The 130,159-nt window shown below is 44.6% G+C and overlaps 4 protein-coding genes across 5 annotated transcripts; 1 reads left to right on the top strand and 3 right to left on the bottom strand.

Annotated features, from left to right (window-relative positions):
• Window positions 1–4,397: 4,397 nt before the first annotated feature.
• BSX (brain specific homeobox) lies at window positions 4,398–6,312 on the top strand. Its single transcript, XM_030464886.1, is given in 6 exon segments — window positions 4,398–4,628; window positions 4,631–4,661; window positions 5,709–5,780; window positions 5,783–5,871; window positions 5,873–5,901; window positions 6,063–6,312. Coding segments are annotated over 6 exon segments (702 nt in total).
• An 8,496-nt stretch (window positions 6,313–14,808) lies between these two features.
• Window positions 14,809–29,012, bottom strand: JHY (junctional cadherin complex regulator). Its single transcript, XM_030464651.1, has 9 exons — window positions 28,639–29,012; window positions 26,092–26,587; window positions 22,901–23,011; window positions 21,896–22,094; window positions 21,529–21,766; window positions 20,490–20,763; window positions 17,837–17,917; window positions 16,992–17,114; window positions 14,809–15,012 (listed from the first exon to the last, which is right to left on the bottom strand). Exons 1-9 carry the CDS (start codon window positions 29,010–29,012, stop codon window positions 14,809–14,811), a joined length of 2,100 nt encoding a protein of 699 aa, XP_030320511.1.
• A 2,188-nt stretch (window positions 29,013–31,200) lies between these two features.
• On the bottom strand, window positions 31,201–41,195 carry CRTAM (cytotoxic and regulatory T cell molecule). Its single transcript, XM_030464652.1, has 11 exons — window positions 41,147–41,195; window positions 39,581–39,727; window positions 37,248–37,400; window positions 36,946–37,077; window positions 34,431–34,601; window positions 33,807–33,878; window positions 33,302–33,409; window positions 32,750–32,854; window positions 32,213–32,356; window positions 31,740–31,823; window positions 31,201–31,331 (listed from the first exon to the last, which is right to left on the bottom strand). The coding sequence occupies exons 1-11, from the start codon at window positions 41,193–41,195 to the stop codon at window positions 31,201–31,203; spliced, it is 1,296 nt and encodes a 431-aa protein (XP_030320512.1).
• A 6,454-nt stretch (window positions 41,196–47,649) lies between these two features.
• UBASH3B (ubiquitin associated and SH3 domain containing B) lies at window positions 47,650–107,294 on the bottom strand. Of its 2 annotated transcripts, none has more exons than XM_030464853.1 (14): window positions 107,002–107,294; window positions 66,918–66,971; window positions 66,143–66,329; window positions 65,458–65,656; window positions 63,712–63,881; window positions 61,403–61,611; window positions 54,279–54,414; window positions 53,754–53,874; window positions 53,235–53,357; window positions 51,247–51,339; window positions 50,570–50,714; window positions 49,029–49,135; window positions 48,760–48,869; window positions 47,650–48,006 (listed from the first exon to the last, which is right to left on the bottom strand). In XM_030464853.1, exons 1-14 carry the CDS (start codon window positions 107,160–107,162, stop codon window positions 47,869–47,871), a joined length of 1,953 nt encoding a protein of 650 aa, XP_030320713.1. In that variant the 5' UTR covers window positions 107,163–107,294; the 3' UTR covers window positions 47,650–47,868. The 2 variants fall into 2 exon arrangements, with proteins under 2 accessions (XP_030320713.1, XP_030320714.1); XM_030464854.1 differs by having other exon boundaries at window positions 66,914–66,971; window positions 107,002–107,138.
• Between the last annotated feature and the right edge of the window lie 22,865 nt (window positions 107,295–130,159).

Genomic DNA, 130,159 nt, shown 5'->3' on the forward strand with positions numbered 1-130,159 from the left:
AAGTACAGATGGTCTTGGGTGAAATAATCACCTTCACCTCTAGGGACTGAGCAATGCCCATGGGTTGGTCACACGATGAGGAGGAATTGGAATTGTGAGCAAATGAGGAGAAAGATAATTGAAAGCAAGTCCCAGGGAAACTTCTAAGCCTCCTTCCCAGTTTCTGACTCATTCCAAAAAGAAAAAAGGAAAGAAAGAAAGGATAATCTTGCTGCATTTTGGAATAGTACAGATAACCCTGTTGAAGCTGAATACAAATAGTAGATAATTAAAACTCTGCTAAGTCTTAGTTAATAAGGTTGTTACTTTAGGGGCAGTGTTTCAACCAGAGCTGGCAATGTCAATAATTTAATTTGTTTTATACAAGTCTCCTGCCTTCAGAAGATGTTCAGGATTATCAGATAATGAGAGATATTTTCAGTACAGGCACAAAACTCTGGATTTAGAGGTGAAATCCTTGAACCCATGCCTAGGTAGCTGGAGCCTTCTACAGTCTAAGCTTTCACTCTCTAAATTAGTCTTTTTGCCTCTCATTGATGACATATCCCTTCTTCTCACCAAAATTCTTGCAGCTTTTGGTGGTGATAAAAGCCTCCAAACTGCCTTCCTGCCTCAGTCACTTCTTAACTTGGTCTCCTTGTATCAACAACTCCTCTATCCCTCTCTTTGCTTTTTATCCAGAATTGGAGCCCTGCAATTACTATGATTTTTATCAGTGAATTCAGTGATTTTGTCAGAATAATACAGCCCCAGCCTCTAACCTGAGTGTGTATTGTCTTGGAGTAAAATTACCAGGCTGATTACATCTTTATTCTCATCCTGTTGTCTTCTCTTCATCTCAGCTACAAATGAAGGAGAGTTGCCAGGCCACAGGATGCTGTGTTTTCAAGATTCTAGGGGTGGCAGAGTTTAAACAAGCCTTGGAAGCCTTGGCTGGATCTTCTCCTGGTGCTGCCAAGCAGTAAGGAGAAAAACTCTTTTCTGAAACTTGTTTTCCCTTCTCAGTCTCTCCCAGCCCTGTTGTTGGTGTTATCTGTCCTGAGACCTCTGAGCAGGGGCTCCTTCAGGTTGGGGAGAGGTTTTGCTGAAGCATCACACATGGAACATTCTCCATTAAGTGTTCAAAAGACCTCTGCCTATGTTATGTGGATGGCTACTCAAACTGAGCTCTTCAGACCTCTTTCCTGCAGCCAGGCTCCCATTTTGAGCATATCAAGGCTGTCTGGTTTTAATTTAACCCTTTTTTTGAGTGGGTTTTTCTTGAAAGGCATGAAAAGGCTTGGCCCCCATGCTACCTTACCTCTTCAAGAGCCACAGAAAGGTAAGTGCATGTATTTTTAAACCACACCAAATTCATCCCTAATGCAACGCTCTGAAATAAAGCTACTAACATCAATAGAGCTGCACTGGCCTTTTAAATGACCCTTTAGGTTTAAGTCAAGTAAATTCCTGTTGTTTTGTGCAAAATTTTCCTGTATTCCCTTCAAATGCTCTTAAATCTGCAGGTAATGACATGGGGTTTTTATGCAATCAAATTTTTATGTGTGTGTGTTATGTCATTTAACCAGAAAAGAGAATTTTATGTGTGTGTGTTATGTCATCTAACCATAAAAGAGGAGTGTGTATATGTGTGTGCGTGGGGGGTACATGTGTGCATCTCTACCAGCAGGTTAAAGCTCTATAAGCCTGTAGAATACTTTTAGTTCACTGGAGGATCAATGAACAAACTCCAGAGTATTTTGCCTACCTGGATTGCCAGCCATGTGCCTCCAAAGGAGGTCTGAATTGTACTTGGTTGCAGGTTGAGATGTTACCCAGTCCTGCAAAGTGTTCAGAGGAAGATGAAGGAGCACAACATCAATGGTGCAGCCTGGGCAGGGAGTGTTTGGGGGGTCCCAAGGTGAGATCTCCATGCTGCTGGGACCTGAAGAAGAGGCCCAAAGGGGAAAAATAGGTAAGAGGCTTGTAAGGCAAAGAGGTCACCCTGCCAACACCACCCACAAATGGTGGGAAGTCTCTCACACCCCCTTCCTATCACAAAAAGCCATGAAATGGGAACATCTCTGGGTGTGAGGGCTTCAGTGGAGAGGTGGCCCCTTCGTGGGGTCTATCTTCTTTCCAAGGGGCTTCTCCACAGGCTGGGAATTATCATCTCAGCCTCTTGCCCTTGAATTGGCCCCAAGGAGAGGCTGTAGTGCCACTGCCCAGCGTGCTGCCAGGTTTTGCTGCTCTTACTGCAAGGAAGCAGTGAGACCACATCCCCCCTCTCTAGATATCTCTTAAATAAAGAGGGACTCTGAAAAGCAGCCCCTCTCCGTGTGGCTGTCAGATGAGCAAGCTTTTGCCTGAGTGCAGTGACCAGATCTGCCTGAAGTAACACATCCTTAATCTCTCAGATCTGCTCTATATATATACTCATTCCTCCAGCACAGCCCCAGCCCTCCCGGAGAAGCCATCTCAGCTGATGAAACAGCTTACCCAAGCTCCCCTCCCTTAACAAGTCCCTCTTCATCACAGTTAGTTCATTTGCTTACTCATTTGCTCCTCAGAGAAAGTTGTTAGCCTGTTGTGTTTGTAAACCCCCAGCCAAAATCCCGGGATGATGCCGGAATGGGCGTTTCAGGATGGTTCCAGGAGGGGATGCTGCAGCCGGCTTCCAACCCCCCCCCCTTCTCCTTTACCTTCTTTCTTTTTAATTTATTTTTAAATTTATTTTATTTCCCTGGAGATAAAGACGGGTTTTGCCGGGAGCAGCGCAGCCTCCGCTGGACACCGCGGAGCTTTCTGCGGGCTGCAGGGAGCTTTTCCCGCAGCCCCGAGCATCCCGAACCGCTCCTACCTCGACGGCCGACTGTGCCCGGATCCGTACTCACACACACACACACACACACACACACGCACACACACACGTTGTATATGTCGCCTGTCACTTAGATACGCGATGCGCACAGTGGTGCCTGCACCCGTGTTTTTTTCCACGGAGACCGCGAGTATTCTTGTCCCCCTTCCCCGAGTGATGAAGGAGCCACATCTCTAAAAAAAGAAATACCCAAACAACTGATGGTCCTTAAAACCTCTACGGGAAGCGGTGGCTGCCCCTGCCCGCGCCCACGCGTGGCCGTGGGCGAGGGGAAAGAGGCGGCACCGCTGGAAAACTCGGTGGCTCATTAAAACCGCCCGATTGCCATTTCTATTCTTTTCAAGGTGTTTTTTTTTCCCTCTCCCCCCCTCATCTATTTACCATTTACCAGCTCATCCATATGGAAGACATGGCTTACACTTCCCTGAGAACTGTACTTTTAGGACTAATTGATTCTTGTAATTAATTTGTTCTACCTGCTGGATCAGATGGAAATGCTGTCCGTGTGCCCAAGGATTAGCACTTGCCTTTCTAACATCTTTCTTAATTATCTAATAGCATGGGTTGGGCGAATTCTGGCTCTATTAGAACACTTTTACTATTAACGGTAGTGATTGGAATTGTGATGACAACTCGATTTCAACAAATTAGAGCTTAAAATCAGGAGATGAAGGAGAAGTGCCTTCTTTTAATTTCCCTGAGTTTAACATCAATAATTAGAGCAATTTTCTGAGATGCGAACCGAAATTATCTCGGCTATGATGTGGTGTATCACCCTCATTTTAGCAAATTGACTCCGGGGAAATGTATGTTACAGATTAGGGAAAGGGAAAAAAAAAAAAAAAAAAAAAAAAAAAAAAGAAGACAAACAGGAAAAAAAAAAAAAAAAAGTCAAATGAAGTGTTAGCACAACACTGAGTGGGGGCTGGATGGGAACAAAACCCCAACAGGGCCAGAACCAGAACGCAGAGGATCAAGCTGCGTGCGGGGGGACAAGTTAGGAGCGGAGCGTGGGACAGGTGGCTCCAAAAAAAAGAAGTTTTTTACCTTTTTTTTTAGAAAAAAAGGAGGTAAAAATCATATTTGGGAAAATGCCCCAAGCCCACCGCCGGGGCTGCCGAGCTGCTCGGGGAGGTGCGGTGCTGTGCGGTGCTCCGCGGCTCTGCGGTGGTTTGGGTAGCCCCGCGGGCCCGTCCCCCCGCCCGCCCGATCGCCATTGGCTCGCTGGAGAGTCCCCTTCCCACCGCACCTCAAAGGCGCGCATCTCCCCGCGCAGCCCAAACCCACCCGCCTCGCATCCCCCGGCTCTTTCAGTTTATTTCTGCCTGGGGGATTTTTAATTAAAAAAAAAAAAGAATAATTATTATTATTTATTTTTGCACCGGATTTTTTTGCTTAAAGGGTCTTTTCTTTATTATAATAATTTTTATTTATTATCTTCAGCCCCAGCGAGGAGCAGCCCGTCGCCCCCTCTCTGGCAGCCAGAGCTCAGCCTGGTTCTCTTCTTTCCCTGCTGCCCGAGGGGGACACAACCGAAATGAACCTCAACTTCACCTCACCCGTACACCCCGTCTCGGCTCCCAGGCCCACCTCCTTCTTCATCGAGGATATTCTGCTGCACAAACCCAAACCTTTGCGGGAGGTCCACCCCGAGCACTTCCCCGGCTCCTTGGCCTCCCGCGTCCCACTTTTGGACTATGGGTACCCCTTGATGCCAGCCCCGACCCTCCTGGCGCCTCACCCGCACCCTGCCCTGCACAACCGGAGCATCATCACCATCCCTACTTCCTCACCACCTCGGGTAAGTGGCAGGAGGAACCTGCCGAGTGTGGGGCCAAGTGGCGTCGAGGTGGGGACTTGGGTGGGGACAAGAGTCCACAGTCCCGAGTGGGACAGGCTCCGGCAGTGGAAGACACGCTCCTCTGGAGCCGTGGGGAACCTTTCCGCAGCCATTGAAGAAATCCTGGGTGATTTCGATGGGCAGCCACCTCCGGTAGCCACAGCCCCCGGCCCGGCTTCGGGCATCCCCGGCTTCGCTATCGAGGGCAGGAGACCCCCACGCTGCAGTTTGTCATTCGCTCGATTGCCCGAGATCTTGAGAGTTTCCGTCTATATTTGTATTTGTAATTTTTTTTTTTTTTTTGACTGGTAACATTTGTTTTTCCTTGCGTTGTCCATCCAGACTGTAACCGGGATTCGCCTTCCCCCTTCCAACAGCACTTCCAGGGCTGTGTTGGCTCCTCTTCCCGGGACTGGGAGAAGCTCTGCCGGCCCGGCTGGAGCCCGGGGCTTTTCCTTTCCCCAGCCCCTTCCTTGGTCTGGAAGGAATTTTCCTCCAAACTTTCCCCACGGGGCAGCCCAAGTTTTTCACCGATGCTGCCGGAGGGGACGGCTCTCCTTCTGCCCGCTCTCCTGACAGCCTTTCCTAGGGCTCTTTTGGTTTTTCCGCTTCCATTTCGTTGTGGTTAAATTCCCGGGAGGTGTGAAGAACCCTGCCAGCCTCCTCCGGCCGTAGGCTGCGGATGCTGCCCGGGCTGCAAAAGCTTTGAAAAGCCCCATGTTTCCAGAGCGACAAGACCCCCAAAATCAAACCAATAAAACGCTCTTAAAAAAAACCAAAACCAAAACCAAAATAACCTACGAAAAGCCCACAACAACCCATCCAAAAAAACCCAAAAAAACCCCAAACAAAAAATCCCACGAAAATAATAAAATACATATATTTATATATATATAAAAAAAAAGAAGCAGGGGGAAGCCCACTCCCCAGCCGCTGCAGCCCACCTGGGGGTCGCAAAGGGCAGAAGCCACCGGGTGACCCCGGTTTTACTCGGGTGTGTCCCCCCAGGAGTGCCGGTGCCAGCCTGTTACCAGCACCACGCTCACGCCGAGCTGCCCGGGAAGCATTGCCGCCGCCGCAAGCCCGCACCGTTTTCTCCGACTCGCAGCTCTCCGGCCTGGAGGAAGAGGTTTGAGATCCACGCTACCTCTCCACTCCCGAGCGGGTAGAGGCTGGCCACGGCCCTCAGCCTCTCCGAGACCCAGTACCGGTCCGGCAGGGATGGGCAGCATCCCACTGGGAAGAGCTCTGACACCTGCCCCTACCCCTTATCCCACATAGCATCCCCACCTTCTCTTTTTAATTTTTATCCCTTTTTTTTCTTTTCTTTCTTTTTTTCTATTTTTTTTTTTATTGCTTTCATCAGGTGAAAACCTGGTTCCAGAACCGACGGATGAAGCACAAAAAGCAGCTGCGGAAAACCCAGGACGACCCCAAGCATCCGAGCGGCGAGGAGAGCCGGGATCAGAGCTCCCCCGAACCCGAGCTGCCTGAGGCAGCCGCTGCCGAACCCCGCAAGGGTCCTCCCGGTCCCTTCCTGCTCCAGGACCCCGAGGACGAAGTGGACATCCTGGAGGAGGGGGATCTCTGTGCCGGTCCCCACCGCCTCTAGGAGCTCCGGGGCCCGGCCCGGGCTCACCTGCCTCTCCGGGGTGGCTTTGCCCCAGTCCCGGCCCCGCAAGTCGCCCCTCACGCCCAGCCCTGAGTAATCCCGGAGCCCAGAGGGAAGGGGGGGCACGTTTTGGGAAGGAGGTGTTGATGCCAGGGAGCTCCCTCCTCGGAAGCGATGCACCGGAGGGGGCCGAGGGTCCGGAGGTACCGCCGGCTTCCCCCCCAACATCACCCCGAGCCTGAGGTTTGCCTGACGAGGGAGTGAGGAGAGAAAAAAAAAAAAAAAAAAAAAAAGAAAAACAAAAAAGAGAGGGTTTTTTTAAACTTCCCCTTCCCTTGGAAATATTGGACTTTTTTCCGTTCCCTGAAATTTCCTCGATTTTAAAATAAATGTGTACCCGTGCCAGCTCGCCCCGACCCCCCCTCAAACCGCCCCACGCTTCCCATGCACCCAGCGTAGAGCGGGTTTGATCCCGGGCAGGGCTTCCAGGACACGCGTGTACTCAAAGATTGTGAATTGTAGAAACGCTCTCCAAAGAAACAGGTAAGACCAAAAGAACCATTTATTGAATTCCGATATCAGGAAGGGGGGAAGCATCACCCACAACTCGATCCTGCCAGGGCTGCTCGGAGCAAGCTCAACCCTAGCGAGATTTTTCCACAGTTTGGAGAGCCACCTGCGGCGGCAGTTTGATTCCTTCACAGCTTCCAGGTGTGAATCACATTTTTTTTCTTTTTTTTTCCCCTTCCCAAAGGTGGTCCCACGTTTATTCTTGTTCCCTTCCACCCACCCCCTCCAGCCTGCTTCTGCCCCAGCGCCTCTCTGAGCTCCGTGTCAGATAAAGCAGCCACCGTCTGCACTCGCTTTGCCTTTACCTTCCTGCCAGGGGAAGGGTTTTAATTTCCAGGTAAATTAAGATATAAAATTTTATTATATTTTTTTTCCTCTGGGTGAGCTGCTGGGGGCGCGGCGGAGGTTCCACATCTCCAGGGGAGGGCTGGGGCTTTCCTCGTTTTAAACCTGGAGAGGCTGCGTTTGCTCAGCTGCAGCTGCAACCCGGTGGCATGTCGGTGTCTGGTTATTTAAATCTGGGGGGTTTTCCATATTTATTTTTTTTTCCTAAAGGGAAGTCAATTTGGTTGTCCAGTGTTAGCACTTTCAGGGCATTCTGGAGTATGGGACAAGTTGTTTTGTGAGGGGGAAAACCTGTCCCTGTTTAATATATGAAATATAGATGATTGAAACGTGTATGTTTGCTTTTGTGGGTTTTCCTTTATGTTATGCACTCGTTAAATAATAAAGATCATATGTCCGAGGGGAAAAATACCCAACCATCCATCCAGAAAATGGCTAGTTGTTTTTTCCATGGTCTCATACTTCCAGGGCAAACATCTTCATCAACGAATTTTGCTACAAATGCCACCCACCTCTCTAAAAATTATCATTCAGAAGGGAAACCCAACCGATTTCCTCTGAAAGCCTCGGCGTGATTGGAATCACCCGCGGATCATTTCCCATCGCCAGGTTTCCAGGCTGGAAACGCTTCCCCCAGCTCCAGGGCTTTTTCTTTTTTCTCAGCACCTCCCCAGGCAGGCAGGGAGAGGATGGAAACTCTCGAAAACCTTTTGATTCGATGCTGGTGTGTCCATACTCAGTCGCCCACCAAGTATTTTGTCCATTTCGCTCTGTGCTGATGATCAGGCCCCCCCTGAGTGTGCATTTCGTTAGGAACTATTAAAAGTGATAAGAAAACAAAGCTCTGCCGTGATATTTACATGATAATATGTTGTTTTGGGGGGGTTTTTTTGTTGTTTTTTTTTTCTGACCACATCTACCGCTGCTGTTGCCGGGTTCGGGTGCTGTGCACCTCGGAGTGGTGGTCTCAGAGCTGGGTAAGGGGCAGTGACTTCACACCAGTGCCTCAGGTGGACTTGGTTATGGTAATAGGATTGGGCAGCAAGGTATTTAGAGAGCAGAAAGCCCCTTAGTTTTGTGAGAGAGACTATTAGGAGCAAGTATATAGGTGTAATAATTTAAAACCCACTGCATTTGGATGGAAAGGGATATTAAAAGTTCTGTTGCTTCCCCTTGGTGTGTGATTCCCTTTACTTGTGTGAAAAATTGTTTGTTCTACCTCGCTGAAGCAAAAGGGGTGTAAAAATATGCTGAGATGGAAAGAACACAAAGAAGGAGAAAGCACGAGTAGAAGATTACGATGCCCAAGGGAGAGAAGTTTTAGGGCACTGACATGCAAAAGCCACTTTTCCCTCCTCTTTGCATTTACACGGCTCTTTTGCAAGGGGCTGCCAAGAAAACGGTGGTGTCAGGCACCCTGCCACCCTGCCCTGCCTGGCAGTCTGCCCTGCCAGCAGAGATTGAGGGGGGCAATCAGCTGCCCCCTGCACCCAAACCTCCCAGGAGCTGGTGCTCATCTCTGTCTGGAGCATTTGCACCCCCCCGGGATGGTGATGTTTACATCTGATGGTGGTTTTCGAGAGGGGAAAGGATCCTGGGGCTCAGGTGCAAGCACTGGGAGTATATCCAGGACCAGGCTCTGCTCTCAGGACCTTTTACAGTGCCGCAGCCCAGCTGCAGATGGTGCCAGCTAAAACCTGGAGGTGCCCTCACCTCATCCTGTGGGACCCTTTTAGCCACGAAGTGCCATGGTTTCTGTGGGGCACAGAGGTGTGACAGAGCCCCTGTCCCTTCTTACCACTTTTTATTACCCTTACAACGTGCCAGGTCAATGAGAAAGGGTCAGAATGTGAATCAAATAACACTCAAGTCTCTGCTGCCTCTCCTTGCCCCGACAGGAAATTTCTTCTTCACTAAGTATTTATGCTGATCAATAGAATAAAATAAGTCCACAAACACCCACTTATCTGCACCTGGCTGTGGCTTTAGGCCAGCATTTATAATGTCAGTTGTGTTTAAAACCAAAGTCACTGATCACTTGCAAGGTCAGTGACAAATACAGACTGCAGAACACCCAGCCCAGCTGGGATGCTCAGTGTGTGCACTGAGCTCTGAGAAGGAAAGTCTGGGGAGGAATTTTATTTCTGAATTTCAGAGATTTTTCTCTTCTGAATAAATTAAATGGTGCTTTATTTCCATCTCCTCCTTTATCCAGTGAGAACTGCTGGTTTTTTGGTTTTTTTCTGTTCTCCTTTTGCTTCTCTCCCCAAGAACCGTGAGGAGTAAGGCAGAGATTGTTTAGAGCTGGTGATTTTTTTATTTTTATTTTTTTTTCTCCCTTTTACATGTTTGGGAAATACTGGGGTGGACATGGTTTGCAGGAAATAATTGCTGGGAACAGGAAATCTTGGTGGATTTCCTCTTTTTCAGTATAATCACTGAAGTCTTGCTTTTCATTGAAGTTCTTCCACGTCCTTTTTTTATGAAAGCACCGTGGGCTGCTGCTTGGTGAAGGTGTAAATAAACCACAGCCAGATCCAGCAAGTGATCCAGGCAGTGCATGCACTAAATAAAATTCCTTTTCCAGGTTCCTCTCATGGATTCTTTTTGCTGGCTGGTGGATTCATTAGGCACATGGGTGTAAGGTGTGTGCTTAAGAGAAAAAACAGTGACCCCACAGTGGACTGCAGTGCCTTTTCTACCTGTTTCTCCAGGGTATAAATAGGATTTCAAGGAAGAAGTTCATTTTTACTATATATATAATGAGGTAACTATATAACTAATATATATGTGGTATATATTAGTTATATGGTTTATATATGTAAATATATATTATATATATTAGTTATGTATAGTGCCAGAGTGACCTCATTTTATATATAGTTGTTATATAGAATCATAGATATATTAGTGATATAGTTTAGTGATTATAGTTAGTGATTATAGTTTAAATATATTAGTGATATAGTTTATATATGTAAATATATATTATATATATATTAGTTATATATATATAACAACTATATATAAAATGAGGTCACTCTGGCACAGGTTTCTGAAGTGCCAGGAGTGAGGGCAAGCTGACCAAATTTTGTGACTCACTTCATTCAGCTCTTGCTCAGCCACTCAACCTGCTCTCCTAAAGTAAAGACTTGGTATTTTCTGGTGCTGGCTTTGCTGTGACTGCTGGAAAAACCCCTCAAGTGCTCCTCTGACACCCAGCAAACTGGCCCTGGGGTATTACCTGCACCTGCCTGCTCTGCACTTGACGATTATGCCAAGCTCCTGCTGAGCTGCTGGATGCTTCTTTAGCATCTGTGCTAGCCAGGATTTTGGCTCAGTCTCACTCCTGCTCAAAACAAGCTCTTTGGGAAGGCTGGCTGCTTTAACTCACCCTTCCCAGCTGTCACCAGAGGAGATTCACTGCCTTTACCTATCACTGGGATTCTGTACATCCAGAGCTCTTTCCCAACACCACGCAGGCAGTCACCAGAGTTGGTCCCTTCTCTGCTTATTCTCAAGCTCTTCAGTTTGGGCAACATGTAAAATAATAATAAAAAGGCATATTCTTTGTGGTGTTATCACTTAAGGTGGAGGTGATCCCTAACAGGAGATGATAATGACCAAATGCTTGGCTTGTGGGCTGTTTGGACATCATGGCTATTTGAAGTAGTGGATGACTGCCTGGTTTATGGTCCTCATCTTTAGAGCTGTAATGATGATGTAATGATGATTGTGGCTTTTAGACTGTCTTATTTAATGTTTTTAACTGATAAACCAGTATATTTCTGTCATATATATATATATATATTATATTTAGCTGCCTATGAGCCAGTTGTCCATACCTTTTGTGAGTGGGTGGTAGGAAGCCACCTCCAGTTATCTTTGAAAGATGGGATGCTGGTGATGGTGGTGGCACCCCAGGGCATTGACCTCAACTTCTAAAATGGCCCCAAATCTAAAATGTGAAGAAATGGTGGCACTAGAAAGGGCCCTAACAAATCAATGTTGAGAAGTTCTGTTGGGTGGTGTACACAGGAACTTTTCTGCTCCTAGGGAAACGTGCTGAGGCCATGGGACTGTGACCCCCAGGCTCTGCTCCAGCTCTCCCTGCATACTTAATGGGAAATTCAAGGTATATTTCTTCTTTAAATTCCTTGCCTTCCTAATTTGAAAGGCATTAAGTTTTGGCCTTTGCTTTTAAGCAGATGGATGCTCATCATTTATTGGTATGGTCCCTTTTTGTGCCTGTTAGGAGCAGGAAAAATTTGCATTAGTATTGAGTTAGATCAAAAGATTTTCCTTCCACATATGCTGCAAATAATGTCTATTTCTGGGAGATAAAAAAAAAAACCAACCCAACCAAACCTACAACCCCCCTAATAAACCCAGTCCTTTCCAAATGGTTCCTGAGATGATCATAATCAGTGTAAATATTTTTAAACCTAGGTGCCTGCCCCCTCTCTAGTTTAGCATGGGTTTAGGATTAAAGGTTTTCCTGAAGTTCTCTGTTTAACTAAAAACAAACAACCCAAGGCAAAACCAGATGAAACACACCACTCACCCAGGAAGATCACCCAAATTTCTGGGAGATGTAAAAGGATGACAGATAGGGGGGAAGGTGATCAATTAAGACATTAAGCATTTTGCACCACATGGACGCATCTGCATGGCAGCCAAATAATAAGGCCATCAGCTCATTTTCAGGGGACTGTTGCCTACTTCAACTCAATCCTCAGATCAAAGAGAAAATATCTGCTTGCATTTTCTAATCAGAAAAGGGATGCTAATTTAGGTTCCTTAATGTGTGGTGGTAAGAGACTTCTTCAATTAACTGAATTCTATAGCTCAGAAAATAAAAAGGGGGGATACAAAGGGAGTCAGGCTGGAAAGGCAGAAGTTCTCATTAAATCAAAGGTCCAATATTCATTACCTTCAGCATCTGGGGCTAAACACTAAACATGGAGATCATCAAAGGGGGTTTAATGGGTTAAATTGAGAATATAATCTAATTAAAATATTAGATACGAGTAAATAGCTCTTTGATATTCATCTGAAGGTTTCATTAAAATAGGTACTTGAGGTTTGTATTAAGGGGGGGATTATCACTTTTAAGCAGAAACAACAAGTTGAGGTTCCCTAATCAGAAATGCTTCAAAGTGTTACCATTTGGTTGAAAACTAAAAGTAGGAAAACAGCAACTGGCAGAAACATTTACCCAGTTTGGCTGGATCATACCCCAGGCATCCATGTTCTGAGGGGCAAACGCAGCTCCCAAAGGTGAGGAGGAAGGATGCTAAAGCAGAGGATGGTCCTGTCCCTGAGGGTGCAGTGGACACTTCCAGCTGCCCCCTGCTTTGCTTTGATATTTTGATATTTTCTGCCCCTATACTCAGCCCTGGTAAGGCCACACCTTGAGTCCTGTGTTCAGTTCTGGGCCCCTCAGTTCAAGAAGGATATTGAGGTCCTCGAACAGGTCCAAAGGAGGGCAACCAAGCTGGTGAAGGGACTCGAACACAGATCCTATGAGGAGAGGCTGAGGGAGCTGGGGGTGTTCAGCCTGGAGAAGAGGAGGCTCAGGGGAGACCTCATCACTCTCTACAACTCCCTGAAAGGAGGTTGGAGCCAGGGGGGGGTTGGGCTCTTTTCCCAGGCAACTCTCAGCAAGACAAGAGGGCAGGGTCTCAAGTTGTGCCAGGGGAGGTTTAGGTTGGATATTAGAAAGAATTTTTTCACGGAAAGGGTGATCAGACATTGGAATGGGCTGCCTGGGGAGGTGGTGGACTCTTCGTCCCTGGAGACATTTAAAAAGCAACTCGATGTGGCACTCAGTGCCATAGTCTGGTGACTGTGGTGGTAGTCGATCAAGGGTTGGACTCGATGATCTCTGAGGTCCCTTCCAACCCAGCCTATTCTATCATTCTATGATTCTATGATATGCAAAATATTTCCCCAGCAAGGGAACCCCCACTGCCCAGGTATCAAATCCCTTTTGCCAAATTTCCCCCAAAGATTTTCTATGTCACAAACTTCCAGCTGAATCAGCACATCTGGTGGGAAGCAATGGGATGGATAGATGGATGGGCTGAGAGCTTCCTATCTCTCAGGTGGCTCAGAAGGGCTTTTCAGAAAGGAATATTTTGTCCTTTTGCTGTGATGGAGGGATACAGTCTGGTGAGCAGTTTTCCCCATCCTAAGCTGACAGCCTGGGTGGGTCCTGCAGGGGACATTTCACCAACTGAGCCATTTTCAGAAGGAATGAGGCATCCTGAGGACCATAGGATTTGGGTCAAACTCACCCAAAACTCTATAAAATGAATATTATAGGACTTCTCCAGCCAATATATATCATACCCCCAGTGCCTTGACTTCACAGTACACCTACTGGGAAATAATCTTTCTTGTGAGACATCCAGCCCATGGAATGTTGACCCAGAAATGTGTTCAGTCTTACACATTTCTGATTTTACCTTAAAAAGAAAAAAACTGCATCTAGAAAAAGAAAAATAAGCTGTTCCAGAGATCCTCTCCTTTTATTCCTCACCTTACCTTTCCATTGTCAGCCTCTTTCAGGGAGACTCAACCCTTTTTTTTTTCCCCCAAAGACTAATAACCTGTCTCTCCCATACAAAGGGGGACCTAATAAATTGGATAAAGCAATTACACATAATCACAAGGTTGTTGTTTGGTTTTCTTTCTTTTTTTTTATTTCCAAGCAGCCTATTTTCTAGGGGGTTTCAGTGTGTTTTCTTCAAAATTCCCTTGCTGTGTGTTATAATCACATTTCATATCTTGACTTCATTCATAATTTCCTATGTTAAAGAAACTGAACCATAGCAAGAAACCCATCTGTTTGTTATTTTTTTTAATCTGTTAAAAGCTGTCTCCTCTCAAACATGTAGCTCTCAATCATCCCCAGTTACTCCATGTATTTTCCAACTGCTTGTGTCTAACAGCAGATTGTCTGCATGATCAGCCAGTGCTTGTTCTGAATTTTCTTGTCCCAGATGAAGCTTCAAAATGTTGGTCTTGATGTGATAACTATTTACTGAGAGATAACAGAGCAACATCTGAATAATTAGTATTGTACCATTACCAACTGCTGTGTTTGGTGCATATTTTCCTTCTCTTTCTTGGAGAAATGGATCATTTTTGGCTTTATTTCTGGATTTTATTTCTATAAAATATTCAAAAATAAAAACATTGCTGGTTTTAAAATCATCCACTGAAACCAACTTATTTTGAGTGTTTTGCATGCATGCCCAGGTTTGGCAGGTCTGAAAATGAAACAGCTGTGGCAAGCAAATAGTATGAATAGTCTGAAAGATGCTAGAAACTGTTAGATCAGTTTATTTTTAAGAAAAATACCAACAAAGAGGACCATATTTAAAACACTACATATGTAACTTCTAACATTTAAAAAAACCAGGTATATTACAACTTATTCTAAAATTTAATAATAATTAAACCTAAGCCATATTTCACTGAAACTGCAAATCTATGTATTATGGTAATAGCTCATAATTCAATAACTTAGATGTTTTTTTTTCTTTGAAGATGTCCCTAATAATTTCAAAATCCTTAGAAAATATGGAGGGTTCTCAAAGCTGCTGCAACTTGCTTCTCCTTCTTGTGTCTATCTTGCAAAGTTTCCAGGGATGTAATTGGGGGTAAATTGTTGCCATTTAAAGTCTGGGGCAGAACTCTTTCCTCTCTCACCTCTTCCTTTGCTTTTCTTCCTGTGAGAACCTTTGGTCTGGGAATGGTCTTAGCATATTCCAGTGCCTAAAAAGATGACAAATGGAGGAACTAATTAAGAGAAAACCTGACCACTATTTCCAAGAAAATGGAGGTGTTTCTATATTGAATATAATTAATAGTTCTCCTAATTACAGAGCTTATTTGTGACAAAAAAACACCCCAAACCCTCAAGGAGATTTGCTTTCTGACACTACTGGAGGCCACCTTAAATACTGAAGCAGTGGGGTTGTTTTTTTGTTTAAAAAAGCAAAATGATTCTATTAAGTTTCTAAACTTTTTTTTTTCCCCAGTCTCATGAAGCTCTTGTCCTCAGTCACATCTTATAGCAGGGATTTCTGCAGGTTAGTGTAATGAGGATGGAAACTGAGAAATTCCAAAGGAACTGATGTACTCAAAGGCCTAAAATGTTAAAGCAAGTTTTGACATTAAGTCTAGGTGATGGTTTCAAAATCTCTGAAACCTGATGGTCCTGGTTTGGGCAGTTGATGTAAAACCCTGACACTGATTTAACCCTTGCCAAAGTCCTTTTTGGTTAATTTTGAAACTAGCAGAGTTCTGAAGAAGAAAGGGTTGTAGCTGAGGCATTCAGTTGAGAACCCCAGAACTTCTTCCTACAATTCTCATTTATCATCTCGGAGAAATACTTGTTAGCATGCTTTCACCAGGTAGGTGAGGTCCTGCAGGAGGGAATGGATGAAATATATGTTATTTCCAGGGATTTATGACAAGTGCTGGGTCCTGCACTTTGGGCACAACAACCCCATGGGGAGCTCCAGGCTGGAGACAGAGTGGTTGGAGAGCAGCCAGACAGAGAGGGACCTGGGAGTCTGGATTGCCAGGAAGCTGAACAGGAACCAGCAGTGTGCCCAGGTGGCCAAGAAGGCCAATGGCATCCTAGGCTGGCTCAGGAACAGCGTGGCCAGCAGGTCCAGGGAAGGGATTCTGCCCCTGTGCTCAGCACTGGTGAGGCCACAGCTTGAGTCCTGTGTCCAGTTCTGGGCCCCTCAGCTCAGGAAGGAGATTGAGGTGCTGGAGCAGGTCCAGAGAAGAGCAAGGAGGCTGTGAAGGGATCCAGCAGAAGTCCTGTGAGGAAGGGCTGAGGGAGCTGGGGGTGTTGAGGCTGGAGAAGAGGAGGCTCAGGGGAGACCTCATCACTCTCTCCAACTCCCTGAAAGGAGGTTGGAGCCAGGGTGGGGTTGGGCTCTTTTCCCAGGCAACTCTCAGCAAGACAAGAGGGCAGGGTCTCAAGTTGTGCCAGGGGAGGTTTAGGTTGGAGATTGGAAAGAATTTCTTTCTGGAGAGGGTGATCAGGCATTGGAATGGGCTGCCCAGGGAAGTAGTGGATTCTCCGTGTCTGGAGATATTTCCAAAGAGCCTGGATGTGGCACTGAGTGCCATGGGCTGGGAACCACGGGGGGAGTGGATCAAGGGTTGGACTTGATGATCTCCTGCAGTCCAGTGAAAGCTGAAGTGATGTTGTATGGGCTTGCAAAATAAGACCAATTACTGTAGCTATGCAACTGAAATGAAGAGTTTGTCAGTGAGACTGACAGGCAGGTGGATAACAGGCTGACAGGAGGAGATCTGTGGTCCATTAGAGGAGTGCACTCTGCAGCTGGTGGGGCTTGCCCTGGGCAATGTTCTAGGGGGGTCCCTTGCTCCTTTGTTCCCATCTTTTCTCCAGGAATACATCAGTAGCTGTCTAAAGCAAGTTGTGTGCTGGTGGCTTGGATGGAGTGCTGCTCTGATTCCATTTAGTACATTCTCATGAAGAGCAGGAATTGCACGGGCTGGAGACTGCTGTTGGCAAAGGAATCAGCATCTCTTGGCAAAAGGATCAGCACTCCTGGCAGGCATCTCCAGCCCTCCCAGAATAAATGCCCAGACAAGCACTGCCAGGATCCCATGAGACCAGAGGATTAAAATCACCACAAAGAAACTATTTCAGCCTCCTGTGAGTTAAATTTCTCCCTGTATGCACTTTAAAGGGTCCCTGTTCTCACCTTCTGTCTTGATGCTGAAGGCACCACTGGGGGTTTTGCAGGTAGCCTCTGAACTGCAGTGTTTTTCATGTTGTATTCCTTAACTTGCTTTGCATATTCCTTTTGTTGCTTTAACTTCTCTTTCTGAGAGATGGAAAAAAGTCCATGGTTAGTTAAATCTCTCAGGGGATTCATCAGTGAAATACTTTTTTCCCCTGGAGTCTTGCATTCCCACTTGTGCTGTTGTTTTTTTCCCTGGCCATGCTATGGATATCCCTCAGTAGAACATAACAGGCAATCCCACCCTACAATGTTTCTATACAAAGCTCCTGTGGTCACATTAAGAGGGTCTCAAAGCATCCAGGATGGAGTTTGCAGCACCTCAGATGTCAAGCTGCTATCAGACCCTCATTATTAGCAGAGAACAGAGCAGATGATATCAACTGCCCAGACACTGTTCTGAACAACCTGTTTCCATTTCAACAAAGTGATGTGCATCCAGCTATTTCCATCTTCTATTTACACAACTTCTTAGGCAAACCTCCCTGGGTATGACAGTGCAACTCAGGGGAGTGTGTAATTTCTTGATGTGCCCTTAGCCCTGTTGAATTTTTCTCAAGTGCTCCCTGTTTCTGGAACTACAAAAATCAGAGCACTAAAATTATCCACCACACAGCTGCCTTGCCTTCTGCTTCAGCCTCTCCTCAGGATTTCAAGCTAGGCATAAAGTCAAGGACAAAAAATACCAAGAAGTTGCTTCTCAGCAGTGATTTTTTTGCCCATTCTCTCCTAAGTTCACTCCACCTGGCAGATCACAGCTGTAAAACAGTTAAGATAGGGACCACCTTATGATAGGGACCACTTACTGTCTCTTTGATTGTTTCATAGTCAGGTCCAAGGCCTCCAAGCTTCACATTCAGATTTATGTAGGGTTTGGAGCTAGATGGCTAAAAAACAAACAGCAGGGACAGTTTTTCCTTCATATGGTTTTGCAGAGCATAACTGAAGCAAGACTTTTAGCAGGCACTCAAAATAAGAGCAGAATTCTCCTTGCACTCCCACTCTTACTCTGGCAGGTCTCATTTTAAGGATTGAAAGTGACCAAAAGGATTGAATTAATTGGACTGAGGTTCAACACGGCCAAGTGCCGGGTCCTGCACTTTGGCCACAACAACCCCAAGCAGCCCTACAGGCTGGGGACAGAGTGGCTGGAGAGCAGCCAGGCAGAAAGGGACCTAGGAGTCTGGATTGCCAGGAAGCTGAAGAGGAGCCAGCAGTGTGCCCAGGTGGCCAAGAAGGCCAATGGCATCCTGGGCTGGCTCAGGAACAGCGTGGCCAGCAGGTCCAGGGAAGGGATTCTGCCCCTGTGCTCAGCCCTGGTGAGGCCACAGCTTGAGTCCTGTGTCCAGTTCTGGGCCCCTCAGCTCAGGAAGGAGATTGAGGTGCTGGAGCAGGTCCAAAGGAGGGCAACCAGGCTGGTGAAGGGACTCGAGCACAGACCCTATGAGGAGAGGCTGAGGGAGCTGGGGGTGTTCAGCCTAAAGAAGAGGAGGCTCAGGGGAGACCTCATTGCTGTCTACAACTCCCTGAAAGGAGGTTGGAGCCAGGGGGGGGTTGGGCTCTTTTCCCAGGCAACTCTCAGCAAGACAAGAGGGCAGGGTCTCAAGTTGTGCCAGGGGAGGTTTAGGTTGGAGATGAGAAAGAATTTCTTTCTGGAGAGGGTGATCAGGCATTGGAATGGGCTGCCCAGGGAAGTAGTGGATTCTCCATGTCTGGAGATCTTTCCGAAGAGCCTGGATGTGGCACTGAGTGCCATGGGCTGGGAACCACGGGGGGAGTGGATCAAGGGTTGGGCTTGATGATCTCTGAGGTCCCTTCCAACCCAGCCAATTCTATGATTCTAAGTCAAATTACACCATGTTGCCTTTGAATCTACATGGATAATTGCTGATCATCAGAATCACAAAGCAATACTTCCTCAGTCAAAAATGATTTTTTTTTTAAACAGCTTGACTGTTAGAAGAAAAGCAACTGAGAAGCAGACAAAAGTAGGTAATTTTGGTCATACAAAATGTTATTAATAATAGTAACCTTTCTTTGTTCTCAAACCTGCAATGGGAAGTTGTTCACAGGCATGAAGAACACATCCCTTGTCACAGCAAAAGCTTAGAAGTGAAGGGTGATGCCATTTCATCATGACATTACTACAGAGACACTTCCAGAATCTTTTAAATCTCTTTCAAGAATAGATTAATTTGTAGAAATGTAGATTTTAAAACCTGTCAGTGGAAATCCAGAACGATCAGCTAATTTCAAGCACAGAGTAATGCAAAAACACCAAGAAATTTCTGCCTCCAAATCAAATGTGCATTTCTTTAAAGGGCAAATTCAGGTTAAACTCAGCTGCAGAGGAACTAACTCTGTGCACTGAGTTTTCTGTTTTATGTTCCTGGGTGTTAGTTAATCCTTTTGTGATAAACTTACACCTAACTTTTACTTTAAGATACAGTGAGTAGTTAATCATTTAGCTCTCTACAACAAAATTAGGGTTTTTCTCGTTTCAGCTGAGTCTGACTGCACTTATTTATTGCAAAAAAAATGGGTTTTGCTGTGAGACACAACCAGCCTTGTTCTCTGTGGCATTCTTCATATATGAAGCGTGAGAAAACTAATGAAAATAGAGGAGAGAAACAAGTCTGAACTCAGGGGAACAGAAAGAGAAGGAAATTTGCCCTTCAGTTACTATCATAATCCTAATTCTTCTTAGAAGCATTCAAGCAGTAATACATAAACTGCTCCTAGATGAAACACATGAGTAATTATTCCAGCTTAGTTTGTCTGCCCTGGGACTTGCAGCTAACTTCTTAAAGCTTTAATTTGTCATGGACACCCAGGGATATCTGTGTCCCATTGCACCTGGGTTAACTGGTTACAGTTTGAAACTGGACCCACTGAACAGACAAAAAGAACCAAGTTTTAATAAGCACCAGGATGGGATCATCAGGAGGCTTGGAATGATGTTTCTGCTGTTAGCTTTGCAAATCCTCTAAGTTTTGGGGCTGTTCAGTTGGATTCCCTTGGAAACCAAGAGATTTGAGGTGGGAAGCAAATGAGCATGACCAGGAGAATGGTTTGCTCAGCTCTGAGGTCTGGCTCCCTGCTGCTTTCTACAAATAGCTTTATCCTAAATCGTTTGATCACTGTAGAACTTACAGGACAAACCCTGCTCTGTTTGTTCTTAGAGCTGAAGTCACCAGAAGTGACCCAGGGAGTGGTGGTGCTGCCTTGCTCTTTGGACAAAAATTATTTCAGTGTCTCTTTCCACCTTTGTGCCTTGGTGTTAAATACCCTGAGCAAATCAGTGGTTTTCAGTGTGCTCTCTGTTTCCCAGTCACCATTCCTATTTTTTTTTTGTTCTTGTTTTGTTTTACTGAAGATCTTTGGATGATTGAGAAGAAAATATTAATCAGAGGGGGAAATAGAACTGCAAACCCACCCAATCCATAACTATTTCCTTGCCTTTTTGCTGTCTTCAGGCCTTTTTTGCCCTTCCCTTTGCATTAAGTGTCCTGAGATGCTTTGGCTTTTTTTCCCTGGATTTCCTCCTTGGCTTTCTGGATCTGTCTCTGGAGCACTTTTTCCTTGTGGGATTAGGGGTGGCAGTATGGTGCTGAGATGCCTGCCAGGTGTGGGAGCTGCTGGGATTTCTTGGTGCTGTTGCTCCATGGTTTGTGTGAACTGGGAGATTGTCCAGAGGGCTGTTTGGGAACTGTGAACAGAAGATGGAGAAGGCCTTAAAAAAAGAAAGAGGGGGGGAAATAAAGAACCTTTGTTTGTACACAGCAAATGGCACCAGGAATCTGTGCATGGGATGGTCCTGGCCCACAGAATTTACTGGCAACATGAGGATGGGAAGATGAGTATTTCACAAAGAGTGGCTTTGCTTGCACCCAAGTGTATGGCAGCTTGGGTGTTTAAACCAAATGGGAAAAAATTAGAGATGAGGAAGCATTCAGCCTGATTCAAAACTACTTTAAGGCAATAAAAACTGCCTTTAAATGGCTTTAAGTCAGGCCTGCTGAGTACTGGAAGAATTGGCTCTGTGAAATCACACTTTCATTTTTACCAAAGCAGATGAAATTCCACAGAACTAGGGATTTCCATGCCCTTTTCCAGGTGTAGTGAGCCTGTATGGCACTGGTATGACTCTGGATATTCACAAAAGGCAAGTTTTGATATAACTCCACTCAGTAGAAATAGGTTATGCACAGGGCTCTCAGCCATCTGCTTTTTGAACTTAATTTTCAAGCCTTTCAGAAGGAAACCTTCAATTGTGGAAAATTCTATGGAATTTTTCCTTTCCAAGACCATATTTAAAAATCAATACTCCCAGTGAAACTGAGCAACAATCTATAATGGAAGGTTTGTAGCAAAATAATTTTATACTTTGGACTGGAAAACAATTCCTTGCCCAGATGTATTTTTTTTCTGGGCATCACAGAGTTATAATAATACTGTTCCAACACTTATTTCCTTACTGATAGCATAGTTCTGATACCTTTTATCCACATGAATATGTCTTTTGCTGTTCTGAAGTGAGCCTGGATGCTGCACCAGTTCTTGAAAACTGCCATCAAAAGCAGATGAAATATTCCCCTGGTTTGGATGTGCTTGACCATTGGCATTGTCCTCTCTTGCAGAAAGCTGCACACTGGGATGGTTGTATAAAGTTTGCTGGTCATCTAGAAGGCCATTCAGAGGATCATGCTGATCCTTGTTCTCCTTGCTGGCGTGTGCTGGAGGTACAGCAGATGTGGTAAAATCCTTCTTAACAAAATGTCTGGAATTTGGGCCATTGTTTAAGGCAGTATTGGGGTTTGGTGCTGTAGCAGTGTGAAGGTAAAGAGGACAACCTGGACACAGACATTTCTGGGGCTTGCTGCTGTTGTCTTGCTCCACTTTCTGCACAGGAGCAGTCTGAATTTTTGAAGTTTGGAGGGAGTTAGACTTCTCTTCTGCTGGTTTTCCTGCTGGCTTTTGTCTATCATCCCTTGGGAAAGCTCTTCCTTTGAGATTCTGGTGGGATTTTGATTTATTTCTCTTGGAGTGCTTATTTTGGAGTTCCTATAAGAAATCATCAAAAGTGGGGTGAATTCAGACTGATGTCAATGATTTAAATGATTTTATTTTTAAACTCAGCTCTTCTCCCTGCAAAACATTATCTAAAGGAGAAGAAACAATTTAAGAATCGAAGCACACCAGGACTGCTGTGAACCTTGAGCTTCATTGAGCCTAAATCTGAAGTTTATTTCAGATTTATCCATTTCCAGTTACAGCATCAGGTGTTCCTCATTTTGGGCAAAAACATGGCTTTCCTTAGAGGGAATGGATGAATCCATTCTCAGCCCATTTAATCCTTGTCAGCATTAAAATCCTCCATTTCATCCTCCTGTCTCTCCAGGGTTCTTTTGTTAGCAACACTTGCAATCAGTCTGTAGCATATGCACTCAGAATAACTGCTTAATGGTAGGTATTAAATCCACATATAGAGCAGAATGTTTTGGCAGAAGCTTTAGCACTGGGGAATCCTGACTCCTGGTGCCAAGATGATGATTTGTTAGTTTGACCTCTGCTGTCCTGATGAATATTTTGGCATACAGTGCCACTAGTGGAAAGCATGACCTGCTGCCAAACTGGGACCAGGCCAGTGCTTCCCCATTAAAACCCAGGGAGCACTCCTCCATTCTGAAATTCCATATATAAAGCACACCTCTCCCAACAAATAAAAGCAGAAAATCTTGTTTATCCTGGAAGTTCAGGTTCCAGTCTTAAGAGAACAAGAGGGCAATCAAGCAGTCTGAGGTTACAGCTTTACATATTCAATGCTTTTACACATCAATTTCAATTATCATGTTCTGTTGAAAAGGGACCTTGAGCTGCTGTGCCCTCAGGTTCCACATCTCTTCAGGCTTCACATCCCCAGGCTGGCGTGGTAGGACACTCTGTTCTGGCTCCTCATCAACAGTTTTAGGATCTGCAACCTACAGAACAAGAATGTTTTATGCCCACAACCCACCCAGATAAAAACCTTTAAAAAATCTTGGAGAAAGAATGAGAAATAATTTGCCTCCTATAGAAGCTGAGTATGAAGCACAGAAACCTACTTGTAACTCTCAAATGCCTGGGCTTCTCCATTTATATGAGAGCCAGCCAGTGGATGTACCTAATAACAGAAAACCAACTAGAAAGTCATCATTGCCCAAGCAATCAGCCAGCAGAGCAAGATATTGATGGATGACACGCACCATAGGATGTTCTTTAACAAGAGAGTCATTCAGAACAAGATGACAAAACAGAGCAATGTTGGTAGAAAAGTACAAGGAGTAGCTGTAGAAAGAAAAAAAACTCTAGAGGACATAGGCTGGCAATGACAGCAAACTGCTTGTGCAAAATAACCACCCCCCAGACAAGAATATCTTCACATAGCCAGAGCTAGGGGAGCACGATGGGTGGGAATGGAGTTGCAGCAATTGTCTGAGGGTGGCTGCTGGCACTGGAGGTTTCTAAGCCATGAAATATATTGTAAGTATGGCAATAATCACTTTTTTTCTTGAAAGCATCCATCATTTTTTCCCCCAATCAATAAAACTTCATAAAACCCTTTTTTTTTTTTAATTTTTTTTTAAGTACTCTGGCAGGTGTGGCCTCAATGAGGTGTGCAATTAGGGAATCTCACACCTAACCATGAGTTGGATTTGTGGCAGAGGTACCTCTGTACCATGGCACTGAGATGGGCACCATGGCTGTGAGCAAGAGAATGATCAACTGAACACCACAGTGGTGAAATCAGTGTGAAAAAAGTGTTAAATCCTTCTGGGGAGCTCTCGTTTTTTGGGGGGTGGAAGATTAGGACAGTAGGAAGAGCTGGGTAGGGTCTGTTGCTGAGGTTTGAGGTGATTTTGGTGCTCCACGTGGGGATGGAGATGGGGTGAGTTGGGACTGGAAAACTTCACAAATGGGAATTTACCCCCCAGGTTTCCTGAGGTGTGGATAGCCACAGCTTTGCAGCCAGTAAGATGGTTTTGGTGGAACTGTACTGATGGTTTACTGGGCAGGTAAAGCATACTTCTACATTATCTCTTTGAAAGAGGAACAGGACACAACCTCTGCCAGCATGATTTTTTTTTATTTATTTATTTATTATTTTTTTTTTTGGGTGAACTATTCTATTAATACCAATCAAATCGAGCAAATGATCAAATGAAATTGCATTTTGAGCATCATAAGCTGTGTAATGCCTATTCTGTTAAATTGAGGCCCATAATTGCTTCTCTACTGAAAAGATACAACAAAGGCAGCAATCATGGCATGTCATTATCCCAGACTAGGAAACCGGCCTTTGCAGGGAGGACTTCAAAGGCTTCTGGTTCTCGAATTGCATTTGGCTGCTATTGTTGAAGCGAAGGCAATCTTGATTAGGTGTTTACACTGAGCTAAGGCGCAGTGCACAGAGAGTCTGAGTGCCTTGGTCTAGAGCCATTAAAAAATTGTACATTATGTTCCTTGCTTTGAAGTAAGGGGCTTGGAGGTAGGGAAGCAACTCGTATTGAGTACAGCTGAGCTAGATTGGGCCACTGCTTCTCTCTCTTTTTCTCTCTCTCTCTCTCAAAGAAACTCATCATCGGGTTCTTAAAGAATCAGGCAACACTGCAAAGAACTTGATGCTTTAGAAAATGCTGTAGAAATTAGTAAGTATATAGATCAACACACTTTTATGGGATGTTTGGATACGTATGGCTTGCTGTCTCTATGCACGGGGGTAACAGCCCTAAATGCAGCCCTAAAAAGGCTGCAAATATTTTAGCCTTTTTTATGTCAGGGATAAAAAGCTGCCTGCAAAGTGCCTCCTGCACACGGTTTCACTCCCACAGCAAATAAATATAAGCAGCAAAGCTCAAACAACCCAGTTTAGGAAAAAAACCCTGTTCAGAACACCTCTGTTCTGAACTGAGCTCCAGCAACCAAGCTCCAGCTCCAGCAACCAAGTGGCTTCTTTGCTGTTTCGTATACTTGGTGGTTTGGCACTTTTGATGCTCTTTCCCAAGTGTGGTGCCCAAAGTTGGCTTATGGGGCCAGATCTAGTTAAGAAGATGCTCCTGTCAGGCCACTTTTTGTCTGCTCAGAGAAGGTGACCCAATGGATGTCTGGGTTGAGAACAAGAGAGGGGAGACCTCCCTGTGCCTCCCTCCCCACAGCTGGCAGGAGGTGGTGATGCTGTAGCAGCTCAGTCCATGTGTAGAGGTAAAAACCACACCTACACACATGCTGGCATGGCTACTTCAGCAAGGTAATCTTAGAACATAGTCCTAGTTTTAGCAGGACTTATTTTTTTGGTTGTTTGTATCTATAACCTCTCTTTGAATAGTCCCTGCACAACCAAGTCCTGATCCCTGGCTCCAGTACTTAAATATGAAACATTTTCAGAATTCCCTGAGCAGTAAACATAATCATATCAACCCAGCTTTAATTAGCATCAATCTACACTAATTATTTTTTACCACCAAGCAAATTATAACTGAAAAAAAAAACAACCCAAGTACTCTTAATAGGTTTGCTGGAAAAAATCTTGTCCAGTGTTAACATTCCCTGCAATGCAGTCAGCAGATGCCCTCTAGTGTTGTGTCAACTGTTCATTAGCCTTGGAAAAGGTGTCACTTGGAGCAGAAAGTCTCTGGAGTGTTCCAGTTTAAGAATTTTCTCTGCTGCAACTCGTGGAGCCACTCAAGGACTCCCACCTTCCCATTATGCATAATAAGGAGCAAGCAAAAGCAGCAAACTCATCTATAATCGTTCATTAGGATCTGTGATGATGTTTCCACTTAATCTTTAACACGAGTTGCCTGACATTTTGCAGTCAATAAAAAGAAAGTTAGGTCCTTCAAAGCCAAGTCCATCACCAGGATCTGCTGGCTGATTTCAAAGCTAAGGTGTGATCTGGCTGAGAAAGCAAGCAGGGGGGAAGGGTTGTCTGACCACTAAATCTTACACCTATTTCTTCAGCATTCCTACATGTATGGCCCTAAATGACCTCCCATAAAGGCTGAATGAGGTTCAGACCCACCTGCTTTTGAAGAACTTCTTGTTTTTTACTGTGCAATTGCAGGTAGGAATTTGTCTTCTCTGTACGTAACCCTAAAGTCTGTTTATTTTTTTCCACAAAGTCTTTTTTTGCTCTCTGTGCTCGACCTTCTTGAGTCTGAAGAGAAAAAGCACTGGGAGCACCTCTGAAATGAGAGCCATCTGCAGATCCCTTCTCTTTGGTGTGTAGCTTGGGAAGTTCTCTGCTCACCATGGCTTTTGGCTCAAGAAAACTTCGAGACTTTGCACCAAACTCTGAGAAGGATTCTGGGGGCTTTTCCTGCTGTTGATGCCTTTCTTTCTCAGAGCCATTAATGGCATGGAGGTAAAATGATTCCTGTGAAAAGTCCATGGTGTCTCCTCTACCAGCTTGAAATCCTTTTTCTGCCTTGGGAAATTCTTCTGATGGGTTTTTTGTGTTCTTGCAGTTAGGTTTGTCTGTTACACGGAAATACTTGTCCACAGACTGGTGTTTCCTACTGAAAAAAGAAGCACAAAGTGTCTATGGATAAATTCTATATTGTGTCAGTGTGCAATCTGAGCCAGGAAATGTCCTGCAAATAAGGTCCCCTGAATTATCAGAGTGCACAGAATATGGCTGTTTGTAGGATGGGGATCAGAACAGTTTTATTAAGCAGTTTTTAGTAGAAAATATAGGCAGGGCCTCCTCTTACCTTTTGATTTTCATTATCACTGCAGGATAACTTGGCCTAACATTTAGATCTAAATCAAGCACAGAAATCAGAAACACTATTGGAATAAATAAAAGCATGACATTATTTTAATGTGCTGCTTCTGTTATTTCCTTTAAAATGATGTAGCCAACTAAACACAGGGTGTGTTGCTCATTCTTCAGTGACTCTGCTGTGTGAAAGAAAAGAGATATCCCTGGTAAAACCCCTCTCTCACATGTCAGTAGGATTCACTGAGCAAGAACAGCCTGCAGGTCTGCATTTTCAGGCTTTCCTCTCATTCCTATGAAACATTGTGATGTTTTAGTAAAAAAACCCCAAAACCTCCATAAAAGATTTAAAATAACTTTCAGGAGATGTGCAGGCAGAGGGAGGTGTAAGGAATGTTGGAGAAAAAAAGCTTTTAAAGTTTTTTTTTTTTCTTGACTGGACCTGCAGGTCCTGTCCTGGGTTTTTGGACACTGCCCAACACTGAGCTTTTCAAATTGACATTTACAGGCACTGAAACCTGGGTGACTCTTCAGCCCCAGTTAAAAGAAATGTCCTGATCTGCTGAGTTCTCCTCACTGTGGCATTGATAATTATATTAACATTTCCAGAAATTGTTTATTCACCCTTTCTCAATCAGTTACACGCCTGTGCCTGCATTTCAAGCAGCTCCTGATAAGCAAATAATCTATTTTTCTGGCAATATTTTCATTTCAGGTAAGCATGGGTGCCATGGTACCCTGCGGGCTGGAGGTGCCATGATTTCCACCAGGGAAACCATCATTATTCCTAGTTGCCACACACCAGGGGTAAAGAGAAATGGGTTAGCATCTTTCTGATCAAGTCCAGAAATATGTGATGTAATTGCAATGATTCAAATAACAGGGTCTATAATGCTGAGGAGTTGTATTGTGCTGAAATGTGTGCACAGCAGCTCAATTGTATTGTGCAAGCCAGGTCACCCCCGGGAAGAAAATGAGTGTGAAGAGCTCCTTCATCTCTAATCATCTGCAGAGAAAAAGTGCACCTTTTATTCCTCCCCCCAACTCGATGTAAAGGTTAGATGGACTCTGTACTCATCAACAAAACTGTTGTGTGCAGACAACAGATGCAGTGTTTCCTCTTCAAATTCCGAGGTTAGTAATGGATGTAGAGAGGGGGGTTCGGATCTATATGCTGTGATATTTGCTGGGGTTAATGGACTGTGTTGGAGTACTTACTAGGCTAAGTTCAAACAAAATAAAATCAAATTTCCATTTAATGAAGAGCCTCACATTCAGCATAGTATTTGGGGGAAAAAAATCATGCAAAATTAGAGCATGATTCTAGTACAATTAACATCATTTCAGCTCACAATAAAATATTCAATAACTGGCCATTCTGCCTGTCGAGGAGGTGAATAAAAGCATGCTATTAATCATTTAGCCTTCATTTGTTTGCCATTTTATTTGAAGTAGACAATTAAAATGAAACTGCGCATTATTATTACTTCAGGTTTCATTTAATCTCTTTAAACTTGAGAATTACTCCCAATTTATCCAGTGTTAAATCTTCTCTCCATATGACAGCAAATTAAATTATATTTTCTGTACCAAGTTAATGCTTTCTAAAGAATGGTTAAAGGTAATGGTAACCCTGGAAACTTTAGATTTATACAGCTATGAGGACAAACTGCATTTATTCAACACACCAAGTTTTGCCTGCAAGTTTTCTTACAGGAATTGGCCTTGTTTGCTCAGCATGGATCTTTTTTGTAAGGAATGAAAAGAGGATGTGTGGCTCCTGTTGTGCCTGGTCCATGTGAGGAGGTCACAATTATTCTACTAATTGACTAAAAGCCTGTGCCTTACCTTCTGGTACCATCATCCTTTTGGGTTCCATGTGTGTCATACTCAGGTCCTTCATCCTCTTCTAAACTCATCACCTCCAAGCTGTCTTCTTCTAAGCTGTCACTCTCTGTCTCATCAGAAAACAGGCCCAGCAGTATTTCATTTTCACAAATCCACTGCTGGAGTTCTGACTGGTACCATCCCTCCTGAACCAAGCTTTCAGAAACAGATTCTTGCAGACCTCGGGCAAAACCCCCTCTCCTTACAGATGTTTTTTTCCAGTTAGCAGGGTGGAAATCAGGCTGCATGAGTACAGCTCGGGGCAGATGGTATTTACTCATGTTGTAAGTGTGTGGAGAAGAAACTAAGATATACTTTCTATATGAAGAATTCATCCTGTATTGCACTGGCAGTATACACCAGTCCTGCGTTTGGAAAACATGAAAGCAAACATTAAAAGGGTGTTGGTTCTATAATAATGATTATAGTTGCTAAAAGCTGGATTTGTGGGCAGGATCATTGGCTTGGGCTCAGAATTGGACCTATAATTAAAACAGTTCTTTGCTCTCATCAGTTGGATTTCCTTTGAGCAATCCATATCAAGGTCCCTGTACAGCAAAGGCATGACTGAGTAGAATGAAACCTAACTTTAGTTATTATATTATGTTAAATTTATTATGGCTAACAAAGCTAATGATGTGTAAAGGGCTTGGGAAAAAGAAAAGCTTAAAAAAACCCCAAAACAACACAAAAAACAAACAAACAAACAAAAAAACCCCCAAAACCAGACCAACACAAAACCAACTTTATCTGTTAAAAGAGAAAAGAAATCCTCTGTTTTCCTTATCCAGCTTCATGCCATGCTGACAAGGAAGTTACCAGCAAGAAAGGGAGTGACAGAGAAACCCCAGGGAGAGGAACAGGGAACACTTGCTAAATTAGAGTTTCTTTTCATTTGATCGCATTCAGATGTTCCTAAGTCGTTTGCCCAGCCGACTACTGACAAGATGAAGTGTCTGGGAGGACAGAAAGAGGCAATGTTGTGAGAAGGAGGATTCAGGAGCCAGGGACAGGGCATTGGGTGTGAAGAAGCCGTTTAAAGGCACCGAGTGAGTTTCCCTTCAGCCCCAGGGCACCTGTAAAGGTTTGGAGGTGCAAAACAACCCTCTGTTTCATTTTCAAGCTTAAGCACTGCTTGTCCCACACACTTTTACCCTCCGGGAGGAAAGCTACACCTTGCCTGGATGCCTGTATCCATTGCTCCACTACAGCCGAGGGGAAAGCCGGGCACCGAGTTTTGCCTCTGCCCTTGCCTGTCACCCCTCCCCGGCTTGACCCTCGGTCCCCAGCTCCCTGAGAAGAGCCTACAGTCCTTTCAGAAGCCATTTCTGTCCCCTTCAGCCCCCCCAACCCAGGCCCGGCCCCCTCACCCGCTGCTCCCGGATCGCTGCTCTCCGGTTGCTATGGTTGCGGAGGACGCGCAGCCCCTACCACGGGCAGGGTGCGGGGGGAACGCGTCCCGCACACCCAAACCCCCCCTCTGCGGACAGGGTGGTAGCGCCCGGGCAGGGCGAGGGATGCGGGGTGAAGCCCCTTCCCGCCTGGCAACGACATCGTGACCCCCCCCTCGCTGTCATCCCCCCCCTCGCTGGTTTCATTCTTTATTCCAGGCCACTTCTCAGCGGTTTTTTCTTACTCCTGGTGAGAAATAATGCTAATAGTGAGGAAAAGAAGCATACAGCTTTCCTTTGTAATGTGAATTTCCTTTATTTTAGGGGCCCAGTTCCATTTTTCTGCAGCAGGATAAGGGTCCTGGTGGGGCTCTGTGCATTTAAAGTCTTGGTGATTCTCCTAGCTCACCTAGGAGAGGATTTGGGGAGTTCCATGTGTACCCCCTGTTTGAAGACTTCCATGTTCTCAGTAACACCCCTGGAAGCTTTAGGAGACTGTAATTACAGCACCCAAAATTTTGGTTTCTGAGACCCTTGCAGACTGGTGCTGACCCAAACTTGTACAGCACAGAGGGGATGCTGGCACTGCCCAGATGAGAAACTGAGTCCTGGCAAGGGGGGAAAACCTCTTATTTATTTATTTTTTTAAAACACTTTGGGCATCACGATGCTTTCCTCCTTGTTTGGATACAGCTGGATGTCCAGGTTTGGGGTGGGAATCAGACAGTCTCAGTCCCAGCAACTTCCAGGGTTTCCTGCTCAGTCTCATGCTTGCAGAGGTGGCTGAAGCATCCCCTAAATATCTTCATATCCTGCAGCCCACAGTGTTAATTGCATTTTCCCTTGCTAATTGCTGAGAGGACACGAGATGGGATGGATGAGTTTCTGGCAGTGGTGCATCACATCCTCAGAGGGTTACAGATAATTCAGTGTGTTCATTGCTCATAGATTCCTAGGAGCACTGGTCCCATCTACCTGTCCCACAGGTTTAGGAGAAGAACTCCCAGTTGGTTTTTGGACTGAGGGTAGCAGTTTGTGCTTCTGCTCTTTGGAATCAGAGAGATATCTGAACACTGTAATATAAGAACCAGGAAACAGTGGGGTTTCTGCCCCTTGTACACATCTGTCATTGCTACACATCTGTTTCCTTTCCACATCCAAACACTTTCTCTCTTACTGCAGTGGTTTTGCCTCTTGGACTCTTTGGTGGTGTTTCCACGTAGCCTTCTGTTACACATTGCATGTTGGGCTTCTGACTGACAACTGGAAGATAAACACACATTTATTACTGATTTTGTAAAGGAGAGAGCTGTGCCTGCTTGCAATGCATATTAATTAGTGTTATAGAAAAAGAAGAATTCTTTTCTTCTTTTAGAAGAGAACGATTCCTAGAAATCGTTAGGGCATCCATCACAGCAAGTACTAAGATGCATGATGTGATCTGACATTACACAGGATTAGTATTAGTTCTAGAGCTGATTTAAATACTTTGTATATGAAAATAATCGAAGAAGGAAAGTTTTGTAAATAGTTTAGCAGTAATTAGGAGCCCCTTTCTCTTTTCATGTGGCTTAATTACTGCAATAAACAAAGGTATTGTCCAAGGTCCCTTATTCTTGCCACGTGCAATGCTCTAACAGGAATCCATTTATGTTGGCTAAAACTTTTTACCTTGTTCATTCTTCTCATGGTACAGACTGTCTTCATTAGGTTTGGATTTATGACTCTCCAGTGTTTGCTCTGAAACATCATTTTCTGTGCAGAAAACAAACCTAGGTAAGATTTTCCCATGACTCTTCCTCACTCTCTGGCTCGAGCAGAAGAATGCTGAGAGGCTACACATAAAATGAAGGTTCAGTCATCTTGACCGACTCAAAGAAAAGCTTAAGACAGCAATTTCATTGTCTTCTGTGGCACCTGGTGTCAGCTGAAGGGTGGCCCAAGGCCATGAGTTATAAGGAACAGGGATGTCCCAATAGATTTTTGCAACAAGTCCCAGCCACTGTCTATGGGAGAAGGAACTTCAAGTGAAGGGCTGGAGGAACTGTGTCTTCTCTCCACTCACCAGACTCCTCAGCTCTCCAGCCCTCTGAATATCTGCATAAAGCAGTGTCAGCAGTTGCTCTGACAGAGCCAGCACCCACCTCTCTTCCACACTCCATGAGCTTTTTTCAGCTTCCTCATGAAAAGCAAGACAATGATGAGCAGCACAAAAAGCAGAGCAGCCACCAAGCTTGGCAGCAGGAGATTAGTCTTCTTTTTGGTGCCTTCAGATTTCAGATCTTGCTCTGCAAAAGAGGCAGGTGTATGTCTGTGTTGTTAATTAGCTTCCTGTGAGTCTCTGGTAGCTGAGAAAAGAAATATATATCCTGGACCAGGCCAGATAAACATGATGGGAGTACAGAAATCACCTTATTGGACTTCACATTGAGACATGAGGTGAAGTTTTTTCTATTTATTTGAAAAAGAAAAAACTTACTGAAATGGGTAGCCTCATGACCTGGCCTAACAAACTGTACAATTTAGTTTTTGTTTTCCATGCTAAAAATGGTTTCTGTGGTTTCTCCTCCAGACTGCAAGCACTAGAGATGTAATTACCATTATGTGGTCAGAGAGAACCACCTTGGTGTAAGAAAGCTCACAGCATGTTTGGAAGCTGAAGGGTACTTATGGGTTCATACCACAGGTGATGATGGAAATCACAGTTATATTTTCCTTTGGTAATGGAGCTTCTGTCCTGGAGAGTTCCTCTGCTGTGACATTGCCTCTGGATGCTGTTTGAGTCCCTGGAGGAGTGGAAAAGAGAACAATATTTCTCTGAAGGGCCAAGGGATTAAGAAATCTGTATTTTCCCAGCAGCTTTGAAGTCCAAGGCACCTTTGCCCACTTATGGGGGCTTTAGCCAAGGGATTTGAGCAGTGGAAAATCTGGAAAAACCCCTCAGCCTCTAATCTGCAGCTTGCAGCCTGCTCTCTGCACAGAATCCTTGTTGTACAGTGCCACCTAGAGCAACTGGCCAGAGAAATCCCAGCCTGAGATCCTCCCAGGTGCTTCTGCATCCAAGGAGAGAGACTTTGGCAGTGTTCATGGCTGTAAAACTGAGGTCTGGCTGCACAACCAAGCAGAGCTGTGCTTGATGCTCCTCTCTTGCTTGTCATGTGGGAAAGAACACTGCTCTCTGCAGCATTTCTTCCCTGGTTTGGTAAATTCCTGTAACTTAAAACCAAACTTACAAGTAGCTGTGACATCTGGTTGGAGATTTTGCTGGGTTGGCATTGATGCTGAGCTGGCAACTACTGAATCCTCTGGTAGTGCAGAAGGGAGAGCTGGGTGTTCAGATCCTAAAGAAAGCCCCCCAAACACAAGACAAAAATCAGAAGACACACTTCTCCACTGAACTGATGAAACCTGATGAAAACTGATGAAAATGATGACAATTAAACCTGCCCTGGATGCCCCAGGCTGCTGGGATGCTCTGTCTGATCAGTGCTTACCCTTACAGTCCCCCCCTCAGTTTCCCTGTCCTCTGAATATGTTTTATACAGAATGAGTTAAAAACTGAAGTGAAAGCCTTACCAGTCTGTGGAGGGGAACTGGGAGTGGGGGCTGTGCTGCTGGGGGCACTGAGGAGAAACCAAAGGGGTTCTGATGGTTGTGTGTGCAAAATGTGCCTCGGTGCTGATATGGGGACAGATCCTGGGTTCATCTGATCTGGGCATTCATTAAAAAGAGACCTACCTGGAGATTGCTTGTTCCCAGAAACCTGTGTATCCACCTCTAGAGCAGTTGGTAAAGGATTTGGTTTTGGCACTGAAAAAAAACCCAGGCAAAACAACAGTCAGAGCATTTCATAGGCATTTGCTGAATCAAGCAATCTAAAGATGAGTGAAGTGGGAATAGTCACATAAATCCTAAAGGTGAGTAAACAGGTAGAAGGCAAACTTACTTTGAGGATTATTAGACAGGCATCTCCTGTGTTAATTGACAGTATTCACACCCTGCTAGGTTGCCAGGTGGATGTGCCCCATGTGCAGAAGACATGGGAAGCTCACAGATTTTTGAGAACATAAACTCTGAGTTATCTTGAAATGTTTAGGACAGACATCAGCTGACTTTTAGCCACAGCATCAGGGAACTGAGCTGCCTGCTATGTCTCAGTGGTTAATGAGTTTTAAGGAAGCAGAAAGGAGCCTCAGAACCTTAGTTTGGAGTTCTCTTGCCCCAGGTAGCCCTCTCCTTTAAAAACAGACTCCACACATGGGAAGTAGACTATGGGCTTTAGCTTTGTCTGTGTATCTGTGTAACTTTCACCACTCCAGAGTGGTAAAATGGAACAGTCTTTGCCAAAGGAGCCCTCAGTACCCATCCTAGGGAGGTCCTCAAACCCATAAGATGATATCAGCTTCTCTCCTCCCAGTGCTCGGTGCTGGATGATGCAGCTGGCTGTGGAGTTGGGCCCATAGGCCAGGACTGTCAGTGTGCTGGTTGTGGTCCATTTCTTCCCATCAGCTTCTAACTTGTGCTTTGTGTCACCTACATGTGGAAGAAAACATTGAAGTGCTTTCTAGTCAAGAGCAATTTAATGAAAATCCTTCCAGGCCCAATCTGCATCACTGTGCTCCAGCAGCACCTGATTTCTGTGCACAAGTTGTGTACAATTTGCTGTGCACAAGTCGTGTGCAATTTACTGTGTAAATGGGAGCCCAAAGACACCAAGATCATCTTTCACTCCTTGGCAGTTCCGTGCAAACCTCATTGCATCTCCTGCACCCAACCCAAAGCCTCTGCTCAGTTCTGTGACTCCCATGGGGAAAATCCCCAGCACTGCTATGTCCAGACCTCAAATGTCCAAAATGTGGTGAAAGCACCAGCACTTTGGGTCATTATTGATTGTAATAAATTTCTTTGCTGGTTATGTGAAGTTTCTTTGCTGTGTGTCACAGCTAGGCAGTGCCAGCCATGGGGAGCCCTAAGGCAAGGACCTGACTGAGGTTTTGCTGTGCTCTTGAGATCTGGAAAAGTTCTGGTGCTGTCCAAGGACATGGAATTTGTGTCTTAATAGCTGTGGATTTGTTACCTCACACACAAGAAGCTGAGCAGTATTTGTGCATGTTGATAAATACTGTAAGCATTGATGTGCAATACTTACATTTGCAATAAATGTTCCTATAACTATGAAAACCAGGGCAAATCCTTTGTCATCCCTACAAAACAGGTTTCACCCTTCCCTTTTGCAGCTGGGGGGGAATGAAACACAAAAATCAGTGACCTTGTCATCATGTAAGTTGTCTGATGCAGTTCCTAGGTGTCTGGGTAATAGTGAATTGAACTCATTTATATGACATGGAAAAATAAATAGAGATGGATTTCATGTGACACTTCAGTGTCCATGGTGGCACAATAATATCTCCTGCCTATAATGCAGAGGTTGTCTGGAAAGAAACTGGTGTTTTCTTTTGGTAACACCCTTATTTCCTAAAAAAATTCCTTGTTTCCAAATCAGCCTTTCCAGATAACTTGCTGTATCACACAGAGCAGTATTTCTCAACCTTTTTATTTTTAGTTTTTACCATGACCCCCATGTAAGAGCTCAAAAGGATTTCCAGGTGGTTTTGCTCTGATTTTTGCAACAGCTCAGTAATCACAGCTGGTTCCAAGTGAAACCCAGGTTCTGCCACTAATGAAGCTGTGCTGGCTGGTTCTAATTAGTATCAATATTTGCAGTAAGTGAATAAAGCTGTGAGAAGGGGGAGGGAGCAGTGGTTATCCAGAGGCACCTCCAGAAAGGGGGAAAGGTGGAGAAACGGTGAATTAAGGAAGCTATTTTTGCTTTTTAAATATTTGAAGTTATATTTGGGAGGAGTGGGCTGCATCCACCAGAACTCCTGACCCGGTCCTGGTGCCGTCCGGGAATGGGAGCCCTGGAGCAGGAGAGGAAGTGCTCGCCCTGGGGCTTTGTCACCGAGCCGAGGAGGTGAGAGGGTAAGTCTCGTTTTTTTTGGTGAAATGGGGAAAATGAGGGTGGGATTCATGTGTTTAGTGCCTGAGCTGGGTGTTGTACACCTCAGCCAGCCCGCCAGGAGGGTTTTTCATGTTTAAGGACAACTCCCTTTTTAGAGGAAGGCTAAGAAAAAAAAAAGGAAAAAAAGAAATCAAGACTTTTTTTTTCTTTTTCCTTTCCCCCCCTCTTTTTTTCTCTCTTCATTCAGCCCAGCACACTTCTCTGTATTATTCTAGAGCTCTGAGTTGAAAAACCACCTTGAGGGGGTGGGGGGAAGGTTCCAGGTTGAGCTTTGAGTGTGTGGCTTGAGGATGCAAAATCCACCTGGGAGCTTGTTGGAGCATTAATACCTTTTTATCTCTGAGTATTTTCCTCATGCTTTGCTACTGATGTCCTGTGCTACAGTTAGAGGTATTTATTATTAGAAAAGGGCCTTCAAAGCAGCTATTGATGGAGTTCCCAAGTTTTAGGTGGAGCTACGTGGGGGCTCTGAGTTGTCTGTATCCACCCCAAGGTGTTGCAGGGTGCTGTGGGTGTGTGGGAGCTGCTCAGCAAAGCCTGGTCCCTGGTTACAACATGAAAACCGTGATAATGGACTTGTTAACTGGTTATACTGGTGCTGTGAAAGTTGTCCCACCAAGGTCTTGTTTTCATTCTCTTTAAATGGAATTTTAATCCAAACTCTGCTACGTGAGTGGAGGAGGAGGAAGGGAAGTCCCAGTTGATGTGTTGCAGAAGGTGCTTCACCCTCCAAAATTTTTATATGTACCCAAGGTTGATGATTTGTTAGTAAATTGTTCTGGGTTTTGTTTTTATTTTTGATTTTTTTTTTTAAATTAATTGTTAGTAGTCAGTCCCTGATCCTTTAGCACTTACCAGGGAGCTCTATCCCGTTGTCCAAAAGCCAGGTAACCTGGGGTTGTGGTTTACATCCTTGGGTATAGCAAGACAGTGTAATATTTCTTTCTGAGTTTTGGGATACTTCCAGTACTGGATAAGAAGGAGCAGCTGCAGTAATAAGATTTAGAATTGGTTATGGTTTTATGCATGGCTGCACACATCATGTTATTTGGGGGGAATGAGCTCAGCCCAGAATCGTGTTAAATCCCATGAAACCATGGAGCTGAGGGGATGGCTTTGCTCTGCTTCTCTGGAACAGAGTGGGTGAAGGAACTTACCTAATACCTCAACAGTCTTGTTCTTGCTTTTGAATGGGATGCCATAGTGGAAGCACTGATAAACCCCTTCATCGTGCACTGTTATGTTGGACAGTTGGATGGATAATTCAGCCTTTGAATAGTGGACAAGTTTGTACCTCGGATCCCTTAAAGCTGCAAGGAAAAGAAAATGTGTAGTGGTACATAAGAGGAAGACAGATAATCAGAGCAGTAATGAAAGAGCAGAGTTTTCTTTATTATTATTATTTTTTTAATTCACTTGATGAATTTCTAGCTGGTGCTGCACTAGTACAGAGGCAGCTGAAAACTGAAGAGGGGGTTGTGTAAGCTCCCAGTGGGGAAAATGCCATGTTTTTTCTTGCTTTTCTTTTCAGGGAAGTCTTATGTCTATGTTCCCAGGTATTATAGCAGCTTGGGGTCTTGCTGGTGGATAAACATAAGTAAATGTTGGTGTGTGAGGACATTAGATCCAGTCAGAAAAGTAATATAACCTCTGAGTATGGGGCATGGATGAACTGAGGATCTTTCTCTTCTCTGTTTCCCAAGCCTTCTCTGGCCTTGAAAGAATCACTTCCCCTCTTTGGGTGTGTTTTATGATATTTAAATGAACACTGTGGTCAGCACTCACCTTTTATTAATTGCTTATTAATTGGCTACTTTGCTGCTTCTCTGTCTGACTACCTTGATTTTCATGAGACCATCTGCCAAGATATCTGCACCCTGCTGTCCAAATCTCTAGCAAGTCACAGGGACTATTTCTGCAATTGTAGTACAGAAAGTGTGACTTTCTGCTCTTAAATTGAACTGAAATGGTGGATATGTGCCAGTCATGAGGGGGAAAAAACCCTCAAAAGCTCTTTTATTTTTCATTGGTTTTAGCTGAGGTCTTGTAGAAATAGAGTTAATCACACTGTACTATAATTTATGGAAGTGATTAAATATTAAAGGTTTTGAAATAACTGTTGTAAGGTTCTTGGTAGCTTTTCATGTTTTAAGTTCCAATGAGACTGGAGGGAACTGATTCCTGAAGTGGTTTAGTGGAGAAAAAACGTGATGGATTCACAGTGGTGATTCAGAAGAACAATGTCTGTGTGCAGTGTCAAGTTTGGTTTCTAAATGAGGAATTTTTAATCCTCACTGGGACTAAAAGTCTCAGTCCCAAAGTGTTTGCACAGAAGAAAATAAAAAGGTCTGGCTCTAGGTAGGGCTGTAGAGAACTCGTAGGAAGAATTCCTTCATTCATATTACCTGTTATGGTGTAAAATGCTGAGAACATACAAATATATGATGGAGAGATCATTTTCTCCTTGCAGTTCTTGGGTGTGTGATCAAAGTGACTGCAACAAGGAAGAGAAACCCCTTCCATAGCCAGCTGTGCTTTTTGGAAGCCTGGATGTCAAGGCAGCACAGGATGGGCTGCACTAGCCCTGTTTCTCATATTGATCAGCTGTCAGCTCAGCTCTGAGGTGTTGTTTTGTTTTGTTTTTTTTAATATAAATTCTGTTTTAATCTATTGGTTCATATGGGTAATTTAAAATTGCTAATCAACAGTCATCCCACTTGCTCTTGAAACTGAGTAAATAGGAGCAGCAGTTCCTCATGACACTTTTAATTTACAGATATTGGCAATACTTGCAGGAAATATTAATAGGCTGATTTGATGTGGATGGCAAGATTTGGTGGCTGGGATTCCCAGAGCAACTGAAGTGGACCCTTAGTTGCTGGGCACTTTCAGTGGGAGAAGGGTATCCAGTGTCATTTGGATAAATAAATCCCAGTCATTATTATCATTAAAGCTTTAACAAGCAGGGCTGCTGATTAGGTCCTGTACAAATGGGGAAGACCAAGACAGTTCTCATCTTGGAGAGCTGTCAGATTTGGAGCAAGAAGAGCAGAGTTAAGGGTGGAGAGAATGGAAGGGAACATAATAATTGTAACCTTGGCTTTGTCAGCACACCCCAGAAATCACTGCTTGTTTTCTCAAAATTTCCTCTTGATGCACTACATCAAATTCCCTGGTTAGCAGAAAAGCACCCAGGGCTTTCAGGCACATCCACTCCTGTCTCTCCTGTAAGGCAAGAGTGGGTTTTTTGAGCTAATCTCTGGGTGTTGGTGGTAACTCCAGTTCCTAGCTAAAAGCTGTGCTGCCAGACCACTCTTGGGGGTGTTTCCATTTCTTCACCTTCCTGCTAGAGAGGAGCTGAATGTAAAAACTTCTCAAGTGGTTGGGTAGCAGGTGATTCAGCCTGGCCACAGGTGGGAGCCAGGAAATCCCACTCCTAAGTGACCCCCCAGCCCCTGTGGAAAGTGCTGAATTTAGGTTTCACACTCACCCCTCTGGGTGTTCAGGAAAATGGCAAAACCACGAGGGTTTAACCACTGCTGGGCAGAACTCTCCCCACTGCTGAGGCTGCAAGGGAGGTTGAGGTCTTCTCCTTCCTTCAGAGTTACTGTTTCACTGCCAGCTCCTGGAAAATCCCCTGCCAGACATGAGGGGGGTAAAAAAAAAAGAAAAAAGTTGTGATGTTTTCAGAGTAATGTGCAACTTTCTTATTTTGAAACAGAAAAAAAGAGCCTCCAAAACACAGCACCTATGTAATTTCCATCAGAGATCATGGCTTCAGACCATGACATCAAATTTCTCTGACCTTCAAGCCCATCCCAGTACAGTCCCTGAGGGTGGGAGATGCTCCAGCAGGCAGTGGTACTTTTACTGTTTGGATACCAGGAACCTGGCAAAGATAGCCTGGCATCAAGATATATCCCTCTCCATGGCAAGAAAGGGCAACAATTTCTTGCTAAAAAATGCAGGATGCCACTGAGCAGAGTTGTTCCTATTCCTTTAGCTGCCAGAAAGTACACAGAGAACTTCTGTTGTTTTGACATAACTTCAAAGCAGTGCATTGAGTGCATCTTTAAAACTGCAGCCTCCAGGGCCACCCTGTTTAATGAGTTAGTTTTGAGCTGTGAGCAGGAGCCTGAGTTAATTCTCATGACCAAGAGCAGCCAACAAGGACAAATTCATCATGCTGGGGTTTGTGGCAGTATTAAGTGCAGGGGGGTTGTACTGCAGTGGAAGTTCCTGATTCAGAGCAAGTCTGAAAGGGTTCTGCAAGCATGAGTTCAGGAGATTGACTGCCAGCTCCTTAAGGCCTGGCTTCTGTTAAAGATAATCAGTGGTAATCAAATGTATTAGAGAATACATTTTGATTTGATGTGGCCTCTCTTAGCATTCCCTCTGCATGGGGGAGGTTAGAGATGCTATTGCTGAGACTTTGCTGTGCTTTCTGCAGCATTTGTTAATAATTGTTAATAATGTTTCCAGCATTTGTTAAGAAGGGAAAGGGATTCTTGCTTTGGCCAGCACCAGGCTTGTGCCTGCATTCCCCCTGCAAAGTTCCTGAGTGAAACCTGCAAGAATCCTGAGCTTTCCAGAGCTGTTTTGCTGCTTTCCTTCCTTAAATCTCTTGCAGTCTCCTGTGCAAGGCAGAGTAAAGCAGATATAAGCTCTGTCCTCTGGTAGGAGTAAGGAGATTGAGCATTTCAAGTGCTCCTTGTTCTCAAAGTCCTTGCAAATGCTTTCTAAATTTCCTTGGTTTCTCTCAGCCACTTTTTACACAATACATGAACCAAGGCATGCACAGCTATCCAGCCATGGAAAGTAAGCCCTGATCCCTTGTCCAGATTTAAGGGAGAGTATTTTGATGTCCCATTGCTGGTAGGAGGTGAATTGGTCTCATCAGTGCTTGGTTTAGGAGTCGGCTGGAATTCAGTGACAACACAGCATTGCCAACAAGAAAACAACAGCAAAGCTGCTTGGCTCTGGAAATCAAGTTTTCCAGGCTAGCCTGATTGCAAAGTGAGGGGGGGATCATGGTAAGATGTGGTGTATCCCTTACCTTGCATCAGGACCAGAGCTGTGATGTGTAGCATCCTGGGGAGGGCCATGCTCCAGGGTGGGTGCTTGGGGTGCTTCCTCTCTCTGCTGGGGCTGCTGTGCAGGAGAGGTCTCTTTTCAGCAGGGGGGAAGCAGATTTACCATGACTTCATCACTGCTGGGGGCTCTGCCTCCTTTCCTTTCCTTTTCTCTGCTGTTCCACTCCCTTCTCCCCCCTGCCCCCTGTTTCCTCTGTGTTGGTGACTGCTGAGAAATCTGTGACCTCACAGGTCCCTAAAGTGAAACTGGTGGGTGACAGACCCTGAGGACACTTCCCCTTGCACCCCCCTCCACCTCTGCCTTGCTCAGGAAAGTGGGGGAGAGATGTACAGAGGGGGAAAGCAGGAAAAAGGTTGAGAAACATGGGTTTGGGGTGACTCTGCTGCCTTGGTCCTGCAGGATTTAACTCCCCAGGATGGAGAGGCACCCAGGAGCTGGTTTGGGGGACCCTGCTTTAGTGCAGGTTGCTGCAAGGTGGCTTGAAATCCCAGCTGTGAGGTTTAAATCCCTGGGAAAAGTTCTGTACTTTATCCTGCTGTGTGCCATGGGGGGGTTGCTGTGCTCTGCCTGCATCCTGGCCAAACAAATAATGAGGGGAAGGTGATTGCTGTGTGGGGTTTGTGGCGCTCTGGGGAACAAAAGAGGATGGGGTGAGGTGGTTGGTAAAGGTTTGCTGAGCACTGAAGCACAGGGGGGAATGATGACAGCACCAGGGAGGTCCCAGTGGCAGAACTTGGGTCTCCCATGTCCCCTCACAGGTCTGGTTATTGGAGGAGCAGTCTGGGGCACAGAAAGGCTTTTTGTGCCTCCTGGCTCTGTGATGTTCCAGTAACACCACAAGATTTATCCAAACCTGTTGTAGCCACAGGTGCTGACTTCTAAAAAGGCTTTGGCAGCTCCTCCTCAAGCAACATTTAAGAGTTAATTACTGATACTGCCCAAATGATCTGACTTCAATAGGAGAAGAAATATGGTTTGAACACTGTGCATTTGTAACATGGACAAAATGGTTTAATTATGAATCTATTGTGCATTTAATTTCTAAGCTATTAGAACCCTTTCTCATTAAAGTTTCAGGATTTGTGTCACTGTTAGTGTATATTTGAGAAAAGCAATGTTTATGTTCCTTGTACTCTAATCAGTTTTACTGGAAAGCAGAGCTGTAGGGCATCAAGTTGAATATGTCTGCTGGTTTGAAAGGAGAAAATCTCCCTGGCTGATGAAACTACTGCTGGATTAAAAAATCCAGCTCAAGAAGGCAGATGTGTGCTGTAAAGGTCAGCATTGCTTTGGTATAAAAGTTGTGCTACGATTCCACCCTCTAAACCTGACAGTAAAATAACTGGGGGTAGGGGAAAAAACCAACCCCAAATGTCAAGCAGTGGAGTGCTGAGGCAAAACTCCATCCCTGTTCAGCAGAGAGAAACCCCAAGTTGAGAGGGATTTGTGCCATCTGGTGTCAAACAAATGAATTTCATCTGCAGTGAGGGGGGAAAAAGGAAAACAGGGCTCACAGTCCCCTTCTCTTCCTTGGTTATTTGGGTGAGGGCAGCATTGAAACCCAAACTGAGCACTGCCCTGATTGCCTTTTTATTTCAAGGTCCCAAGGTCTCTGTTCTTCAGCCAGGTTTATTTTATTTTTTTTTTTTTCCTACCTACATCTTGGAGGAGCCACTGCAAACTTTACCCAGCAATGTGTGCTCCTAAAAGGGCGTTTCATGAAAGGTCTGTGCCCTAAAATTCACTCCAGCTGAGTCCTATGCACTTGAGAGGAGTCTTTTTAAATAGGAATGGCAAGATGTGGGTGCATGGTAGCTTTATTAAATCATCTGCAAGACATTTTTGTTTTGTTTGACTTCTGAGAAATCCATTTAATGTGCTCAGCAAATTAAAACGCAGTGGTTGTTTTAACAGTTGTTAGCACTTGAAACTGAGATTTTTGAAACAACCAAACCCCCCAAAATAAAAAAATACAGATGTCACAGGTAATTACAGCTATTTTTGGCAATACAGTTATTCTTTTCTTCTTTAAACAGCAAACATTTTTCTCAAATAAATACAATCTGCTCACACGAAAAAACAACAAACAGAATGATACGTGTTTAAAATGAGGCAAAAAAAAAAAAATCCATTGATAACATCAAGTTTTAAGACATGTCCACAGAGAAACTTCAGAAAATACATTTTAATAGGAAGGAACTGGCTGTGTATTTTCTGTTATGCAGCATGTAGAGTTCATGAATATTCATTCCCCAGGGAACAAGTATTTGAGGAAGTGGTGAGAAGTAAGTAGTGATTTAGAGAGTGTTCAACCAGTCACACTTACTGCTTCATTAGGGCTTTTCTTGTTGTTGTTCATTCACTGTTTGAAGCATGTCTGCTCCCACCATTATCCCAAAAACCCCAAACAAATCACAAAGCAAATCTATTAAGGCTTCCTGTCTAAGCAATAGTTTTCATGTGGAATTTTGATACATTTTAAGCTGTGAAGCATTGCAAACTAATTTCCAGCTCTGGATTTAAGTGAGGTTTAGCTGACTACAGCCTAACTCAACAACCTTGTGTCCCTCTATTTGAAATGGACATCAACATAATCAGAGCCTGAATTTCCCCCCACTTCTGCATGCATTGCTTCCTTCAGGACTGGAAGGGCTCAGCCCATCCCCAGCCATCAGGCCTCCCAGTTCCTCATCAGGACAGAGGTGGGGAGCAGCCTGTGGAAGGACCAGGCTTTGCATGGCTTCATCCCAAGTCTGAAGGGAATCAGGAGAGCATCCTTTTTCCCCTGGGCTCTGGATCAGACCTTTGTGAGCACCCATGGGAAGGCCTGCAACCCCTTTCACCCCATGAGCTGAGCAGAGATGCTGTGGCTGTCCCAGTGCTGCTCCCAAGCCCATTCCTCCTTTTTCTCCAAGAGCTGCATTTAGGGCACGGTCAAAGGTGACAATACCCATGTCCCTGTCAGCTTGTGGCCTGAGGAGCTCAGAGCTGCCCTTACAGAAGAAAACCTACCCTAGCATCCCATTCTGCTTTGCAGAATTGCTGCAGAATTCTTATTCCTGCAGAATTCTTATTAAAAATTATTCTTCAATAAGAATTCCTGCAGAATTCTTATTAAAAACAAAGAACCCAACCCAAACACTTCCTTGGTGATGTAAACTATCACTTCTATCATGCTGACACTAGAAGCCAACACCAGAGGAGAGAAGCAGGCTCCTACAGTCAGCTGAAACTGTTCAGACTGAGTGATAAAGGGAAAAGGTTTGTAGGGTTGGGGGTTTTTTTGTTGTTTTTTCCTGAACTTATGGCCTGGATCCTCAGTTTGCACACACAAACAAAGCTCTGATTTGAGCACACAGGGTCAGTTTACATTCCCTGGGAACCTGGCTCTGTGCTCAGAGGATTGCAGCATTTGGCTGGAGCTGCCACTGCACTAAAAGTCAGGGTAATGCAGGGAACTTCAGGCCCTGCATCACACTGGGAAGTTTTGGGACATCCTCCCATCTGCTTCCTTGGAGGGAGATAGGAAGTTCAGTGATCAAGACAACTCTTGATCACACCTGAACTTTTTAACACACCCAGGTTTTGACCTTCTGGTGCTGTGTGCCATCCTGTCAGCTGCTGCTCTGCTACATTTGGGTTCTGCACTTGGAGTCTTGTGTTTCTCGAGCCCAACCCTTGAGTTGCAGTTTATCTAACAGCTTATCTTTAGCAGATTTCCAGCTTTTTTCTTTAACTGGGAAGAAAGGGAAAAATCTAAGAAATGCTGTTTGCCTCCTATATCCTAATTAAGCTGTTGGGATCTGATGCAGCTCACAGTGAAGGCAAGGAAAAGACCCATAGACACTTTTAGACCAAGTCTGATGTTCTGGGACAAGACACTGAAGTGACATTAAATACACAAGAGTGAGCAGCAATGGAGTGAAAGTGAAGCAGCAATTGTTTTATATTCTCAACATTTCAATTAAAAATGTAAAAGGAATATCCTTTTTTATACCCCCACTGACCCTCATGGACGTAAGACTACTTAACACAAACCACTATGAGAAACCAAAATGCTAGAGTAAGGTTTTTTTTTTGAGATTCTTGACACCTGAAAAAAAAAAATCTAACTTAAGATAAGACTACAACTGTCAAAATACTTTCCAAACATCCAAAAATATATATATTTTTTTAAGGAGAGAGTATTTTAACACCTACCTTCTCAGAGTGCTCTTTTCCATATTACTTACTAAAAGCAAAGATCAGCTTGTACAATATTCAAGTTGTGCATTCAGGTTTTGTTCCATCTCTGGTTTATGCTTCTCTATAAATAAACTCCTTGTCACTTAACTGCAGGAGGACCTGAGCATCTGCCCCTGTTTTGCAGGGGCAAGATTTGATGCCTCAAATCTCCTCTTGCAGGTCCATAGTGTGAAACAAAAAGCCATCCAGAGAATTACAGATGCATCAGTAGCACTTCTCCTGTGATTGTCATCTCTTGAAACTCTTTGCAGTGAGTAAGCATGACAGAAAACAAGCCAAAAAAAGCTCTTCAGAATGTCTGTACACAGCCAAAAATAGTTTAAATTACAGTTTAAAAACTAAAGTGCCAGCAGTAGAGCTGCAGAGGAGCAGTTCCTGCTGTCATTTCATAAATTATCTCCCTGACTTTGCAGTATACATCCCTGGTATAATAATGCACTTATGAATGACCCACTGGGTGGCACAGAGCCATCAATGTATAAATCCTGGCCAATTGTTCTGGGTGGGGAGAACCTGCAGATTGCACAGGATGAGCTCTCTGCTGCTGCCTTGATGTCTATCCCAAATCTGCTTCTTCTCCCAGGCAAGCTCAAAATAAAAAAAAAAAATAATGCAGAGACAAATCCAAGCCCCAAACCTCTTCCTCTTTGTTACTGTGTGATTGCTGAGTGCTTTGCTTCATTTAGGAAGGAGGGATTGAAGGTTCATTAGCTTTAATTGTTCTGACTGCTGAGAGTGCAGCTTAGTCCCATCCTACTGAAGGTGAGACCAAGCCTGCTGAAAGGAGAAACCAAACACAACCCCAACCTTTGATCTTGCTTGGAAAAAAGAAGCCTTTGTGGAAGTTGACCTGCATAAACTTTTGTGCCAGACAAGCATTTTAAATGAGGACACTTAACTCTTTCTGCAGGAGGAAAGCTGGGAAGAGAGGGGTACCAAGGATGCCAGAATTTATTTCCTGTTACTTCTGAACTTGCCTTTGATGGTGTTCATGGGAATACTCAGATTTAGAGCCCAAACCAAGAAAGAAGTATGCCTAAAACTCTTTCCTTCCATTTAAGCACATTTTCAAGCACCTTCTCAAAGTGACCCTGTCCAAATGTCTGCAGGAAAGCTTTCACACAAGGCTGATGACTCAAGATAATCCTAATAGAAAATAAACCTGCCCTGAAGCCAGTTTATACTATGAACTGCAGTGTATTTTACATTCTCCTATGAAGCAGCTGGTATTGGGATTTTGAAGGCTGTTGCACTAAGAGGACCCTTCTTGTGGTTTCAAGGATTTTTAGCTACAGATGGAGACCTTTCTCCCCAAAACAAAATCCTTTTCCCCAGCAGATAAATAGCATCTTAATAGGCCAAAGCATGCTGTTCCTAAATTAAAGTGTAATGTTTTTTCAGCTCTGCTTTATCTTTGTGACAGATGGCACTTAGGAATTAGGGGAAAGGAAGCAAAGCAAGCTGAATTTCAGCAGCTTTTTGATGTCATCCTTACTTCCTGGAGAAAGCTGCATACTGCAGAATCCCACCAGGGCTCTCAGAAAAGTTCTCAAGAGCCAGAAAGCCACCACTGTGTAAATGACCAGCACAAAGTCTCTGTATAAAAGGGAAAATTCTTTTTTTAGGCTCCTCTTTAAATGGCATGAACGCTTTAGGTTGGGTTTGTGCATGAGGGTAGATCTCAATAAGAGGGGAAAAAAACCCTTCAACTTTTAAACTCCTTTCAGTTTGGTTGGAAAGGACTTATTACATTTCCACAATGGTGCTGTTTTTTGTTTGTAACTGAGGTGAAATTCAGAATATTCTTCTGGTATGGATCAGGGTCAATCAGTCTTTGTGCCCATGGTTCTGTCCAGCACAACTCCTACCACAGTGCTGAATAACCAGAGGAATTCTCTGATGCTGCTGGATTTTTATTTCCAGCTGGGGGTGATACACTTCACAGGAGGTGCTGAGAACCTGGGGGTTGTGTCTGAGCAGGGTATTAACACAGGGTCCTGAACAAGCCTGCAAATGCTTTGCAAAAGTAGTAGTAAAAAAAAAAAATAAAATATCCAGTATCCCAAATGCTTGACTTTTACACAGTGCTTGTTGTTTCTAACATGGTGCAGAAGGCAGTGAAAGCTACTGGTGTGAGCTCCATTCAACATGGGAAAATACACCCTGGCCACTGACTGAGCAGGACCTTCAATCTGAATTTTAGTCTCTTTTTTTTTTTTCCCCCCTCAAATCACTCCCTTCCATATTTGCCTACTTGTATGTGAGATTTTTTTCTTTTTGCATGACTGTGGCCATGTGAGAGAGATGCTAGAACAGCTGTTTATGTGATCCACTGAACATCTGATGATTATTTTTCCACTGTCAATAAACACAAGAAAGCAGAGACATTCTCCAACGCTTCAAAAGGCCGTGGGGTTTTCCTTCCTCATGGAGCTTTGCCTATTCCTGTAGTAAGGTTTCTCTCCAGTTAAAGCCTCCAGTTGGTCCGTGTGTGAGGGGGAGGATGGGAGGGTCTGTAAGCTGCCAAACTCCTGTATCTCCCAGTTCTTCACAGGAACAAAACCCCAAGTATGGAATCTGTGTGGAGAGAGGTGGAAAGAAAGGCAATGAGCAGGGATGGAGTCCTGATGTTCTCCTGAAGCATTCTGCTCTCTTCTCCCTCCTTCCCTCTCCCCAAAGCCTGTTTTCAGAAGGGGGTTGTAGGACTCAGGTGTGACAGCCAGACTTTGTACGTGCAAAACCCTGGGGAAGGGAAATCACAGCCTTGTAATGTAGTTTAAATATGGACCAGCTCAAAGCAGAGCTGCTCTCTGGGTGACGTGGTCCCAAAGCCTGAAGGCCAGGACATCAGTGGAAAAAAACCAAGGATGCAACTCTGGCTCAAGTGTCCTTGGGTCAAATATCAGATCTGAAAAGTCCAGAGAGTGCCTGCAGGGCTGGCATTGGATGGTGCCACCTCCTTAGCCAGGGCTGGAGACAAGGAATGAAAGCAGGAGACTCCAGTATAATTTTGAGTCATTTTCTCAGACTGTTCACAGCTCCTCAGAGTGAAATGGGAAGAGGTGAACTGTGGTTGGGGAGTTTCTGGGCACTTTGGGAGAATTGTAGAGCCCCTGGTACCTCCAGCAGAACCACTGCAGGTCCATTTGTAGGTGGACATCAGATCCCATGCTATCTGTTACAGAAATGACACGCTGGGATAAGCCTCTTAACCCCATCTGCTTTCCTGCCTTCTGAAACGGGTGAAATTCAGTGAGATTCCATCTGCCTGGTTAAGCAGATTGCAGATTTCTTTTCTCTCTGTAAAACTTTGCTCCTGGGGGTAATTACCTTTCGGACCATCTGTACAAAGTCCTTGGAGTTCTGTGGTGAGAGCCCTTGGAGCTGGCAGGTACAAGCCTCTAGGGAGGAGGCATGGGCCACTATTAGGATGTTATTTCCTGAAATAAAAATGAGAAATACAGGCTGAGGAGGGAGATGAAGCCAGGCTTAGAGCCTGAGATCAGCACCCTATTTAAAATGTTCAGAATGGGTTCAGTTTATCACATTAAATTATGTGAATATCAATGAAATCAGTGAAGTCTTTTTCATGCACTTACCTTTGCCTTTACATTCACTGATGATTTCTTTTGTTACTTGGTAGCTTCTACTTATGTATGTATCATAAGATTCAGAAACCACTAACTTGCTGACAGGAATATGAGGTCTGTGAGCAGAAAAACAAGTTTGGTGAATTGGAAGAAGCAGTGAAGTTTGAAGTGTAAGTTATGGTTGGTCTGAAAGTATCTGTTTCTTTGATCTGAATCCCCAAACCCCCAGAGCTCTCTCATGTCAGGACCACTAGGATGATTTTAAAACTTCAAGACTGAGATGTTTACCATTCCTACATCAGTTAGCAGGGAAAAATAGTGACTTCTTTCCTCTACTGTGGGCAGCAGGTGACGTGTTTATATTTGTGTTCCTTTTGCAGTGGCATGCAGCAGGAAGGATGTCACTTTGCATTTATTTATGCAAATTTATTTTTTTTTATAAAGAAAATGCATCTGTTTTATTTATTTATGCACGTGTCCTTTGATGACATTTCAGTGATCACACAGAGTTAGTGGAAACGTGTGACATTTCTGGAGTTTCCTTCTTTGTGGGATCTCTTTGAGTCCAGCCTGTATAAATGAATCACAAATATGAGAGCAGGAAGCCCAAACAGATCATCTTGTCTGCTCTGTGCCACAGGACTCTCTCTGCTGGGTTTTATTTAGTTTTTTTCTGTGCAGCTCACAGTAAAAAAGCATTTTTGTGTTAGGCTGAGAGGCTCTGAGACTTCCCTGGGGAGTCAGAGGCTTTGCTTTGCCCTCCCAACTCCACCTGCAGGTTGCTCCCAGCAGCCCCTCAGGATTTGTTGGCAATGATTTTGGGAATACAGAAGTTTTGGCCATGTGGCTGGCTAAAAGGAAAGCAGCAGAGGCTGGCAGCAAGGCTGAGAGTTTGGGATCTGGAGCCTGAGCAGGCAGCTGGACTGGTCTGGGCAGCTGTAGGGATGGCTGGGATCTGGGAAGGTCAGCTCTGCACCTTGGGGACAGAAAGCTGAGAGAATTCTCTTTGTGTTTCCTTCTCCTGCAAAGTAGGAGGAAAGAGCAGAGGTGCTGAGCCATTTGCCTTTCAGTTGTGTTTTAAGGAGCTGCTTTCTTTGCTGGCTTTCACCAACTGGTTTTGGATTGAAAACCATGGAAACCTGGGTCAAACCTGTGATTTTTTTTTTTTTATCTACTAAAAACATTTCAGTTTAATTGCTGAGAAGGGTTAAATGTTTCTATCTCTGATAGAAAAACTTCTGAATTTTGATGCCACAGGAGACCCTGAGCTCCTGACAGATGGAAACAAGTTCTCCAGGTTAATATAAAATTCACAGTGAGGATCCATTACCTTATTAATCCCAATGGAAAGATTTTTCTGGGGAAGGGCAGGTGAGCATCAACCCAGGATCTGGTTTAGTCCATGAATGTCATGGTCATGGAACCAAGCCAGCAAAAGGAGTTCTGTTAGCTGAGCCCAAACTGCTCCAAGTTTTAGGAAAAGGGTTAAAACAAACCAAAAAATCCAAAAAGCAATTCAAGACCCTCTCCTCCCCCCTCCTTTCTGCTACCTGTAGGTTGTATCAACACTTAGAGTAGCTGCAGCTAAATCCACAGGGGGTATCCAGGCAGGCAGTGAGCTCCCAGACACCCACTTGGTCCATTCAAACAAGCCTGGCTCTATTCGAATTTTCAGGTTATTCTCTTGTTGCATACCTGGAAAAGGCAGAAAGGAGACCAGATGGCAATGAAAGCAGCTGGGGCAGAAGGCAGCAAGACTTTGCAGCTTTATTACTTTGTTTTTATTGTAAATTATTTTTTCTCTCTGAGGAGTCAGGTGATTAATAGCAGATATGCAGGGTTAGTATATAATATATGTATTTGTCATCTGATGTGCCAGGGAAGGTAAACCTTTGGCCAGCAGCTACTTGATGATCTCTGAGGTCCCTTCCAACCCAGCCAATTCTATGATTCTATGATTTTGGAGCTGTTTATTGACTTTTTCCAGTGCCAGGGCATCTTTATGCTTCTGTCAGTAATTCCCATCCCAGTTTCTGCAGTAAATTATTCTCCCTGGGGGTAACAAGTTTCTTGTTGGTAGTAATTAGTGCAGAAGAACACATGGAAATAATCCTCCCTCTGAATTACTGTTTACATGGCTATGCCATGCCAGGCTTCCTTTCATCTGGTTGGCACTGGTTTTCCCAGAAAGTAAGGAGAAAGCAGCTTCCCCTTGTGGGGTTCTTACCTTTCAGGATGTTGTGTGCTGTCTGGACACACCGTAGGGATGGGGAGCTGTAGATGTGGTCTACAATGGTGTTAGTTTCTAGCAAGGCTTCACCTGCAACCAAGTTTCAACACCCATGATGAAAAACAGAAAAAAAAATAGCAGTTTAACAGCAATAGCAGCATGCAGGGAATGGGATTAGGACAGAAAGCAGCTTCCCAACTGCACTGCTGATGTTTTTGGGGATGTGTACCCATCTTTTGTTGTGTCAGTAGTTGTTGGGCAGAGCTGTGGAACCAGGGGCTGTTTCTCTCTGTGTTGCTCTACGTGCACCCAGGTACTTGAGAAGGATGCAAAGAAACCAGAGCAGCTTTTGCTCAGTTTCTGCTTCTCTTAGATGCAGCCAAAAAAGCAAGCAGTGTGCTGAGAAACTTGGAGAGAGCTTGAAATTAATTTCATTTCATTTATAAGCTGTAAATCAGAGTGATTCAACTTAAAACTGACTTAATTCAATTGGCTCGATTCTTTGCTAGTATAAATTACCATTTCATTACACAGGTGGAAGATCTCTGAAAATCAGATAAGAATCAACTCCTTTATTAGGGTTATTAATATTCTTGCAATGCCTAAGGGAGCCAAAGGAGAACAGGAATCTGCTCAGGACTTGCAGTAAAAAAGACTTATATTTTTATGTTTGAAGAAGCAGGACAAAGAATTGTTTAATGACAGGAAGCAAAGTGTGCTCTGATGTCTCCCAGCTTCCCCTCCAGTTCCCTGCATCTTGCAAACCCTGATTCCATGTGACCAGGAGACTGAGCATCCTGCTGCTGTGCACTGATGTGCTTTTGTTTAAAAAGCAAGTATAATTTTAGCTGCCCTACTTTAAATGTGACCAACACGAAGTACTCCAAAGGAGCTGAGAAAATGCTCACGGCTGTAAGGGGCTGGGCTCAGTATTTCCTCCCAGTAGTTTTTTTTATACACAAACCAAGAGGCTCAGAAATCAGGGACAAAGATGGAGGGGTGGGAGAACACTGGGAATCATTTCGAGCACAGACCCTATGAGGAGAGGCTGAGGGAGCTGGGGGTGTTGAGGCTGGAGAAGAGGAGGCTCAGGGGAGACCTCATCACTCTCTCCAACTCCCTGAAAGGAGGTTGGAGCCAGGGGAGGGTTGGGCTCTTTTCCCAGGCAACTCTCAGCAAGACAAGAGGGCAGGGTCTCAAGTTGTGCCAGGGGAGGTTTAGGTTGGAGATGAGAAAGAATTTCTTTCTGGAGAGGGTGATCAGGCATTGGAATGGGCTGCCCAGGGAAGGAGTGGATTCTCCGTGTCTGGAGATCTTTCCAAAGAGCCTGGATGTGGCACTGAGTGCCATGGGCTGGGAACCACGGGGGGAGTGGATCAAGGGTTGGACTTGATGATCTCTGAGGTCCCTTCCAACCCAGCCCATTCTGTGATTCTATGATTTGGACTGTGTCTTTACCACCTAAGCCAGACAGGCTGATAAAAAGCCTATTCTATTTGTGTAGAAAACTGCAGGTCAAGATTTAATTTTATCCAAAGCAAGGGGAAAGCCTGTTTTGCAGGAGGTGGCTGTCACACTGCTGCTTTTCCCACCACCACTGGTAAAGATGAAATCTTCCAGTGTGGTGATGAATGCTCTTCAATTGCAGTGCTGAGGGGTCTGATAGCTCTGATTTCATACCACAGCCCAGACTTTGTGCTTTGTCTTGTCTTCAGCTTTTTTTTTCTTTTTCTTTTTTTCTCTTTTTTCCTTTTTTCTTTCTTTTTTTTTTTCCTTCAGCTTTTTCTGCAGCAGCTGAAGGAGACAACGTTTCCTTTGAAAGAGAAGGGGCTTTGCAGAGGTTCCTGACACATCTAAACCCCATCAATTCAGGGCACCCAACTCATTTTTTTCCTGCCAGGCACTTTCTCATCCTCTGCTTGGGTGCATGGGGGGGAGAGAGCAAAACTTCCTGGGCCAGCTCTTGGCTTCTGAGCACAACTTACCAACCAGCCTTGCCTGTGTGCAGCCCAGCACAGTGATGGGAGCATCTTTTTCATAATCCCTGAAACCACCACTTCTTTGAGGTAAGCTGTGAGGCATATTCAGGTTGCTACGCACGTACCTTCCTGAGAGGGAAAGGTCAGAAGAAGTTGCTGGAATTAGTTGATGGGGAGAGCATCAGCTCTCAACAGGAAGCAGAGAGCATCCTGCCTCTTTCTACCTTATTTCACCACAAGGTGCTGCCTGGACCTGGCTGCCAAGCAGTTTTCCCCCCTCCCCCTGAGTAAAAACAGCAGGAACCTGAGAAAATGAAGGATCAGAAAGTGTTGCTGATGTTTTTGAAGTTATCTTTAAGTCAGGCTTGGTGCCTCAGAGAAGAATGATTTCCATCCCACTTGTAACAGCTGAAAGCAACACTTTCTGGTAGGAAACCACAGCTCCCACCTTAATTTTGCCCCAGGAATTGCCACTCTCCTTCATCTAAACCAAGAGCCTGGGAGACCCAGGGGAGCCAGACTCACCTTTGGCATCAAAGCACTGTGACAGCCAATACTTCCCAAAAACAACATCCATCCTTTCCCCATGTCTGCAGACAAACAGGCAACGTTTCTGAGGCCCTGGCTGGCTGGTTATTCTCAGGGGCTGTAAGAAAAAATCCAGGCTGTTTGACCTTCATTAAAGTGCAAGGTTGTTTTTTTTTTTCTGAGAGATCTGATTTACTAAGGGGACTCAGGACCAGGCACCTCTTGCTTTACCCTGGTGTGAACGAAGGTAGAGGAAACTCTTCTGAAATATGGTATAAAACTGCTGAAGTGAGCAGAGGATTGGGCCCCACCACCCCATGCTAAGAGCAGATTTGAGGACCCTGATGTCTTTTGTGCCTGTGGTTAATTGTGTCATTCCAAAGCTTGTAGAAAACTTAAGTTTCTAACTTCTGATGTAGGCAGTGAAAGGAGACCAGAGGAGTAGTTGTTGGGGGAAAACCCAGCTGCTGGAAATTTACCCTCAAAACTGTGTGTGGTTTGTCTGTGTCTGTGGATCCCTACCTGCACGTTCTGGCAGATGATGGTGAGTGGTCCTGCATCCCCAGGCCCTTGGTCTTCCTGCTGTCTTCTTTCCAGAGCTCCATCAGCAAAAGCTTGAAGGGATGGGGAAGGTGAAGTATTCAGAATTGAGTAGGACCTGCCAAAAATAGAAAGATGTTGGCTTTGGGAATGCCTTGGACTTTGTGCACTCAGGGTGGAGTAAAGACATTTCTGTTGTCTTCACGAACTGATAATAATTTCTGTTGTCATTTTATTGCATTATTTGTATTTTAGTGCTGTGTAGAGAGCACCTTGCTGATGTACACAAATGAAGAGACAAATCACATCTGAACTGGCTTTTTATTCCCTTAGAAACAGCTTCAGAGAACAACAATTCCCAAACTTTGATTTGAAAGGCCAAATATTCAGCCTTCAAATATTCCAGTGGAAAATGTCAACACCTTCCTCACAGCCACAGGATACTCACTAACACCTCTGGGGACCAGCTGCCCTTTACTGACCATGGCCTGGTGGACCAAAAGTTGGAAACTAATGGCTACAAAGAGTTTGTACTCCATTCTGTAGCATAAAGCAGTAGAAAAGCTGGAGCACAGCCCTACCTCCCATGCTGGGCAGTTTTCAGGGTTCCTGTGGATAAAATAGCTTGTATCCTGTGCATAGAAAATAGCAGAGACATGGCATATTCAGTCTGGGTTCTTGTTTCTACACATTTCAGTGCTGTCTACTTGGTTTCCTATCTACACTGGGAATTTATTCCCACCAGACCTTCCTGTCAAGTACAGCCAAGGAGATTTGATAGATCCCATTCTCCCTCACGGGGCTTATCTAATGATGGGCCCTCTGAATTAAGCTCTCATTCCCAGACATTCAAGGACTTTGACCAAGACCCTTGGGAGTAAACCCTGACAAGCAATTACAGAAGCTGCAGTGACCCTCTGCTGATCAGTGACAGTGTGTGGGTTATGTTTGCTTAGCCCTTAAAAGAATCCCCACGTTGTCAGATAATGTGTGTGGTCATTTACTTTGACAGCAATAGTTGCCATTGCTTGCACTTTTCAGTGCCTTAAATATATCAGAAGTTGCTTCCTGACTAGCACCTAGTTAGGATAAAATCTCAGAGGGGTTTCTGAGCTGTTAAAATAACACCAAGTGCCTCCATCAGTGGAACAAAAATAGGTCATCTGCAGTTTTGTAAAGATGATCTGTGAGATCATACATTTTGCACCAGTTTATAGATGAAAAAAACCAAAAAACCACCTGCACTGCTGGTCCTGATGTTAGTTCCTTATCTGGTGGAATTATGGCACAAGGATGAGATGGGATCCTGGTTTATCCAGGTGGAGATGCCATGCAGAGATGTGCTGGCTGGCCAGGGGTATGGGATGTGAACCATCTATGCTGGGACAGCCCTGAGCCCCATCCCACAGAGTGAGGCACAAACTGCTGGCAGCACAAACCCCTCCAGCCTCCTGTTTCCCTGACCTTCTAGAGTTACCAGTTCTCCTAACTATGTTTAATTTTATTGATGGTGACTTCTCAACAAGCCCTGGGCTTGCTCCAAGGACCTGTTCCTCTGGTTGCCCAAATGCAGAGCATCAAAGGTCAGGGCAGCAAATACCTCTGAGCTGGGTATGGTACAAGAGGGGTGATGGATCTTGAAGAGCAGCTAAATGTAGGCAAGAGAGCTTTGTGGAGAAGCTGAGGGAAACATTCCTGGATGCTGCTGGGAGAAATGATGTCTGACCTTCCTCCCCAGAATGATATGCATGTGATATATTGCAGGCAGCAGTACAGTGGGACCACACTTCCAGCTGGCAGGACAAGGTCAGTTCTGATCCAGAGGTTGCCTGAGTGCATTAATGTGTGCCAAGCCCAGGGCAGCTGAGCCTTGAGCACAACCAGAGATTTATCACTGGATGAAGTGCCCAGCCTGGAGTGCAGGTGCAGCTAGCACAGACCCATCCTCCCTGACCCCACAGCTTGAATACCTTAATGTGAGAAAAATCTGGATTTCTTAGGTTAGGCCTCATCTCTTTTGCTGTTAAAAGTGGATCATGAGTCTGAGCTCTCTGTCTTCTGTGTTCCAGCTTCCAGCCCTTTCCTTGCCCATATGACAGTCTGTTAAGGACACTGGCCTGGAGAACACTAAGGGTTTGCTTGGTTTCCTCTCTTCCCTTTACCCCCAGGAGCTGCTGCACAATTTTTGAGACTTACTTTCTCTCTGAAGCCTTATTGAAAGGCCAGAAATGCTGTCCTGTCTATTTATAGACACCAGGATTTGCTGTGAATGATGATGAGGCAAAGGCTGTGTCTGGAGGAGAGCCACCAGCCTGACTCCAGTGGAATCTCCTTGGTGTTGCTGGAAAACAGAAACTGCTAAGGCTATTTCAGCTTAGTCATCTTCTAAGCATAGGGCATTGTTTGGAAGCTTTTCCCAAAGGCTTGTGGTTCCTCTGCTTGGCAAAGAGAGGCTGAGGGCAGACAACAACAGCTCCAGTCTTCTAGATGATGCTTTGCCTTCAATGCTGTGGCCCTGCAGGCAATGGAAAGGGCCCTTTCAGAATGGAAATGCTGTAGCAGAGGATGGAGAAAGCATCCCTGCCATGGTACAACAGTGCTGGTCCTCAGCTCTGGGTAGGAAAAGTCTCCTCTGGTGCATCACTCATCATTATCTGGAGGGGAGGGATCCCTGGGGAAAAGGAATCAGCCATTGCTGCAGGGAGGAAGATGGAGTGGAAAAAAAAGCCAAACCTACTGAGACCTAAATATAACTTGAAAAATTAGGGCTGTTTTTCCTCCCCCTGGTGCTTGCTCCACGTCTGGGTTCTCAGGCTCATTAAAGGGGCAAGCAATAGCTTTGGCATCTTACGAGGAGCTGAAATAGGCTGCTGTGTAGTATCTACAGTGTTCCTCTCCATTTTGGGGCAGAGGAGGTGACTATTTCTGGCTTTGCTGGTAATGGAAAAGCAGTGCAAGGAACCATCAGAAGCTTTTGAGTGGCCCAAAGGTACAAAGATAGCATGCTTACTGCTGCCACAGGCCATTTCATGCATGTGAGGGGAGAACACTTGTTTTTTTGGTCTTGAACACCTGTTTTTTGTGGTTTGTGTGGGGCAAGTGAATTCTTGTACCTTTGCTGGGCTTCCCACATCCTCTGGGCTGAGGATGGAGAGTTTCTTCTTTTGACTTGGTAGCCCACACTCATTTTCAGACACGAAAGGCAGCTCAGAAAATACCCTGCAAACAGTTTGCTGGGGAGCTTTTGAGGTGGATTTACATGTAAATATCTTCAGTGCTGGATTTGCAGTTTGGATTAATTCTAAGGAGTTTCAGCTCACCAGCAGCTTCTGTTCCAACAAGAGGATTTCCACCTTGACACCACACAGGGGGAAAAGCAGTTTGTTTTTAGCATGCTGATGGCCAGGTCTTCTCTCAGGCTCAGTCAGAACAGATCTCCTGACATTGGTACAAACACAACCAGTTCCTCCCCTGAGGAGAAGCCAGGGCTTCCCTCAGAAAGGTTATTTTTAATTCACACACCCTTGCTGAGAGGATGGCAAGAAGGGATTACACAGACTTAGGATCCAGGTTGCATCATGTGGGATGGTGAAGGAATTTGTCTTTCATTATTTTTACAGCCTATAGCACTGATGAGAGATCAAACATTTCTCCTCACTGTTCCCAGCAAGTCCAGTCCTTGGCATGAGAAGAAATCATGCAGGGATGTGCCACAGCAAGGGAAAAAAAAAAGTAGTTTACATGTACTGAACATCCTTGGAGCTTGCAGGATAGAAGTGAGACCATTCCTATTTTTAGCAGAGAGGGAAAGGATTCAGACCTGGAGTCTCTCAAGGCACAGCCTGGTTTCATGGGCAGGAACTCTGTTTGCCCCTGTTAAACTAAGCATCAGGCTTCTTGTCTTAGTGTGACAACCTGCAGGTCTGCAGCTGAGGCACAGACCTTAATACAGAGCAGGGACATCTCTCAGTCTTATGTTTTATGGCTCTCAGTTTTTATGTCTCAGGGACATCTCTTAGTTTTATGTCTGTACAGCTCTAGCCAGGAGGTTCTCTGTGCTGGGCAGAGCTCCAGAGGCACCATTTGAATATTAGCCATCCAAACCATGTCCTGCAAAGGCCACAGCTCAGCTTCTGCCTCACAGGAGCAGTGCAGGAGGGAAACCTTTTTCAGGTGAAATGTGCTACCAACTTAACTGTGATGTATTAAAAGATTTGATTCAATATCCCAGATTAGCATTTTGCCTGTTACATCTCCTGGGTGGTACAGCCAGGGTGCTGCAGCTCAGAGTGAGCTGTATAGAATCATAGAATCGACTGGGTTGGAAGGGACCTCGGAGATCATCAAGTCCAACCCTTGATCCACTCCCCCCGTGGTTCCCAGCCCATGGCACTCAGTGCCACATCCAGGCTCTTTGGAAAGATCTCCAGACACGGAGAATCCACTACTTCCCTGGGCAGCCCATTCCAATGCCTGATCACCCTCTCCAGAAAGAAATTCTTTCTAATCCCCAACCTAAACCTCCCCTGGCACAACTTGAGACCCTGCCCTCTTGTCTTGCTGAGAGTTGCCTGGGAAAAGAGCCCAACCCCCCCCTGGCTCCAACCTCCTTTCAGGGAGTTGGAGAGAGTGATGAGGTCTCCCCTGAGCCTCCTCTTCTTTAGGCTGAACACCCCCAGCTCCCTCAGCCTCTCCTCACAGGGTCTGTGCTCGAGTCCCTTCACCAGCCTGGTTGCCCTCCTTTGGACCTGCTCCAGCACCTCAATCTCCTTCCTGAGCTGAGGGGCCCAGAACTGGACACAGGACTCAAGCTGTGGCTTCACCAGGGCTGAGTATAGGGGCAGAATCCCTTCCCTGGACCTGCTGGCCACGCTGTTCCTGAGCCAGCCCAGGATGCCATTGGCCTTCTTGGCCACCTGGGCACACTGCTGGCTCCTGTTCAGCTTCCTGGCAATCCAAATTCCCAGGTCCCTCTCTGTCTGGCTGCTCTCCAACCACTCTGTCCCCAGCCTGGAGCTCCCCATGGGGTTGTTGTGGCCAAAGTCCATGTTGAACCTCATCCCGAGTATTTTCGTGATCATTTCAATAATGCATGCTTTTCACTCTTGAAGAATGCAGTCTCTTGTGATTAGGAGGGAAAGTTCCATGGCTGTTTTTTTTTTTCCATCCTCTGCAGGGATGAAACAGGACATGGCTGTGTACAGAGGCAGCACAAACCAGCCCCCAGGATCACAGCATCACTCACAACATCACCACCTTGATCCAACACCATCAGCTGGGTCCCATCTCCTGCAGTCCTGGTGAGTTCTGCTGTGTTTGCTTTCATGTCTACAAAATGAAGATATCTGTGTAGGGATCCTACTGTGAATAATGTGACCTAGAAGGCAGTGGGGCTTAGGCTGGCCTTTGCTTGCTATGTTGTTCTGCCCATGTGGCATTCTGTAACCCAGTATTGCCTGTGGGAAGCTGTTGTGAGAAATGAGACTGTTTTGGGGCAATGAAAAAAATGGTTTTGATAAATGCTCCATGTTGCATGCTCCAATTGATGATTTATGGTCCTTAGTGGTAATCAGGCATGGGGCATTTCCTTTCTGTGCCTGTTTGGAGGCAGAGGTGCTGAAGTTACAAAACATTTGGCTGTCCCTTTAGTTACTGCTGCAATAGTAATTCTTCCCCATCCCACTCTCCAGGCCTCAAAATTCCTTCAGGAATGGTAGGAAAAAACCCCAAAGAGAATCCACCAGAGCCTGCTGCTGCAGTGGATGCAGACCTGAGACCATTTTCACTGATAAATTTCAGGGGAGGAAAGGATGGGTTTGCTGAACTGTAGATCGGAGGAGCTGGACCAAGCTCTGTCTCCCCACAAACACTCTGATTGACTTTTCCCATGTGTCTTGGTTTTCTCTTTTAAAATCGCTGATTATGGGAGATCTTTTCTTTCCTGATCATGAAAGATGAGTTGGTGTTTGATGGTAACAGAGTTGGTACAGATAGGTTTGTTCTGTTTGGCTAACATGTGGGTGCAAGGCCTATATTAGTGGTGCTTGTCTCTCAAAAGGCAGGTAAGGATGTGACATGAGGGATAAATGAGTGATTTCTTGCTATGCTTGTCCCTGCCTGATGGAATTCTAGGTTGGGAGGCAAGAGAGATGACTGCTTCTCTTTTTGCTTTTTGTTTCCTGCATTTTTCTCAATTTCAGGACTTGTTAGATGAGTTTCTATTTAAGTGCTGAGTGAGGTCAGTTCCTCTGGCTGTCCTGTGCTGGCATAGCTTACTGAATGCTTTCTCTCTCCACATGTCTGCCCACTGAAATGTGAAATAACAACTGTCTGTGTTTTGTTCTGTATCTCCATCCCTTCTCTTTGTGCCCAACCTGCCTGCTGGTGTGACCATAACCAAACTTCTGTATGTGCAGAGTGCTTAGGAGAGGGGCAACAGGAAGGAATGTGCCTCTCTCCTTGCTATGTTGTGCTCTTCCATACAAACTACTCCCTATGCTCCAGATTTGTCAAAGGTGTTTGGGTGTGAGGGGTGCCCAGACCCACCCCCAATGCACTCTTTCTTTATCATTGTTTAATTCTCATCCAAGTCAAGAGGTATAAGGTCAGGTCTGCGTTGTCATTGAAGCCAAAGACAGGCAGGCAGGCAACTCCCTGCTTCTGAAAATCTTGCTAAGCATCTTAAGAAACATTGCTGATCCCAAGTCCTTTTCCCCAGGGAATTCTGCATAGAAGATCTTGCTTCCCAAAATAATGCTCAGTTTTCAACCTTCCTGATCAGAGTCCCCACCACAGAGGTTTCTACACAGCAGTGGCTCCCCAGTGGCCATCTGCTCAGGCTCTGTTAACCACCAGCAATGCTCTGAGTAACAGTTGCTGTAAGATCTTAGCTAAATAAATCACATTGTCCTCTAATCCCGTGCCCAGGGACAGCATCTGCTCTTCCTTTGCTTATGAGATGGGGCTTTGTGTGCCAGTACACTTCCCCCAAGTGACCTTCTCAGCAGCCCTGGGAGACTCTTCAATTATCCAGGTGAAATCCCAGCTGCCGAGCCCCCCTTTTTGTTTTTCCAGAGATGGAAACTGGACTGAGCAGCTTTACCTACCCATGAAAGACCCAGGTCCCACACTCATCCGCCTTGGTGATGTAGTTTTCAGGCAGCAGCCCAGAACAGCCAGTTGCAAGGGAAATGCCATAAATCCAGCCCTCACTTGTACTGGTTTGTTCCACTGGGGACATGAAAATAAAATCCCCTGGGACCAGCTCCAGTTCATCATCATTCTGGGGGGTGTAAGGATAAATCACTTGCAGAGTCTGGGGGAGAAAGAGAAGCACAAATGAATGAAAGGATTGCTCAATGGAAGGGAACTTAAAGCAGAGTTGGGCAGGAGCACTCCTACACTAGACTTTTAACCTTAGCAAAGTGTGAAAAGCAGTCCTTGTAATACATCACTTTGTGCTTTATCCAAGAAAGCTTCACCTTCAGGAAATTCCTGCCACTTCCCACTCTTTGCTGTTGGAAAGTTTTTCCAGGTATTTACTCCTTCCCTCTTTGCTTCCAGTTATGTCTGTGATAACCAGGGGGGAAAGGGGAGGATGTTTTAGGGTGAGCAAAACCCTGACTGTAAGCTTAAATCTGAGTGTCCTGTTAAAAATAGAACTGAATTCTTACTGGGACCTGGGATTTACACAGCTGTAGTGGTCAGTTTTGCCTTGCTCACTCATGCTTGATCTAAAAGAACAGTTCTCCTTGTTGCTGTTGCTTTTCAATACAAAAAGAGCCACTGTCAGGGGCCTAACAGGTTTCAGTCTGAGACACCCAGCTCTTAAAACTGTAAATGAGAATGCACAGGCAAAAACACAGGTGGTGAGAAATACTGGGATGTGGCCACATTGCTTTTTTTGTGTTTCCTAACAGTCACAGGATTACATTAAAAAGGGAGGGCTTTTTGGTGAGTATAATTCTGTAATCTTCACTTGAGCATGAGGAATCCACACATATTAAATGTCTATAAGAAAGTTTTCCTTGTCCCCCATTTAAAAGGAGAACAAAGATGTCATTGTCCCTGTCCCTAACTTCAGCATCACACAAAGCACAAACATCATCTGCTGAGCAGCTCTTATCTCCTTAATAGTATCAGCCCATTTGCTCACTAATCCTCCTGGACTATTTGTGGTATCTTCAAAGGAAGATGGAAAGGAGTCACTGTCACCTAATGCCACAAGACCCAAACTTTCACACCTGAGCTGGTTTTCAGCAGCAGCTCCCTTTGCAATCAGTGCTAGTGTTGACTGCTTGCAGTTTCTAAGGGACAAAACGATGCTTTGGGTAGGAATGATGCTGTCCTGCAGGGCAGGCATGGCCTGGGCTGTGTCAGAACACTGTGCATGAGAGACTTCAGCTCTTCAGAAGTTCTGGAATCTGTTTACTCCATGGTGCATCATGTGCTGGACTAAAATCACTTTTTCCCCACTCCACTACAGGTTTTTTGTGTGTCTGATTCTGGACCCTGCACTTTGGTGGGATTAATCAGCCCAACCTTAAGGGTGTAGTTAACTGTCTGAGCAGGCACCTCCTGGAGGTTCTTCCCTCCTCCAGTAGCTGAATCATCTCCTCCCAAGACAGGCATCTTGGATGGGTCAGATGAGTCACTTTTTGGAGGTGCCTGTTTCTGTGGACCGAGCCTTGGTGCAAAGGGAGCCCCAGCCTGGCTCAGAGCTCTCACTTGGAGATATTTACAGGGAGGTGAGATGAATCTCATGCGTGGTTTCTCTATGCCCAATCTACAAAATGAAAAGAATGTACTTTTTTCTGCATATTGTGTTGGTAAAACACAAGAAAGCTATGTTAAGATACTGCAGTTACAGAATCCATATGAATAACGTGAGGGTAAATGTTTCTTATATGATGAAACTAAATGCTGTGATTAGTAATAATGTCAAATCTATACAGAGGAACTGGATAGCAGTCAGGCTGATACACTGGCCTGGTTCTTGACAGATCAGACCAGCTTACACTGAGCTAATGGGAGAGTCATTGTTAGAATTAATCCAGCAGGACATGATTCCACAAGAAGCAAGAAGTGAGGTGGGTGGAATAGTAAATCTAGACAGTAAAAATAGAAAAAAAAAGGGGGGGAAAAGGAAAACAGGCAAGGTGATAATTTTTTGTTGGGATGGCTGGTGGGATGTGGGAGATCTGTGTTCTGGGTGTACTTGTGGGATCTGAAGCAAACTCCCTGATGTCTGGACAGTCTGTGCGGCGTATCCAGACAGCTCTCAGCAGGGCACAAGGGAGCCCTCATCCAGCTCTCAGCTTGTGAGCACACTCTCGAGCTGCAAATGCAGCTAAACCAGCCTGTGTCTCTGCTAGGTCCCTTTTGTAATTTTTTTGGGGGGGCTCAGAAACCTCACCTCATGATTAACAAAGCGTATGTCTCGAGAGAATATCGCGGCCACCCAGTCGCAGCCCAGCTTGACGTCGATGTTCTGGGCTAACTTCTCCAGTGTGGGCAGGTGGCTGGTCTGGAAGTGATAGGCCAGGGTCACATGGAGCTGCTTCTTGTGGGGCTCCACATGAACATCTGCAATGAGAAGATGTCAGTTAAAAAGTGGCTCTGGAGATGAGCAGCTTTTCAGAAGGGGTAAGCGAGAGCATCCGTCGCCTTTGGAGAGGAGCTGGGAGCTCTGAGATAGCTGAAGGAGAACAAATTGTAGGGCACTTCCTGAAAAGGTTTTGACTTTTGGAAAGTCAAATGTGAGTTCCCTGTGTGTGCTGCACCTTGGAATAGATAGTGAGAGATTTGTGGTTTGACTCCTGAGTCACACCAAGGTAGCAAACAGAGAATCTGTGCCAAAACTCAGCAGCGTTCTGGATGGTGTGATCAAAATTAGTGTCATTTTGAGCCCTGTCTTTTGCCAAAAAAGACACTCTTGCAGGAAGCCCTTGCTTGCTTTAGCAGATGATAATCTGTCCAAAATAAGCAAGTTAAAAAGCATAATTTTCACTCTCCCTCCTCTGTTCTCTCTCCAACAATAGCAATTGCAAATCCATGGAATTTACACGTTCATGCACGTTGTCTGAGTCTTTTCCCTGGCCATTAGTTGGATTAGTTTGCTCACTGAGGATGAGGTATTTCAAAATTGTAGAAACAGATATTGATATGATAATGATTCAAAAGAATCCTGCAGGAAAAGAACCTGTATTAGGAAAAGAGAAAGGTGAAAGTATGTGAAATATTTGGACTCCTCCAGTAGATGTGGAAGTCATAGGATATGCTGTTTGCATGTAATTTATTCTTGCTTATTCAACCAAAAATTGCAATTAAATTTGATTGATTATTCAGCCAAAATTGCAGTTATTCAGAAACTTGACTCCAAGTGCAAACCAGGGGAAGCTTTGCAAGCTCATCCATCTTTTTTTTTTTTTTCTTTTTTTTGATCAGCAGGACAAAAATATGCTCTGGATCTCTGAAAAAGTCCCAGAGACTTTAATGTGATAACCTAACCAAGCTGTGGACTCTGCAATGCAGCAATTGGCTTCCCCTAAGAAAGAACCAGTTTGGTTTGAATGGGAGGAACTGAAGAAGCAATTGTTGGAAGCCTTGCTGGTGTTTTTGGGGTGCATGTGGTGGAAACCATCAGAGCATGGAGTCCTCTGGTTATTTACCCTCTCCCAGCTCTTGTCAGGTTCCCCCAGCCCAGAAGCAGCAGAGGACCAGGGAACAGAGAATGTTGGTACTGAGATTGGAAAAGGTTCTCCTTAGGTTGCCAGGGCACGTGTAGCCTTCTCAGAGGTTCCTCTTTAGATCTCAGAAATGCAGCAGAAGAACAAACACAGCTTTTTTACATGGCTGAGGGAAGTTTTGTGGCAGTGGCTTGAGGTAGTGAGTGGAGCAGGAAACACTCAGCCCCACAGACAAAGCTCTATCTGAAAGGTTAAGGAACCACCAAATGTCAGCTTCCCTTTCAAGAGATAACACTTGAGACCAAGTGTCATCTTTCAACTGAAAAAGCACCCAGGGGAGGGTTCCTCTCACGCTTTGAGTCTTTAGGCCACTTTTAAAAACCATGAGCTTCATTTCTTCATGCCATCAAAACTCTGGTTTCTGCAAATGACCAAGCCATGAGCTCCTCAGAGCTGCCAGCACAGTCACCCACCTGCTTTAGAGGCAGCCTCTGCAGCAAAGTCTGCAGCAAACTTCTTGAGCACCTCAGCACTTTCTTCCTTGACAAAAAGCCCAATGAAGTTTGAGGATGTGTAGAGCTCCAAAGGCAGAGGAGCAGGGAATTTGCACTTCCACCTCATCACGGTGGCTTGCAGAGCTTCGGTGAGAGCATCAACCTTGCTGTCCTCACACTGCCAAAGGAAACAAGACCAACATTTCTCAGGTGGAGAATGATCTCTCAGGCTTTTGCTTAGAAAGGCTTGGGTGGGTGGGCATGAATGGTGTGCCTTTGTTATAATGCAGGGAGAAACAGTATAGGGTCATAGAAGAACATCTGTTTAGAAATTATCTGCTTTTCTCTGCCCTCAAAGCAAGATCAGATATATCCAAGTCACCTTCCTAACCTCACCCCCTCCACCCCCCGCCTACTCTAATGTGAATGATCACTTCAGGTTATGAGAACTTGGTCTCCAGATGCTGCTCTTCACTGTAAACAACCTGTTTAAAACCCAGTTACCTCCTCAACAAGCCCAGACATTGGGTATCAACCCCCCAGCTCCCGAGCACCCACCCTGCAGCATCTGAATTTGAGGAGTGTCCCATCTCCAGGCTGAGCCTGGCAAGGGCTGCTCATGAATGCATGCATACAGGCAGTGGAAAAAGGAGCTCTGCTTTACCATAAAGAACTGGCAAAGGGTGATATGTGGGAAAATGTTGTGAGCTTTGTTCTTCCCACAGATCTGTTTTGACTGCTGCCAGAACTCTGAGAGCTTCTGAGCCAGCGGGCCCGTGGGGCGCAGGTAGAGGACGTATTCCCTGGGCAGGGTGTCATCAAGGAATGGGTCCCCAACATGGGAGAACAGCCTGAGAGGGAGAAAGAAATGTTAGCTTGAGAGATAGACTTTTATTTTGTTTTTCCCTCCCAGCAACATTAGTTTCCTTTGTCCTCCCTCCCTTTTGTTCTCCCTTTATGGAAAAAAACCCATCGCTGGCAGGTCAGGCAGGGAGGTGAAGTCTCACTTCCAGCCCATTGCCACTACTAAAGGAATACAGCAAATTGGTTTTTGGTTTCAGGCTGAGGCTCTGAAGATCTAACTGGCATCACTGCTTCTGCCTTTTTGCCTTTCAGTGTGCAAAACACAGGGAGGAGAGCACAAGAAATTGCTCAACAGCTTTGAAAAAGCAGCTCTCAGTTTTCTGTTTAGATGCTAGGGTGGAGAGAGCAGTGGTTCCTTTCTCTCACCTTTTTTTTTTTTTTTGCTATTACTCGAGATCACAAACTCTCTCAGCCAAGGCTCATTTCTGGATTGCTTATTTACAGCACTTGAATAATGGCTCACTGATTTCGCTGGTCTATTTCCTGTTCAAACATTCCCCATTCTAAGGCTAAAACCTTCCCACTGAATTCACTGATTTCTTTTACTCTTTGGAACATTTTTTATTCATACCAACCAGTCGCATGCTGCTTGAACACTTCTTCCACCTGTTGATGCCAGTGCCTTTTGTCTGAAGGGAGAGCAAAAAAAAAAAAAAGAGTATTTCAGTGATGCTGATAGCCACATCTCTTACTTGAATCTGGGTCCTAGCTGTGCTTAGAAGCCTGCAGGATGTTTTCCAAGAGGATTGTCTCAACCCTGGAGCTTTCCATCAGATGTGCTACCTCTCATATCATCCTGCACAGTCTGAGGGGCAAAGTTGTGTTCCAAATACTGTTCCTGTTCCAAATATAAGTTACAGACCTCTGGGTTTTCCCTGCTTGGCCTGGTGCTTTTCTGGGTGGTGAAGCACAGGCTGTTGGCATTTAATGAACTTTTTGCTCAGCAGGAAAATCAAAATATTTAGGTCTGGAAGTGCAGACAGTGCACTGGGGACATGACAAATTAATTTGCCACCAGAGGGCACAAGCCAGAGATTGTTCAGGTTACAATAACCTGCCAGAATTTGCTAGTCCTTCAGTCTTTGCTATATTTAAAGTACTCTTTTGCTTGTTTCCTTTCAGGGTGCCTATAAATCCCTTTTCACACCAGCTAGGAAGACCCAGGTCTTCTCCTGAACAAGTTTTCCAGCTGCAGGACCAAGCCACACAGTGCTGTTTAACTTTTAGCCATGTCACAGTGTTTTCCAAGTGCTCCATGTTCAGCATTAAAATGCAGCTGTGGATCAGCTCAGCCTCGTAACACGAGAGGCTGTTAAAATGCAGAATTCACCCAGAATCCAAGTGGCATAAATACTGAGCAAAAAATTAGCAAGGAGAGAGGCAGAAAAGGGTAGAAACACCAAAGTTGTGGGGCAGAAGACAGGCCCTGGGTTGGGTGTTGGGAGGCAGTGGGTGATTTCAGCATGGGAACAGCCTGGGGGCTGAGAAAGGTGGCAGCCAGTTGTGTTCTGTTGTTCATTTGACCAAAGCAGCTGCCTCCCTTTTGCTCTGTGGCTTTATACACCCTGCCCCTGAGCTGTTAGCAACAGCAAATGTGACTGAGGATAGGAAAACTTCTAAGCTTACATCAGCCAGCCTCAAGCCTTAACCTAATCTTACTAAATATGGTCTGTTGCAGCTTGATAATAGTGCAAAAGACTTGCTGGCATCTTTAAGCTAGGGGGAAGACAAGCACAAGACCAGTGTGTTATGCACCCTGTGAGAAGATGCTGCTGGTTGGGTAGAGAAAGTGGGTCCAAATGAGAAAAAAGGCTCATGACTCCAGAGCCTAACCCGTGGCTATAGGATTAAGGCAGCTGGAACCCTCCAGCATTTCTTGCTTCTCCCCAGAGAGGACATTTACTGCACTTGTGTTGCCTTTTCTGTCTGTAGTGATGCCTTTTGAATAGCACTCTGATAACCACTGGGGATTATGCAATGTTGCCCACCAACCTCTACATGTCTTGTTGACTCAGCTGTGTTTCAGCTCTGTCCTTGTCTTCCCCACCCCCTGAATATACCTATTTTTGTTCATTTTGAGAGCAAGAGGGAAAGCAGAAAGAGAATGCTGAAAAAAAAAAAAAAAGAGCTGTGTTGCAAACATGTAATTATGAAAATAATTTTCCTCCTGAAGCATTTTTCTGCCCTTTTCTGCCAACTTTCATTGGAGATCAGCAAAGTTCTGGTCCATGCACCTGCCTGCTGGAAGGATGCATCCTGGGCAGTCAGGACTGTAGTTTGGTCTGTTCTATCTTGCTGACCTTTCCCTAGGGTTGTGCAGATGCAAAACAGCCCCTGCTTTGCTTTGAAAAGTAGTTCAGACAAGAGCAAAAAAAAAAAAATCATGAGGGCAGACAAACTGCTTCTTGCTCATCACTTACTCTCTGCAGACCCCAGAGCAGATCCCTGAAGGACTCAGGCACAATCTAACAGGACAGACAGTTCTGCCACCCCCCCACACACCTTGTTCATTTCTTCTCTTAATGAATTGATGTTTCCTTGGAACAAATCTCACAATAGAGCTCTGCTGCCTTCTCCACTGCCTTTGTGCTCTCAGGACTCCAAAGGGCATTAGAAAATATTAGGCTGGGCCCCACATTTGGTCAGGAGTGACTTCAAAAGGTGCCTGTGTATTCCACAGGAACAATAAACTCCCTTTTCAAATTAATTTTCAGAGCAAGGAGCAAATACTGCATAAACCAGACAAAAGCCAAGGTATATTTTTATCACAGGACCTGAAGCTGAGACTTTTTTTTTTTTAGTTTTTTTTTAATTAATTGCTGGGAATGGTGGTGATGGCCAATAGCCCCTGGTTAGTCACAAAGCAGGGCATGCCCTGCATCCCTCCCAAACACCCTCTGTACCCACCAGCCAGAGAGGACCCATCCTCTGGGTTCTCCAGCTCCCTGTCAAGATCAACCCTTTAAAAGCTGAGTTTTCAAAACTGATCCCAGCTATGGATGGCCACTTACAAAAGTGGCCTCGTTTTCTCAGCTTGCTGAGTGCAGTGGGAGCTAGAAGACACCTTCTGCTCCTGAGAAAATCAGGTCACTTAATTAGGTGACTGGCTATGGCTTAGATGCTCAGCTTAACTCATTGCAGCTAGTGGGAAGAAGTTTGTGATGCAGATACACCAGAAAGGAAAAATGCCAGAAAATAACCTATTTTTCAGTGTTTGCCAAATAAGCATCACATGGTGACCATTTCTGGTCATGCAAAACCTGCAGCTGGATTCAGATGGGAGGTGGAAAGCTTTGAGTAGCATTACTAGTCCCTTGAGCCACTCAGTCCTTCCATCTCTTAGCTTCTGGTGTAGGAAAAAAAAAAATGAAAAAAAAAAAAAAGGCAAAGGAGAACTGTCAATTCAGCTAGGAAGTATGGACCAATAAACATAAAGCATAATGGCAAAATCCCATTTACTTCAGAGGAAATGGCTGTAATGGGGGATGATGCATTAACCATGAAGAGAACCTTCAGTCTCATAAGTACCACCCAGAAATCCTTTCTCTGTAAGTGCTCTGCTTACTGGAGTCCAGCTTGGAAAAGGAGGGGATGTGTGGCTGCCACTGATGCTGCAATGTACCCAGTAATGAGCTGCCACGGGGGAAAATCAAAGCAAAGAGCAGTAGGGCAAGGAGGGATGGCAGAGAGCTATTTTGAGACAGCTCTTTATCTGCACCTGCATTATAAATATATAAAAATCACTGCAAAAGTATGCAAATTTGGGGTATGGATGCCCAGAGCAGAGGAGGTGCAAAGAGCTGTGCTGGGCCAGGGAGATGAATGGGTTTGTGCTTTGTGGCCCTGCAGGGTCCCCAACTTCCACTGCCACCAGGCAGGGCTGAGATATTCAAGCCCTTGGCACTGGAATGAGAGCAGAGAGTGCTCCAGGCAACCTCCTCACACCTTCAAATGCACCCAAGCTGAGTCATGGTGCTGGTTTGAACCCTGAGGTCCAGGGAGTCTCTTTGCTCTCCAGAAGTCATCTCTAATTCATGGAAAGTTGGCTCCTCTGGCTGCTGCTCAGGACTGAATTTCCCCATTTCTCTCCCTTTTGCCAGAATAAGCAGAGACTGGGAGGGCTGACCTCTCTCTGAGGCAGCTTGCTCTGGGATGCTTCCAGCATCCTTCCCCTGGATCCACCTATGGATTGTCTGCTTCCAGAGGCACCAAGTGCTTTGTGAATGAGCAAGGGAAGGATGGAGGAAGGCTATAAAAGGAAGGGAAGGACTAAATCTTCCCTTCCATTATGCACTTCAAGCCTAGACAAACTTCTTATCTCTGAACAAAACCCCTCGGAGGGATGAATTAATCATTTCAAGTAGCCCTGAATCTTTGGCCTATAAAATATTTAGCTGGGTAAATAAAGATTTTTTGGGGAACTGAATTAAACATGATGGAAGTACTTGGCTCTCCTCCTCATTAGGTTTAGTCTGAAGGACTGCCTGACTTGATAAGATAAGAGTTATGGATCATAATTTATGCCAAATGAGTTTTAAAGAAGAATGCTGTCAAACAGAACCCTTCTGTTAGGATTATAAAATAGGCAACTTTATTTTTGCTTGAGTCTGTGTATGAAATATATATTTACATCAACATATATTCAAATAGGTGTATGTATCTACTTAAAGCCCAATTTTTTTTCAGTCTGTGCTGGTTTATGGTCAAATAATAGAAAAGAAAATGCTGGCTGGCTCCAGGGGTTGACAAAAAGTAGAACTTTTCTAGATGTCGCTGCAATTGGTGTTTGGAGCATGCCTGTCAGTCCAGGAACAGGTCAGAAGCTTAATAGTTCACTGGCTCCTTGTTTCCAAACGGCCCATCAAACAGTGGCTTGAGAGCAGCCAGGCAGAGAGGGACCTGGGAGTCTGGATTGCCAGGAAGCTGAAGAGGAGCCAGCAGTGTGCCCAGGTGGCCAAGAAGGCCAATGGCATCCTGGGCTGGCTCAGGAACAGCGTGGCCAGCAGGTCCAGGGAAGGGATTCTGCCCCTGTGCTCAGCTCTGGTGAGGCCACAGCTTGAGTCCTGTGTCCAGTTCTGGGCCCCTCAGCTCAGGAAGGAGATTGAGGTGCTGGAGCAGGTCCAGAGAAGAGCAAGGAGGCTGTGAAGGGATCCAGCAGAATTGCTGTGAGGAAGGGCTGAGGGAGCTGGGGGTGTTGAGGCTGGAGAAGAGGAGGCTCAGGGGAGACCTCATCACTCTCTGCAACTCCCTGAAAGGAGGTTGGAGCCAGGGGGGGGTTGGGCTCTTTTCCCAGGCAACTCTCAGCAAGACAAGAGGGCAGGGTCTCAAGTTGTGCCAGGGGAGGTTTAGGTTGGAGACGAGAAAGAATTTCTTTCTGGAGAGGGTGATCAGACATTGGAATGGGCTGCCCAGGGAAGTAGTGGATTCTCCATGTCTGGAGATCTTTCCAAAGAGCCTGGATGTGGCACTGAGTGCCATGGGCTGGGAACCACGGGGGGAGTGGATCAAGGGTTGGACTTGATGATCTCTGAGGTCCCTTCCAACCCAGCCAGTTCTATGATTCTATGATCAAGTGACTTACACAGGTTTCTTAATTTTTGTGTTTTCACCCATTGTTTACACCACTAACAGTACTATAGTGGAAACTTGTCAATTTTAGGGTTTCAATAAACAATTTCACATTGCAGGATAATTTTGCAGGCAAAACTTCTGTGAGTCTGATGACATGATTGTTTGATGTAGGGAAAGATACCCAAATTTCAAATAACTGACCATATGTTTTATGAGTTGCTCTGTGAAAAAAAAAAAAAAAAGGCCATAGTGAGGTGTTCTTTCCAAATGTCTCTCAGTGGGGGTGATTCAAATGTGTTCCTCTGAATTCTCAATATGCAGAATTCAGTTGGTCACCAAAAATCACATGAGAATGTTTCTGTTCTTATTTGGGTGACCTTCCTGCTATAATTAGGAACGGGACAGGAAGATATCACCAGGGATCAAGTTCCTGTTTAGGGGAGGGGGTTGGGGAGGTTCCTTTTCTCCAGTTTAAGACAAAAAAACCCTCAAAAAACCCTGGATGTTTTTGCAAGCCAGGAATAACTTGAGCATAAGTTTATGGCAGGATTATTTTTCCTTCCCTTTAAGCTTTAACTTATTTTTCTGTTGCTTTCTACACATGATGGAGGACATGAAATCCTCCTCACGTTTACTGAGTGACTTCAGTCTCAGCCACATCCTCCACAGAACCTGGGTTCATTTGGGTCGAGTAAATCACAGCTCTGGAGAGATCCAGGTTTTGCCTAAAAGATAGGAACTTTCAGAGGAGCCCAGGGAAGTGTCTGACTGCACAGTGGCTACGGAGGCTGCAAGATTCCCAACTGAGCTATATCCTGTAGGTCACATAAATATTTATAGAAGGTGGCTGACAGCTTGATAGGGCTGGGTAGTTCTCTTCCTCCCCCTTCCCGAGGGCTGGTTGCTTACTCCCAGCTTTTAAATACCAAGTGGTGGGAATAGGAAAGAGAGAGAAATGGGGAAACTCCATCAGAAATAAACTTGGGAAATGCACTGCTGGGTATTTCTAGTTTCCATCATTTAAAATGCTCCTTTTTTCAGAGGGCAGTCCAGCTGGCAAAGAGCATTTTGGCCACATGATGGTGATTATTTTGAAGGGCCTGGGTGTGTGTCTCTGTTATGTGTTTATTTTTTTAAGTTATGTAAGGTTTTGAAGGCGGATTTTCCCCCCTTTCTTCAGCATGTGTTCACTAAGTCATTCCCCAAATCCTCTGCTCAGCTGCCTTGGTAAAGCAAAAGAAGAGGGAAACACAGACCCATAAAAAAGTGTCTGGGATGGAGGCAGGAATGTAGCAGCCACTTAGTATTTTTTTTAAAAGATACACAGATTAGAAAGGAAACAGGATATTATTTCCTTCAAACAATAACAATACATCTTTTTATGAGGCATGGGCTTAGATGTCACAGTCAGTTGTCAGCCACTCCATCAGGTGCCCACGTGAAGGAGGAGGAATGAGGTGCAGATATTTTGGCTGATTTGAATTGGTCCCACAACATCAAAATTCCTCTTTCTTTTTTATTCTCCCCTTTAGGTGCAAAACCTTGTAATTCCTTTTGCTTTTATGGTACTGTCTTTAGTTTTTGGGTTGAATTACATTTGTTATCTGGCTTTTTAGTTCACTTAAGTTTTTCTCACTCTATGTGAATCTCATCTCTGGAAAAAAAAAACAGGAGTCCTGAAGCTGAAGATTGCAGAAAGTTATGGCTCACAATTCCCTGTAAGAGCTGGCACCACCTCAGCTGGCTGATTCAGAAAGGTTCAAGATGTTGATGCAGAGCAATCACTGGAAAAGGGTGACAGGGTAAGGAATAACCACTGGTAAAGAACTGGCTGAATCCTGAATAATAGCAAAATAGTCAAATCTAGGTAATATAAATAAATTGAGAGAAGGTGGTTAGAACTGGAGCAGATTTGACAGAGGCTCATCCCCTTTAAACACCTAATTTCAATACCAGTCAGAATGCTGCAGAATGACCAAAATTTCATTATTCAAACAGTGCAGGAGAGCAGAAGCTTTCATCCCAATACTATTAATACACTGGTAGCTAACCAGAGAGACAATGTCTTTGCAAGGAGCCAAGTTAGAGGTTTAAGTATGCTCAGATGTACCATCTGGAGTTCCAGTGATAGCCAGCAAAGGAAGCAGTTGTCATGCTGATTGGAAAGAAACAAATTTGAGACAAACACAGTTCTTTCTTCTTTAAAATGCTGCTCTTCCTACCCAAAAATGAGCTGGGGTGGGATGGAGACCTCTCAGTTTTCTGTAGCAAGGTCCTCTTCTTGCTAGGGACCCTTCCTCCCATGGTGGGTGGGTTTCAGGCAGGAGGTGGATCTGCCACATGGCTTGGCTGGAGTGGGAAGCTGGTCCAGGTGGCTCCATGTGGTGCTCCACACGTGAATCCTAAGTGTCTGGCTGTCACTCCATCAGCACCTGCCTCTCCATCTGTCACCTCCCTGCAAATCCCAGCCCTGGAGCATCCCCCATCCAGCCTAATTCAGAGAGGGTGAGGTGGAGAGACAGTCAGCTCCTGAATGGCACAGAGGTGATGGGAGGGGATTGCTTTTGTGAGGTTGCTTTTGTGCTCCCAGCTTCTTACACGTCGAATTTTTTAGCATCGTGCTGATCTTTAGGTAGGGAAAAAAAAAAAAAAGAAAAGAAAAAGAAAAAAGCCCCAATGAGCACTTTAAAGTGGTGGTGTTAACATTTTCCAGCTTCTTGGGGTTTCAAAACAGGAAGTTTGGGGGCGGTGCAGTTGCACAATTTGCCAGAAAGCTGCAGTTCTGTGAAGTCAGGGACACTGGGCTGTACCAGGAACTTGAGCCCTGCAAGACACCAAGGCCTTCATTTTCTGGGACCCATTCTCAGTGAGATGCGTGGAGGTTTTGGTGTGTTGCTCCTCTTAGTTGGAACTTTGTGGTTGTAGCTCCTCTTGACTGCCCGTGGAGGGTTGGTTTGTTCTCCAGAGACAAAGTAAAGCCCAGAGCTAAGGAGAAGTTTTCCCCTCACAATAGAGGAATTGGGTAGAGATAACAACATCAGCACAGTATAGCTGAAGACTGGAAACGAAGCATTGAGCTCCTCAGCTTGGATCTTGTGATGAAACTTCTGGTGCAAACTTCCTTCTAAGTTCAAGGCCAGGCCTTTGTATCATGCATATCCTCAGAGAGAGAGTGGGAATGGTTGTCTGGACTTACTCTGAGCTCTCTACCAAGAGGAAAGGTGATGGTCAATATCAAATATTGTGGTTAATCTGAATATCTGTTTGCCTGAGATGGAAGAGTTCAGATACCCATGTCCTGACAGCTGGACTTGGCACCTTACTTTGGTGTTCTTTGCCCCAGTCAGTTTTCCTGTTATGTTAGGATGAACCTAGCTGTATTCAGGCTGACACCTTGTTTTCTTCTCCAGTTGTTGGTTTCTCATCCTCATGGGCAATGTCTGTTTAGCATGAGGCATCTGACATGTTGTGTGTACTAATGGACTCACAGCTTTGCCAAAAAGGCAAAGCCCAGAGATGGAAAATGGGAAGTAGATGCTCAGTGAGAAGCTAACCATGATCTGACACCTAAAATGGGGCCAGGCAAAGCAACAAGCAGGAAGTCTAAGAAATTAAGGAAGGTGGAAGGAAGAAGGGTGGGGTGCTGAGATAGTTGGGTTAAAGGCAAAGTGAAATACTCAAAATAGCCTCCTCCTATCTGGCTCTGTTCAGGAAATTTTTAAGCCTTGCAGCTTTCAGTAATACTTAAAAAAAAAAAAAAATCAAATAAATATTACTTGCTTGCTGTTTCGTGCCACCAAATAGGACAGGGTTCTGTCAGTATTCCTACGGGACACCTGGGCAAAAACCCAAAAGGAAATGGGGCAAAGGAGGGGTCATGCAGCAGATGATGAAGCACACTTGCCACTGACTCCAGACTAAAGCTCATCCCAAGCAGTGCTGGGTTTAGGAGTGCCATGGAAGCTCTGTCTGGGGCTGAGGAGTTGAACACAAGTCTCAGCCTCTTGCCTCAGAGACTCTGAAGTGTTTATGTGGTTAAACCAGTAACCTAAAGCTAATGTCAAAGTTTCCACTAGGGGAAAAAAAAAAAAATAAATGTTAGTTGGCAAGCTCTGTTCTGACGTTTTGTAATTCCTCAGGTACCTGAGCTTTCCTTTAGTTTGACCATAAGGATTCTCAGATGAGACGTGTTGTCTGAGTGCAGAGTGTTTATTTTGATTTTTCCTTTGCCAATCATCACCAGAGCAGCTGGTACTTTGCCTTAGCACTTTTCCAGAAGCATCTTCCATGTGGAAGCACACTTCATCCTACTGCCAGGGCTGTGTGGGAGGCCAAGGCTTGGATGCTTGCCTTTGAAGACCCTGTTATCCAGACTGATCTTTTAGGGCAGGTATTGTCAGACAGACAGACAGGCATTAGCATCACCTCATTTCCATAGTGTAGCTCTCCCCCTCACTGTCAGTGTAAGCACTGGTGTGGGGGTGTACTTCTAAAACTATTCACTGTGCCAATCTTTTACAACTGCTCCCCATCTCACCTATTCTGTGTCTGTGTGTCTGATATCTTCAGAGCAGAGTAAAAGAAGGGAGGGAGGGGGGGTGGGTGGGTTTTTTTGCTTGGATGCAGAAGGAATGGTAGTGATGTTGCAGCCTGTCTGCATCCCACTGACTCAGCAGCCTGTGCTGTGTCTCACTGCTCCACTTCAGCTCTCACTGGAACCAAAAGCATCATTAGGGCAGTGGCAGTACCCTGAGAGAGCAGCCTGCAGTGTTGGTCCTGCAAAATAACAGCTCTGCTTTCAGCAAGCCCCCTTCTCACTACCCTGTCAGAGTGGGCTCCTGGGAGATGAAATAAGAGTGAGCTATAAATTAAATAAATGACAGGTGCTTAGTGTGGAGATGGATGGGTCCTAAAGTCCTCTTGGTTTGTAAAGGCTACTTGGTTATGCAGGCTTGAATGATTAGGGCAGACCACCTAGACTGACATGAGTTTCCTTCTTGGTTAATATTTAAGAGCTGCCTTGAGAAAAGAAGGCAGGAAAGGGCAATACTAGGTATCAGCTAAGCCTAATTCTCTGCAGTAAATTTCAGAGGCTGATTGTATGGTAAGGCACGTGTGGTAAATCTTGCATATTGCAAGAAGTGGGAAAACCCAGAATCTTCTTGCATTTTTCCTAGATTTTAAAATTTAAGATCATCCTGAGAACCCATTTCAAGCTTTTTTCTGCAGTGAGACCTTTCTTCAGTCTGGTTCTCAAAGGAGCTGAGGCTTGTAAGGTTGTGCTGCATCCATGTGTGTGTCTACTCCAACTTTCTACAAGAACTTCTTAACCTGACAGTATGTTTAAACCCTGTGTGACAGAGACTTTGAGGTATCAAAGATATTTCCTGCCTTGCATCTTCTGTAAAAACAGGTTCCTGAATAGCTATAAGTAACCTTAGGAGTGCCCAAGCTGGGACAGATTGTAAGGTGAGCTTACTTATTGGACATCAGAGAATCCTGAAAGAAGGAAGCCCTAAGAAATCCTGCAGCCATCAGAAAGATGTGGAAAAAATGAGGCTTTGTGAGTTCTGGCATTCCTGGAGCTGGTTGTTCAAAGCCAGCAAAGGTTCAAATGCAGCTACAGCATGCTCAACACATTTTCCTGCTGTAGATTCATCAGGGTGGGCAGGGCTTTTGTGGAGACAGGGAAAGATGGAGCAAGATCAGGAGTCTCCAGGAGTTCAGATCTGAAAGTGCATGGACCATACCAACACAGCCACCTTTACACCGCCACGATTACAGATACATTGGCAAAGGTTTTGCAGAAATTACTGTCCTGGGAAAACCAAAAGAGCAAAACAACAAGATGTCTGGAGCATTGCACAGCTACAGGAGCAGAGTCTTAAAGAAAATCAATAAATAGTGGAGGACAGTGGCCTCCAAGCTGGAGGTCTGCAGGCTCCTCTGCTCCCAGTGCTGGCAGATGCTGGTTCATGTGTATATGTGCACATGAAATAACTTCTGAAATGCTGCTTCCAGCCTCTCACTGCCCCTCTCTCTCTCAAAAATGTCACCAAACACCCTTGGGAAACACAGATAAGGAGCTGCCAAGAAATATGAATTCTTGTGTGCATGCAGGAGTCTTCTCTCTCTCCCTCTCACCTGTGGCAATGCCCAATTCCAGGCAAACCCCAGAGCTTGCTCAGCTCGTTCCTCTTTGCCCCTTCTGCAGTTTCACGTTTTGTGCTGTATCTCTGTATTTTGGCAAACACTTTTCTATTCAGGGGGAAAGTAAAAAGCATGGAGTGAGGCTAAAGTGATTATCAGGGTAGGAGACAGACCTCAGTACCATTTTCTGCTGCTACAAACTTACTCTTTCCTGCATTAAGGTTTTGGGGTGTTTGTGGATGGGAAGCCCATTCCTGCCTGGATTTCTGTGTGGGCAAACTGAACAACACAGAAATGACTCCATCCTGCAAGACAAATAAAAATGCAGAGTGCTAAACTGCATCAAGCCCAGAAGGTTTTTAGAAGAGCTCAGCATTAGCCTAATTTTGCTCCCAGTGGCACTGAATGAGGCAGAATTAGGTGAGAGCTGAGCTTCTGAAAGCTGTACCCAATCTTCCTCTTGCTGGAGTTCTCTAAAAATAAGAGAGTCCAATTAAATCAACAGCAGTACAAAGTATGAGGGAATGTATAATTAATTAAAAAAATGAAAGGCTGTCTTACAGCACTGATCAGCATTTAGCAATCCTGCCACCAGCTCTTACTCTTTTCATTCTTCCTTTTTAATCAGTGATTATTGTTGTATCTCTTTACATTATGATCACATATTCTGGCAGCATTTCAATGTGACTGTGTTTCTTGGGAGCAGTAAACCTAGTCACAGGAGGAAAAGGAAAAACTCCATTAAAAGAGGAAGGGAAAAACCTGTTCTCATCTCCAGCCCTGGTCCTGACACCTAACTGGAGACCTGATGTCAGTGAAGGATAATTTGTGGAAGCCAAGTCCTTTATTTGCAGCACAACCCTGATGAGAAACTAAAGCCCAAGAGACAAGAAGTTGCCTGTCCAGTCATCTCTCAGAGCTCTTAATCTTCCTATTGTGGTTGTCCTATACCTAGCACTCCCAAATAAATTAAAAAATGGTTTTTTTTGAGAGAATGTAAGGCAGCCACCTTTAAGCACAGAGCTTTGTCACTTCCCAAACAAATATTTCACACTTTTACTTTTCCAGTGCAGTGCAGAGGGAGCTGGAGAGGATGTGTTCTTCTCAGTTATCCTGGCAGGAATCCCCAGAAACTGGGCTGGATTCACAGCAAATCTGGTGTGACTCCCATCTGGGTCTCCAGGAACAGAATCTGGCTTAGATTTTGTGTGCCAGCTGTTAGTGGGAAGCAGTAAGGCAACGTGGATGGAGAATCTGTCTCATCCCATCCCGGTGGCTCTGCTTTGGTTTATGCTGAGATTTCTCCACCTTCATCTGTTTGAGTTTCACACTGAGTCTTTGTGGCAGAAATGTGGACAGCTAAGAAGGCTTCTGACACGGCAGCAGTGTAAGGATGGACTTTTGACTCAACTTGAGGGGAATTCTCTCCATTAAACCAACGAAGGTGGCACCAGTTGGTCACTGTGTGAGCAGTTCCAGTGAGCAGAATGGATGTGGTGGTGGTGGCATCCTTCCTTTTAAATAGTTATAATGTAGATACCTGCATCTGGACTCATCTTTAGAGTCAATAGAAGCACTTGTAGGGCATGTTTTCATTTTGACAACGTTTGGCATTTAAAACAGGCCAAATGAGTCATGTTCTGTGCGTGGCTCTTGCTCCCCAGTGTCTGGAAAAAACGTGAGACAGCTACAGGGGCATCACCACTGCCATGTAAGGGGATGTGAAAGTCCTCCTGCCCTCTGCTTTTCTGTGCCTCTTCTCTGTCTCTTGTTGGTGTGCCCTATCATTTCTGCTCTATCCTTAGATCCTGACTTCCCAGTGCCAAGGGGGATTTAAGTGATGTATATGATACCAGTGTGATGGCAGCTTGGGACCTTACAGGCTGTCACAAAACTAATAGCACAATATTTTCCAATTAGTACATACAGGCAGGAAAAAAAATAAATCAGTTGTGAGAGAAACAACTTCATAGTGTGGTCTCAATGCTATCAAAAAAGCTCAGGGGGAAGTTCTTGTACCTTAAGCCATGCAAGGAGCTTTAATGCATGACTCACAGTTTCTTTATCCCCAACTAAATACCCCATGTAGACACTACTAGTAAAAGATCACCTGGCTCTAGGTTTCAGTGCCTTTTGGTAGAAAGTTGGATCCCTGCTGTAGATGGTGTAGAACAGGAGAGCTGAAAAGGGCTGGTATTCTCCCAGAGCTCTCTGAGTTTTCAAAATGACAGCTTGAGGACTCCCATTGGTACAAACATCTGCCCTGGGCAATGTCACAGCAGTGTGGCTCTTTAACAGAAGGGATTCCTTTTGGTTTGCAGTATAATTTCAGAGAGTTCCTGCATTGTTGATTTGCAATGTCTTTTTTTTTTTTTTTTTTTGGCTTTTTTTTTGGCTATCCAGCCACCAGAGTTAAGCACAGCAAACCTGGCTGCCCTGCACACAGGACTCACTTGGTTTGAAGGATCACCCCCTCGGATAAACCCTTTGGAAAGATTCAGGATTCCAGGGTAGAGCATTGCTGCTGCCAGATTTAAAAATAAAGATCTCCACCCATTTTTTTTTATTTTTTTTTATGTGGGGAAGAGTCACTATTCCTCCTCTGCTGCCTTTGCTACTGGGCACTCGTTTCCAGCTCCAGGCTGCTGCTCAGAACCACGCATTTGAAGTTATTTTTGAAACACTTTATTACCCTCAAGTTGCATCTCTCCCTTTTTGATGCATAATTTAGATTTTAGCCTCTTGCAAATTACAAGCCTAAGGATCTGCTGATGCTTCTGGGAAGAAACAACAACAATAAACCTTTACAAAGAATTCTTTGTGGAGATTGTGCTGGATATAAACACATTTATACTTCTCTGAATTTTCCTTCTTTTTGTCTCTGGGGTGTTTACATGAGTACAGAACCTCTGTTGTTTGGTAATTCACTGCTATGGATGAGTTCTCATGTATTCCTGCTGCACATCATCAACATCATGAAATCACAGTTCCCTGTGGTACCCAAATGGCTGGATGCACGGATGAGCTACGTGGGGAAGAGAAATTAGAAGGAGCTTTTGTTTTTCTAATGGAGGAGCTGCTGGGTTGCAGAAAAAGAAAAAAAATTCAGGGAGAGGCATGGCTAAAAGTTGTGAAGGGGTTTGATTGAGTGGCTAGATCAAGTGCTGGATTTGCTTTACTTTTGCTGGTTGATGTTGTCAAATCTGTTTATTTCTGGATGCTTTTTATACTGTGCTCAAAAGAGAGGTAGTGAGCTCTCTGGCTGCTGCTGCTCCTCTTTAATCAACCATAGATTTCTTGTAAAATCTGAAGCCCACAGAAGAAAAGCCCAGAGGCTTACAAAAGCCTTTGGGGAACATCTTTATAGGTTGATCTGACTCTTTGAGCATGGGCTAAAGGATTATCATTCACTGCAGCTATGGGGAATCATAAATGCTTTATAGGGATGTTGCTGCTGAACAAACCCAAACCTGAATGTCATTGGCTTGGATATTTCTAACTCTCCATGTAGGCATTTGGGAGAAGAACCCACCCTCTGTGAAATGCTCCCTCCTGAATGGGACTTCAAATTAGTAATAGTTTAATTAAAATCACAGCAAATAAACTGAGGGTAGAGACTGGCTCTGAATTGTACACGATAGCTAATTGTAACTGTGCTGCTGTGGAGGTTAAAAACTAATTAAAAATTGCATGAAAGTATCTATAGAAGTACAATTGTGATACAGTGGGGGATGGAGAGTCTAAAAATGGGATGTTTTTCTAAATATTGTAGGCAACATCAGCAGGTTTCTAAGTATGTAATTAATAGGGGAAGTGACTCAAATGAAATGAATACTTTAAACACCCAGCGAAGTGTTGAGGGCATAATAACCTTTGAAGAATTTAAAAGCCCTTTCATATTCATATTAGTAGAGTTCCTCAATCTTGTAATTTATTATTTTTTTTAATAGCATAGTTCCTGATATCAAGTGATTATTTCAAAATCAATGAGCTTCAGAGGAATCAGCAAAGTCAGTCCATATGCTTCCTAGCTGGGGAAAAAAAGCTTAAGAAACCATCCTAATATCTGAGAGAAAATAAATGAGACCAGAACACATGATTCTGGTTAAAAGTCAGATAAGCAACAGCCTCACACCTTGTCCATTTCCATGAGGATTCAGATATTTATGTAGCCTGAAAATCAACTTTTTTCCTGTCTGAGAACTGTGTGCTTGCAAACAAAATATGTCATTTTTGTCATCGTTGGAAAGGGCTGAAAATGTGATGCTTTCAAATCTGGATTTTCTGATGGAAACAGAAAATTCTGATAAACCCTTCTGCTGAATATTTTGCCCTTTCCTTGCCTTTGTAATAGAAATGAGGGTTTGGTAGGGGTTTCTTAAGGGTCACCTGGAGCCAGGCTGATTTTGTTATCTTCCAGTCTGTCTCAGGGGAAAAAAAAAAAAAAAGGTAACCCCAGGGAATAAACTCCCTTCTGCCTTTGACCCAAACACCCTGCACAAAGAGGCTGGAATTTGCTTCAAAAGGAATAAAACAATAACCTTTCAATGGATTCCATCACTTCCTTAATAAACAAACCATGATCCCCTCTCCAGCTTATCTGGGTGCCAAGTTCTGTGGTTACAATACAATGGCTGCATTGTTCTCCTATGCTGCAGGCTAAGATGTATTTTGGTAACTGCTGCTCTTTATAACACAATTGTCTGATGACAGTTTTTCTAGCAAACCATTAACTCCTTCAGCCCCCAGGACCTCTCTCAAGCAGGCTGGATAAACCTCCAGAAGTGGATTTTCTCCCACTGAGCACTGAACAGAAAGCAACGTTTCCCTTGGGACTCTCAGTGTTAGATAGCATTTAAATTATGGTGACTCAGAGTGGAAAATCATAGATAAAAATGACACAAAGACTGATTTAACCACCATCTTGTGATTTATTCCCTGTACGTGAGTGTGTGAGATACACTCACACATATTGCAGAATAATGCTACTATTTGTTCAGCCCCCCACCCCACAGCTGTCTTGGAAGATATGAAATACAGAATAAAAATGTCCAGACATCCCCACATTCCCCATAGAGGCATGAATGAACCCTGAAAGGGTTTGAATCACTGGTAGGTTGGTGACAAATATGTTAATTCCCACAGTTCCAGACTGGGTTCCTGATTGGGATGTTCCCATTTTACACTTTGGAAATCAGGCCTAGGGAAAAAGCAAGAAGTTTGTGGGTGATGCTAAGCAGGGAGAAGGCCAGAGATAGATTCAAGGTGATGGTTTCCAGGCTTCCCTCTGAAGAAGAACCACACAAGCCTGCTTGGAAAGGAGGCCAGAAAAGGCAGAATATCTGGCTCTTCATGGCAGGAAACACTGGGAACAGGGTGGTTTGTTTCCTGGGGTGTATTTTTGTAATTCAGGCTCAAGTCACAGCCAAACTTTTACAACAAACCAAAGAGCCAAATCTGTTAACATGAGATGGAGACCAGTTCCAGCAGTGAGATTAAGGTTAAGATGTAATTTTTTTCTCCTGAATCAGTGAACCTCATGCTACTATCCTAAATTATCATAAGGAAATAGGGCACTGAGGAGAGAAAACAGCTTGGCAAAACCAACCAACCAAACATTTTCATTTCTGAGGGACACAGGTTCATAAATAAGTATCAGAGACCATGTCTGGATTTCTAGAGAAAGGCTGAAAAAGTCCATTATATTCTAGAGAAGGAGTTTCCATATTACTCATCCTACCCATCTCCCACACAGCACAGAACTGGTCCCAGTAGCATAGTTCCCAGTATCCTCTCATTTGCTTTCTCCAGGTCAGTAACCAGAGGCTCAGGAACAAGGCCAGCTGGTCTTCCAATTAGAAATCTTCTTCCTAATATGCCCCTGTAATTTGTCTGTGCTCATCACCATGCATCAGCCTTTATGAACTTTCACGAGGCAACCTTAATTGCATTCCCTTCTGGCTGCTTAGGGAAGGACTTTTTTTGGATGGATTGAAAGCAGGGTTTGAAGCCAGGGTGGTCAGAGCCAGAGCTTTGGCAGTCACATCAAGGGAGCATCTCCACAAACTGGTAACAGCCCTGGGCTCTTGGGCACTCCTACCAACTGCTTCCCCAGCACATGATGCTCCAACAAGGGCAGGAGAGTCACATCCCTGTCACTCAGCCAACCTGCCTTTTATTCCTTCCATTCATTCATTGCAGCATTTCTCTGAACTCCCCTGCTCTGTCTATAGGTACTTCAGCAGAACAAACCCTTTGATTATTCTTTTTTTCTTCCTGTGCATTCTGCAGCACCTGAGCCTGGGATTTTTATTTTATTTTTTTTTCTGGCATGCTGAAGCAAGAGCTTCCCAAACCAACTTTGGTTTTAAAAAACCACCTTGTTTTACAAAGATCTGAATTACTTCACTTCTCAAGCCTCCTCTGATAAAACCCCATCCCTGAAAGACTTTGTAAATGAGAGCTCATCTATAATGTCCATGCTGTGCCTGCTGAAACGTAGCTCAGTGTGGGGTCAGCAACTCACAGGGGGAAATGAATTGCATTATACATACATGGGATGTTACAAGGGCTTATGTTTCTGTCTTTCTAGGAAGCTCTGTGGGTAGGCAATTTGCAGCCCTGCACTCCCAGTTGCCACACAAAGCCCATCTCTGTACAGGATGATGAAGCAGGCAGCTCCTCCTGTGCTCCACCTCCCCTTGCATCTTCCCTGCCTGTATCCACACGATCCTCTCCATTGCTTGGGTGGAGCTTCTTGTAATAAAGGCTGTCAATATAAGCATAAATAGTGCTTATTTGTGACCTTGATGTCAGGAGGAGGCTTTTTGGTTCTACCAGCATATGCATTATTAATGCAAATATCACAACTCCTTGGGAGGAACCAGGATTTTCTTCCCTCGTGCTAATGTATAAAAAGGACAGACCAAGCTACTTCATTTGTATCTGCTGTGTCTAAGCTTGAGTTCCTTAAAAATGCTGGCATTTTGAGAACTTCAACAAATGCTCTTGCTAACCTGAGAAATGGTTTTTCAAGTGGTGAGCATTTTTTTTAGGTCCACTCAATAAAATCTGATTGTGGGGAATAGCAGGTGGGGGAGGAAACCAGAAGCTGTATGCTGGGCTCATAGGTAGGTTGAGGGAGGCAACTCATAAACAAATAGAGTGAAAAGCCACTTAAAGAAATGATATATTTAGCTTTCTAGGTGTCAGTGTATGTGTCCATCCTCACACAGTCTCTCTGGTTTCTTCTCAGTTCAGGTCTTAGACATCTGCAACTAATTCTGATCCTGTAGGAACCTTTCTGGTAATTCTTTATTTCCCCTAATCATTGCTTTCCATCTTCTAGCATTGCCTGATTCTGAAACTAAATCCTATTCACACTAAATTCAATGGCAAAGCTCAAATCTTTTTTTTTTTTGTTTGTTTGGGAGAAAAAGGCCAAATAGTCTGCTAAGAATTTTTCTTGGCAATTTGGATTCTCAACAGTTTTTATAAGGCTAAAGAGAAGGTGAAGAAGTGTGGCAAAAGGGGGTATTGAGGTTTGTGGAATTGGCTCCTGAAGCAGAAACACTGCTGTGATTAGAGGTGTGATAGATGGGGAGAGAAACTGGCACTGAAATTTGGGTTCATTAAGGGACATTCACTGGGCTGTAATTCAGGCTTAGGAATGGGTTTTGAGTTTTGATTGTAGATAGGTGAAGTTTCATGAAAAAAAGTCATTGGGATCCCACAGAAATGATGTGGTTTAACCCTTAAATAAACAGTAAAGAAGCCAAAAGTCTGAAAAGCCTTCTGAAGTGTGAGGAGCCCTTCCTGGCCTCTCATCATTTCACCAGTGGGACAGTGCAAAGATGCTTTGGTGTTGTTGCAATCTTGAGATTTCCAAGGTACATAAATAGGCCTTAGAAAACTACACAAGTAGAATAAAGTCTCACAACTTGCAAAAAGTTCGATCAAAGCCAGCTCAATTGTCTGTATCAGACAGAGGAGTTAAAAAGACCAAAAAAAAACCAAAAACTTGTGCAGAAGTGGGGAGAAAAGTAAAGGCTAAAGGCTGCTCTAACCACTAAGTAGCAACTCCATCACCCACCCACCTCCCACATACAACTAGAAATAACTTTAAAGAATTCATTTAAGTGTGTCTGTATTGCAGTTCCATCTCTAATGACTTAAAGGGACAGCATTTCACCTAGGAATAAATCTGAATTTTCCCTAAGCCGTAGGTAAGCATTACTTCTGCACCCTGTTTTTTGAGAATTCCAGAATGCTTTACAGCACTTACTGGATTAAACTCTACCCTGCCATCTCAGGTAGTCATTACCCTTATTAACAGGAAGAAAACCACAGCACAAATGGGTTTAGTGGCTAAACTTAGAACACAGTAATTCAGGGAGAGAACAAGGTATGAGCTAATTCCCCTGTCCCGCTCGCTGAACATTAGAAGAAAAAAAGAATCTTTCTCATCTTTTTTCTGCTCCTATTGTTTGTTGTCTCAAGAATTGTCTTTTTATAGACAGTAATATATTCAGGAACTTCAGGACAAAAAGTTAAGCAAGAATGGTAGTGGCAGAATGATGGGGATATTATTTATAAAGGAAGAAAAAATGGACTCGTCTACAGCTGGAGTTATCTAAGATCATCAGAGATGAAAACATCTGACTGAGCTGTGTTATGAGTTTTATTAAGAATGGTTCATAGTAAATGTATCTGGAGTTGTCTGTCCTTTCCTGTAAAAACCATTGTCTTGATGATGGTTTCATTATGGTCCATCTCCTTCCAGGAAATTCTGATTTTCCTGTATTGAGCATATCAGTATATTTGCAGAAATTAAGTTGTGTTTTATCAGCATAGGAATAATCTTGAATGTGTTGTCTTGGTTTTCTTTTTTTTTAAGTGAACTCTCCTTCATTTTGACCTTGCAAATGAACAGGAGGGCTGCTGAAACTCAGCTCTGGCTTGCTTGCTTTTTGCTTCACCACATTGACTGCTTTGAAAGAGAGAAAAAGAACAAAAAACCCAACAAGCTGGGTCGGGCATTTCTCTACTTACATCTTTCTAGGGTCAGTACACCCTCAGAAAAGGGAAAGGATGTGAATTTAAACCTCTGACATAATTTTCCCCATCCCCCTGAAAGAGCTCAGTGCCCTTGTGGCAGGATGCTGCATTCCAGTGCAATGAGGCACAGCACTGATAAGGTCCTGGTGTGGTGTGCCCAGGGATGTGTCCTTCAGCCACCAACTCTATTTCTCTATGGAAATACCAAAAAGCATCACAGTCTAAAGGGACAGCTATTTATAAATTCCTCAAATCCTATGAAATTCCTCTTCCAGATCCAGACACTGCTTCTGCTCACCCTGCTCCCTTTGCATGACTCCACAGAGACCAAAATCTCTTTTTTCTGGCAGCAGTGGATCCATCTGAGTTGGATGATGCTTCTTGCTCCCTTCTCCCTCCATGCTTAGATTAAGACCATTATGGAATAGGTGCTGTGCTTATTTTAGTCTGGGATATATTGTGGGTGCCCTCTTATGATATAATCCCCAGGGCCTTTTGGTCTGGACCTGAAAAGTGACATTTTAAAGAGTCTTGCCTGGGTGAGCACTTCCTTCTTGTAGTCAGCTAGGAAATACTCAGGGAAGCACTTCCTGTGCTTCCAATGAGTTGAAGAGTAGGACAGGTTTAGCATCCATCTGAGCCCTGAAAGACTCAGCAAAGAGCAAACAGCATGTGGTACAACCATTTTGTTAACAGGGGAAAAATCATGATGTTTAAAGCATCATTTTCCCTGGTATAAATACATGGTACAAAAAAGCTAATTATAGCTCCAAGACAGTTGTAAGTGACAAACACAAAACCCCAAACAAACCCAACAGTTTCTCATTTTCAAAAAGCTACAGAAATGCTCTTTTAATGGCACAACACCTGAAGTACATGTCAGCTTTCTTTGCTGCTGCTTACCTAGAATGAATCATTGCTTAGAGGGAAAGCATAAAGCAAGGAGCCCTGGCAGCTGTCTGAATCTCAGGCATCTTGCTTTAATTTCCCTTTCTTGGTGGCAGATGGTAGCTTTGCAGGGGTGTTAAATCTGCTCATAACTAATAGGCTGTTGTTTCTTCCAATACTCCATCTATTTCCACAGGAACAAACCATCAATTCTCACTGTAACCTGGCACAGCCCAAATAGTCAAGAAACACACGATTCGACTGGGGAAAAGAAAATAAAAAATGAGACCACCTACATCACAAAGCCCCTTATCAAAGACAGAGTAATAACCCAGTGTTGTTTACTCCACTTCCCCCCTTTCCAGTGTGTTCTGCTGAAGAGCTGCAGCCCCTGTGCTGTTCCCCAGAGCTCTCACAGCCAGGCTCCTCAGGCATATCAAACCTGCAGGCTGAGAGAGATGCTTTAACTTCCTTCAGGCCCAGAGCTGCTGTTTGTTCAAAGGATGAGACCCACCCCCTGCCCTGAATCACTCACCCAACGGAGGAGACAGAAATGGACTAAACAGCTTATCATCCTTGGGACCTCCTGGCATTAAAGAGGGAGTCCAGCCACAGCTCTCATCCCTTTTCCATCACCAGGCAGTGCCATTTCTGCAGTAACACTTCACTGTTTCCCCTTCCACATGAAGAAGCACAGCCCTTGGCTGGTCTCTGGGAGTGTTCAACTGCCCAGTAAGCCACCAAGCAAGTAAATCCATCATGATTTGATGGATTGATCCCAAGTTGCTGCACAGAGCTGAAAGCAAAGCCTGAACAGGGAGCTTGCAGCACTCCTATGGACCAGCTGGGGGCTGGGAGGGGGGACAATTCCTGTGCTTGGTTGGAAAGCAGCATCCACTCTGCTTGCACAGCATGTCCCCTGCCACCCCTGGCATCCAGGACTGCAAAAAATCTCTGAGGCTCTTGGACAAGTGCTGTCAGTGGGATCATGCTTAAGAACAGGCAGAGAGGGGCTTCCTAGGGCAAACACTTGAGATTCAAACCTCAAGAAACTGGAGTGTGAGGTGTTGTCAGCTCAAGACCCAGTTGCAGGCTGTAAACAGCAGCCAAAGGATTAATTCTTTCCCTTTAGTATTTCCCCAAATTATAACCCTGTAGACCTTGGCATTCCCCCTGGTCTAGGACACGTGTGGGATGTGTGATTGAGGTGGTGAGGAGCCAGAGATCCTGGAACTGCCCGATTCTTGCTCATTCACATGACTTTCATCTTTACTCTCAAGGTGAGCAGTGACCTCTGTGTGAGGTGTGAAGCTTTTTCCATATCATCAGCAGCTGAATCTCCTGTCAGCCACATCCACTGCACCTGCTGAGAGCAGAACCACCAGAGGTGACAGCAAAGTAGCCCTCAAATGCTGCTGAGCTTTGCAGTGACCCACGTTTAGATTTTTATTTTACCTTCCTTGGGGGGACTGTGGGGAAAACAGTTTCAATTTTAATCCCAGCATCTGGTGTGCATTTTGTGGCAAAATAAAGGTTCATTCAGAACTAGACAGGCAGATTGCAGTCTTCACTCTCCAAGTGCATCCCTGCAACTGTCTCTGAACCTTTTGGCCTCTCCTGTTTTGCCAAGGATCATCTTTTTTCTTGTAAGCTATACTCAGGGAAAGCCCTCGTGACCTGTTCTGAAGGAAGGAGGGGTAAAAGTGCAGCCAGCATGAAGTCACTGGTGCTCACAGCATCATTTCTTGGCCTCTGTGGTCCTCAGGGTCTGCATGCTGCCTGCTGCTCAGGGGCCAAGCCATAGCTTTTAGGGCAAGCTCTGTTATCAAGTGCCCAGGAGAAATGAACAGACAAAACAAACACCATAGAGGAGGAGTTTTCCCACCCATCTAGCTGATAAAGTCACACCTTCTTCTGCTACCAAAAGATAGCCCAGCTGTTTATTAGTCTTAGGTATTTTTTAAATGTAGAGGCTGTGACCTTTCCATTCAGGTCGAAGGAAATCGAGTGGCAGGGATCCCAATAGTTTCCCTATTTGGCTTTTGTTTGGATTGTAGCCTGTGTTAGCTGCAGGACAGATCCTGAGGTTCTTCCAGTTGTGCAGATGTAAGCTCACAGGGGGGTACTTTCTTCTGGATGAACTGCCCCAATCCCAAGGGGAAGGCTTTGCTGCCAACTCTTACTGTACCATTCCCCCCCACGTTCACTTAACCTTTATCATCTATCCCATAATAAGCTCAGCTAAGAATCCAAGGAATTTGCTTATATCACACTTCTAAATGACTCTGTAAATGGGTTTATAATTCTCTTTATCCCAAAGCTGGCTCAGAGAAGAACCACATGAGTGCTTTGCCTGCTAATGGTTTGCTCAGGTTCTTGCTGGGGTGTTCAGCTTAGGCTGAGCTGAGAATAATTTAATTCTGAAGAATTAAACAGCCCTCAGTGCAGGCTGGAGAATGGGGGAATCCCAAGCAAAAAGCAGGAGACCAGACTCTCACGCAGGAACTTTAAGCTCATTTTTTTATCAAAAAGGGAGAAGGGGGATTTCCCACTTCTAATGGATGCCCTTTTGCTTCCCATTAAAAGCAAACGCAGCCAAATAACAACCACTGATCTCTCTTTGTCTGGACTATTGCAGTAACTTGCATCCTCAGCTTAACTCAATTGCCTTCAAAAATCATGAAGCTGGGGCTTCTAAGCTGTATTTGCTATGGTTTGATTACAAGTGAGAACTGTGCCCCACATAACCTTGAAACCTCCCTATAATGTGCTCCTGGCCTCAGTGTAGTTCTTGATGGGCTTACAGCAAGCAGATGCCCAGCCCAGACAAACTGTGGATTTGTTAATATCCATTGAAGGCTACAGTTAAAATTTATCTAATTGTTTCTGTGCTGTCAAAGCTCATACTAAGTTTAATAACTAAGCTTTGTCAAAACATATAAAAAAAACTAAGGGCATGCCATATACCTGCTTTTCCCCAAGTCTGTTAATTTTAAAAAATACACAAGCAGCACCCACAGGAGTGGCTGAGGAATAAAGGGCTTTGGGAGATTGGGAAGGGAGATGTTGGTCTTTTTTCACTGGTAGAATTCAGTTGTCTCTGCTGAATCTAAATGTAGGTTTGCTAAACTCAGGTTTGCATGGTTCTCACGTAACTAAGTGTGTTTAACTAAGCCACCTAAAATGAAACCTTAGGAACCTTGGGCACCTTCTGGGGTTGGTTTAGATGGTTATTCAGGCAACCTAAGATTTCAGCTTAAGAAAGTCAAGGTCTTTTGTGATTAAAAGCATAAGAACAAACTCAGGGACTTTTAAGATAATGGATTACTGGCACATGATGTTGTGGAGGTTAAAGTATTAATGCATTAAGAAAAGGATATAGAGTTTGGATTGGTTTAGTGACAGCTTTCAAGTCTTTTGGCCAAACATAAAGCTTGGCTCAGGAAATTTCCAAGTTGCTGACTGGCATAGACTGAGAACAGACAAACTTCTTCGTGGTGTATTAAGCTAAAGGAACCTTTCATCATTAAGCTAAAGGAACCTTGCACTAGGCTGTGCAAGTCTTATATTTTTACCCATGCACATTGGAGGAAGGGCAAGCTGTTATTCCTTATAGCACAAAGAAATGATTTCTGACATATCTCATGTAGCAGGCCAGGGCTGATCTGTGAGGTCAGAGAGGCAGAGCCCCAGTGACAGCAGGGCACTGGGACTGCTCATTTCAATATGTGTAAATGTGATCAGAACTAAGCCCCTTCATTTCCTGAAACCACTGGCTCACATCCTCTACAAGTTCAGCCATGCAATGGTTATGCATCTCTGAGATGAAACCACAGAAAATGAGGCCTTGCAAGACGAGGTAGACACAGGACTTTCCCCAAAGCACTGTTCATCTCAGTAAAGGTCTGAAGGTCACCTGCAGTGTCCTGGTTTTTTTTCACCTCTTTCCTGTAGGTTGTTTCTCAATAGCCTGCTCTTAATGTGGTCCACAACTTGCAAAGCATGGGTGAAACAGTCTGTTGTGCAAGCATCAAATCTTATTAATCAGGTCTCAAACTTGTAGCAGCTTGGTCAAGAACTTCATCAGAACAAAGATGCTGTAGGACAGGTTTGTGTTTCTAGTGCTGGTCCTTGGACACAAGTTGCTCATGGTTTGAACCAGTAAACACTGCAGACCCTCTGCAATAGTTGGCTGGCTTGTTGGGATGTGTCCTTCAGCTTTTATAGGTGTGTTGGCAATCTCCAGGTTGTTTTCTGAACCACAAGCTCTCCTGGTGCTCCTAATTCTGATGGTTTGGGTTGTGTTGTAGAAAGGAAAGAAAAAAAAAAAAGAAAAGGAAAACCACACTTTGGCCACAAACTGCTGCCCAACTTCAACTGCATTGTATATATTGTAGTAACATATGCTTGTGTATGCATAGATAAATGTGTGCATCTGACTGTATATAAATACTAAGAGGTATGTATATGCTGTGTATTTTTACAGCTACTCACCCTACATAAAGTGAGGGATTTTCAGCATTATAAATAGGTTGCATTTAAATAGGTCTGAAATTGCCTCAAGATGTTTTGGGTGAGCTAGAAAGCTGCAGAAGGGTTGCAGCAATGGAAGAAGCCCTTTGCCTCCCAGATTCAGAAATACCCAGGAGAGAAACTGCCCCTGTGTTGTGCCATGACAAGTTCCCCAGAGTGGCAGGGGAGGTAAAGCAAGCAGCAAACCTGAGGATCAGTGTCTGGGTGGAGGAAAGGGGCTGCCACAGTCTTCTAGATAACCCTGTGCTTCTGTTGTGGCTTGCAAAGATTATGGAAGTCAATAAAAGTCAGAAGTAATCCAGGGACTGCCCTGGCAAGAAACCAAAAGAATATGAGACATAAAAAGTCATAACAGTTTTAAAACTTGTGGAGTTCAGGGGGGAAATTATTGTTTATTTTTTATTGTTTCTCTCCTTGGAATGCATCCTAAAGAGGAGGGAAGAGGAAGACCCAAAAATCCTGTATTTCAACATTCCTTTTCACCTAAGGTGGGCCAGTGAAATCACCTGTCAACAGAGCACATTTCTGCAACCAGAGCCAAACCCAGAAATAGCCACTGGTGGCAGATTTACAGCTCCAGATTTCTGACCTTTGTTTCCTTCCCAGAGCAAGGACAGTTGCATGCTGCTCTCTGTCTGTCTCTTAGGAGAGGGGAAGGGATGGAAAGGAAGCCAGGGCTGTGTTTCTGGGATGTGTTCACTGCTGCTTTGCTGTGAGCTCTCACACCATGGGAGATTCTGCAAAAGCACAGACCCTCAGGAGGGAATAAATGCATGCACACGAGAGCCCTGGCCAAAGCTGCCTTTGGAATATGCCAGGAAAGCCTTAGTAGGACTGGGAGGAAAGGTTTCCCATGTGTTTGCACTCATGCTGAACGACCTTTGCAGGGATGGAGGGCAGGAGGGATGCTCTGCAGCAGGATGGAGGGCGCAGTGGCCATGGTCCTCTCTACATCTGCTCTGCTCCTTTCCCCAGACCTCACTCTCAGAGACAAACCTCTGTCAAGCAAACTGGTGGGGTAAAAGTGGCCCAGAGCTGGATGCTCTTGGTGCCTTAGACACCTCCTCAGAGTCCCAACCCCTCTGGTGACTTCAGCACTTTCTGTAAATTCGATCGGCGAAGCACGCGGCTCTTTGAGCCCCAGAGGGTTTGGGTTTCCCACTGCCATGTGCTTCATGCAGCCTTTCTGAACACCTGCAAAGTGGGGAAATGACTCTTCTCCTGACAGGCTGCCCACTGTGCTCAGCTTGCACGGGGGAGAGGGACCAAAATATTTCTCTGCTGCAGTCCATCCCATTTACTGAAATCAATGGGATGCAAACGTGTTTGGAGCTTTCCTGAATGGGAACCTAAATGTCATTTTCTGGATGTTTTAATAGAGCCCATTCAGCCATCAGCACAGAAGATTCATTCTCACCAATTATTGCAAACATTTACACATTCCCTTCTCAGCCTGGTCTCCTGACTAGCTGAAGGGATGCCAAGCTCTCTAATCACATTTCCTGGCTGAAGCTGGTTTATAGATGACTTGGATATCACTAGCACACAAGTGAGGGAGGAAAATCAATGCTTGCAACCCAATTCAAAGGCTGCTGAATCCAAGAGAATGATTCCTCTTCAAGTCAGCGTGCTCTGAATGAGGCCAGCCAAAAAAAAAAAAAAAAAAAAAGCTTTGATAGTAATTGATTTCTGAGGGAAAGGAGCTGCCTCTGTTTGGAAAATGGGTTGTTTAAAAGCAAAGGCAAAATCCATGCTGGCTTGGGGAAGGTGGCTGTGCAGAGGTTGTGATGATGAGAGGCAGGCAGGCTCCAGCCTCTAATGAAGAGAATTGAGAGGGGCTGTGCTGGATCAACAGAAGTACTCTAGTGTGAAAAAGGAGATGGTGAGAACTGATAATGAAGAACTTTCTTTGATTATTGCTTCTCATTTCCTATAATGCAATCTACATCTTTAAGGAAAGCACTTCCCTCCTCCGCGTGGTGAGATCTAAAGCACTAGTACTGAAAAATAAAGGTTAACCTGAGTAAGGTAGAATATAAGCTTTTTTTTCTTCTGACTTATATGCCATATAGGTATGAGGGGAGAGATTTCAGATGTACAGAAAATTCTGGTAGGCAGGAAAGTACAGAATATGGTAGATGGTAGCAGGCAAGATGGTGCTGAGAGAACTGCTGAAAAGGAAGAGGAGGTGATGGCTGAACCCATCCTGGGCTGGTCCTGGATTTCACATGGGGACCAGAGCAGGGCCTGTGGTTTTCTTGTAAAAAAGATAGCTGGAAACAAAATGGAACTGTGTGCCTAGATGCCTAAATACTTTTGAAAATCTACCCCCAAATCACCTTTGAAGACAGCTATTGAATTCACAGATTGTTAGAAAAGTCATACCAGATTGTACATGCAAATCAGATTGGTAGTTTGGCTTTGGACACATGAGAGAGACTCAGTTTGTCAGAAACAGGTGCAGAATTTGAATGCTTCCATTTCAGTTCTGCAAGGATTTTCAAAGGTGGTGAACATGATGCATCTGGGGTTAGATGTGTGAGTGCTCACACATGCCTGGTTTTACATGTTTAAAGTAAAAAAAAAATTGAAAGCCAGTTTGGAAAACAAACTTAATCCTTCTCTGCTTGCAGTTTTTGTATCTGAAATGAGGATGGTGATAACACATCACCTGGCTGGTGGCAAAGAAAGCTGCTGGAAATTTCTCTGCCTTCCTTGCACTGCAGAGGGTGGCAGAAGATTCACAGGGATTAGGGGGCAGTGGCTGTAGATGAAACCCTGTTCCTTTCCAATTTGCAGATAAGGGACGTGGGCAACAGTGTGGACAGCAGGGACAGGAGTCAGGAGAGCCAAATCATGGAACTGCACATTTCAGAACAAACAGGATGCACATACACACATATGAGAAAAAGTCTGTCTGATTAGCACCCAGGAGGAAATGAAATTAGAGACACTAATCCAGATAACCAAATCAAGCAGTTAGCTAATGGTAGCGAGAGCAGCAAAAGACCCTCAGCAAAACTCCACCCTGTGCCACAGTATTTAAAACCAAAATTGTTTCGATGGCCACAAGCTAGCCCTGCATTTACCTGCCTGAGTAATCTCAGCTAAAACCAATGGAGCTATTAATGTGTTTGAACTTGAGCAACACGTTTGAATCCTTTGCCAGACTGGCACCTAAATTCATCCTGGTTTCCTCCTTGAGCCTGTGGAAACTTGTGTGGTTCCCTGGAGCTTGCTGTTCAAAGGATGCCATTCCTGCTGCCCAACATGCTCCAGTTTGCCTTGAACTTGGAAAGCCCTGGGGAAGTTTGTATACTTATAATACTCTTTAGCAGTGAAAGCAACTCTGCCCAGACCTTGCAGGGTGTACATGGAATGCACCTGGGATTTGCCAATGATTTCTGCACCCGCCGCTGATAACAATACCAGAAAAATCCAATAACAAAAAAAATCCACAGTATTTTTCAGGAGTTTTTCATTCCAGCCTGCTTTGACACATCCCTTGAAGCAAAGGAACAATTACCTAGTCACAACATTCAATCCCATTTGCATAATCTCATCTAAATTGTTCAAATACTTTTGTGATTTGAAAAGATACTCCACAAACAAACTGACTGCACGTTCCTGACGCTCAAAACCGATGCAAGGAAGGGGAAGATAAAGCAGCCTGGAAAAAGGATTCCTGCCTTACCATTGCTTACACCCCACCTAAGAAACCACAGTATCTATTAGTGAAATGAAAGTCACATCAAATGTCCTGTTAAGACTTGTGGATACACTGCAGAGAACACTTTGGTAGATGGAAAATTGAGGTAGGTGCCTGGGATGGGATCTAATTGCCACAGAAGTGTACATTCTGGTGCTATTTATGGCCTGCTGGCAAATCCAAATTACTGAGATCTAAACCCAGGACTGCAAGAAGCTCTCTTTTGTGTCCTCAGGCAAATACCTTAAAATGCTTTCATGCTTGATGGGAGGTGTTTGACTTGCAGAGACACTGAGCATCACTTAGCCAAGATTTTCCACGGTTTTGCTGGGTGGCCTTGGCTCTACCCTTTTAAAGTTCACTTTGCAGCAAGCACAAGCACAGAAATCAGCAGCTGGTCACAGGAGTTTCCTAGGAGAGCAGGAAAAGGATCACAGAGGGCTGCCCAGCAGCCCAGCATCCTTGGTGAGCCCGACTCACACAAAGAGCCTGGTGAGCTCCTTGGGTGATGAATGGTGGTAGGCAGGTAGGACTCAAGCAAAACCCCAGGCACTTTCAACCTTCCCTTCTCCTCTTTAGAATTCCCCATTCCTGGTGAGGATCAGGTGCTTTGGAGGAAGTGATGGAAGCTGGGAAGATGTGTTGACCTCTAAAGTTGGGGGCTTCCAGAGAGGGGGCTACACAGCACAGATGATGGATACTGATGGGAAAGTGAGCCTGGGAGCACTGCAATGCTGTAAGCAAACAGCATCAGCTACAAGCTGAGAAATTTTGGGTTATTCAGTCTGGAGAGGAGAATTATTAAGGAGAACTTATTGTGGCCTTCCAGTATCTGAATGGGGCTACAAGAAAGCTGCTGAGGGACTTTATAGGATGTCAGGGAGCGATAGGACATGGGGGTATGGATTCAAACTGGAGGAGGGGAGATTTAGATGAGATGTTAGGAAGAAGTTCTTCACCATGGGGTGGTGAGACACTGGCACAGATTGCCCAGAGAGGTGGTGGAAGCCCCATCCATCCCTGGAAGTTTTTAAGGCCAGGCTGGATGGGGCTCTGAGCAACCTGAGCTGGTGGGAGGTGCCCATGGCAGGGGGGTTGGAACTGGAGGATCTGAAGGGTCCCTTCCTACCCAGAAAATTCTATGATTCTATCTGCCTGCACAACTCTGGTCTCTGTGCACCCATCCTGACTCATCCTCTCCCCAGCCTGCTATGTTTGGCTGATGTGTTTCAGACCCAAATAAGTCAGAGTACCTGGGGACCCAGCTGCACCCGTGCTGCCTGGAAAAACCTCATTATGTGCAGCAGCTCTGGAAGTGCTGTGAGACCCCAGTGCTCCCCAAGCACACAGCAGCTGGGCACTGAGAAGCTCTGTGCTGCAGCACAGAGATGGAGTCAGTAAAAAAAAAGTATATTATCTGCAGCCCCAAGGTATAAAAGCACTGGGAATAGGCAAGAAGCAACTGAGGAATGTGTTTTTCTCTCAGAGGCTTTGGTACTGATCTGTATTTACACACAGGGTCTTTTTGTTACCTGAACGGTGTAAAAAAATCCCTGTTTCTCTCAAGGAAGCTTTTGAAGCAATGAAATAATTTACTTCTGGGTAAAATCTGGGTGTGTATTACTACTGCTCCAACAAAGTAAATGGTGCTGGGCTGATTTATACTACTGGAGGCTTTGGTCTTTAGGACATGAATGCATTTATGATACAGCTACACTATGGGAGGGGGTTGAAAAGACTGTAAAGTGAATATATATGGATCTTGTAAGCTGTGTAAGTTAACATTTATTCCAAAGCTTGTTTCCATTGCCTACAGACTAGTGTGAATATGAGCCAGATCCAATTCTTGTTTAGTTTGAGATTTCTTTGAATGGTTCCTGGGAGAACTGACTGCAAGTTATCCATGGGTAATATATTGTGATTTGACACTTGCTAGGACTTGGCAGCTTCCCTCAGAAAGAAATATTGATTGTGAAGAATAAATTCAATATAATAGTAGAACAAGGGAGCAGGACATCATTGACACCATTTGCAGCCTGCCATTCCAGAGTGCCCTTGGTCTTGAGGGGATGGCAAATGTTAATGAAGGTGCCCTCTCTGGCATCAAGTAACTTGATGTATTGTCTCATTTGAAATTTTGTTCTTGTCTCTACAATGGGAATGACACTTATTCCAAAATAGCTGTTCATAACAGTGCCATTCCCAGGCAGCTGTGGATCTCAGCCATCAATCTAACTCCCTGTAACTATGGGTAACAGCTGGGAGTAAAGGATTTGGGAGGCAATGCTGGGATTGCAGCCTGCCAGCAGGAGATGACACTGTCTGCTTCCTCATGTGGCCTCTCCCTCTCCTCCTCTCCAGAGAAATCTGCTCTTTCTGGCTCCTGGTTGGATTGCCAGCTCTTGGAGCAGGGATGATGTTTTCCTTTTCTGTTTGCACAGCCCCCAGCACAACAGGGCTGTGGTGCATAAAAATCAGGCTTCTACTCACTGGTGTTATAAAAGGGGAAAAACAACACTGGGGTTTCATGGCAGCACAAACTCAGGGCTTGAAAGCTGTGTCATAAAGCTGATTCAGTCTCAATAAAACAAGGGACAGCTTCGGAGACAACCAGTACCACTTGATCTCTTTCAGGTGTTTCTGATGCCATTTAATGCCTCCCCTTTTGTTCTGGGTAGAAATGTATCAAACATCTTCATCTCAGCCATTCAAGAGAAGCATGTGCTCAAGGAAGGGCTCTGCTGAATCAGGCTATTAAATGAGATTTGTGTTGTGCAAGAACTTGCTATATTTCACTAGGCAGAAGAGATAAAAAAATAGTCATTTTTACAAATCAGGGGATGAAAAATCTCTCTGAAACACATCCATTTCTACAATTATTTTACAGTCACCAACCATGAATGATTAATTCTGCACTATCATGAGCTGCAGAACCTGGCTAAATACCACATGAAAAGTCCCCACGTAGACTCCGCTCTGCCACATGCAGAACCTTTCCATGCTCATCTCTTGCTGATGGGGATGGCCCTGCAAGGTCTTCCTGCTAGCAAGGACAGGAAATTTCAGTCTCACGAACTTGAATTTGCTGTTTGGGGAAAGCAAAGGCATCAAATACACCTCCTGTCACTCATTCTGGGCTCCAGCTTATAAGTGTTTAAGTTTTACGCTGCTGCTTGGTGGGCGATCCTGTTATTTCCTATTATTTCTTGCTGATGTTTTTTCCCCCCTCCACTTTATGCTGCTCTTCAAATTCAGTCTTTGTGCACGAGCAGGCAGCAGAGGATATGGTGGGGACAGAAGAATACCAAGCAAAGCCAGGGCCTATTCTTTTCAGGTCTGTTTATATAGGGGGTGAGTAAGACACAGGCGCGTCGGCGCACCCCATTGTAATGCACAAAGCCTGCAGTGAGTCCTGGTGATGGAATCCAAAATGCTGTCAGCTGCTGAACTACAGCTCTTTTGATGACTCTGCTTGTTGAGGATAATTAGACTGGTGCAGTACAGACACACACATGGATGTCTCTATTCTTTTTGCAGTTGCAGAGCACACGCTGTGAATCCGCTATGAGCACCGCTTAAAACCCAGGGCAACATTTTCAAGTGTGAGCAAGGTTTGGGTCTGAGACTCTAAGATTCACTTTCAAAGGTGACTTGAAAATGCAGGAGTCATCAGGAGCCAGTAGGGTTAGCACTTGACAGTTAAAAGCACCAGAATAGTGTTTATGTTTTTTTAATTTTTGGCCGTGATCTTTCAGAGAATGGAATTCCCCTCCAAATCCTGACATTGTATTTATCCAGGGGGTCCCTAGGGCTGGCAACACCCTTCAGGCATGGGCTCCTGCTCTTAGTCTAGGGGTAAACTTCCAGAAAACTTTATAAGAAGTGGTACAGAATTCTGCAGAAACAGGCCAACACGCTGCCACTGTCACCAAGCCTCCAAGGGGGAAGAATAATGAGCATTTTATGCAAACAAGGCTCCATTTAAACAGCCCAGGCTTGATATCTGAAATCAGGAGTTTCTCTGGTGAGTCTTTGTCTTGAGAATCTCATCAGTAAATTTAAACTGGCGCCTGACAGTAGTTATCAGGTCTGTGAAGTGTGAGAGAAAAGGAACAGAAAAGGAAAAGATAACACTGGTTTCTGTATCACTCCAAACTGATATGTAGCTTGAAAGGGAATTGCATGCTAAGGATGAAGTGATTAACTGCTTGGGTTTTTGACACACAAGGCACGAAGTAATTTTTCAGGCTCTGTCATTGACGTGTGGGGTCTGGGTTGCACTTTCTGCAGCTTCTCTCCTTCCCTGTGTAGAGAGTAGGATCAATTTCAGGACCTCTGCTCCAAGACAAAAAAATCTTTTACTTCGACATTTAAATATGGGATCCCAGTGAAGCCAGATGTGTAAAAGCACTATAAAGATGAGGGGTTTTTCCCTCCCGTGAACACATGCAGGTTTGCTCTCTGGGCAGCTCCCACTTACACAGCAAGTTCTGCAGTGATTGCTGACCTTGTATAGGGATGCTCTGCCCTTAAACTATTTTCCCCATGTTTGTGGCAGAAATATTTTCTTTGTCAACATCAGACTTGAATATCTGATTGTTCCACTTCTTCCAGCTATCAGATATGATTAATAGCAGTTCTGGATACTGAATCACTGGGGTAATATGGAATGCTAGTGCTGCCATTATCATTGTAGATTGTGATCTTATCACAGGAGTGGCTGCTTCTACCTCTGATGGGAGCAGCTCTCTCCCCATTTGAAAATTTTACACAATGTCATGGAAATAGATGTTCTGATTAGCTATCTAAGCCTTGTGATTGAGCTAATAGACTGGAACTACAGATTGAGGTGCAAGTGCCAGCCCAACTACTGACTTGATGTATAAGCTTCTCTGTGCCTCAGTTTCTAGGCTGTGCAGTGAAAATAAAGAGCCCTCTATGTTTTAGCCATTTAGAAGTTTGAAGCAAGGAACTCTGATAGAGATCTCCCCCACACCAAACAGAGTGGCACGGAACAATCTGAATACTGCACTCATGGTCCCAGAGCAGAAAGCTGCAATAAAACCAGTGGAAAAAAATCCCCAGGCAGAGGGACTCCATCCCAAATGTCTGTTCACTCAAGCCTTTCTCCAGTGCACCTTCCTGGCAGCTGCTGACCCAATATCCATGTTCCTCTGTGCACTGCAGACCTGTTGGACCCTTTCCAGCACAGATGGACAAAATTCTTGAGAGGCCTCAGTGCTGAACCTAGGAACTGCAATAGAGGAATGGGACGGGTTGCTTGCTCAAACCACTGCTCAAGTTACAGTGGAGTCTCAGCCCTTAAGCCCCTGGGTGGAAAAAGAGCTGCCTGCCCCTCAGCTTCTCACAAAAGCCTTGAGAGGGAAAAGGGAAGGTTACAATAGAGGAAGCAGCTCTTGTTCAAGTGGTCTGCCACCTCCAGCAAGTTCCTCTTCTTATGCTGGAAGTCAAGTGTAAGCTGGGTCACAAACACTTCCTATGAAGCCCCTACTTAAAGGTGTCCATCAGTCTGATGGCTGATATGCAGTGCTGGAAAATGAAGTGTTTTGGGTACATGATTTATGTTCTGCGTGGCCCTGGTGGTTCTATCCAAGCCTGAAAGCCACTATCTGGAATGGTGGGCACAGAGCATTAGGAGAAGCTTTTGCCTAAACCTTGTGGTTCTACCACCCAGATTTTCCATGCAGTAGCTGAAGATTTCCTCCAGTGCTGTTAACAAAGTTGGAAATCCACTTTCAATGTAGCCTTGAGCTGTTGTTTCTAGAAACATTTCTATCCATCAACTGCTTCACTTGGGATGGGGTTTCCCTCCCCACCCCAGGCCATTAAAAATCATCATGTAGCATGAAAACCCTCCTAAAGCTTGGGCTTAAGTGGGGCTTAGGGGATGCCCACGCTTTGGGCTGGTCCTTTGTAGTAGGATGAATTTCAGCCAAAAGTATTTGCAGAAAGCTAACACCCTGAAGGCAAGGCTGTGAAGGAACAGAAACCACTTAAAAATCCAAAGATCATCGGCTGCACTTTTTTTTCCCCCATGCAGTATTTTATTTCCCAAATCCAGTTCAAACCCTCAAGGAATGAGAGACTTTGCAGCCTTTCCATGCTCAGTACTGTGATGTTGCTAAGCTTGTTACCAAGCAAAACATGTTTTAGCAGCCTAGAAAACATTTTGAAAACACAAGAGAAGATTTTGCTGTTTGTAAACTGGATCTGAGCTTCTTTTCTTGGAGGATAATGAAACTCTTAATATTCCCATATTCTCACAGTTCCTGAGAAAGCAAATCACAATCAAACTGGCTTGGTTCTCTCTTCAGGAGCAGGGGAAATGTGGTACAGCTTTGTGAATTAACTCCTCTTCGTGGTCATGAACACAGAGTTAAACCCAGGTGGTCTTTTGTAGGAGGGAGGAAGGAGGAAATGTGTAGCAGAGGGGAAGCAGTGAAGTTGATTCATGGTAAAGTGTCCAATATTCCTGTCTGTCCCACTTTTATAAGGGGGAAGTGTTTGGAATTGTGTCTGGCATCAGCAGATCCACCCAGGAGCAAAGCATTTACACACTGAACCAGCATTATGGACCTGTTTCTAGAAGATGGTCCCCTTTTTTTTCAGGCTTTGCCACCTGTGTCAAGAATAATGCTCATCTCTTAGTTATCACACAGAGGATAGCAACAAAAAAAAAAGCATGATGCCTGTAATTTAAGTGTTCTGTTTATGGGCAGTGATTTAACTCAGTTAGAGTAATGACAGGGGCTAGAGAATTATCTTCATTTCTAGGTCTGGATCTCTTCTGAAATAGTACCTTGGGGCTGTGGCTTCCATGCAGAGCTCTGTGCAGACACTCAAGTAACATCTTAAATTTTCTGTATTTATATATTGATGCACATTTGCACACTCAGGATTAAAACAAAGCAAACAGGATTTTTTTTTCCTCTTACTAAGAATTTTAACTTGCCCTTTTTGAGGGTGTTTTGGAGGGGTTTAAACTCTGACATGAAACTTTTAAAACTGCAAATCCCTAAACCTGCCTATTCTGAAGCCACACTAATTTCTGTACCACGCAGGCTAGAGGATTTCAACTGCTTATCCCTAATATTAATTCCACTAAATTAAGTTGGGCAAGAGGCCTTCTTTCATCCTGAAAGAAACCACAGCCCCTCACTAAATATTGCCATGCTCAGCATTTTACACACTACCCATGGATTTTTTTAATTGCTTGTACACGTGTAATAGTTTTAAGTGATCCCCTGTGGTTTCAATGGTCTGTAAACTACATTGTGCTTCCCCTTCTACTGCCTCTCAGGAAGGCTATCAACACAAATATGGGATTATCACACAATAATGAGAGGTGCTGGCAGCCAGATTAGTCTTGTGGGTGCAACCACTGATGATAGATCCATAATGAGATGAGGTAGAATATTTTGGGGCGAGTGGGAATTAAAAGCTGTGAGAAATCTTTTCTAGAGAGAGGTTTTTATTGTATTTAGGGTCATGAGATATTGGGGAGCTGGTTAATTTTTCTGTGTCACCCTGGGTAAAATGCTTGGCTTTGGTGCTCAGATTGCAAAATGGCAATCAGAATATTTGCCTTGCTCGAATCAGAAACTGCTTGGGAGAGGGAGAGCATCCTGCTGTGTGACTAGACAGGACGTAAGATAATTGCAAAATAGAAAAGTAATGATTATATGATGACAAAATAAACCCAAAAGAGAACAACTCTTCGTGGCAATAGTCCAAAGTGATGCCTGGTGTGAGCAACTGCCATACACAGGTAAATACAGCCTGTAAAGGCTGTAAAGGGAATTTAGAGTAGCCCAGCTGAATTGAATCTGATGCTGGAAAGGAAGGAGAGACAGAGACAGAAAGACAGACAGACATCTGTCCAGCAGCACACAACAGAGCTGCTCTGCTGCTGGTGCCAATAAGGCAAGGAAAACCTCTGGGGTCCCAGTCTGCTGTGAGACATTGGTGGAGATTTATATATATATATATATATATATATATATGTATCTCAGCTTATCTTATCTCAGAAAGGAAAGATATGTTCTTCTTTGATGGACACTCTGTCCCCAGTCCCCTATATACCACATGCAGGACAGACAAATATAGGCTTATTTAATAATGTCTTTATTGGAACAAAAAATTCAGGGCAGTTTTGCACTTTGTACCCAAAGCATAAATGCCTGTGACATCCTCTCTTTGGCTCAGCCTGCCTCACAGAATTTTCTGCCCTTGTCTACTCTAACCACTGAGTAATATTTGGAAATCATATTTATTCCTTCACCTTTTATTATTTTAGCATATAGAGGGTGGAATTGGCATCCCCAAAGTAACACGAAAGCAGGAAAATAAAATGAACATGAGAATCCTCAGCAAGCCCAGGATTATCCTGGCCATCTAAGCTCTTATTACTGTTATAAACTGTAAGCATAGAGAAGTATTATCAAATAATTAATGATTTCTGTTTCAAAGAGACAAAAGCTGACCTCCTGGTAGGTGTGTGAGGTACATGAAGTTACTCAAGTTAAAATGAGAAGCTGCAAGCTAGACAAAGTGATTATTTCTCAGGATCTCAGTACTGTCAGCATCACATCTGAGAACAGCACTCTTACAATCTCCAGATAACTCCTGTGTCTCTTACCACAGCTTCAACAATCCTCTCTGTCCCCTGCCCCAGTCAATCCCCCCAGCTCTACCAAAAAGCCAGGAGGCCACTGATGCCAACAGCACTGGCATTTTGTGACATGCCTGACAGTCTAGTCTGACAACTTGGGAGCTTTGTTTTTCCTGTGCCATCCAAACAGATGGTCACCACTTTTAAGTATCAGCCTGGCTTGTATCTGTATGCAGGATCTACAGGCACAGATCTGAAATCCCCCTTTTCACTAAATTCTCTGTCTCCTGTTGTAACTGAAGCTTTGGGGTAGAAAAGAGAGGTGGGAGAGTTTGGGGAGAAGACTCGAAAGAGCTTTAAGACTCAGTAACATTTTTGGAGACTGTTTTTTTTACCTCCTAGGCAACTCAGTAATCTCTGTCATTTGCACCTGCAGAGTAATATGCTGAGAGGTAAAAAGCAGCTTCTGGGAAGCTGTGACCTTTAGGGAATGTCCTTTTGCCACAGGATGCCATCTCTCCTGCTTCCGAACCATTCCAGAGTGTGCCCTTGGTGGCTGTACTTATTGGTTTGGTTTTATTTCCATTTTACCTCTCATCTGAATTGTACTGATGAATTATTTGTAGCAGGCTGGAGCAGGGGCACTAATTTCTACTTCAGACTGGGGAAAGCAGCTCCCCTCCCAGCAGAGAGCTGAGCTCTCCAACAGGGTTATATTGCATTACCCTGAATTTAGCACCAAGACAGCTTTAGCTGGCTGGCTGGTTACAATTGCAATAAATGCTTTTTGCAGCTGGGGATATTTTACCCCTTTCTCTGGCTTGCTCTTTGTGTTTAACCTTCCCTATATTGAACGATGAAACTTTGGGTCCATTTTTGGCAAATGTTAGCATTTCCTTGGGCAATGAGCCCCAGGGATAGTTCTTCAGCTAACAGAAAAGGGAAGAGTGGGGCTGTCTGTCAGCCTTGATGGCACTGTTGTACAGGTAATAACTAGTTTCATTCATAGTATTAGACTGGTTTTTTTTCTCTAGCTGCACATCTGTTTTTCCATACAAGCAGAGCATGAAGTCACCAGCCTCCTATTATCTCCATTTGCATTCACTGTACATAAATGCTGTTGATTTCAGCAGATAGCTATAGATCACTGACAGACAGAAAGAGCATCAGTAGGGCAATGGAAAACACACATGAGATTTTCTGTTTGTGCTACTGGATCGTGAATCCACAGCTGACAAATATCCTTAAAACAGCTCATGTGTTCCTCTGTATTTCTCAAAAGAAAACAAATGCACAAGGACAGGCTGCAAAACCACTGAGTTCTGATTGGTATCAGCAGCAAAAGGAAAACTTAAGCAGATCAAGGAATCATCCAAGTCCCTGCTGGTTTCATTTGCATCCTAAAGCCCACAGTCCCACTTCAGGAGTCACTATGTTTAAAACTGGGAGAGTCATCATTAAGTTACCATTAGGTTGCTGCCTAATTAATTTAAAGCATAAGCACATGCAGGGAGATTACACCAGGGCATTGCTAAGTCGGGCAAGAAAAACCTACCACTCTGGACTACGGGAATTTTCTTCTATTGCTCCGTTCCTTTGGGGTTCTCTTGTACGTGGATTAAAGAAAATCTCCCGGGTGACCGAGTTAGCCAAAGCAATTGCGCCCAAGGACTCCTCATTTCCAAAGCCAGGGGAACGATGGGCTCCAATTCCTATCGAATTCCACAAACCGCCTCCTTGCCCATCCCAAACTTTGCAGCGAGGCCCTTCAGCTCCCTTGGGCGGCACCTGCCACCTCCCCCCCCCTCCCCAAAGCCCCTCGATCCCCGGCTTTGGCTCCTGCCTGGAGGCGGCGGCGGCTGCCGGGAGCGGCGACCCGGAGCATCCCTCGGCCCCTGCAGCATCCCCGGAGCGCTCCGGGAGCGCATCCCCGGGCTGCCCCGCATCCCTCCCCCCCCGGCCTCGGCGGGCTGGAGCAGCGAAGCAGAAAAGCTCCCGTCGCTTTTCGCCGCCGTAAAACGAAAAGGGGGAAGAGGCGCGGAAAGCAGGGTGGGGGGGTGGGGGGAAGAAGGAGGAGGTGGGGGAGGAAGAAAAGGGGGCCGGTGCGGCGGCGACTTACGCCCGTGCTTTGGGGAAGCCCATTGACAGCAGGATCTCCAGCGACGAGCCATGTTTGATGGTCCCGGCGCGGTGCTGCCGGTTCCGCCTGGGGATGACTTTGCTGTAGAGCTCGTCTTTGGCAGCCATGGCGTGCGGTGCGGGCTGCCCGCGCTGGGCCATCACGCAGCCATCGCCGCCCTCGCAGGGCCATCCACGCACACCCGCAGAGCCCGGCCGGCCGGGGCAGGGCCCTCCTCCGCTCCCAGCCCTGCCCGCCGCGCTGCGCTGCGCGCCCACCCCTGCGCGCCCCGCGCAGCCCACGCCGCCACCGGCGACTTGGCAAAGGATCGGCGGGGCGGCGAGGAGAAGCCGCCCGCCCCCGAGCTCTAAAGCCGCCTCCGGGCGGGAGGGAGGGGGTGTGGGGTAGGGAGGTGGGGGTGCAGCCGGCCCCACGTCGGTCCCGGGGGGTTCGGGCCGTGGGGAGGGGGTGCGGGAGCACACCCGCCACGGGGAATGAGTGAGGGGTGGGGGGGATGCGCGGAGCAGTGTTGGAGTAGGTAGGGAGAGTAAAGGCTTGCTTTAAAATACCAAAGCACGTGTGGAAGCAATTGTTCCGGTTTATTTTTTTCTCTTTTTTTCCTTTCCTTTTTTTTCCATTCTTTTTCTTCTTTTTTCTTTCTTTCCTTTCTTTCTTTTTTTTTTTCTTTCTTCCTTTTTTTTCTTTCCTTCTTTTTTTATTCCTTTTTTTTCCTTTCTTTTTTTTTTTTTTTCTTTTTTTTCTTTTTTTTTTTTTTCTTTTTTCTTTTTTTTTTTCCTCGGTCTACACGGAAGAGCGAGAGCAGAAGGGGGGGGATACAACACCGGGACTTCAGGGGGGCTCTGCCCACCCCTTGGCGCCGCTTTGATGTGCCAGCACTCGCGGTTCAACTCGCTGTAGTGAGAGGGGAACGAGCTGTGCGCTCACATTTCCACCTCAGCCTTGTGTTTCTCCATCCTTCTCAACCATCTCCGGGCTGGCACTTGGAATACGTGGCCTGAGAGCAGGACCAGGACCAGGGAAGGTCCTCTGGGACAGAGAACACCCACACACACACACAAAATCTGTGTGTTCCTATGGGCTGAGTGGGAGAAATACTGCTGCTTTACTCCTGTTTGTCTGTTTGGGGTGTAAACCCCGGGGTTTATGGATGGCAAGAGGCATCTTCCTTCTCCTTTGTCTTATTTTTCTGCTGTCCCTCCTTCACCATTCACCCAACAGCTTCTCTGCTTTCCCCCTCACTTCTAAACACAAGCAGATATTATTGCTGAGCTTCTTCCCAGAGCAGGCCCAGCTCACAGGGCTTTGGAGAGCAGCATGAAATTACAACCTTGCAAATAAATAGAACCCATTCTGAGGCTTTTTTTATAAAGTGCAGACGTTTATGCTGGGGAAGGAAAGCAATGACAAAGCTATCACTACAGTTATTATTAGCAGCATTAGGGAAAACAAACAGCCCGTTTTGCTCTATCAATGAAGCCAGAGATGGAGGGGTGGGGAAAAAAAAAAAAAAATAAAATCCCCTCCCAAATATCCGCTCGTTTTCCCTGCCATGCCAGTTTATTTTCTGCCTCTTTATTCAAAGGCATGATGAGAAAAGGCCACATACTGCAGCCAGTGCTCCTGTGCTACACTGGGGGCTGTGTTCCCACAGGGCCTGCAAGTCATCCTCACACTGCCTGAACTAACAAGCACCATGAAAATTAAACCTCCAGAAGGACACTGCACAAAGCCCTGCTTGTTCCTTTCTTGAAGTCACTTTTTAACTCCTTTGATGTTGCTGGAGCACTTACTCTTTCGTTTCCCCCCCCTATTAATGGGCAAGGGCTTCATTAAAGCCAGTGGGTGAAGCTCAGAAGCATTTAGTCATGGATTTCAGCTGTGTTAGACATTTTCTGACCGTGAAAATCAGGATCAGGCACCAGATCTATTCCGTTTTAATGGGGGAGGAGAGTTGTGGATTATTAATAACAATATTTGCACTGCAACATGTAGTACCAGAGCTCCCAGGAGTGTTGGTCACTGATGAACTCATAGCCAGACATGCTAGGAGCATCACAAAGACATTAACGTTGAGCAACCTTAAGCATTAACGTCGAGCCCAGCCTCTCCTTTCCCAGACAAGCACTGCAGGCACTTCCCAGGAGAATCTGATCAATGTATAGGTGTTGGTAGCCAACAGAAAGCTGTGAGGCTTCTTGTGCTTTGACTTTTTGCTCCAGCTGTATTACTCAAGCAGGAAATCACAATAAAAATGTAATTTTCCATGGAAGTAGCTTCCAGGGGCTTTGCCCAGATATGAATCCCTTTCCTCTAGCTGTGACAGCTAAGTTAAAAACCTCATGGTAGAGAAGTTACAATATTGAAGTTGTGTTGGTTGGAATTGCTGCGACAAACTGGAAGCATCAGAGTTGTTATAACAAACAAGAAGGAACATAAAGAGGATTCTGTACACATCTGTGTTAGCTGAGTGTGGAGTTTGTAGCCCATCAATGAAACTGCATATTGGCTTGAAATGCTTTTTCAGGTCTGTTAAGGGAGCAGCCTCACATTCTTGTAACTTTAGTGAGTGCTTCTGCATCTGATCTGCCTCTGCTTTTATACAGTAGAACCTTTCCATTAGGAAGCAGCCCCTTTTTTCTTTTTTTTTTTCCCCCAGCAATTACATATGAGCCTTGAAATAGTGATTCCTCCCACCTTTTTTTTTTTTTTTTTAAGGTTGAAAGCTGCATATGAAATCTGTTTTAGTGATCAAACAGGGAAAAGGAAGAAAATAAAAAGCAAACCCCCAGAAACTTGTGCTTCAGTCCCCCAAATTAACAATAATTTTACTGAAAGAAAATGATACCTGGGAAAGGATTGTGCCTGTAGGAAATCTGTGATGTGCTGTTGATTTTAAATTGCTGTCACATTTCAGATAACACCTTTTGGTTTTATTTTCAAAAGCCCTTCCCTCTGATGGCCCTAGCCTCCAAAGTTGTATCTGTGATTAATTTATTAATCAATCATTTTCCTGACTTCAGGGCAACAGCTTCCAGTTGCTCCAAGCCAGGCAAGTGTGTGAATATCTTGGCTTTTCTCTGTGCTCTTCTACTATTTTCCTGAGTGAAACTCAAATATTTTCCCTTTTCCTGCAGGAAAATGCATTCTTAGAGGATTATTTATATCACTTCCTCCAATGCAACACAGAATTAATTGGTGTGTGGGGGGGGAAAATGTTTAAAAATGCCACACTGAGCACTGAGTGGGAGGGTTGTTATATACTTCAATAGGAAGAGGTCAAGCTCCTAAGGAATTTGTGCCAAATTTAGCCCTCTTCCCAGCCTGATGCCACCTCCTGGCATTCTCATGCAAAGCGTTCCCTCTCTAACAATGGAAATATTCTGAAATAAACAGCACAACAGCAGGAAACAGAGCAGAGGCTTTGGTTTCCTCCTTCCTAACTTCCCTCCTTTTCAAAAGGATGCTTTCAGAAAGTCCTTGTTCGGGGCTCTGCTTTTTTGGAGCCTTTACCAATGGAATTGCCTTGTTGCAGGGAAGGAGGGAGGGACAGGGACAGGATGTGGGGCTCCTCTGAGCTACCTCTTTTGTAGGAGCAGCAAGGGAAAGGCTGCCCCTGCTCCCTCCCAGAAGAGAAAAAGCAAAGAAGTCTGCCACAAGGCAAACATTGAGTAAAAAAAAAACAATGAGGGACACAGCAAGATGGCTGTTTCCTAGACTTTGAGCCTACTTTTGCAATGATTTGCATGCTTAAGCCATTTTACAGACACAGATATCCTCATGGCAACTTCTGGTCCATCAGCAGCTGGGGGGGAGGAGGAGGAGCCTTCCCCTTCTCTTGCTTTGGCAAGTTCATCTTTGGTTTATTTTGCCTGCCTGTTGAAGTGGTGTCACACATGCCTTTGGGGCTTAGCACTGAATAATTAAAATTGAAATTGAGTCTACCCTCAGCACTTTTTTCCCCTACTTTTTTTTCTTTTTTTCCCCCCCTTCCCTAGTTTCCAAATGTCAAGTAATGGTGATTTATCACTGAGAAAAACGAACAGCTGCCTCACACTTGATTCAAAGCAGCATGAAAATTGAGTCAAAATTATTAGTCAAGACTTTTTAGAGAGCTAAGAGCACAGAAACTTCAGCAAACTTTAGCCCATTTCCATATTTAGTTGGGAATTGCTGTGGGAGCAGTGTTTTGGGACTGCTTGGGCTTTATGTTATAACACCCATCTGAACATGTTTGGAACAAACTTGGTGAAAGTGGAGGAACAGCATTCCTGAGAGCAGCTTAGTCTTAAAATCCTGAAACACCTTGAAACACCTTTGTCCAGATATTTTACCTGTTTGGGCTTTGATAACTGAGCTGAAATGAGCATTTGTTTGTGGCTCTGTCCCTCAGGGGTAGTTTCCTTCCTTTGCTGAGCATCCATCTGCCTAGGTACTTACACGAGCCTCCTCTTTTCTCATCACTGCAATATTTGAGTCCCCCCAGAGTACTTAAAAATAGAAGGAGCAGCTGGTTTGTACAAGAGGATTCTGTGTCTTGTCCAGAAGGCTGTGAAAGGACTTTATCACCCTTCACTGTATCTACCTCACCTCAAACCTCTGCCATGAGATTTGGACTCATCAGGGCTGTAGAGGATTCCCTAAAACCCAGGGAATTCTTATCCACCTCCTGCTTTTATTGCCTTGAGGCTGTAATTCCAAACTTTGCTGGAGAAGTGGAGGTTTGGAGGAGGATTTGGGTCCAGGGCTGGTCACAGCACTGTTGGCTTCATTAGAGAGCAGCTGGGGTTTGGGTCTGAAGGATCCAAGCTGGCCAAAGGCAGAGGAGAATTTGCTTTTCTCATTTGGATTGCCTTCAAATTTGGAGTGTATTTTCTTCATTAAAAAGAAAACCAAAAGAAAAACATCCATTTTAATTTTATCATCATCATTTCTCTATAGAGCTGTGGAGGTGAGCAGGAGCATCATGTATAAGCCAAGAGATCTTCATATATTCCACTTTGAGAGCAGAGGACAGGAGATGACACCCAGCACAGCTTACCTTTCAATCCCAGTTCTCAGTGTAAAAGAAAAATGAAAGAACACACGTATTTTAAAATGCTTTGAGCTATTTTTGGTTAGAAGGCAAGGGATTCTGTGTGAGGAAGGGCTCCTGGCTTTCTTGCCGGATGAGTGTAGGAAATGATTTTCTGTGCCAGCTCTTGTCTGGAGCCCAATTCTCTTGATTTGGTGGCCCCATGGAGTGAAGGCACTCAAGGTATAGCAGAGCAAAACTTGCCAGCCAGGAGGGATGGCAGCTGAGGCTTTGCAAAGATAGATTTTCCTCTCTCTTAGCCTGTGCAGTACCTGATTGTTTCATTTATATGGCAAATAGTTCCATGCAGCAAACCTGCCTTTTCATTTCTTCTTGAGGGAGAAGTGCACAAAGTGTGCAAAACCCCCTCAGGCTTTGTTCAGGAGCATTGGTTGGGTTTTCAAAGGGAACTGAAGCTGCTGGTGAATTAGCACAATGGGATGAAATCCACTGAGGTTTTGGGAGCAGGACTGGTTTGCTGGTTCCTGCCTGGCTCTGCTCTCTGTAATCCTGTTTTTTTGGTAGCAGAAGAGCAAAGAAAAGATTAATAGGCTCCCAACTTCCAGGCCATGTGCAGGAAACATCCTGAGCCTTGGCTATCTTATCTATTGGATTTCATGTCTGTTTCTGCTACACTTGTATGAATCTAGTTTATTAGGAGGGTTATTTATTTGCTTGGGAACAAGCCAAGAAATAATGAGGTACAATAGAAAGCTGCTGGGATTTCCCCAGCTCCCCCACACAACAAAATCTGATCTGCCAGAGGTTCTTCAAAGTGCAGCAGTTCTGCAGAGGACTTTTTTTTTTTCACTTTTGCTGTGATTTTGATTGTTTGTTTGTTTAGCTGCATTAATGGGCCCCCTGTCAGATTACTTGTCCAGGAAAATGCATTTGTTTGCTGTAACATTGAGCAGGAAGGGAAGGGGGGGTTTATGGTCACTTGAAATCTTCCTAATTCTTTTGTAGAATTGTTTGAAAAGACAGGAAAATCAGTGATTTAGTTTAGTCTCAAAGACAGGCAATAATGAACTAAAAGCAGTTGACTGACACCAAGGTTTTCTTTGGTTCCTTTCCTAATTCTTCTTTAGTTACTTTTGCTTCTTAACGTTCCTCTCTTTGGATACAGCAAAAGCTTTTGAATGGAGAAGAGCATGAAAGTGCTTACAAGGAAAGTGAAAATGATTAATCAAGTTTCAGAAAGTTTATTGAAATAGAAATAACAAACCAGCAATAAAGCAGGAGTGATAAACAAAATTTGAAAGATATTTCTAAGGCAGTAATCAAGCATGCTTGGAAGCACAAGAGATCAGTTTTTAATGTTTATGGTAAGAATTTCATCTGAAAAAAAGCAGTTTAATAATACACATTTTTTATTGCAGAAGAGGACTGTTTCACATGTATGTCTGCTACAGATAAATTTATGGAGCTGGAGAGGAACTTAGAGATGTAATTTCAGTATGAATGAACATCATCCAACATCCTGCTTCAGCTGCAAGTGTTTGCAATTTATTTCATATTTAGATCTTCATTATTTGAATGACTAAAAGGTAGAAGCTGCTCTCTGAAAATTAAATTGCTCCGTATGTGGCTCCATCTACAACTCTTTGCAATCATTTACTAAGATGTCACGTTCATACTTGGAGCATCAATTTGCATGGTGCTTTGATATCAGCTGCCACTGCCTTTACAGGACTGAAAGATGCTGCAAATTAAATAGGCTCAGTCAGAACTCTAATCTCTGCTAATAATACTTAGCATAAACCTTGCCCTTGTCCTTTGCAAATGGAGTAATTAAGATTTACTTGTTAGTCCTAAAAGTGTACACATATGTTTAACTTTATGGCTCACAGCCTCCTGTTACTCCCAGCAATGAAATTAAGTCCATGCATCAGCATCTGCTGGGCTGGGGCCCAAGGTAAGACTTGATTTCTGACTCAACACATCACATCCAAAGAAATGTGTTGCTTTGTCAGTGCTTTGTAGTTTTGTTTATCCACCAGGGCTGGTATGAAGTGGTCTGCAGTGATATTATCCTGCTTGTGCTTCTTGTTAGGATTTTGAGGGGTAAACAAGAAGAGGGCAAGCAAACAAGGAAAGAAAAGAGTTCCTGTTTGCAAATAGTTTCCCATCTGTTTCTCATTCTGTTTGACTCTGGGGAACATTTCCACACTGTATACATCTCATTTTAAAGAACACCAAGTCTGGATGAAGGCTTTGAGCTTCCTACTTCTGAACTGGGTTCCTATTTCAGTGTGTAAATGGTTGATGGCCCTGCAGAAGTCCTTGGTGTTAGGCTGGGCTGAAGCCAAGCCCAGAGTAATTACAGCCAAGCTCCAGGCTGCTGCCTGATGGACAACTTAAAAATAACAATAAAAAAATATTAAAAGGTTTTGTTGGAGAAAGGGATTTTGAATAATTCTGCAGCATCACTAAGGTGGAGAATCGTTGTGGCTGTGTTCAAAGTACAGCCTGAAACCTTCCTGTCTGCCTTAAAACTGGGAGGGTTTTCCATACCAACCTCTGAAATACTGAAGACAAAGTCCCAGGGGACTGGATTCAGAGTCCTGCTGTAAGGTCTGGTACATTGTCTTTTTAGAGGCATTCTGACAAAGAGCAGTGGATGGAATAGTTGAATTTAGGCAAGCAAAAAGGTGGAGGATTGCAAATTATCTGGATTAAGTAGCAGGAGGCTGCAGCTACAGCATGGCTTGTACTCAGCTTGAGCTGGCAGGGACTTCACTCCAGTGCTCTCCTAGAAGCCCTGTAAAGTCAATGAGATTTTTCAGAGGCCAAAGCATCAGTGGAAGGAAGGTGCAAAAGGCTCCACCATGAAATGACTCAGCTTTTGTAGCCCTGTGCCCCAGTGTGTCAGCACAACCCTTGATGTCAGACTGCAATCCTGTTTTCCCTGGATTTTGGTGCTGCACTTCCCTCTTGTGTTTGCTCCCTGTACTGGATTTCCTCTCTGCCTTGCTCACCAGGAGAGCCTCATACTCCTCAACAGCTTAAATTTTTTTTGTCCTTCCTCACTTTTCTTCTTTCCTTAAGAGCTGCAGGAATATTCAAGTGACTCCCCAGGCCCTTTTTAATTTTTTTTTTTTTCTCCTGAGGTGCTGAGCATAGCATGAGATAATTCAACCAGCTTGTACACCATATGGCTGAGGTGACAAGAAGAGAGAGGAGTTGCCCTGAAAAGAAAAGTCTGTGTAAGGGAACACTGATTTCTCCCCAGAGGGCAAGGTCCTGTCTGTCCTTTGGCACTTCTGTCCATAGAGTTGAAAGCAGCCTGGGAATGATGGCAAAGCCAGGGTCCAGTCCCAGAACTATTAAGTCAGAAGTGTGTCTGCATACCACAAGATTAAGCAATGAGGGATTCTATCAGCAGTTGTGTTTCATCCCATTATTCTCATTTTTGCTGTAGAGAAAAATCATTTACTGGTGAAAACCCCAGACCCACAGTGACTCCAGTAAAATAATTCTCACCAAGCAATGTAAAATATAATATTTCTTACCATGGGATATATGAAAATTCTGCTTTGCCTGGGAAAGATTTCACTGCACTCTGTACAATATTTGGGTACTTTCTTGACAAATCAAAAACCCCCAACAAATGCAAACACAAAGTTTGGGAGCAGATGGGGCTGACAAGATCAGGCATCCTTATGGGATATACAGACAGATGCCTGTCTGCTCTGGATTTGACACCATAAGGGAGACAGACACATGAGCTGGGAGCTTCCCTTGCTTCCCTCTGCTCAAAGGCACTTCTAACACTGAATATTGTATAGAAATATTTTCCAGTCATGTCTTCAAAAGACCCAGAGTTGCTCTGCTGAAATTGCTCTGTCTCTGTGGTGAGGTCCAGTTACCTGTTCAGCAGAAATTCCCCCAGGGTATTTAAGTATGGACTTTGTTCTGTTCTTCCCATACAGAGTAGGTTTGCTTGATGCTATTTCATGGGCATCATGCTGCTCTCAGCTATTGATTTGGAGCAGGGCCGAGGAGGAAGTTTCCAGCAGGTCAGGTACAGAGAGATGAGAGCACTTGATTTTAATGCAGGCCTCAGATGACATGTTTCCATTTATCCCCTTCTTTGAAAGCCTGGCAATTATTTATTACAAAACAAGGAGGGGAAAAAAAATAATGAATCGAGGCACAGGATCTGCAGGCCAAGTGTGTGACTGAAGATGAGGTTTTCAGCCCTGATCTGAGCCCTTTAATGGGACTGCATTAGTGTCTTTAGCTAGAATGGGCTCATCAGCCACATGCTGCCTCTCTGAGCACTGCAAGGTACTTTGGTAGTGGTGGAAAAAGGGTTGTGGAGTAAGGAATTGGCATCCTTGCAGGTATATGAGAGCTTTCAGCATAAGAAACCTAAACCAAGCCTAGCCACAGCTTTTTTATTTATTATTACTTTATTTATTTTTTTTTTTATTACCTGAATCATTCATTCCTCCATGCTCTGGTTCCCTCTGGGATCAGCTTTCAGCCTGTTCACTGCTCCCACTGAGTTTGGGCTGCAGAGATTTTATTCTCTGCCTTAAACTTATCCCTGTTAAAACACAAGTGTTGTTCTGAGCAGGAGCAGCTCTGGTCCATAGTGAGGGGTGCAGGATTACAGTGGGTCAGCTGGTTCTGGTGCTGAATCAGGAGCTTTTTTGTGAGCAATGGGTCATTTTCTGCTGGAAGTCAGGAGTCACTGCAGAAAGGGGCAAACAAACCAACTCCAAGGAAGCAAAATGGTAATTTTTGTGCCAGGTTTTGCACAGGTGTCAGGACAACAAGAAATGGGCCAGCAGGCACCCAGCAGAGCCCAGAGCTATAAAAAGAAGATGAACATAGCAACTGTTTTGGTGAATCAGATCTTCCTGGCTTCAAAGAGTGGAAGTTCACAGTAAATAAAACTCCGGGTTTTTTTAACGTTTGGTTTTGGGTTTTTGTTTAGGGAGCATTGCCAGCTTTATTTTTTGTTGTTGTTGCTTGTTTGTTTCTTCTTTCTTCTTTTAAGCTGGTCTTGTTAAAGCATAAAGAAGAAAAGGAGCCTTTTAAGGTGGGAAAAATTCATTAATCAGCTGGTAATTCTGGGTGTGGGTCGATGGCCTTTCCATTGAAGTGGAGACTGTGGTGATGAGAAAGTTCATTTGAAGGATCTGTGCTCGAAGAGGAGCTCAAAGAAGAGCAGGCTCAGGTTGGAGCCAGGGGGGGTTGGGCTCTTTTCCCAGGCAACTCTCAGCAAGACAAGAGGGCAGGGTCTCAAGTTGTCCCAGGGGAGGTTTAGGTTGGAGATGAGAAAGAATTTCTTTCTGGAGAGGGTGATCAGGCATTGGAATGGGCTGCCCAGGGAAGTAGTGGATTCTCCGTGTCTGGAGATCTTTCCAAAGAGCCTGGATGTGGCACTGAGTGCCATGGGCTGGGAACCACGGGGGGAGTGGATCAAGGGTTGGACTTGATGATCTCTGAGGTCCCTTCCAACCCAGCCAATTCTAGGATTCTATGACTCTGTGATTCCAGAGCAGTTTGTTACAAATCAGGGGTCTTGGTTCCCCTGTCAGGGATATCAGCCTAATTCCACAGGGGATGAGCAGAGATGCTCCATACTGAGCATCCAGCTGAGCACTGAGCTCAGCACTTCTGGACAAAAGGCTCCCCTATGACCAAAGCAGCAGAAATCTTCCTGCCCTGGAATTCTCCCTGATCTTCTGGGCTATATGAGCACCTGTATAGCTTTTATTTTGACAGCAGAAGATGTTTTTGCCCCATCTAGTGGGTATGCTCTGTATTGAGCCTGGAGTTGGTTGTGGCTCCAGTATTCAACTTCTCTAATGCAGCTCTCTGCCCCCAGTTTTAGTTTTGGTTTTGGCTTTTTTGAGCAATACTTGTACATGTTGAATACAGAGAAAGGGTGAGCTCTCACCCAGAGAAATAGCTCAAGCAGTAATTATTGAAAGGCAGCAGTGAGTGAACAGGGCACATTGTTTTGGAGAATGAGATTACAAGAAGAGCAGCTTGGAAAATATCAGGGTTCTCTAGGTGAGGCCATGGGGTTAAAAGGATGGGTGTCCAGAACTGGGAAAGAACAAAATGTAGAAGGTTTAAAACATGTTCCTCTGAAACACAACATATTTCAGAGAAAGAATTCTTTTGGGAGGAATTCTTAATCAAGGGACTCAAATGCTTGGTGGCTCTGGCTGTGGCTTTGCTGGGGTGGTGACATTCAGGTCTCTACCACATTTGTGTGTGTTCTGGTATTGAATAAATAAAGGTTTGCTGTGCTTCAGAGTGAATCCAAGCCAAAGTAGGGAAACCAGGGACAATAGGAATAAATAAAAAAGAAGAAAATAGTTTTCATATTTTTTTTTAAAAGCAAATTCACTTGGATCCAGGGTAAAATATTAAAGTGCTGGTACAAAATTAACCTTGCTTTCTTGGGAATGTCATAAGTGTGCTTAATGGCTGAAACACCCTATCTGACCACAACATTGTTGGGTATTTTGCAATACCAATCCTGGAACTGACATCCAAGACCTGAAAACTTCTGCCCATCTTCCTGTGCATCACTGGTTCCTTCCAAACTTCTCTATGAATCTCATAATGGTTCTGTGCTCCAGAAAACCCCTGGCAGGACCAGCCTATAGCAGTGCCAAGATGTGACTTGTATGGCAGCTCTGCCATCTGCCAGGAGGGACAAAACATTTCCAGACCTCAGCAGAGAGAAGGTTATTTCTTGCAAGAAATTTCATTAGCACATTTAGCTGTTGGATTAAAGAGGTCAGTTTATACTAAAGGACCATCTGGCCTGAGGATTGGACTTTAGATGGAAGAAACCACACTGAGTGTGGTGTAAGGGTTGAAGGCTGTGGGTTAGGAGTAGAGCTTCACTTCCAAAACTGTGCACAGGACCTCACTGTCATTGGGAAGTAAAAGGAACTGCAATATCTCAAGAAACTCCTGAAAACAGAAGTTGTGTGTTTCCCAAAGGTTCCCTGCTCTGCCAGTGACTCAGGAGCACTTGCAAAGCAGGAGTAGTTCCTACTCAGCAGAGTACACAGAGGCTGTAGGATGATATACAATGGCCAATTCTTTCTTGATTCCACCACGTGGGAGTTTTTTCTACCTTATAGAGTCTTCATTTAATATGTGTTAAGTATTATTACAGTTCTTGGATAACAAGTCAGAGTGGTAAGGGAACAATTATTATTTAATTTACTCTAAATGCTAAACCAGATAGTCTCCTTTCAGGCATATTTTAATCTGGTTGAGTGTTGGACACAACACACCATAAGGTTATTAAAATTGCTTAAAATGGGAAAGAGTGAGAGAAGTGAGGACTGACTAATATAAAGTGAACTCTGAATTTGTTCTGGTTATGTTAATCACTCCTTGCTGCTTCAGTTTCTTCCTCCTCATCTTTAGAAAGCAGTAATTTGCTGACAATGGCCTGTGCTAAGGGCAGTATTTTCCATGGTTGCTTAAAAGAACAGGAAACTGAAATGACAACTTTGGGTCTTTGGAGAATTATGAATTCATACACAGATCCTGGACGTGTCCTGCCTTTCCCTACTCAGATCCTGTGCTCAATTTTCAGCATCCCAAAGGCTGATTTTTGGGCAGGCATGATGAACATAAAGCCAGTGTCCCCATTCATTGCAAAAGTGACCTAAAATTTGCACAGCACCCAGCTTTCCAGTCCATAGACTGGAGAGCAAGATCAGGATGGAAAGAAAAGACAAACAGCAGGGAGAGAACTGGTTTGTTTTGCAGGAACCTGAGGAGCAGCCTTTGTTTTCTGTGCACCTCCAGGCACATTCAAAGTACTTTGTATTTTGGTTACCTACCTTGTAGAGGTCTGAGAGCCACGATTAGGAAGTGATTGCAGAATGCTTTAAGATCTCTGGATGGAAGGAACTATAGAAATGCAAACCATCATCATTTTCTAGGTCAGGGGAAGAAAGCAATTACTTGTAGACCAGTAATTTTCTTTTGCTATTTTATCCTTGCAAATGAGTGTGAATAGAGGACAGCAGCAATTACAGTGCTGGGATGGAAAAAGGCTTTCCAGCTCCTCTTGGTCTATCTCTTTATTTTGTATTCACTGATTTTCCTTTGAGGTGACAAATTTAGTTTTAACCAGGCAGAGCCTCTGTCTGAGAAAATCACTAAAATTCCTACATCCAAGCCTGGGAAGGCAGAGGATGGAAGGATCTCTCTATACATTCCTTGTTCCTACATTCTTCCCTAGCATCAAGGGTGTGCCAGATACTTGGACTGGAGAGATTCTTGACCTTAGGTGCCCAGTCTCCCCTCCAGGACACACCAGCACCCCCATGCTTGCCTGCATTGTGTGTCCTGGGAGAACCAGGTCCAGTTTCTGATCTGGGCTGGCTTGAGATGAAACAACAGCTCTTGGGTGGGTTATCTTCCATGCAAACCCAGCTGTGGTGTTGTATTGGAAATCTGGAGGAGGGCACAACATTTTGCCCTGTTTTAATACTGTTTAGCAGTAGGTGCTGTTAGGATGTGGTAATAAAATGTTCATCCATGGGTGGAATTGCAAGGCATCATCTTACTGGAACAGGTGATAAACATCTATGGTTGGCTGGCATTCCAGGAGGACAGGCTGCTTTAAAAACTCTGCATTTTTATCACTTTCTTCTGTCCAGATGTGAGGCTAAGCCAGGATTTTATAAAAATCTTTCCCAGGGAAATGAGGCTCCTTGAACAGAGCAGCTGCTGGCCCATTGGGCCACGTTATCACCTGGGATGTGAAAGACTCCAGGCCAAGTGTGAATCAAACAAAAGATCTGAACCTAAGCATGGCATTTTCCAAGTAAGAAACTCCATCACCAGGGGACATAACTGGTTAGGGGTCAATGTGACCCTGAGACCATGATCCTGTGGTTTGGTTCTAACAGAGAATATCTGACCCAACATCCTTCCCAACTTTTTTTTTTTTCTTGTTCTGGCAGACTGGTATTTCTCAATGAAAGTTATAATAAAAAATGAAGACCAGCTGGAGTAGCTACTGCCAACCACTAATTGCCTCACTGGTTTTGAGGATAGGGACACAGCTGTTAACAGGAAAAATAAGTCCAGCAGGGGATGAGAGGCTTGACTGTTAATTTGCATTTAGCTGGAGTTTGGAAAGTCATTCTGGAGTTCAACCAATTCTCATATGTTGGTGGACAATGGGATTTAGGTCACTAGAGAGATCCTTTGGGATTTGCCAAGTATTTGCTGTATCTTTTTGTCCTCAGACATCCTTGTGAATCTGGGCCATGGCATCTAGGAGCTGCAGGGGGCATGAAACCAGATAGCAAAGAAGGTTACAACAGGAATAACAAAACCCTTTCCACTTCATGGTCTGATAAAACATGGTAGAAACAAGGGATCTCCTTGGTCAAAGTTCAGTTCTTCAGCTCTAGGACAGAGGTGAAGTTTAGGGTTCTACCAAACATCTGCTTCATTCCTTATCAGTCGTAAGATAACAAGTTACAAACTGAAGAGCTGCAGTAAAAGTCACAATCCTAGAGCACTGCACCAAAAAAAAAAAAAAAAAGGAAAAAAAAAAAGAAGGAAATCAATCTCCAGAGGTGTTTCCATTGATAGTATATGCATTAAATAAAGTTCTCAGGTAGTGACAAGTATGGTCTGAGATAGATGTCATTAATACTGGAATAGTACACTACTTGTCTGTACAAGCAGCTATATGGAGAGCCTGCAAAGTTGAAGAAAACAACAGAAAAAGTAGAAAGGAAATGAATTCTGTGCCTCAGAGCACAACAGATGGGTCACCTCTGCTGGAGGTCATTTCTCAGCTTTGTGGCCATCATAAAGGACCCTCAGAAATGTCAGTGTGAGGTAACTGTAAAACCCTTGCATGCAGCCACAAATTCTGTTGTCACAAATGGTAGAGATTTGCACTCTGTCTGTCATCTCAGATTGCAGATCCCTTGTAACAGGTTTTCTTGCAGGGGATAACAAGAGTCACTGTGTGTTCTGAGGAAGCTGAATATAAATAGCTCAGAGAGTGTCAGGCACAGCAGCAGCACCAGCCTTCAGTTACTGGGGGATAGATGGGGGCCACAGAGGTGGCTAAGGGTTGCCACTTGAAAGATGTAATTGTAGATACCTTTAAAGCATGGTCCTCTGGGATTTATTCAAGGTCATGCAAGGATTTTGTAGCAGAGCCAGGGCCTGCATCCAGATCTGCTGACTCTCAGCATGATGCCTTCAGAATAAAGGCTATCTTTCATCTAAATTAAAACCCCACAATTTTAGAGAAGCTTCAGGGCCTCTGTCTAGCCTGTTCACACAGCATTCATCACCGTGGCATCTAGGTGCCACTCACCTCATCTCTTAACTTTGCCAGAGTCTATCATGAATATTCTGAGCAGCTGAGATGGCTTTCCAAGTGAGATGAAGACACTTTTCCACTCCCTGCCTTGAATTTCACTTCACCCAGCCAGGATGCATTTCTGATAAACAACCCCTTCCAGCCTCAAAAAAAAAAAAAAAAAAAAAAAAAAAAAGACCAAGAGGATGTCCAATTAGCAAATCTCACACTTAGCCATATTTCCAAGCATCTCTTCTCCCTTCACCATCAGAACTCAGGCACTATAACAACATTGCCTGTTACTGTGCAGCCTGCCAGATGCATAAAATCAAGGCATCAGGCTTTTTTAATTGAATGCATAATGAGTTGACTGGCAGGTTTAATTAACAAAACTCATCCTCTGTATGCACCTGGAGGTGAAAATAAGTTTAATCAAGAGGAGTTGGCAAGTGCCAACAGCTCTGTCATGGTTTTTTTTCTTCTTTCTTTCTTTTTTTTTTTTTTTTTTTTTTCCCTTCTCTTATTTTGGTCTGTTTCAGCCAGGCTTTGTATTTGCAAAAATAGCTCTGGGTGCTGATTAATTATCTTTTGCCCAAGATTGATGAGTTGTTGCAGCCTGCCTTCTAATGAGAGCTACTGCTCCTGGAAAAGCTGCCCTGAAAGCTTTAATAATCTGCACTGAAAGCTTTAATAATCATTCTGCCTTAGATAAACTACTTATGGCAAACATTCAAGGTGCCTGAACATAGCCCTGGCACAGTAACCTGTGAGGACCTCACTGACATGAGCAAAATGTATTCTTAGAAGTGCACTGGCTGACATATTATTATTGCTAAGAGAAGGTGGAGTCCTGGTGAAGGTTGTGGTGTGTGGCTTTGTCAGAAGATTGAGGCAGACACCATGCTAAATCAAGTTACTTAGGTTGAGTTACTTCTGAATTAAAATGGCAACTATAACATCTTTGGTGGTACCTCTAGGTTGGTTTAGCAGTCAGAGGTAGGAGGTTAAAAAGTGCTTTTCCTCTCCCTGAAGGCAAGGCTGGAGGATATATACATAAATTCTTGTGCTAAAGTTAACCTGTGTCTATAAATGAGGACACACACACACACTATTTCCATGTCAGCCCTTCTGAAGCCAAGCTCAAAGTGCAAAACTGAGGTTGGAGTTGGAAAGATGAACCCCAGAGGTGACCATGGACTGGTGTATTATCTCCTACCTTAAAATTGGTCCCCTGGATAGCTGAGGCCTCTGATGTGCCCGTGACAGAGCTTCTGGAGTCTCTGTCTCCTTGCACAGCACGCTGAAGGTATCTACCAAGCCAAGATCTAGCAAAGGTTGTGGGCGTTCTGCAGGGAGGTTAATGCATTCAAGCTGTCAAAATACTCTTCCTGCTATTCACCCAGTTAACATGCCCTCTCTTTCTTTTGCCTGAAAAGGCATTTGCTATGGTGTTCTAATACATGGTCTGTGTTCAAGATGTTAGTGACAGCTGTTGTATGACTACAGGAGGGAAATTATGACTCCCTAATGATAACATGTCACGGCGTGTCTCTCCTTCCCTTTAGACTCACGTTTCTTCTGCCAATGTCTCCATCACTGCACACATGCAGTTAGTTGTGTATCCATGAGAACAGGGCTTTAAAAAGGAATCTTCTCAGTGCTTCTGCCTTTTCTTGAAACAACGTGGACCTGGCAGAGAAGATGCCCCGTGTGCTAACCTGAGCTTTTTGTGCTTCAGGGTCTGAACATCAGTCTTGCCATCCAGCTTTCCTTTGGGGTGGCAGGGCTAAAATTTGCTCTGTTGAGGATCAAGCATCAGGGATTTCCTGATTTCCTGCTTCCCTTCCTTCACCCAGCATCCTGGAAGGATTCCATCCGTTCCTCTGCCTGTGCTCCTGATCCATACCAGCCTGAATCTCTGTGTTCCTGCCTCCAGCTCCCAACTGCTGCTGACTCCAGGAGTCCAGCCTGGACTTTCCCAGGGCTGCCCTGTAGCCTCGGTGGTGACGTGAGAGTTATTGGAGGAAAAAGGGGGAGGAATGTGGTTTCCATTTTCCTGTATATTTGTATAGATTTAGTAATTTTTCCTATTTATCATTACTGTTTCATTAAGGTTGTGTAGTTTAGTTTCCAACCCATCAGTCTCTCTCCCTTATTCTCTCTCCTTTCTTTATCAAGGAGGAGAGAGAGATTAATAGAGAGCTTCTGTTATTCGGTTTAATTGCTGGGCCAGTGTTAAACTGTGACAGATTTATTGGTTTATTAGTTGTGTATCCATGAGAACAGGGCTTTGAAAAAGAATCTTCTGAGTGCTTCTGCCTTTTCTTGAAACAACGTGGACCTGGCAGAGAAGATGCCCCATGTGCTAACCTGAGCTTTTTGTGCTTCAGGGTCTGAACATCAGTCTTGCCATCCAGCTTTCCTTTGGGGTGGCAGGGCTAAAATGTGCTCTGTTGAGGATCAAGCATCAGGGTAATGAATGTTTACACACTTTCAGCCTAATCTCTTATGCCACTTTCCTGGCTTTGCCCTGATGACTTCTGGAAGGGCTGAAACTGTTGGGGATCCATCCTGTTAAACACATGGAGGTGGCTGTCAGGATGGGCCACCACAAGCCCCTCTCTGCTGTCTTTCAGCTGTGATCTAACCCCTCCAGCCTTTGCAGGGGATCTGGTCACAAAACTCTAATGAGAAGTGACCAAAAAAAGTCTTTTGTGTCTGCTGTAAGCAACTTAGGGGAATGACACGGATGTTTAACCTACTTTTTAATTCCCTTGATATGGGAAAGTTTCTGTGCCCAGACAGAAGGCCCAGAAGGGTTATGCATCATTTACAACCCAGTGTGCAAAATGAGGGGCAGGCTGGGGGTGAGTGGGAGTGAAAACATAGGTTTATAATTCTCAGCTCAGCAGGAGCCACTGCTCTGTACAGGGGCAAACCCCACCTGATTCACAGCTCCTGCCAAGGGCAGCTGCTCTTGGTTCCCTCTTGCTTCCTGCTGGCATGGCAGAGAAAGTGTCCTTGCATTGTGGCAAATTGCTGCCATCAGCTGAGCAGTGTCCTCTGTGCAGCCTCTGGGCCCCATCTGCAGGACCTTGAAAGGTTTTGGGTCTCCCAGAACAAGACAGAAGGTTTCATTTCTCTCTGTGAGATGCAGTGGTTTTAAAGGGGGATCCTAAAATATTTGAAACGAGGCTAGAATAGGAACAACAAAAGGTGTCTGGTGATACCTGGAGACTTTGTGGTTCCTGGGAACATGTGTCTGGCTCTGAGCATGGGAGTGAGGCAGTACAGGGCTGGGTGCTGCAGAGCATCCCAGAGGGAAAACTCCCTATGGAAGCTGTGTCAATACCTGGTAACCATGCTGAGCATAAAAACCCAAGCAAGCTTCCTTCCCACTCCATTGCTGAGAACAGCAGTGTCTGGGAATCACCACATTCTGGCCTTCCCCTTTCTGAACCACCTGAAATGTTCTTTCTCTTTCAATTTAGGCACCCGTGAGAAAAAAAATCACTTTTTATCACTTTTTAGTCACAAATGTGTTGCTTGCCACTAAAATATGGGGGGATTTGTCTTCAGTTTCACAAGCCTGGGTCTCTCCTCTTGTCAGGGTCTCATTTTGTCTCCTGTTTTCTTTTAAGAAGAGGGGTTGAGTAAATGCAAATACAAGAGAGACATGGATGTGCTGGAGCATGTCCAGGGAAGGGCCACGAGGATGCTCAGAGGGCTGGAGCACCTTTCCTGTGAGGATACTGAGAGACTTGGGGTTATTCTGTCTGGAGAGGAGAAGGCTCCAAAGAGATCTTATTGTAGCCTTCCAGTTTCTGAATAGGGCAACAAGAAAGCTGGGGAGGGACTTTTTAGGATTTCAGGGAGTGATAGGGCACAGGGGAATGGATTTAAACTAGAGGAGGGGAGATTTAGATTGGAAATTAGGAAGAAGTTTTTCACCATGGGGTGATGAGACTCTGGCACAGGTTGCCCAGAGAGGTGGTGGAAGCCCCATCCATCCCTGGAGGTTTTTAAGGCCAGGTTGGATGGGGCTCTGAGCAACCTGAGCTGGTGGGAGGTGCCCATGGCAGTGGGGTTGGAACTGGAGGATCTGAAGGGTCCCTTCCAACCCTGGAAAATTCTATGATTCTATGAGCTTTCCTTCAGCTTTTTTTGTGATGATTGAAACCAACACAGCTAAAGGGCCATTCCAAGAGGGAGTTTTCCTCCCTCTTTTTCCTGAATGCCCCTTTTTTTCCCCTCTGGCCAGAGGAGCAGGGCAGAGCAGCAGCTCCGGGCTGAGGAGCAGCAGCCACAGGAGGTCAGTGTTGTACTGTGGATACGGCAGCAAAAAGGCAGCGTGGCCTTGGAGGAAAACTTGACCCAGAAGGGAGGGCTTGAAGTCGGCTTGGGTAGTTTGCCCACCCCGGTGGACCTGTGCGTTCCGCAGAACGCGGTGCTGGTGTGGAATGGGGATTTGTCACGAGTGGGGAAGGAAAGCTGTGGAGCAGCCGGCTGGAAGGATGCTGGATGACTGGGACCAGCGTGTGTCCTGGGGACTGGCTGTTGTCCCTTTCAAATCTGTTTGGGTTTTTTTGGCTCCGGGGTTGCCTGGCAGCCCCAGACAGCTGTTTGGTGGAGGTGAAGGGGTTTGGCAGCCGTCTGGAGAGCTGAGGGTGTCCAAAATCCCCGCGGCCCCGGCTGCTGCTCAGGTGGCCCGGCTCGTTGGCAGCTTTGCTCCAGTTGTCACGGCTGAAAAGCCCTCTGTGCCTGATCTCAATTCCTCTGCCTGCAATTTTTCTCCTTCCAGGGTGGTCCGGGGGCAGGTCGGTGCGGGAGGGGCGAGGGATGCTTGCGTGGCTACTGTCAGGGTCGTGTCTGGCTGCTGAAAGGAGATTTGCATTCCAGGAGAGCCCAGCCACTGCCTTCCTTCCCCCGGGGCTCAGGGCTCTGAAAAGTGTTTTAAGGTCCATTCCGAGGGAGCTCTGGCAGCTATTTGATGTGGTCTCAGTGCTTTTAGAGAATGGTTGGGACAATGACAGAAGTGAAACTCAAATATTCTCCAGTAGGCTCTGTGGTTCCTTCATTAAAAACAGACAGATAAACAAACAAATTACAGCCCATTATGAGCATGTCCTTCGGTTCCTCTTCAAACAGCTTTTTTTTTTGTTTGTTTTGTTTTATTTTGTTTTGTTTTGTTTTAAAAAGCCTTAAATAAGGACACAGCCTCCTGAATCTTGGCTGTAAACTGCTGGATTTAAGCTTTCCTTGTGCCTCTAGGTCCCTTGGCTTTGCTGTCTTCTTTCTGACTGTCTGCTGTGAGCTTTTCATTCGTTTGGCTTTTCCTGGTGAGAGGCTTCAGAACAAGATTCCTTGTGTGCAGCCTTTGATGTTACGCCACAAAGAATCCCCCCCTTTTCCTAATGCTCTGCTGAACCCCCATTAAAAAAAAAAACCAAACCAAAACTCAACTGAAAAAAAAAAGTTTTATCTATCTAGGTTGAGAGGAAGTGGGGTGACCCATGCAAATAGTTTTTGTGTCACTTACAAAGGCTCAGATGCTATGGTGATGGGTTCAGCAAAAAGGTTTCAACCTATTTAGCCAGGGCTGGGCTGAGATATCTTTGCAGTGGCTGAAAGGCAGAGGAGACACAGCCAGGGACACCAAAGCATCCTTGCCAAGACAGCCTGGTACTTGTGTCCATCCTTTCAAGACCAGTGCAGACCTGCCCAGTGTTCTGTCTCTTCTCTGCATCCTCATGGCTATGTTCTGATAAAACTGAGTTTCAGCAAAGAACCTGTAACCCCCAGGCTTGAAAACACCAAGCAGAACACACTGTGGAAATCGAGCCAGTTTTTTCTCATTTCAAAAGTAGATGAATGTCTGTTTTGCTTAATTTGACACTTGGTAGCTTTTGCTTTATTGCTTTGTTGACACCAGACTCCTGATGTTATGGCTCTCTCCTTGTTTTCCATGCCTTACACCTTCTCCTGCCTTTGCATTCGAGCACCTGGGATTTTTCCCTTGCACAGCACTCTTAAAGCTGAGGGAGATGGAAAATTATTGCCTCCATCAGAGACTACAGTAAACCTTTTGATTTTTATGGTCGGTGTCTTTGGAATGGGGGGTGCTGGCTGAAGGGAATATTTTGTTTTGGCCCCTGCTTGTAGTTTGAAACCCAAACAGGTGCCATCAGTGCAGCATGGGAGTATTCAGCTTCCTGAAAAGGCTTTGTTAGAAGCCTGGGTTTGGTGAGGAGAAACCTATGCACTGACCCTTTTCAGTCTCATCTGATGCCTGCACCATGATTAGGGGAAGTTAAAAATAACCTGTGGAGGAGGGATTCTAATGAGCAATTATCATTCCTTTCCATTGACTTTTGCAGCAAGACTCTCCATGTGTTTAGTCTTCTCCAAAGAACATGCCAGATGTTAGAGTGAGTGACTTGTTAAGTCCCTGAATACTATTCTTGCTGGTGTACTAAAGCACTGTCTGGGTTTTTCTTTTTAGTTTTTTTAGCTATATATATTACTATTAAAATAATTGGGCCCTGAACATTCTGACCTGATAAGGTGAAAGAGCCCTGGCTGCCTTTCCTGGGGGTCACGTTTGTGAGTGTTTGCCAGAACAAAGAAATGTTTCTGCATGCAAAGATCTTCTATAACTTAATCTGAGGTGGAATCATCTGGCTTCAGAAATCATGCCTCCTGGCAAAACCTGACTTTTGCATTTCAACATCCTGAACTTTAGGCTTCAAGGAGGCTTTTGTGCTTCTGGGGTTCTGCTCTTCTCCCAGAAGAGAGCTCTTTAGAAATGATTGACGACGAGGCCAATTTCTACCTTTGCAAAATTTTCTTGTGGGGGAAAAGCTCTGAGGAAAGCAGACGTCTCCTTACAAAGGGACTGAAGCCCTTTGCCGTCCCCACTGGCCCACAGGAATCTTAATTGGATTAAAATACAAGTCTGTATATTGTGATTTTGCATGCTATGGATCCCACCCTCTTGTTTTTAGCCACATTGGCCAAGCTCAATGAAGTGCACTGTCAATGTTTTAGCTTTGCCTTTGGTGTCCCTCAGTTGGAGCTCATTAAGCATTCGGGGAATAATAATTCTGGGGCTTGAACTTTGATCTGAGGAATCTGGGAAAGAAAGGGCCGGAAATTGCAGCAGCCTGATTAGCTACCCCAAGTTGATCAACTTTGCTGCCAGATGCAAGCAGAGCTCCCAGAGGCTGGAAGACAATGGTGTGAGCAAGGGAGAGCTGCTTCTCCCTGTTGTGTCTGTGCTCTGATCACATCCCATTACTGTCTCTGCTGCAGATGGCACTTTGAACCACTTCACACACACTCACAGCCAACCAGAGGCTTTGTCCAAAATATCTTCTCGGCAGAAAAATAATAATTATTTTTAATTATTTTAAAATCCTTGGTATTTGCTGATTTTCCTGCGAGCTGTGTGTTTTAAGGGTTGGACTCGATGATCTCTGAGGTCCCTTCCAACCCAGCCTATTCTATGATTCTATGATTTTCATCCAGGACAGGAAACATCAAAATATCTTGAGAGGAGCTCAACCAAAGCTCTGAGGGAAAGGGTATGTGGAGTCTGAACTTGTGGGAGTTTCAGAGGGAAAGTATGAATTACATTGTGGTGAGACCAGGACAGACTGAGTGTGTGCCAGAATTGTACACACTAAGGAGTACTTTAGTCCTTAGGAGGAAATTTAGATTAGGGTATAAAACCT

This window comes from Calypte anna, chromosome 24 (assembly GCF_003957555.1).
Source record: "Calypte anna isolate BGI_N300 chromosome 24, bCalAnn1_v1.p, whole genome shotgun sequence".
In the NCBI taxonomy this organism is placed as follows: domain Eukaryota; kingdom Metazoa; phylum Chordata; class Aves; order Apodiformes; family Trochilidae; genus Calypte; species Calypte anna.

What these genes read in the sequence shown, in the direction of transcription:
- JHY (XM_030464651.1), bottom strand. Translation starts at nt 29,012, where the DNA reads ATGAATTCTTCATATAGAAAGTATATCTTAGTTTCTTCTCCACACACT. An exon ending in CATATTCATGTGGATAAAAG is followed by an intron (nt 20,764 to 21,528) that starts GTATCAGAACTA and finishes TCTTTTTTTAAG; the next exon opens with GCCTTCTCCATCTTCTGTTC. An exon ending in ATGAAACAATCAAAGAGACA is followed by an intron (nt 17,115 to 17,836) that starts GTAAGTGGTCCC and finishes TCCATCTCTCAG; the next exon opens with AAAGAGAAGTTAAAGCAACA.
- UBASH3B (XM_030464853.1), bottom strand. Translation starts at nt 107,162, where the DNA reads ATGGCCCAGCGCGGGCAGCCCGCACCGCACGCCATGGCTGCCAAAGAC. An exon ending in TACGCTTTGTTAATCATGAG is followed by an intron (nt 61,612 to 63,711) that starts GTGAGGTTTCTG and finishes TTTCTCCCCCAG; the next exon opens with ACTCTGCAAGTGATTTATCC. An exon ending in CACACAGGCAAGGCTGGTTG is followed by an intron (nt 51,340 to 53,234) that starts GTAAGTTGTGCT and finishes ACTTGGTTGCAG; the next exon opens with GTGAAGCCTTGCTAGAAACT.
- CRTAM (XM_030464652.1), bottom strand. Translation starts at nt 41,195, where the DNA reads ATGGCCCTCCCCAGGATGCTACACATCACAGCTCTGGTCCTGATGCAA. An exon ending in GATTTCCATCATCACCTGTG is followed by an intron (nt 32,357 to 32,749) that starts GTATGAACCCAT and finishes CCTCTTTTGCAG; the next exon opens with AGCAAGATCTGAAATCTGAA. An exon ending in CCATGAGAAGAATGAACAAG is followed by an intron (nt 31,332 to 31,739) that starts GTAAAAAGTTTT and finishes TTTATCTTCCAG; the next exon opens with TTGTCAGTCAGAAGCCCAAC.